Source organism: Sminthopsis crassicaudata, chromosome 3 (genome assembly GCF_048593235.1).
Source record: "Sminthopsis crassicaudata isolate SCR6 chromosome 3, ASM4859323v1, whole genome shotgun sequence".
Classification (NCBI taxonomy): Eukaryota; Metazoa; Chordata; class Mammalia; order Dasyuromorphia; family Dasyuridae; genus Sminthopsis; species Sminthopsis crassicaudata.
This window is the reverse complement of record NC_133619.1, coordinates 182,368,844-182,483,361: the sequence shown is the minus strand read 5'-3', so window position 1 is coordinate 182,483,361 and position 114,518 is coordinate 182,368,844. Positions and strand designations below refer to the sequence as shown.

Genomic DNA, 114,518 nt, shown 5'->3' with positions numbered 1-114,518 from the left:
GTGATATAGTGCATGTAAGATCAATTCAATCCAATTCACATCTTAGAAGGATATTTCACCTGTTCTAGAGGGCTCTTTCAAGAAATTCCATTTAAGGAGATCTACCAAACTAGCCATCTTTTCATTGTTCACCAGTACATACTTAACCTTTTCATCATACCCTTGCACCTGCTACCTTCTCTTCCATAATTTTAGCTTCCTTTTATGTGGTGTCTTCTTCCATTAGAATTATGTTCTTCAAGGACAAATACTGTTTTTATTTTGCTTTTATTGCCAGTGCTCAGCACAAAGCCTACCATATAGTAAATACTTAATAAGTGGTTCTTTAGGGCCTAATTGTTGAAAGATCCATAGCACTTTGGGGGCAACTTCTAAACATCTCAGACTCCGAATTTACAAAGTAAAGAGATTGCATTGGAGATTAGATCCTTCTAGCCCTAGAAATTCTATAATTTTGATCCTCATTCCACCAGTCATCATATTACTTTTGTTAATTTATGCCAATGCAAAATCTTGCATTCTTGTCATGCATTAAACCAAGGAGAATTATAGATACTGTAGGCATGAATTAGTCAGCCAGGAAGATGAGACTTAAGTCCTCAAATAAGTTCTTCCCTAGTTTCAGAATACTATGGCACTACCCCTGCATCCCAGTAGAACAGGAGCTCTGATAAGAGTTAGCAAATTAGAAAACAGGTTTCAAATAAGAGCATAGAAAAAGACTGTATGTTGGTCATCCAGTTATCAATGTGGCTAATTGCTGAGGAATTCATATTCAGAAGGATGGGTACCAGGTGATAAGTTTTCCTACCTAGCCATGACAACTTATGAAACATGAAGATCTGCACTAATGGAGAAAGTACTCCCACCTACATGACAGACCTTTCTAAGTATTGGTTAAACTTTAATTGATATCTAAATGTGGTGAATTTAGCACTAATAAATTAAACTAGTTTTTCCAACCAAATTGATCATTCTCTTGCATAAGCCAACTACTGGGACTATTTTAGGAACATGATCATTTCCTTTTCCATCAAATCCTCTTCTTTTAGTTAGCTCTAAACTGCCAACATTTTTTTTCTCCTGCCCGAATGTGTACAGCATTTTCCCCTTGTTGGCAGCTCAAATGATGCACCTGGTACTTGTCTCTGTGTCTCTGTGTCTCTGTCTCTCTCTGTGTCTCTGTCTTTGTCTCTTTCTCTCTCTATTTCTGTTTCTCTCTCTCCATACATGTGTGTGATACATATATACATATGTGTATATATATATATATATATATATATATATATATATATATATATATACACAATTCACATATAGAGAGGTAGAGATAAATATAGAATTTAAGTATATATCTATCTATAGATAAATATCTTATCTATATATTGTTATGCCTACCACACCATAGAGGTTAGAAGTGAAGCACTCCATGGTCTGGGAAATACACATAAAATTTTTTCTTCCTTCCTTTGGCCATTCAGTCTGAATTTTTTTCTTTTTCTTTTGTGCTATGTTTACAACATTAAAAAATAAAATATGCTGACATTATATAATGATATACATATATTTTAGCATTTCTGAGTTTCTAAATTTTTTCTGTGTCATCCACTAACCTTCACATGTCATCTACAGCTTCTTCAAAACTCTCAAAAAAATTCCCATTTAATTTATTATGCCAATCCCTGATATATCAAAATCACTATGGGGAAAGTCACAACATGGAAAGAATAACAGTACAGTATAAATGTCTACATATATATATATATATATATATACATATATATATATATATACACTATATCTATACAGATAACTATATGGCTGAATAGGTTAGGTAGGTAAATATAATACATATGTAAATGTATATAGATAGAGACAGATGGAGACAGAGACAAAGAGAAAAAGAGAGTCAGAGAGAGATATAGATACAGAAAGAGATAGATATACCAATGATAAATACATACATATGTACATATACATATGTGTATATTCACATGAAATTCCACACAGGTTCACAGATTTCATTCAAGACTATAGTTGGGCTCTTTGGTTTCTTTGAAAGAAACTTCAGCATGATACTATCCCTCATAGCATACATAAATGCTGAAATATTGTGGGAGGAAAAATGCTTTCCAAAGGCCAGAAGCAAAAAGAGTGGTATTCCCAAAAGACTATGTACCTGTTGATATCACTGCATGCTTTTTGAATGAAACAGAAATCAAGAAAAGCATATGAGAAGAAGGGAAAACAAGGGAGTTTAAAGCACACACTGCCATTTTCTTTGTGGTCAAAACTAGGGGAATCATTGCTCTGTCTGATTTTTAAACCTGCTTCCATCACCGAGGCCTCTCTGGGATGTCAGGACCTTCAAATCAACACAACATTTAATTAACTGCACATTAAAATTTCCATCTTTCAAAGAAGGGAATTAGAGACAGTTATACTACTAAAGCATTCATTATTGGAAAAATTATTCTAATGTGTCTTGAGTTGAGGGTGGTCTTTTCCTATTCTAGGTGATTGTCAACCTGATTAACAAAGTTTTATCTCAGACCTGAGCTATTTTCTATAAATCTGGTTTAACATTCTGATGCTATTTACATTTATAGTATGGTTTTCTGATTCTCTTCCTTGTAGGTCTTCAGTGATGTTAACAAGATGTAATTTTTTTTGGCAGGGGCGGGGAAGTGGAGGGGAGAGGGAGAGGAAAAGGGAAAAGAAGGTAAGACCTCAAGTTATGCTTTTATTTGTATAGGGAGCTGCCAGTATAGAAACTCCTTCCCTGAAGGAGTACTTCAGCAACTCCTTTTTTGTCTTATACTGATCCACTAGAATGTACACTTGGCTCCTCAATAGAGACAATTTCCACACCAAAGTAACCTGCCTTTTCCCTCCTACTCTACCTATACAAAAACCATAATTTCTTGATGCATAAAGATTTACAAAGCTCTTTACTAAACATATTTTCTTTGAAGATCATAGTTTTATCATCTTATAAAGTTGCCTAGGCACTGAGAATAACTTTATCATAGTAAATGACTTTACTATGGTCACATAGCGAGCTTATTGGAAGAGTAATTAATACTAGAACTCATGTCTTTGGGATCTGTAAGCTAATTGTCTCCCCACTCTACCGCAATGGCTCCACCTTAAATCTTGAAAAAGGAAATCTACACTTTGTGGTTGTTGTCCTTCATTCTTGAAGAGGACCAAAATGACATTACATTACAGTCAAGTTACAATGCATTCCGCTGTGGCTGATTAGAGCAATACCGACTCAGAATGCTCTACCACAGGTCAGGCACAAATAATTCATGTGAATATTTGGGGTGGATTCTCTAAATTTGCACATCCTATATTTCTTTTAAACAACTTAGACATACTTTTCTGATCAGGAATCAAACACAGGCTATGGCAATGAAATCCATATATACCTAGTCAAGGAAAACTAAGTTAAATACAAAAATAGCAAAAACAGCAATAATTGCCATTTACATAGAATTTTCATATATATGAGATATATGTATTATGACACATTAGACTGAGTTCTGAGTTAGAAATGATAAAGGCTTCGGTTCAGATCTAATCTCTGTAACTTACTATCTGTATAACATTGAATTACTTAGCCTTTCTAAGCCTCATTTTCCTCATCTATTAAATTAATTGTTGGGATTAGATAACCTAAAAGATCCTTTCCAGTTCTAAATCTATGGTCCTATAGCATCTATCTAGGACTTTAAATAAGCCACTTGAGTATTTATCCAGAACTTGAGTGTGGCAAAATATTTTACACAAATTATCTCATTTGATCCTCATGACAATCCTGTGAGTTTAGGGAAGCTAGGTAGCACAATTTGTTAGGGACATTTATCTCTCTGAGATTAGCTACGAAGCCTTTCAGCTTGGACAGGATGGGACCAAGGAAGTAGATAGGGTGCAGCCCTGAGGCACAGCCTATACACAGGAGTACAGGAACCTGATAGGCTCCTTAAGGTGGTGAGGAGTGTGTCCTCTTGCTAGATCTACTCCTTTGGTGCATAGTCAACTCCATATGCCTCTTCCCAGTGTACCACCTATGGCATTATGCTGAGTGGCTTGGCGCAGGTAATCCCAGAAGAAAGGAACCATAAATAGATGACTTTGAGCTGAACTCTCTCTCTTGCTTCCTCTCACAGAGATAATCTCTGAATAAAGTCAGATTGCTTGTACCTCCCTATTGGCTCATCTCTATATTTATCTGGGTGGGCTCCAAAGATTGATAAGTATGATCCTGGCAGCCTGCTCCTTTTAAGAAAAGAGTACATGGACAGATTGGCACAACAATTGATCACCAAGCACCAGGCCTGGAGTCAAGAAGTCCTAAATTCAAATCCTCCCTCAGACATTTCCTAGTTGTGAGATGATGGAGACGTAATTTAACCCTGTGTGCCTCAGTTTCCTCATCTGTAAAATGAGCCAAAAAAAGTAAATGGCAAACTGCTTCAAATTCTTTGCCAAGAAAACCTCAAAAACAGTCACAAAGGGTTGAGAACAACAAGGTGCTATTTTATGCCAATTTTACAGAAAAAGAAATTGAGTCTGACATGTTAAGTGACAGCTCAAGATCATACAGCTAAGTCAGTCTCTAAGGCAGAATTTGAATTCAAGTCTTTCTGATTCCACTAGATCCACTGATCCACTAGAACTTATGGTTTGCTCCTTAATGGAGGAAGTTATAACACCAGAATAACCTGCCCTTTTTTAACCTATAAATAGATTTTAGAGTAAATATTCTATGGAAGATACTCTAAAATTCTGTAATTTTAGGGGAATCAAAACATGAATCCCTCACCTAATAACATTTATTATTTCTACTACTTTTTGCCCATCATTTTCATACTTTGCATTATTCATAATCATTTTCCATAAAACAATATTATCATTATGATAAAATATTATTGCTCTATAAGAAATGATGAACAGGATGCTCTCAGAAAAACCTGGAGAGTCCTCCATGAGCTCAAGCAAAGTGTATACACTGTGAACATAGTAAAAGCAAAATTGTGGAATGATCAGCTATGAATGACCTCACTATTCTCACCAATGATCCAAGCAAGACTACTCTGAAGGACTTTTGGTGAAAAACTTCCTTGCCCACAGAAAGAACTGATAGTGTCTGAATACAGATGAAGCATACTTTTTTCTTGAGAGTTTTTTCTTTTGGGGGGGAGATCTATGTTTTCTTTTTCAACATAACTTCTATGGAAATGCCTTAAATAATTTCATATGTGCCTTCTCTCAGTAGGGGAAAGTGGGAAGAAGGAAGAGAATCTGGAATTCAAAGTTTTAAAAACAAATGTAAAAATTGTTTTATATATAACTGGAGAAAATAAAAATATTTTTAAAAATCTAAATACCTCATCTATCAGTATTTTAACTATATCATAGCTTCATGTATCTGGAACTTAGCTAAGACCAAAAAAAAAAAATAAAGAAAAACGTTCTCTGAATGGCTAGAAAAAATGAAAGTCTTTCAACTCTCTCTTGGAGCCTTTTTACTTTTACTTTAAACACAATTTTAACAATCTTTGTTTCTATTATTTTCAAACTCATAAAACATCAGAAATAGTAGATTTAAATAAAAAAGAGTTCCTGCAGGCAGATCGCTTCTAACAAGATGGGAATACTGACATCTTGAGTTCAAGAGGAAATATATATATATATATATATTTATATATGTACATATAAACATACATGTACATATATAAATAGCAAACAAAAGAACTCATAAAATAAAGCAACATGAGATTATTTAATGCAAAACTAAAACCAACCCTATTCACCTTTAATTGACACTCAAGGAAGGCATCAAATTCTTCCTCAAACTAGTTTGGCAACTTTGTGGTCTTTAAGCATATCTTTACTTATTTAACTTTCCTCAATTTCTTCATCCATAAAATGGAAATAACAATAGGACCTATTCAACAGAGTTATAAATATCCAATGAGAAAATGAAGAAAAAGATTGGCAAACCTTAAAGTTCAATAATTCTGTTAAAAAAAAAAAGTTGGTGCACTGAAAGCTAAATCTAGGTCAAAAGAATATATAGCAGTCTAAAAAACTAATATGGTATGAATCTGCATCATTTCTGGAGGTAGTGAGATGAAAAGTCACCTTTACATCTTTACCCTTTTCAGACACCATCTGGAGTATTTTCTTCATCTCTAGACATCATCACATTTTAGGAATACTATTGAAAAACTGAGGTGTGGGACAGAACCATTATGATATTGCCCTGTTTTTTTTTAATTGTAAGTATTGTGTATTCTCTATTACCATGGATAACTGGATTTCAGCTATATTGCTTAAATTGACTATTTCATGAGTCCAATCTACATTATGAGAGGAAAAGCATTCAAAAATAAGGAAGAAATGATCTTTTAAACTCTGTCAACTATAGTACAGTATTCTGTACTAGAATATTCTATATTCTACCTTGGTCAGACCACTTGTGGAAATATATGTTCAGATCTTGTTGCCAAATTTTAGGAAGGCTATTGATAAGTTGGAAAATATTCTAAGAATTGTAAAATTCTGAAAGACCATCAGTTTATACTACATAAAACTTATTTGCCTAAGCTAGGAATGTTTATCCAGAAGAAGAAAAGACTTGAGGAGAATGTGACAGCTATCTAAAAGAATCTGAAGATCTGTTTTTGATATTCTTAAAAATTTCCAAATAAGACAAAAGCATGAAAATGTCTACAAGAGTTCAAACAATATAGTCAAAGCACATTATAAAGAAAAACAATAGAGAAAAATTAACAGAACGGTTGTAAGTGTTTCCATCTAGTCTAGACAATACAAGTAAACTACCAGAAATCTCTGGAGGCTGTAACAGAAAAGTCAATGTAGACAGAAGGCAAAGTATATAAGCAGTCTAGAATCACAGTAGGAAACAGGAACGGACAAGTACCAAAGCACAAGAACTGCACAGTCTATACCTGAGCCACAGTAAGAAAAGAGAACTAGTGAAGAACTGTTTAGTTTAGTGACCAGGCAATCTAAGCCTGAGACTTAGCAGGAAAATGGACTAAATAGGAAGAGGAAAACAGAGCAAATCAGGTTTTGTAAAATTGACAGGATCCCACTGAAGCTCATGATGGACAAAGGAACTTACTCCAATTCTGACACTATACAAAGCAAAAGCAGACAGAATCAGGCCAAAACCCAAGTTAAACAAATAGAGGGACTGAGCCAAAACTCAGGGACAATCTCATTTTGGTCACCATATCCAGGACCAATGAGAGAATGATAATCCCACTGAAGAGTAAAGGAGGGAGTAGAATCTAACCTAAGCAGAAAGTCCCAATCCAGAAACTGAAACTGGAGAGATGAGTAAACAGAAGCAAGAGTTGAAAACAATGAAGAAAGACTACAGATTGGCAAATAGCAAGAGGTAAACCTAGACAGGAGTAACTCCATACTTCTAAGTAAAGCCTTAAAAGAAAGACTGGCTTGGTCACAAGAACTCTGAGAGTCTCTAAAAGAAATAAATCAAGACACATGAAATGCCATTTTAAATGAAATGAAGAACTGTTATTTGGAAGAGGAATTAAACTTCATCATAACCCCAGAAAGAAGAATTAGGATAAACTGAGTGAAAATGGCAAAGAAGTAAATTTGGTCTTGATATACAATAAAGAAAAAACTGCACAAAATTAAAATAATCCCAGATTTCACTAGATCTGCTCTGAAGTAATGACTTCTCCTCACTGGTGGTCTTCAAGCAAAGGCTAGCTGACTACTTATGAGATATAATGTAAAAGAGATTTGTGTGATCAAATGGAGGGTTGAACTAAAGACCCCCTTCCAACTATGATAATCTGAATGTTTGCTAGATATTCTATGATATTCATAACATTAACCATGAACTATTAATGCTTCTATACTTCAAGATCTCATTATGCTATTAGTGTGAACATTACATCTATCATCCTAGAAACTGAAATTATGTATATGTCAATAGGCAAAGATTCTGTGATGCAGTTAGCTTAACAAACTCTTTTTTGTTGTTGTTTTGGGGACTCTTTTCAATAATGCAGATTGTGACCCATTTGTGACTTTGTAGATGAGTTCTAGTAGTGGCTAAAGACACAAAAAATTTCCCTATTTCCCTATTATCACACAGCTAAGAAGTGTCAGAAACACTATTTGAACTCTGTTCTTCCTTACTCCAAAATCTGAGTTCTGTACCCTATTCATGCTGCTTCTATTCTTTATTGTTATAGGAAAAGTAAAATTAGATTTTATGTACACCAAGAAGTCTAAGAGATTTGTAAAATATTTGAGTAATATTTCCATTCCAAAAAGCTTAAGATATAAAGAAGCTTGGGTGCTTCGAGGAGTAAAAGTCTCAGGTATATAGAAAGCCTGAGGATCTAGACAATGTATTAGCCAAAACTTCTAGATAGTAGAGTTCACAATATGTGTCTTGATTATATTATATGCATTTTGAAGGAAGAAATTGTAGATTACTATAGAAATTATATCAACTCTCTTGATACTCCTCTATAGTGTCTAGTAAAGTAGTTAACACTTAGGAATCTCTCATTGGATTGATTGATTGATTGATTAAAAAATGTAGATTCAATTAATTCCATTCAGTGAGGAAAAATATATCAAAATTTGCTAGTCTATAGACAAAAAGAACCTATTTAATGACATATAATATACATATATACACATTTATTGACATATATATTTGTGTATTTGGAGGGGGTGTTTCAGCAGATTTCTATGACATCATGTAGACACAAGTATAAACCCAGGTCAACTGACCTATTTTCCTTAATAGTCCTAGCTACGATATTTAAACACATTCAAATCCTAGCTTTCTCTTCACTACATGGCTCTTTCTTTTCATCCCCATCTCAGTCCTCTTGTCGATTTATACAGTAACATTGGAACACAAGAGAATTCTAGGTTTTCATCCACTATTCCTTTAAATTAGTTATTTATGCTCCTTGGATTTTTCTTAGTCCTGTGGTGTCATGGTAAGGAACTGAAAATATTCATTTTCTTACATCTTTTTTTTTTCCCTTGAAGTAGCCAGTTTATTTTTTTTTCAATCTATGTTTGAGGAGACAGCCTTACCACAAAAATGCCAGCAAGAAGGACACATTCATCAGATCCCGAGGCTCATGTGGCTGGCTTTGGATCATTTAATTTATGCCATGTCTTGTAATGTTTCCTGAGGAAAAGAGAATTGTACAACTGCAGGCTGCTCAGCTACTTAGTTCACCTACTCAGGGGAAAAGTTAGAATTTGGAAATATTAGGAATAAATAGAGAGTCCAGTGAGCCCTATTTGGGAACAAGTCCCTATTTTTAGAGAAAAGCTCCTACTGGCATAGAGGTTTATTTTGTTCTTTTGTTTCTTGTTTTGGCCAATCAATTCATAATTATTTGTGTAATACACTAGCAGTCTGCCATGTGTTGTAAGCAATATCAAGATTAAGGCATAATCTCTACTGTTAAGGAATATACAATCTAGTTGGTCAGACAAGGTGAAAAGTGACAAAAAATAATAATAGTAACAATAAACAATCAAAAAAGATAAAAGGTAAATATTTTAAAATGCAGCATTAGTTATAGCAGGAGTTACTTTCCCAAAATTCCTACTGAAAAATGAAAAGGATATTTTTATCCCCATTAAACAGATAAAACAACTGAGGCAAAAAATTACCCCATGTGAAAATGGAATCCCACAATTCACTCTGCCAAAGGAATGGTATGATTGAGTCAACTGGATAGCTGACCAACTGCGATCTACTGCTTGGAAATTGGTGTTTTGCATATGATGCTTTTTTTTTTGTCCAGCTAGATATTTAATGTGCATCACCACAGAACTATTTCAATTATCAATGAGAAAAAGCAATATTCCTATATTCCTTGATAATCGGCTTCAAAGGTTTCAGCTCCTTTAAAGAATGTTTCATTTCAGCTTTATTTTGACGTGGCAGGAAAGTTTTGCATGCCTCCTCCCATCCAGTGCCGTGACAGCTGTATTTAATGAGTGCAAAATGATCAGAAAAACATTCTTTGCTGTGGGTTGCCAGTTGATGACAGGGGAGAGGTGATACTGTAAAAGGAGCAGTGAAGTCATTCTCACATCTGCTCCGGCTGTCTTCCTACACCACTGGCCTTTACCAGGGATGCGCCATGCATGGACAGAGAACCTACAGATCTATATGAAGCAGTCCTCCCTGAAATGACTAAGGAGAGGATTTATTGTCTATGCAAGCAGTTCTTAATTTTTGTATAACTAACCCCTCTGACAGTCTGGTGAGGCCTATGGATCCTTGCTCAGAAAATACTTTTAATTGCACAAAATAAAATGCAAAGAATTACAAAGAAAGCAAATTACATTGAAAAGCAGTTATCAAAATATTTTTAAAACAAGATCATGGACTCAAAGTTTAAGCGATACTAACATATAGGTTGTGGTACTGCTAAAACTGCTGAAAGTTGTGTTGCTGGTGCCAGTCCCATTGCAGCCTGCATCCCCAGCTTATTAAATAAGGGTCTTTCAGTTTAGTTTCTCCAATTCATCTGAAATGCGTAAAAATAACTTAGCTCCATGGACTGAAGTTACAACTACCAGCAGAGGATCTCAGAATTGGAAAGAACTTCTGAAGTCTCTAAAAGCCCAGGCCATATTTCAAAGGAATTCCCTCTGCCATATACATGCCAAGTAGGTACCCAGAATTATTTGTAGTTATTTGCAGTTATTTATAGTGAGAAAGAAGCCACTACAGCCTGTGCAAACCCATTCTACTTTTCAGTGGTTCTCTTATAAGAAGCCTAAATATTTCTCTTTGCAACCCTGTCCCACTGCTTCTACTTCTGCTTTCTGGAGCTCAGCTGTGCAAGTGAAAGCACTTAAAATGCTTGACCCACCTGGGTCTTCTCTTCTCCAAATCAAATATCAACACTTCCTTCAAGTGGAATGAAATGGGAATCCTTCACTATCCTGTTTGACTTCCTATGGATACTTTCCAAGCTATCAATAGGGACAAGGACTTGGCCTGTGATTTCATGGGTTTAGAGAACTGAGTGAGAAAAGTTCTCCATTATCACCACCAAATACGGGTTGGCACCTTCTCTGCAATTTATAATTTCTTAGTTCTCTGAAAGACGAAGTTATTCTCCCAGAGTCACACAGCAAGTATGTGTAAGAGGCAGATCTCCCTAGCTCCAAGAACCATTCTTTATCTACTATGCCATGATGCCTCTCTACATCATCCCTAAAATGTGTGCCCAGAACTGAATACAGTGTTCTTAATGTAATCTATCCATAGCACAAAAATACCGTGATTTCCTTGTTCCTGGATGACTTTCCATAGGTGTAAATCCTTGAATCAGAAAAATTTAATCCTACTTTTGCACATAGCACCAAAATATAGACCATGAACTGAAAAACATTCCAGCTCTTAAGAATTCAATTTGACATTCTATATAGAAGGCTATGTCTGTCTAACATCAGAACAATCTAATGGAAATTGAAAAAGTAATTAAATCATATCAGTATGAGGTTAAATTCTGGAAATATTAAGCAAATGAATTTTTAAAAGATTTGTTTATTATTTAAAGTCTTAATTTCAATGGCAGGATTGCCCAATGATAAGTTCCAAGGCTTTAGGAGTAATTTAGAACTGGAAGGGAACTAAAAAATCAGATATTCCAAAACCCTGACTTTACAGATTAAGAAAAGCGGTTTAAGTAATTTGCTTAATGTCAGACAGAGAACTGTGTTACAATTTGAACCCAAATCCTCTAACTCTAAACCCAGCACTTTTTCGTTATACTGATTCTGCAATTTTTCCTGAAAGTACTTCCTTTATAAGGCTTTTATAACTATCTGTGGGTGTATGTGTCTATCTCTCTGTCTTTCTGTCAGTCTTTGAAATCCATCTCCATTTATGTCTCTGTTTCTGTCCTCTTTCTGTTTCCATCTCTTTCTGTGTCTGTCTCTGTCTTTATCTGTCTTCCTACTTTCCTCCCTCTCTCTTCCTCTCCCTTTCCCCCTTTCTCTCTATCATTTTAGTAGGACACCATTTCCAATCTACCATCTTTTTTCAATCACAAAACAGCAACAAGAATGAATTGTCACATTGAACCATGATAGCAATTTGCTCTTGAGGAGAAAATGCTGTGGGTGTTGAAAAGCTTATGCAGTTATATTTGCTTAATTTATGTTTCTACTAACAAATAATTAGGTCAGCAATTAATTTTAAAATGCAAATGTGCAATGAGTCTTACTGTTTTGTTTTAAATGCCCTTTGTCTTCAGTTTTACTTGTGTTAAAGTCTTAATGGATTTAGTTTGGCAAAGGAATGAAATTATGGTTTCTAATGCTTTATTTACTTGATAGAGTTGGACTTTTTATCAAATATTGACTGCAAATGTTTGTTCAAGATCAAATGCAGGAGAATTTAATAAGAAAAACTGAGTGGTACAGAATCATCATTTTTTCAATATCTTATGAAATAATTTATTTGTAATGATGAATCTGTGACAAAGACAAGAGGTTGGCAGAGATGAACTAAAGTTAGGTTTTAAATGCCCATCTCTGTAAACTGGTTGTTGTTTTCTAGCTTCAAGGGGAGGTAAAGTGTGTGTATATGTATTGTGTATTTATTATATGTGTGTATATTATGTATACACATACACAGATATGTACATATGATATAGTCACTTATGATATATACAATTATACATTTGTGTGTGTACACATATACATACATATGTGTTTAAATACATATTCATGTAAGGTTTGGTTTAGTTTTAAAATACCCTTTGTTTTCAGTTTTATGAAAAAATTCTTAATGGATTTGGTCTGACAAAGGAAAACATTTTTCTAATGTTTTTTTTTTTCTACTTGATTGAGTTAATCTTGTTTTTTGTCAAGTATTGACTTTTTCTGCCCACATTTGGCAAAAAACAGTTAAAATTCTCTCTTGTAACTGAATACTTAATGATACTTCACTGATACTATACAGACCTCACTTGGTGTTGTAGCCAAGTATATCTTAACACACTAAAGTAGAGAATTGAGATAATTGTAAGATAATGTAGACCCAAATTTGTTTTTGTTCTTTCACCTAAGTACTTAAAGACCAGCTTTTAGCTTGAGCAATCTAGATAATTGTATCAATTCTCTACTTCATTTTATAATATAGGCTTTGATTCAAGAAAAGGTAGAAATCAGTGTTTTCAATATTAAAACATTATTTCACATCAAAAAAGTGATTTTATTTTTGTTTGTTTTCACTACAACAAAACAAAATATCTTTGGTTTTAAGCAGATAATTATCTATGGAACAAGTGAAAAAATTCCAAGAGAAATTAGAATAAAAAACTGAATACTAAAAGAAGTTGTCTTAAAAAACAAAGTTTGAATAAAGGTATATAGTAACACTGTGTCTTAAGAACAGAGATCTTTGTCTTTCAAACATCAATACAAAGAACACAGTTTCAAATAATTACTCTTTTGTTTGGTCCCTAAGTTCATGGCTTTAGCAAGACTAGAAGAAGATGGCCTAAAGAATGACTGACATGGATATATTCCAACAGGAGATATAATTATGCAGCTTCTGTTGTCCTTGTCACTACACATACTGTGTCAAATAGTTAAGTGTATCAAACAACAGGCTATTCTGAGTGTGTCTTATTTGTCTGAGGACAAAGAGCAGTTAGGTTATACAATGAATAAAATGCTGGTCCTGGAATCAAGAAAATTCATCTTTGTGGGTTCAAATCTACATACTTACTAGTTGTGTGACTCTGGGCAAGTCACTTAATCTTGTTTGCTTTAGTTTCCTCACCTGTCAAATGAGCCAGAGAAGGAAATGGCGAGCCTGTCCAGTGCTTTTGCCAAGAATATCCCAGATTGGGTGAAAATAAAAGAGTCAAATACAACTGAACAATAACAATAAAAAAATCTGTTAAAAACAAATTGTGGGTACAGACCCCAAGGATTTTCAGCTTCTTACCTGGGTGATCAATAAATACCACTAAGTTACTTCTCTTCTAATTACGAATTCCTCTCATGTGTCTACACACTTCAGCCCAAAGATGACAGGAATATTTGAACTTCAAAAAAAAAGGCAGAATCGCAATAAAAATTTTATTGTCTAGTCAACCCAATTTATGAAGGCTGATTATCTCTTTCTGTCTCAGGAAGGGACTACATGAAGCTTCCCCCTGATATTCTTACTTACAGCCAGACTTGCAGAATAATAGTTTCCATTTATACAAGCCTTATTAAAGTGATTTCAAAATTATCTATTTGATCCTCACAGCAAGCTTGTGTCTAAGTAGTACATAATACAAGTATCCATATTCCCATTCTACAAAGGAGGAAACCGAGGCTTAAAATGTCTAAAATCACATAGCTAGTACATAGTAAAGCTGGGATGCGGGTGTTGGTCATCTGATTCCAAACCCCAGATCTTTCTACCAGAGTACTCTTCTTCTCATCTCTGTAAAAGCGGCAAAATAAGTGAGAATGACCATCTGTCAGGAAAAAATTACATATACCTTGAGTGTAATTCTCAACTTACAGCCCTTTCCAAGCCCCTGAACAGAACACATGCATAAAAGAAATTCTGCAGCTGTTAAGAATGCTCTGCCCAACTGGAACAGTTTATACTCTATTTTAGGCTGTCTGGCTTATGAAATACATGGATCTAGCTTATATGAGGCAAAGAAAGCAAATCACCATATATTCTCTTATGGAATCCCAGAAAATAATACTGCTGTAAATATTTTCTAAATTTAATTATATCTTCAGGTAATACTGTGTTAGGGTATGGGACCCTGCCAAAAGGGAGTACAGAGGCTACCTTGATCTTTGGTGCACAATAAATTTTCTGCCACATTGCAGAAACACCCTTGTTGAGCAAGGAGCAATTATATGTGACATGGGAAAGGGATTGGTCTGAGGGTCACAACGCAATTGCTTGTAAGCAGGGATGCCTTGACAAGGCCTCTTGCCTATGAGCGAATTTCTAATTGCTGGATTGGCTCTCCTCCCATTGGCAGACACCATGCATACCCAAAGCCCACGAACTGTTTCTCTGAATGATGATTGGGGATTGTCTACTGTTCACGCACTGATCACACTTGCAAAAATATATATCAACAAGGCTGCATGGCATAATAAACTGGAACTTTTTTCATACTCTGAGTCTCCCACTTGGTATACTTTGACCTCTCAATCAATAAGAAGGCAACAATGCTCCCTCATATATGGATTCCCAAGAAAAATTACCCTAAGTTCAAGACATCTGTGGGTCACTATCACTCGAAACCAGAGTTCCTGAGCTACCTCCAATGTAATTCCTTTTAACCAACCAGTCTTTGACCAAATAAAAGATATGTCATCAAACATCAGTACAAATAAAGTGACAAGAAATGACAACTCTAATGCATCCATGAGGTATATTCTTCCACGAATTGTTACACCAACAGTGGGGAAATATTCATATGTAGGAATTTCATGATCAGACATCATGCACAAAGGACAAATATAGGGAGCACACATCACTGGAAAAACCACTAAAGAACCAATGAAAGCCAGAGAGCATAAATGAATAGAGGTAGGGCACACACCTGAAAGGTGTTATTGTTGGCATTTATTCTTCATTTTCAAAAAAGACCAATGACCTCATAGGGTGATGTCCCAATCTGTGCCTGGATTGGATTTCAGTGAAGCAGAGTTGCATAAAGTCAATTAGCCTCACTCTCCCTGAGTCATTTAGTGACTCAGGGAGACAAAATAAGACAAGACAAAAATCAAGATAACTGCCCAGGTTGCAGTGGATGATCTTGATATTCTCAATGTCTGACTAAGCTTCAAACTTTCCACAGCCCCTGCTTCAGCTGCCTTCATAGTTGCCAATTGTTTCATAGTTAAAATGTAAGTTCACTCTAAGATATAGTTTGTGAAATACTGACTGTTCTCCATTAACACCATTTTTCAATATGCCTTTTATAATGAGAGAATCATAAATAATCTTATTATAAGACAAATCTCATATAAATGTTGTATATCTAGGAAAATAAATATCTGCCTCTATGGTTGCTAATATTTTCTTAGTCATCATTTTAGCAATGATAAGACCCATTATCTGTTCCATGCCTTTGGCATATATTCATCCTTCAGATGTCTACTAAATCAATCCCACAATTCCCAGTTGTATCACCACCAACACGGATGTCCATGTACATTGACCCAGTCTGACTTTTTACTGACTATTTTCTTTAGTATCATTTTATGACTCCTTTATTAGCACATCCAAAGATTGTGGCTCTAATATTCCTGGTAATGAAAACAGATTATTACTACTAAAAAAAAAAAACTTGCTGATCTTTTCTACAGTTTTTGTTTGTGGATTACATTTTCAGCATTATATGCCTCTTTTATAACTTTATTTAGAGTGGGATCTCCCACCAAGCTTTGTTTAAACTAGTTTTATACTCCATGATTTTTCTTAGCTTAAGAAGCAATACTGCTCAAAATCTCCCTTTTTTTCCTCTGAAGGATTTTAAAAGGAAGTTTATATTCCAAACTCATAAGGCCTTTGGTCACCATCCTCATAGGGTCACATAGGTAGGTGACATTTCCCATTTACCAATTAAGTTAAATGTTTTCTAAACAAGGTGATTTTGAAACTCTTCTAGTCTTCTTATGTCAATTGACTTACATAATTTAAATTTCTGTATGAAATTATTATAATAAATAGCAATTTATTAAAAAAAAATCCCAGGGTTTTGACTCAAGTTAGACTTTAGACTCAAATCCCTTTTTTCTCTCCTTCTCTTCACATAGTTCTGAATCTGGTATTGGCTCACAAATTTGCCCTCTCTCAACTGTGTCTGCCATTGTGGCTGGGAGTAGAGTCATCTGGGTCTTCACCTTGGAGTTGCTGTTGTCCTTTCTCTTGATATGTGCCCAGGTTACTTGGATACTTTGGTTTCCACTTGGACTGCCTTTTCTTTACTGAGAGCTTCCACAGTATTCTGGCCATATTTTTGCACAAACCTGCACTGAACAAAGAAAGGTATAGCCATTTTCTTTATCGTGTTATAGATTTGAGCTTCTTTGGATCATAATTCATCACCAATTTCCCATGATTGCCATAACATTTTTATATGAAAAATGATGGAATCTGACTAAATTACTTCTAAGGGTTCTTCTGATTCTAAATCTATAATCTTACTTTTTTCTTTTGAGTTTCATTTATTTGTTTGTTTGGGGTTTTTTGAGTTTCATTTATTTGTTTTACTTTTCTTTTAGATTAGATAGACCCAGCATAGAGTATAGAATATAGAAGCCATTCACAGAACCAATTCCACCATTGCTCAGCAAAGAAGCTTTGACCTTCTCCATTCTGATCTGGGATAGTTTGCTCAACAGGCAAACTAAAGTTGGGGTATCTCCCCATCAACCCTGGGGATTCACCATATTGATGGAGAAATTAGTGCAAACACCTAACTGATATAACCCACTGTAGCTCAGTACTCCTGAGCTCAAAATCTATAAACCTCAGCCTGTCCTGGTAGTTGGGAGTACAGGTATATGCCACCATAACTAATTGATACTAATTCAAGAGAAAGAACTGAGAATAGTACTGGGAATGTTCTCAAAACAGCTTTACATTATTATCTTCAACATTTAGCACAGTGCCCAGTGCATTTTAAATTCTTAATAGATGTTCATTGATTGATTAATTTATGAGTTAATAAACCAAAATAAAACACTTAAAGATATATCTCAGAAGAAATGTCTGTTTTAATCACATATTTGAAAGGACAAGTATCATGTACCATAAATAAAGGTAAAGTTTATGCCATAGATTCATAGTGCTTTTCAGTTATTCAACTATTTCCTTGTGGCAGAGAAATAGACACTTTTGATGTATTAAAACTTACATTGAGTCTCTAAAAGTACTAACCAGATTCTTAAAGATAAAAAAGACCTAAATTTATGTAGAAAATCAGAAGTGCTCGAAAACAGCACTAGCTCCTAAGAGAATCCACTATTTGACTGGCAATCTTGAGGGTACATTTTAAAATAGTTAGGAATTGGAGCAGCATTCCATATTCTGCATTCCATGTTTTGAAGGATGCAAAAGCATAAATGCTTTAGGTGATGCTAAATCATTCATTATATACTTACCAAGGTCTCAAAGTAGTGTTTACTAATGGCTAGGAATCAAGCCTTGCTAAAAATAGAATGAAAATGTAAAAGAAATATAAATCACTTGATATGGTACTAGGACATTATTTTTTATAAGTAATTCTGAGTATGCATCATAACTTTGAATTATTAAAACCAGGATTTTCAAATATCAGTGGAGAGACAGTACTATTTTACCCTGGGAAAAAAAAATAAGAGTTTTAGGTCAATGCTTATTTATGTTCTCTGACATTAATGAAAGGGAAAAGCTTTTGATCCCAAAAAATGTTAGCTTCTCAAAAGAGAAAGGTAGAATAAGATCCAATCACCAATTTACCTAAATAGAAAATGTCCAAAACTGAATTTTGCCTTTTTTTTTAACCATCTTTCATGAACCTCAATAGAAGGCATTATGTAAATGTTCCCTTTTATACCTGTCATTTTCATTAATTTCACTGTGATATATAACTAATGACAGTTAAGTATAATTATGAACAGTAGTTTAAAATATAATTGTGGGGAGGCAACATTCATAGTGACTCGGCATTTGCTTTTTGTTTTTCTCTTCCCCTTTGCCCCCATAATGCTTCACCACAGACTGCAGACTTTCTGCATCACAGATATTGGAAAGGACAAGGTGTTTTTCATGTTTTATCTTTTTTCATTTTTATTCCATGTTAGTTTTCTTTGTTCATGATCTAATTTTTTGGGCATTTCTCTCTGTATAGAACAGATACATTTATAAATATCAGAGATAAAATGGTCACAATTTTTATGGTGTAGCTTGCCTTTTTAAAAAATTGATCCTACTAAAGTGTTTCATTGGTCTAAATATTATTGTTGATTTCACTTTAATCAATGACAGAATGCATATTACCATTAGGACTTGCAATAGTCCAAGACACAAATAAAATCACACTTTCTTATCTAAGGAGAGAACAATTTTGATAGCAAAGTACCTTTCATAAAGAAGCAATTTGTAATGGAGATGAACTAGTGGAACAAAACCCTTCCTGAATTAGTTTCTGATCTAATTCTAGAGGATTTTTTAACTAAAGTCTGTTTAATATACTGTTGTCTTTTTAGAGTTTGTGTTTTCATTTAAAAAAAAAACAGAAGAGATTTTTTTTTTAATTTTAGTATTCTAAAGAGTTAAAAAATAAATGTTTGGGTCCTACAAATGTGAAAGTTTAATAAAAAGTACCTTCCTTTGAAAAATACATTTTAGTTGGGCATGGCAGTTTTGTTTATAATCCTGGCTACTGAGGAGAGTGAAGCTGGTGGATTGCTTAAGCCTAGGAATTTCAAGATGGCTAAAACCCACTGGGTTGTCCACACTAAGCCTGGCACCAAGATAGTGAGTCCCATGAGTCAGAAGAAGGTGGTAGGGGCAAGGCAGTATGCCAAAGGAGAGAAGAACATGGCTCCAAGTCATAAATGGAGCAGGTCAAAACTTCACTGCTTAATAGTGGTAAGATCAGGCCATGTGTGGCTATACTTCCATTCTATTAGAACTATACTACACATTCCATTCCTATAGATGAAAGAAGATGAAATAAGAAATGAGAGAGAGAGAGAGCAAAAGAAAACATATATATATATATATATATATATATATATATATATATATATATATATATATATATATATATATATATATATATATATATATATACATGTGATTTAAGTTGCAGGGACACTGCAGGTCAGATTTTTTTTTAAAAATGCATGAGATGAAAGTGTTAAGAATGCTATAGAAAGGCAGAATCTCTGGTACTTTTGTTTTAATCTTTCATTGCTAGTAATTTATCACTGCACAGAAAAGCAGGAGTTTTCAAGGTACATTTGAAGGTTGGTACAGAATGAGTTATTTGGGAGGTTAAGAATTGAAGAAAAACAGGCAAGAATTAAAGCAATAACTTTTAAAAGGGAAAAAAGTCACTAAAGCATCAGGCAAAGAAGGAGATAGGCCATGAGAGAACAAATTGCAAGATTCTAGGACATTAAAGAATGAAATAAGAATTAATTAAAACTTAGAGATCCTGGATGAAATATTACTATAAATTCTCACCCTTTAATTCAGTAATCTCCATGAAAATTGAGAATATAAAATGAATCAGAGAATCAAGAGTTTATTGGAATGACAAAAAAAAGGATAAAGAAGTTTGAGAACAACAAATCAAGGGAAAGTTTGACTAAATGAAAATGGAAAATGAAAAACATTTTGAGATGGAGAAAAAGGAGTTAAATAAGAGAACAGGTAATAGAAAAGCAAAATGATAGAACTGAAAGTTTGGAAGCAATGTCTCAAATTGGTGAGCTACAGGGATAGGGATTGTCTATTTGAAACAGATGCTCAAGAAGGAAACAATGGCTAAGAATGAAGTAGAGAGTTTTCTTAACAGATTGTTCCAATTTTCTCTTTGAGGAAATTAGTGAAGTCATAAGCAAAAGCTGAGGTCCCAAAATCTTATCCTGTCCTAATTTTTTTCCTACCAGACTGGAAGATAAGAACTACTAGAAATAACTGAGAAGTACCATTTTGTTAACACCACAGATGGAATCCATGGAAGACTTATTATTGTTAAACTATTTTCATTTTCTTCACCAATAGACATTTTAGTCATACATATTTAATGGAAAAATGCAAAGTCTGTGTCTTTGAGTTTGTAACTTTATGTTCATCTGAGTGCCACAAGTACAGGATTTAGAGTAAGAAGGTACTTGAAGGATTATATTAGTAGATCCTTTCATTTTAAGATGAGGAAACTGAAGCTTTGAAGTAATGATGACTTATCCAAAGCCATGCAGGTGGTAAGTAACAGAGCTAAGCTCTTCTATTTTTGCTAAGTTCCTTGAGATATAGTGATTGTCTTTTGGAGTCTGTACACTAAGGGCATGAAAGATTTCCAGGGTATGTTTAACCAAAAACTGCCCCAAGTATGCACAATACATACATTTCTATGCACTTAACTTTCAGCCGTAATTATCAAAATTCTTGGAACATTTTAGAGTTGGTAGAAAATTTGAACATATAATTTTCATCATTTTTAAACAGTGACACATGGGTAACATGATTCAGTGGATAGAGAAATGAACTTGGAGAAAGATCTTGATTCAAATCTGCCTCAGACATGTAAAATAGTTGTATTACCAGATCAACCTCACTGAGTATCAATTTTCTGATCTTCAATATGGTTATAATAAAAACTGTAAATCCTACTTTACAGAATTATTGAAAGGCTCAAATGACATGTTGTATGCAAAGTATTTTTGAAACCTAAAAAATGGTGTACAAAAAAATCATACATCATTATTTTATATATATGCAATTAAGGAAACAGTTCTCTAAATTAAAAAAAAATGTTGATGAATACCAAAATAATTGAGTGAGAATGATACATTATGTTTGCACTCACTTGGAAAAAAGTTTATCATGGCTATTTGCACAAAGTGCCAAAATATACAATGACTATGATCAAATAGACAAAAGAAGTTGTGTGGAATAACGTAGACAAAAATAACCAATTGAAGGACTGAATGATTCACTTCAGCTATTGTGACATCATGTAAAAACCAGCTAAGATTAAATTTGCCAGAGTCTTCAATAAGAAAACCAAAATTATGTTCAGCTTTATGGAGGGAGAGAGAAAATAAGTCTATCAAGATACTGAGCTAAGGGCTTTACAAATATTATCTCATTTGTTTGAGGGTTACTGGATCAGCTATTCAGATCAAATCAGTCAGGTTTTTTAGACTATGTAAACATAGTCCAATTATGTCCTACTTTGGACAAAGAGGTTATGAGTGGGTTAGTGGCTTTTCAGAACATGCTCTTACAAATTCAGTTGTTTGAGACCTTAATGGCATGACAGTATAGAAAATAACCTGATTATATTTTTATAGCACTTAGCCCAGTGCCTCATCTTCATATAATAGAGACTTTTAATAAGTCTAAGTGCAATGTTATTTTCTAAAATGTAATATTCTCTGGGAGCAGATTTCTTGAGGGGCTTCTGGAGGCAGTTAGTAATCACCACAAGTACAGCCAGGGATTAAAGTCAAAATCCTTTATTGCTTCCTTTTAAGTCTTGTCTCCTTCCTTGGGCCCAGTTAGCTTTCTTAGAGGTCTATCCCTTTCCTTGGTTCTGAGAGCTCCTGCCACTAGTCCTTTGCCTCTGCCAGCTTCTACCTCTAGCTTCCTCCAAATGAGATTCTTGTAAGCTTCTCCTCTCTGGTCCTGACAGGACCTCCTTATATATGCTCTCTTAAAGGTGTGAATCTTGTGGATTTATAATAAGTATTCAGTACTTATAAATTAGAGAATCATTATCTCATCAATTCCACTGATTTGGCACTTTATAAGAATGCTAACATCTAAGGATTCAGGAGCATTTGTTGTTGCTCCAAAAATCCTAGAGAAATACCACATATTTTGCATCCTCCAAGTGTTGCCTGGAACTTTCATTGTTATATTTAATCAAGTAGACAGAAGCATTAAAAAATAGGTATAACTAGTGGGTATAACTGGCTGACTGAACTGTCAGTCAATGTGGCAGCCAATTACAAACCAGTGTTTCTCAAACTAAAACCCAATTAGCTCATCCTACAGGTAGCTCGCCATCCAATTATATTGAAGATGTCTTCTCCTCCTGTCTTTTAATATGTCCCTTGATCATTCTTAACATCTTTTTTAATTTAAAAAAAAAATCCTCTATAAGACTTTGATTATAAGCTTTCCTAGAATGGGATGTGAAATATGCTTACTGTCTCTAATATGTATAGTCACTTAATGAGAGGTTTGGTACAGAAGGCAATAAAAGAACAAATGGAGGTATCCAACAAAAAGCATATTGTAGCAATGAGATTTTATTTTTAAAATACTGATTAAACACACACTCTAAGGGAGCAGAGATTAATCATATGAAATTGCTATTGCCCTAGACTACAGAATACAAACATGAGTCTATTTCAAATTCAAATTGTACAATAGTACACAGACTTCAAATGAATTGGTAAATCAGGGGATGTCTATGCCAAGCATGTGAAGACTTCCTCCAGTGGAAAGGATGAATGAAACAATTAGTTCCAACAGCCATGAAAACAGCCAAAGCAGAGGCTCTGAACCCTTTAGAGCTTGGTCAGACACTGAAGATGCCAAGATCATCCACTGAATCCCAGGTCATTTCCAGTTGTTCTGAGTGTTGTCTTGCCACTGGATTTTGATGATTCTGGAAGAGAGAGTGAGATTGACAATTTTGTGCAACTCTGCCTCACTTAAATTCAATTGATGAGCAAGTCAAAATATCATCGGTGATGTCATTAGTCCTCTTTGAAAATGAATGAACAACTAGCACTACTGTCTATCTACCCAGGTTACTTATACCTTCGGAAGCTAATACTTAATGTGCAACAAGAAAGTGGTATTTGCACACATATATTGTATCTAGGTTTTACTGTAACACATGTAAAATGTATGGGATTGCCTGTCATGGGGGGGAGGGAATGGAGGGAGGGGGAGATAATTTGGAAAAATGAATACAAGGGATAATATTATTTTTTAAAATTACTCATGCATACATACTGTGGAAAAAAATTCCAAATTAAAAAAAATGAATGAACAACATTTAAATATTTTTAATGTGATGACAAAAAATTTCACTCTGCCCAAGGTTTTCCCATTTACCTGATATTCCAGCTATTGGATTAAGAAATGTAAATTTATTTATAAGGAGTGTTATGCTACAGCCAACTCAAGAAAATCAGCAAATGTTATAAATGAGGGGTTTTTGTGTTGCTTTGTTGATTACCTAGACTTAAGAAAATGGTGAAGAAAATGTTAACAATGCAAATTAAACTTTGAAAGGATGTCTTGCATACTTTTTTTGGACACCCAGTTGTTAAACATTTACCAGCCCATCCCTGACTATAAGAATCAATGGAATAAGTAGTTTACTATGCAGATTTCAAAATCACAGAATTTTTGAATTCAAATCACAGAAATTATTTAGTCCAATCCATACCAGAAAAGACATCTTTGCAACAGCCCTTTGATAAGTATTATCTGCCCTTTACTTAAATAATCTGATTAGGAGTGGGGGAAGATCTTCTAAAATGACTGCCTGAACTTGTCTCTGGTCTGTATTTCCCCAATCTTTAACCTAGAACATAGCATCCACTTGATAAATCTTTGTTGACTTGAATCATGTGGAAGAAATAATTTCAGTGATATTTCCAAACTACAAATCTCAGACTGTTGGAAGAGAGAGTGAGAGAGGATGACTAACTGTTAATGGAGCTTTGAATTAGTACAACTGTTTTGTGAAGCAGTTTGATATATTGTGCTAGAAAGTGACTTCATCTAGAAAGCTATCTCTGGCCTTCCATGCCAAGGCCAGGGACAGAAAAAGAAGATATTATGATGAAGATATATCACTTTTTGATGTAGCAATAAAAAAATTTGAAAGTTAAATAGATTGGGGACTATTAGAAAAAGAGGGTATATGAATGGAACAAATGAGAGATCTGTAATAGTCAAAGAAACTCAGTAAGACTTTTATGAACTGATACAAAGTGAAGAAAAGCACTACACAATGTATTGGTTGGTTGGTTGATTTATTGTTGTCCTTCATTCTCATAGAAGACCAAAATAACATCACTATGTTAGAATCAAGTAACAGTATGTCCAACAATGGTTGATCAGAACAATATGAATTGAGAATGTTCTGCCACAAGTTGAGTCCAAATAGTCCTCATGAGCATTTAGGATGAATTCTCAAATTTGCACATCTCATGTTTCTTCTGAACTACTTCAATTCTGCTTTGCTTGTAGAGTGCAGTACCTTCTCTGGTGAAGGTATACCATACTAGATAGTCTTGTGCCAGTGTCTCTTATGAATTCTAAAGTTCTTAAGAGAGACTGCAAAAGTGTCCCTGTATTGCTTATTCTGACCACCATGTGAGCATTTGCCCTGTGTGAGTGCTCCATAAAATAGGGATTTTTGGGCAATCATACATTTGGTATTTGAAGAATGTGGCCAGTCTAATAGAGATGCACTCTGCGCACTACAATTTGAATGCTTGACAATTCAGTTCAAGAAAGGATCTCAGTGTCTGGTATCTTATCCTGTCAGGTAAGCTTCAGAATCTTCCTAAAACAAATTAAATGGAAGTGATTAAGTTTCCTTGCATGGCACTAGTATACTGTCCGGGTCTCACAGGCATACAAAATTGAGTTCAGCACAACAGCTGTGGACCTCCAGTCTATTAGGCAGCCCAATAATACCTCTTCTCTCTCACATATTCTCTTGGAGCCTCCCAAACACTGAGCTAGATCTGCCAATGCAACAAAATAATGTAATAAGAATGAGACATTATCAATTATCATTTTCAATGTGATATTTCTGAAAAATATGGTGCCAGAGTAAGTGAACACAGCATTCAAAACTTTTCTATTTGCTGTAACTGATGTTTTCCTCATGTGGATGATGTGATGCTGGCTGATGGAGTACTTGTTTCATTGAGGACAAATATGGTATCACATTACCACATTGATGGTGATTGAACCAGATCAACGGTAAATTCTTCAACTTGAAAAGTCTACAAGCCAAAAGTGGAGGGAGTGTTGGTGCATGATTTTTTGTTTGCAGATGATTTTGTACCCAATGCATATGATGACCATGATAAAGTAAAAAATATAAAAACTCAGATCAATGAAAAGAATGTCACAGTATGTGAATGGAACAAATAAGAGATATGTGATAATCAAAGAAACTCAGTAAGTCTTCTATGAACTGTTGCTTACTCCAAAGAACCCTCCTTTTGTAAAGAGGAAGGCAATGGACCATAGGTGAAGAATGAGACAAATGTCATCAGGCATGGTCATGGTCAAGCTATTGGTTTGTTGGTTTTAACAATACTTCTTTGCGGGGTATGATGAAATTGGAAAATGATAGAAGTCTCCTTAAATAGTATAAACAAAACTTTTTAAAGACAAGGCAAATGTTAAATGTATGAAAGGTGCAGTAGTTAGAGCACCAAACCTGAAGTCAGGAGGACCTGAGTTCAACTCTGGTCTCAGACACCTAATACTTCCTAGCTGTGTGACTCTGGGGAAGTCACTTAACCCCAATTGCCTCAGCAGAGAGGGAGAGAGAGAGAGAGAGAGAGAGAGAGAGAGAGAGAGAGAGAGAGAGAGAGAGAGAGAGAGAGAGAGAGAGAAGAAAAGAGAAGATAAAAAGAAGACAAAAAAGTCCTTTTAATAACTATATAATGCCAAGCAAAAAAAAAAAAATTCCACATTGGCCATATCTAAAAAATATATATTTCATCTTCAATTTAAGTTCATCACATATTTCTCAGGAGATAGCATAATTCATCATGAATGCTCTGGAATCATCAGTGGTCATTGCACTGATCAGAATTTTTTGTCTTTACAATGTTCAATATTGTACAAATTGTTCTCTTGGTTCTTCTTGTTTCACTTCCCAATTCTCCATACAAGTTTCTCCAAGTTTCACTAATATTTTCTCCATCATTTCTTGTAGCACAATAATATTTTATAGCATTTATGCAACATAATTTATTCAACAATTATCTTCCCATGTTTTTTGCCACAACAAAAGAGTTTTTATAAATATTATTGTACTGATGGATCTTTTTTGAGGTATGTCCAAGTAGTAGTGTCACTGGGCCAGGAAGTTGCAAAATTTAGTAACTTTTTGGTCGTAGATGGAAAAGATCTTAGTTTCCAATGCTTTTGGAACAACAAAAGAGTTTTTACAAATATTTTTGTACTTATGGATCCTTTTCCTCTTTTGGGGATCTTTTTTGGGGGTATAACCCAAATAATTGTGTCATTGGGCCAGAAGGTTGCAAAATTTAGTAACTTTTGCTGGCCTAAGTCACAGTTTCACCAAGAGTTCATTAATGTGCCCATTTTCCTATTATCACTTAAACATGTCATGTTCCATTTTTTTCACCTTTGCCAATATGAAGGATATAAGGTCACAATTACTTTAATTTGAAATATTCTAATTATTAGTGAAAAATCATTTGTAATTGACTGTAGCCAATCAATTAATTTTAATTTATTCTCTAGGATTCTCTAAGTAAGTTATCATATTATTTGCAAAAAGCAATAATTTTGTTTCCTTTTTGCCTATAATTTCTTTTTTTGTCTTGTCTTATTGTTGTTTAGTGCTATATCAAGGAATAGCACTAATGGCAAACATCTTTGCCTTATATTTGATATCATAGAAAAGGCATAATATATAGTGTTAGCTCTTGGTTTCAAATAGATTATTGTTGTTCAATCATTTTTCAGTCATGTTTGACTCTTTGTGACTCTATTTGGAATTTTCTTGCAAAATTCCTAATGTGGTCTGCCATTTAATTCTCTAGCCCATTTTACAAATGAGGAAACTGAGGATTAAATGACTTACACAAGTTTACCTAGCTAACAAATATCTGAAGCCAGATCTTTCTGACTCCAGACATGATATCTTATACACTGCACCACTATCCATTAGAAAGATACTACTTATATTAAATAAAGGTTTGTTTATTCCTATTTTCTAGTGTTTTTAAACAGTACTGAATCTTATATTTTGTTTCTATATTTTCATATCTAGGATATAATTATATGATTTTTGTTTTGCTATTAAGATGTCTACTATAGTGATAGCTTTCCTAATATTTAATTACCCCTACTTTAAATCCTGGTGTAAATCCAATCTGGTCATGGTATGTAATCTTTTTGGTATGATTCTATAGGCTTCTCAATGTTTTATCTAAATGTTTTTGCATTAATGTCCATTATGAATATTGGCCTGTGGCTTTCTTCCTCTGTTTTTATTCTCTCTGTTTTAAGAATCAAGCTCAAATTTGTATCACATAAGAAATCTGATAGGTTCCTTTCTTTTTGTATTTTTTAAACAATTTATATAATATTGAAAATAATTCTTCTTTGAATAATAGAATTTACTTATAAGTCCATCAATTTCCAAGATTCCCCCCCCTTTGGGAGGCTTATTTGTTGAGGGGGCTTATTTCTTTTTCTGAGTGTTCTCTCACTCTTATTATGTAGGGGTTTGTTTTGTTTTGTTTCATTTTGAACACCAGCTTTTTCTCCTTACTCTAAACTACCTTCCTGAATTTTTTTTATCCAACTACCTAATTCTTGTAACATTGTAGGAAGCACCAAAACATAAAGATAGCTGTATCTCCAGAAGATAATGATCTAGTAGCAAATTTTTAAAAGTCTAAATTATGGAATCCATATATAGATATATATTCCTGTATATACATATATATAGATATATATTCCTGTATATATATAGATATATATTCCTGTATATATATATATGTATGTATGTATGTATGTATGTATATATGTATATGCAAAGAACAATGAGCCAGCAAACCAACATCTTCATCATTCAAGTACTTCTGATATTCAGCCACCCTCTTTACTAAAGAAAAACAGACAATGGACTAATAATTTCATTTTACCTTGTGGTTCATTTTCTTTTGCTTTCAAATTAAATTTTCTTTTTTATTATTACCTTAACCATCAACAATAAATATAAATATTCCAACATACAGAGAACAAAAAAAGGATTGTATATGAAACTGCATAATTCTATTATGTAGTTTGTTTTTACAGTGTTGTATATATTAAATTTAAAACAGTGATAAAATTGTCCTGTTTGTATTTCAAAACCTTTTGTTCTTTTGGAGGGGTCCTTTTTCTAAGGTTTTATTATTATTCTTTCTGATTTCATGAAAGTCTTCTGGAGGAGGTGAATTTTTTGTAGATTAATGATACATGTTATTTGCTTAGCACAATGTCAGGCACATAATAAGTAATTAATAAAAACCTTGCTGACCGGTAACTTATAAGAGAAGGAATGAGATGTTAAAAGATGCTAAGAAATAGTATTGATAAATCTAGGATCAGATAGTTGCACAATTATATTGGCCCAATCAAATTGTTTTAAGGCATATATCAATTTTTGCACACATACCTCTTTTCCAACTACTCTCTTAGCCATTGAGAAATTATTGTGATAATGGGCTCATAAGAGCAATTTGGATTATTTGGTATCCTGTGAAAATTTTAAAGATGGAGTTTCAGAGTGTTAAGTCCTGGTATCCTAATACCTACAAATTTTAATAATGTATCACTCTGCACAAACTCAGGAAATTTGAGGGTCACTTCATATGACTTATCCCAGGCCTCTCAAAACCCTGAGACCAAGTATGGAAATCCAAGGACTATAGTTTCTGTCATAGGTGCATAAGTTAGAATATCATACATAAGAATAGCTCACCTACTGGAAACCATTGCCATTTTTTCTTATTTAAATATAATATACTGAACAAATGAATGTTAATGAAATAGAAAACTCTTATTCTTCTTCTTTGCTCACTTTTAAGTTTTCTGCACTAGCCTATTTTAAAACTTAAACTTAAATAAATATGAAGGATTTTTCAACAAGAACAAGATCATTTTGTCAAAATAAAAAATCAGGTAGATATAGCCATTATATACCTCTTTCCAATGCAGTTCGGTCATAGGAACTCTATAAAATGGAAGAATGGCAGATCTGGGCCAGGGAGATGTAATGAGCTTGTTTCTTCCCTTTTTTCCCTCCCCAGTAATAAATAATCAATTTGAGAAAGTTAATAAAAAGAGACAAGAATGAAAAGTGGGCCTGACATGTTTATGAGAAGGATTTTTTTCCTGGGCTTCTTAAGTATAGTGCCTTTTTTACTATATTAAAAAGTAGGAAAGAATACCAGTTTCATGTTATCCAACTGCAGCTCATAGGTAGGAATATATAGACAAGATAGTCTCAAGAACAAAAATTCAGGGGGGAAAATGAGTTGACAAGCTAACAAAAAAAAGGATATTGTTTCCAATTTAGGAGGGAGAAAAAAAAGAGCATGAAGACAGACACAAGACTGAAACCACCAGAGGATAGAAACACTTTGTTTTCCATTGAATTCCCATAAAAGACTGGTGAATGTAGATTCTGACATTGTGGTACAGTGTTTTATAATGGAATTTTTTTTTTTTGAGAGGGAAGGTAGGAAGTAAAGAAAGGCATTTTAGATTTCTATTAGCATTCCTCTCCTCCTCCCCACCCCACAGAACTTGCAATTTTGGAATCCCAGCTCCCTAGATGTCTCCCAGTCGTGCTGGATAATAAGGAATAAGACTATCGCACGTGTGTGTGTGTGTGTGTGTGTGTGTGTGTGTGTGTGTGTGTCCATCACTCCACTGAGGCTAATGGAGTTAAGGATTTGTTACTTGATCTAATGGCAATGGCTTTCCAATAGACATGCACAGAATCATTGATTAGTTTGTCCTTTCCTTGTTTGCACTAGAACACTGTTCAATTTACACCAATTAAAGAATGCTTGGTTTGTGTATTGAAGAATAATTAAGGGATGCAATTCCCCATTGACTTCTAAAAATGACATCTGCCTGGAATAGTGCTTACTGCATGAAAGCTGTGTTCGTATTTAAATAGTTTGACAGATATATAAAATCATTACAGCCACGTCTCACTAGCAAAAGGGGACATTAGTTCAATGTATGCACTTTCCTGGTCACTTTAAACAAATTTGACAAGGCTAATTCTAAGTAATTGTTCAGAGTTTGGTGTCAGAGTATGGCCCCATTGGGAAAGCTGCCCAGACTACTTCTTGTAATTGAGACATGTCTTTAAAATATAGGTCAACCCAAAATGCAAATACTTCCCCCACAAAAAAAAGTGGAAGATTTAATAATGCTCAAGTGAATCTCCACCAGACAAATTTCATTGGGAAAATTGTGGAGTGGATATTAATGTCAATCAACGAAAGCTGCCCTCTGTCATAGAATTCTAGAATAGTGTAGCTTGAAAAGGGTATGGAGATCACCTATCCAACCTGTTCGTTTATAAATGAGAATTGTAAAACTTAAGTTAAGCAACTTGCCCAAGGTTGCACTAATAGTCATGGAGAGGTAATAGTATTTGGTGGAAAACTTTTTAAACATAGAAAATGTATTTAATGCAATTCCTGTGTTTACCAGGCCAGCCAAGCCTAAAATATTCCAACGAAAACTAAATTAAAATTATTAGTTGTCATTTTTTTAATTTAAGGCATTAAATATTTCAATTCAATTTTTCATGCCCAATTCTCTTCCCATTGAGAATATACAGGGCCTTTCCCTTGATGTATTTCTTTTTTAACCAGGTAAAAGAGGTCATTCTTTTCTCAGTTTCTTACTTAGCCTTTAATCACTGATTGGGTGTTGCCTCAATCAAACTGAAACCTCTTTAAAAAAAAAAACACTTTAGTTTAAAAAAAGCCAAGGTCTCCCACTGTAACCAGAGCCATGTCCAGTCCTCTTGATTTATATCTTCTCACTGGGCCCAGATGGCTCTGAAGGAAAAAGTGAGGATGGAGACTTTGCACAGCTCTCCCTCACTGAAATACAATTTACTTGCATGGAATGGCATCACTTCCCTAATGTCACAGTCTTTTTCAAGAACAAAGGACAAACAACAACTTCTGTGAGTCACCAGTTGGGCAACATAGCTGTTTTTCTTATCTTTTCTTAACTTTTTTTTTTTCTTCTTTCTCTCCCCTTCTCTTCCATCTTTCCTCTGTCCAAAGGAATTTAAATTTTGATCACTGAAACATCACAAGATATCTTGGGATTTACATATTAGTTTTCTTTCTTTTTTAGGAGCATGAACAGAAAGCTTTATTTTATTTTTATATGGGATATTTTTTATGAGAGAAAGTACTTAACCTTTAGGTAGGTAGGTGGTATAGTTGCTACCACAAAAAGAGTTGTAACAAAAGTTCTTCTGATATTCAGCTACTTTCTTTATTAATGAAAAACAGGCAAGGGGCTAATATTTTCATTTTACCTTGTGGTTCATTTTCCTCTACTTTTAAATTAAATTTTCTTTTTTGTTATTATCTAACCATCATCAATAAACAGAAGTATTCCAACACAAGGAGAACAAAAACAAAATGATTGTATATGAAATTATATAGGAACTTTCACAAAATGTAGAATTGAGCATAAGCAGAGAAATAGATTAAAGAACTCCAAATGACTCTGGAAGAGAGAATGAGGCTGATGACTTTGCATAGCCTTGCCCCAGTTAAATCCAATTCATTTTCAAGTCAAGACATCACCCTCCTGATGTCATTGGTCCTCTTTGAGAACATAAAATTTGAGAATCTCACAAACTAAATGATCTTAAAAGTGCCTTCTATCATATTTTCCCCTAATACTACAACCAAGCTGCTCTTCTAGATTGTGTCCTATACTAAAGTGAAGTTCAGGTGTAAGTCTCAACTCTAAGAACAAATATAAATGCTCTGCTTGTTAAAAATATTTCACAGCCTAGCTCCTTACTAGCTTTTCAGTCTTCTTACACTTTATTCCTTTCCTGCTCCCTCCCCCATCTTTGCATAGTCTACAACCCAGCAACACTGACCTCCTTGCTGTTTCTTGAATATATACCCCATCATCCCATGCTTGATCTTTACATTGAGCTAACCCATACCTAGAATACTGTTTCTCCTGACCTCTTCCTCTTAGGTTCCTTGGCTTCCCTCCAAACTAAACTTAGATCCCACTAACAGACCTTTCAAATTCCCCTTCCTCCTTCTCACCCCAGTGCCTTTTTTCTTGTCATTTTTATTGTACATAATGTGTATTTATACATCTTGCATATTGGTTCCCCCATTAGAAGAAAAATATCTATGCCCTTTTTTGTATTCCCAACACTTAGCAGAGTGCCAAGCATATAGTAAGCACTTAGTGAATGCTTGTTATCTATAACTGAATTAGATCATTTGTCACTTGAGTAATTGAAGATTGACTAATCTACAGGGACAGGGGAGGAGACAGAAAACAAAGCTGACCATTATAATACATTATTTTTCAAACTCTGTTTTGAAAACTGAGAGCTATGCTTCAGAGAATTTTCACATATATTGGCTTTCAAAGAACATGAATGAAAATCAAATAGTTACTTTTTCACCCCCATTTCAGGGGGCTTACCAGATAAGAAGGATTTACCATTCAATTCCTGTACTTTTATGTGGGAAATTAGAAATTTATACCTTAAAAGGAAATTGTTTTTGAAACTCTCATAAATTTGGGTTTCTTTTTTTTCAAGTAGTCTTTTTTCTTTTCCTCCTTCCATTTCTCTAACTACAGTCTCATCTCTGTACACAAAAATAAATAATAATAATAATAATATTAAATATCTACATGCCTGTGCACAAATTTGGGCATTATATAGTCTCGTACAAAAATCTGTGCGGGTTCTCCTCAGCAAAGTTTTTTGTCATGAAAGCACTGACCAAAACCTAGTATAGATTTTCCCTTATATTATCTCATTTTTCACCTCAATACATTTCCCTAAAACCCCAATTTACTTTCTAAATAAATAAGAAGCCATGGAGCCAAGGGGACAAACATTAATCACAGTGTATTAGGAGAGTGTAAGGGCCCAATCTGATATAAGTATCCAAATAAGAGGAAGTGAGACTTCAGGTGAGTCAATGGAGAGCCCTAAGTAGGGCTAGTTCTGATGAATTTTTAGTATCTCGTTCAAAATATAGAAGTTGGAGTCGATGTTAGAAAAATCTGTAAAACCTGAGGTCAAATACTGCCTCAGACATTTGCTGGATAATTAACTCTGGGCAAGTCATTTATGATTTCTCTTAAATTGAAATTTTTTCATGTGTAAAAATGGAGTTATAATAGCATTTCCTCAAAATTGTTGTGAAGAAGGGCAGCTAGGTGGTACAGAAGATAGAGCACCATCCCTGAAGTCAGGAGGATCTGAATTCAAATATTATCTCAGACACTTAATACTTCCTAGCTGTGTGACCCTGGGCAAGTCACTTAACCCCAATTGCCTCAGGGGGAAAAAAGAATGCATGAGATCATATATGTAAAATGCTTTGCAAACTTTAAAGTATTATCTAAATGCTAATGGTTATTATTATTAGCTATATAAAAAGGAGAGGTATGCCTTGTATTAAATTAGATTTTGTGGAAAGAACTGAATACAAAAAAAAAAAAAAAAGATTCAATCTATAAGCAGGCTAGCCTTAAAGGAAAGAACAGCTGAATTCAATTCCATACATAGTGGCACAATGAATAGAGTATGGGGCATGGAGTCAGGAAAACATGAGTTCAAATCCAGTCACAGACATTTAATAGCTATAAGAGCCTGAGAAAGTCACTTGATCCTGTTTGCCTCAGTTTCCTCATATATTAAATGAGCTGGAGGAGGCTTTGCCAAATCATTCCAGTTTATTTGCCAAGAAAATCCCAAAAGAGGCCATGAAGGGTCATACAATACTGAAAAGAATTAAATAACTTTAACAAATATATCCAAACGTAGAATCCACAAACAAAACATTTAACTTCTTAGTGCTTCTGAGGAAGTAAGGGCATCAGTAGATGCAGTTGCCTGCATAAGAAAATTCACTATTACCTGGAAATCACAAGTTAGAAAAACACAAAATAAAATAAATTGCTGTTCTTCAGTCATTTTCAATCACATCTGACTGTCTATGATGCCATTTGGGGTTGGTTTTCTTAGCAAAGATATTGGAGTAGTTTGCCATTTCCTTCTCTGACTCATTTTTCATATGAGAAAACTGAAGCAAACAGGTTTAAGTTGGTCACATAGCTTGTAATCATCTGAAGCTGGATTTGAATGCAGGTCCTCCTGACTCCAGGGCCAGCACTCTTATCAATTATGCCACTAGTTGTTAAAAAATACAATTAAATTGTCCCAATAAAATGGGTTGTCACAAACATTAGTATTTAATATCTAGTTTCGCCTTTCTCCAAAGCTCATAATCACATTAATTTATGACATGTTATAAAGAAAGACCTGAAAAAGTCAAACAACTTTCCTGAGTCCTAGTCCTGATGAAGAGAAGTGTCAGGTATTAGTCATTCAATTAAATATAACACTTGTCACTCTAGCTTGGTGGGCATGGTCTATATCAAGAAAAGTGTCAGAGATGTTAGATGATGGGACATGATAGCCACAACAGTGCATTTTAAGTGAATCTGACTAATATACTCTCATATCTCAATTCCATCTTCCAACTTCCATTCCAGAGTTTTGTAGTGGCAAGACTAGTAGACTTCAAATCAGGAGATATTTTCAAATCCATGTTCTTCCCTCTTACAAGCTATGTGATCTTGTGCAGATCACTTGAAAAACATTGTCACTGGAATCAAAGGAACTGGGTTCAGATCCTCACTATTCCACTGATTAACCAAGTGAACTCGGGCAAATCACCAATCTTTCTGAGTTTCGACTTCCTCATCTACAAAATGAGAGCGTTAGATAATATCATTTCTTTGATCTGGTCTAGTTCTAAATCTATCACACTGTGATCTGTCTAAATCTAGTTTCTCTATTCATACAATGGGGATAAACTTAAAACATTAGCTATCTAGTCAAAATCTCTCATTATATAGAAAAGAAAACTGAATCCCAGGGAAATAAAAATGGCTTATCCAAAGTCAGTGTCAGAGAGGGAATTTGAGTCTAAGTCTTCTAACTCTGGGACTAGAATTCTTTCAGCTATATCATATTGCCTTAAACTTAGAGGAATAGGAGCTATTTTTATTATTATTAATTATAATTATAAATAACAGTTAATTATATAACATAATTAATGATAATTAATTACTTTGTTAATGGGCAAGCAGTCTGATGAAAGTAGTCAAGTATAACACTGGCATCTTGGAAAATAGAATGATGTAGGATGAGGAGTAGCAAGTAATAAGAAGAATACCTCAGAAGGAAATAAGGGAAGGATGTATCCCAAGGGTTACTACATACTGCTGATTGAGACGGAATTGAGTACTCTAACAATCTACCAGATCTGAAGACAGATTGACATTTAGAATATTTTTCTTGTTAACATTCTTAGCAAGAAGAATGATCCACTCATCAAAATCCAGAGGGGGAATACCTAGCAATGAAAAAGAATAAAATTTAAATATTTATGAGATGATGTGCACATATCTAGAATATAAATAAATTAATAAATGATTGTTTTTGTTTTGTTTTTTGTTTTTTTTTTTTTTAACTTAGAACAAATGCTGCATTATCTCTCTTCAAGGGAAGTGAAAAAACACAGGAAGAAAAACTTCTAGGAACAACTCATGCAAATGAACACATTTTAATATTTTAAAAATTGACATATAGAATGATACATTTGGAGTCAAAGTGCCTAAGTTCAAATTCAAGTTCTATACCTTGCTTGATTTTGGTTTTGGTTTTTGAGGCAATTAGGGTTATGTGACTTGCCCAGGATCACACAGCTAGTAAGTGTTAAGGGTCTGAAGCCATATTTGAACTCAGGTTCTCCTGACTTCAGAGCCACTACTTCGTCCAGTGTATTATCTAACTGCCCCATCTGTATAACTTTGGATAAGTAATTTGACCTCTGTAGGCTACAGTTTTCTCATCTGTAAAAGGAGCTGACTATACTATATGAAAATCCTTCCAGCTCAAAATCTGTATTTGTGTTATTATGATATTTGACATTCTTACTCTATGGAAATAAATAGCAACTTTTAAAAGATTTTCTTTCAGAATATTTTGTGAATTATAATAGTTCTATTATCTATTTGGCATCCTCTCTAATAATGGTAACTCCTCAGATTCCATGTCCCTCAAGAAAAATTTGAAGGAGACATGCTTCCCAACATAGGCCTCCAGCCCAATACCTCCAATAATGTCATTGCTTTCAATCCTTAGGGAAATACCCATCTCCTTTCATTAACACCTCCCCCCAGGCTGCAAAAATTACAAGGATAAAGCTAAACCAATGATTACCCAGATACTTGAAATCAGTATCTTCTATAATGACACATTTCTACACTTTCTCTAAGCTCTTAGCACATTCTTTTTTTGTTTAAATTAAAAACAACCTCTATAAGAAATGGTAAATATGATGAATTCAAAGAAAAATATAGATATGTGAGCTGATGCAAACTCAGGTAGGATAAACTGAGAAGATGATATGCAATGACTTTAATAATACAAATAGTAAAAAAAAAAAAAATTTAAATAATAATAAAAACATTCAGAACTCCAGCAGTACTGAACCAAAAATGGCTTGAGAAAAAGACATTCAGTTTCCTCATCTATAAAATGGAGATGATAATATTTCTACTTTATTAGAAAAATAGGAGACTATGAGTATGAAATGTTGGCAAAGTCAGTTGATTTTTTCCATTATTTCAAGGGAAGGCTTATTGAGTAGGGTTTACTAGGGAGGTGTGAAAATCATTTTGATAATAATGTAAAACAAAAAGTATCATCAAAAAAATTTAAATATATATAGATACAAATTTTAAAAAGAAAATCTTATATAACACCCTTTCCCTCTTAGGGCACAAATTATTTTATCTGTAAAATAAATAAGATCTGGATCTGTAAAATAAGTAAGATGTACTCATGGATTTACTAGATGGATTCTACTTTCATCATAGTTGGGGAATGGCTGAATAAGTTATGGTATATGAATGTAATGGAATATGATTCTGTAACAAATGATGAGCAGGCTGATTTCAGAAAAGCCAGGAAAGACGTGAACTGATGGTGAGTGAAGTGAGCAGAACCAAGAGAACATTATATACAGTAACAACAAGATTATGTGATGGTCACATGTGATGGACTTGGCTCTTTTCAACACTGAGGTGATTCAAGACAATTCCCATAGACTTGGGATGAAAAATGCCATCTGAATTCAAAGAGAAATATAGAGGCTGAATATGGGTCAAAGCATAGTATTTTCATTTTTTAATTTTTCTTTCTTGTGATTTTTTTTTCCCTTTTGGTCTGATTTTTCAAATGCAGTCATAGATACTTTCTAGATATGAGACTCTGAGAAAGTCACTTAACCCTGTTTGCCTAAGTTTCCTCTTCCCTAAAATGAGCTTGTCAAGAGCATAGCAAATCATTCCAATGACTTTGCCAAGAAAACCTCAAAAGGCACTCATGACTAATCAACGTGACTGAAATAACTTTATAACAATGTGCTTTAAAGAAGAGGTGTCAAGAACTGAAATGAAAGCCTTATTGCAACATTACCAGATAGAACTGTAATTGGGAAATAGTTAACAAAAGAAATAAAAAAATATAATAGAATGTAAACATGTGGCCTAAAGGAATCTTATTTTGATTTAGTGACCTCCATTTTTGTTTGAGTTTGACGCCATGGGCTTAAAGGAATAAGTTCCTTGGAACGAAATATCTGAGTTGGTATAACACAAATTAGCTCTGTAACTATGAGCACAAGCTCTCCATGCCCACAAGAAACTCTCTCAGGCTATAAATAAAAGATGAATTCCTAATTTGCATAAGTGATGGGAGTTTCCATACCAAGATTTCTTTATATGAATAAAATTGTGGTGAAGAAGATGGGATTGGTCACACATATTATTTTTAATTATACTGGGAACTCATCATAGGGTACAAACACCCTCTATAGTGAGTGCAAAGGTGTGGGACACATTCCATTCAGATTTACTGGTGAATAACGTTGACCAACAAAGTGAGGGCCTCCAAAGGTATCTTCCAAAAAAAATCTTCTCTTTTCCCCCTTACAGACTGCATACAGTCAAGATCTAAAGGCCAGCAGTTTATAGATTTGGAGATGATGGAGACATTAGAGAACATCTAGCCCCATACTAATTTTCCAGATGAGTAAATTGAGGCCCCTAAAAGTTAAATGTTGATCGAACTGCCTGTGATAAAATTGGAACCCAAGTTAGTGAAGAGATTAAATCTCCTGGTTGGCTTCCCAACAAAGCTTCTGCTTGATAACCACTTTGTTTCTGCTAAATTCGGAGAGGAGAGAGGTGGGAGGCCTGAGCATATTCTTGGTATGCCCATTGGACAGTTTGTCACTGTCATACTTGCCACATACCTAATTGCCAAGGAAGGAATTTTGCCTAACAGCATAGTATCTCAGACTGAATTGTTCATTTATTATCTTATTGGTCTACGCATACCAAATAGATGCAAGAATATTCAATGCTTTAAAGAATACTGGATTAATTTCCCACTTGAAAAATGATCAAAAGATATGAACTATGTCAAAAAGACTAAAAAATCATGCATATCCTTTAACTTAACAATACCACGACTAGTCATGAATCCCAAAAGAGAATTATTAAAAAAAAAAAAAAAAAAAGGAAAAGAACCTATAGATACAAAAACATTTATAGCAGTTCTTTTCTTGGGACAAAGAATTGGAAATTGAGGAGATGCCCATCAACTGAGGAATGGTAAATAAATTGTGGTTTGTGATTATGATGTAATATTATACTTATTTGGGAAATGATTAGAAGTATGCTCTCAGAAAAAATCTGGAAAAGTCCACAATGAACTCAAGGAAAATAAAATGTATTATTTACAAAGTAATAACAATATTGTGGGATGATCAGCTGTGAATCACTTTGCTATTCTCAGCAATACAATGACACAAGACTACTCTGAAGGATTTATGATGAAAAATGTTTTCCATACCCTAAGAAAGAAATGATTCAATCTCTGAATAGAGATTGAAGCATACATTTTTTTTTAACTTTATTTTTCTTGAAGGTTTTTTTTTTTTGCAGGATGGAGGAGAGAAGATCTATATTTTCTTTCTAAACATGACCTTTATAGAAATGTTTTTGCATAGCTTCACATATGCCATTTCAATGGGGGTTGGGGGTGAGGAGGGAAAGAGAGAATCTGGAACTCAAAGTTTTAAAAATAAATGTAAAAATTATTTTAAATGAAGAAAATATAAATATTAAAGTGAGAAAATATACATTAAATGGAAAAAATAGAATACTGGACTAGTGGCAGAACACCTGGGTTCTAGTCTTGATTCTGCCTCTGAATAGTTTAATTTCCCACAACTTCAGCTTTCTCATCCATAAAACTATGGACTAGTTCTAAAATACTATGAATCAATGATTCTAAAATGCTCTGTATGTACTGAGAAGTATAATATATTGCAATAGATTTGGAATCAAGGACCAGAAATCAAATCCTGCCTTACTTATTAATCATATGGCCTTGAACAATTCCCTTAATTTCATGGAACCTCCTTTTCTGTTGTTTTTGCGTTCTTGGAAAGGACCAATGACATCATGAAGGTGATATCTTGACTTTCAAGCGATTTGGATTTAAATGAGACAGAGCTACACAAAGTCATGAGCCTCAATCTTTCCTCCAGTCATTGTAGTCCAATGGTAAGACAAAATTTAAGACAACTGTAGGAATAATGAAACTTAGAGTTTCTCATCCATTTGAATATCCAATTGAGTATCCAATTTCATAAAATATGTGAAATGATGTGTAAGTTCTAAAGCAATATTTAATTGTAAGCTTTGATTCTCATCATTTTCTCCTTCCTCTGATTCAGGAAAATCTCAGAAAACTCAGGAGAGACACAGGGAGACAGAGAGACAGAGAGAGAAGAGAGAGAGAGAGAGAGAGAGAGAGAGAGAGAGAGAGAGAGAGAGAGAGAGAGAGAGAGAGAGAGAGAGAGAGAGGGAGAGAGAGAGGGAGAGAGAGAGGGAGAGAGAGGGAGAGAGGGGGAGAGAGGGGGAGAGAGGGGGAGAGAGGGGAGAGAAGGAGAAAGGGGGAAGACAGAGAGAGACAGAGAAAGTCAGAGAGAGACAGAGATAGAGAAGAGAGAGAAAAAGAAACTAAGACACAGACAGAGACACAGAGACAGAGACAGAGATTTAGAATTAGAAAACCTAAATTAAAACTCTGCATCTTTGATATAACTGTGTGAAGTCAGACTAGTCATCTATTCTCTTTGGGAGAGAGGCTTCCTCATCTATAAAATGTTGTGGCTGCTTCGGTGATCTCTGAGGCTCCTTCCTAATTTAAAATTATATCACTATAGACTCAAATAAACAACACATATTTGTTTAGCATCTATAAGAGAGGCTGAGGATAATACAAATACTAAAATAAAAAAAGATCCTAAAAGGGAAAGCAATATACACATATATAAATGTAGACAAAATAGATACAAAATAAACTACAACTGTGGGAAGATGTGAGCAAGTAAGGTGACCAGGAAAGAACTCATGTAGAAGATGGGGCTTAAGCTGAGTCTAAAAGAAGCAGAGATGAGAAGGAAGTACATGCAAATTATGAAAGACTACTACAGAGGTGTGGAGTATTGTGTGTGAACAACAAAAAGACCAGTTTGAATTGTAGAGATATTCTACAAAAATAATGTGTAAGAAGGCAGGAAAAGTAGGATGCAGTCAGATTTTGAAGAACTCTAAATGCCAGAGGAGTTTATATTTGATCCTAGAATTAATAGATTTAATACAATTGAATTGAATTAATAGGAAATCACTAGAGTTTGCTAAGTAAGAAACTGAAAATATCAGACCTATTGTACCTTAGGGGGTAAAAAAATCACTATTTCTTAGAGAGTGTATTAAAGAAGGGAGCGATTTGAAGCTGAGATAACAATTAGAAGACTATTATAATAACTCTGGGGAAAGATGATGAGGCTCTTAACTGGGGTGTGGTTACATGAGTGGAGAGAAGAGGCCAAGTGAGATAAATCTTGTGGAGTTAGGAACAACAACATACAGAAACTGTCAAGATGCATGAGGTGGCTCAGTAGGAAAAGTCAAGGATGATAGCAAAGTGTGAACTTGCCCTTGTGATTGGAAGGAACTTTTAAATTTATTTATTCTGCCAAAAAAACAGGCATATGAGAACTAACTGGGCTATTTTACTTTATAAATATGCAAACTCCATTCAAGCAAGCCTTCTCAATATCAACTATATGTCAGTTATTTATTCAGGTGATTTTATTGTATATTTATATGTAACATATATGCAATATTATATGTAATAATATGACATGTATAACATATGTTGTATTACAGCATGTCATGTCCTATCATATCATATTATATTATACATATTTATTCAGATGACTCCATCCCCATCTCACTCTAGGAATGAGTCAAACCAAAGCAGTATTAGGAACTATAAAGGGAACTAGATTTGAAGGCAGTGCACCTGGATTCAAATAATGGTTTTGCCACTTAGCAATTGTATGACCTTGGACAAATCACTTCTTTCTTTTTTTTAGGTTTCAATTTCCTCATCTATATAATGAAAATGTTGGATTACATTATCTCTTAGATCCTTTATGATTGAACATGTATCATCCATAATTCCCTCCCCTTCAGTACTAGTACCAGATTAAGCACCACAGTTCCATGGTCTTTCCAATATATTCTGAACTCCATGCTCTCAACAAGACCTTATTGATTATTAATCAATAGAGCAAAAAAGACAAAAATATAATGCTCCCAGTTCTCAAGTGGCTTAAATTCTAGTAAAAGAAACAATATGTACATTTAAGTGAATGAAAACTTATACAATGTAATTCAGAAACCTTATCCAGGGTCACAGAGGCAACAAGTGGAAATTCAACAAGTGGAAAAGTTATACAAAGTAATTCAGAAATCTTATCTAGGTTCACATAAAAAACAAGCTGAAATTCAAACTCAGATTTTTCCTACTCCTAATTTTTACCACTGTACTACAAAACTTCCCAATATTTGAGGTCATATAGTATAATGAACAGAATGCTGGTCTCAAAACTGGGAAAACTGAAGTTGGAGTCCTATCTCTAATATTTACTAGGATCATGACTGAACAATCACATAACCTCTATAAAATATTTTAAGACTCCAAGTTTCAGAAAAGGTACCAACTTGTATGGTAGAAGGAACTTCTCCATTAAAGAGTTGTCTATACCAATAAAATCACAGATCCATTTCCTATTCTCTAATCCCCAGAGGGCTTTTTAAACTCATGATCCTTCCTCTCCTCCTCCAGAAATGTTTATGTGACCCTGGGTATATAGGTATATAAAATAAATATACAATCAAACACTTATTGATAATAAGTTATAATTTTGTGACCTGCCCCCACATTCAGCTATATGGCTCCATATGAAGTCACAAATGACAGTTTCAGAAGCTCAAGGAAACCAAGAATGGGCTTGAGTGAGAGATAGTAATTGATCAGAGTTTTAAAGAAAGTTATGAATTCTAAGGAAATGAAGTAAAAGAAGGTGACATGTACATTTCATAAGTGAGCATTGTTCAAAAAAACTTTCATGGAATGCTGTGTGAAAAAACAGCAAAGAGATCAATTTGGTTGAAAGAAACAGTATGTTCAAGGGTGAACCTAGAAATATCCTTGAAATGGATATTGAGATTCTCTCATCCATCTTAAGCTCATCTCTTCAATTAATATTAGTTAATTAATAATTAACTGGTTTTAGCTAGCTCTGTTATTTTATTAATATAATACTTAACAGTTTGCCAAATGATTGATATACATTTTCTTCTTTATTACAACAAACCTAAGAGGGCAGGTAAAATTCAGTGACTTATTTAAAGTCACAAGGCTAGTAAGTACCCATGACAGGAAGTTGTCAGGTTTCTATCCATCGTATCACCAAGCTTATCTTCACAATTCAATTCCAAGTTCCTTGAGGGTAGGAACTCTATCTTCAGATTCTTCTTGACAATAAATTGTCAAGGTCATAGTAGACAATAGTCCATTGGCTGAAATTGAAGGTTGGTTAGTTTGTGTAATGTTATATCTACACAAAAAGGAATCTTCTGGTTCAGTTACTATAATCTAACAATTAGATACTGATGGGGGAATAAGGATGGAAGGAAAGGGGAGTTGAGATAGTCAAGCTATCTGATTGCTTTATTCATTCAAAACAGTCAGACCAGTTACCTTGTGTTTAAAAAAAAAAAAAAAAAAAGTTTCAAAAAAAAGCCTTGCCTAGAATTACAGGAGGGAGTTAGTCTGACAAGAGACTGCATGAGGGCTCCCCTCCACCCACTAGGCTGCCTTCCTGGTGGTGTTTATTCTGTGCCACAAGCACCTGAACTACTGAAATAGAAATGTCTCCACATTTTGTGTTTGGGGTTCCAGCATTTTGTGGAATGATGCATGTGTCTGTCAAAAATCTGGGGAATGCATGGCCTTTCATTCCTCCCAGAATCGTGCCATTTTCCAAGAAAAGCTAAATAGCTCATTCATGTTTCACCCTCTGTTCTTCCAGGCTGGTTTCCTGAGTTTTTTTTAATGAAGACTGTTTTTAACATACGCTGCTGTAAATGAAAAGTGTTTTTAACTTATACAGCTCCAGAAATTGATATGGAATAATATTCATGAGTGACTTATTAAATGAAGGATACCATCCTTATTTCATCTAGCACAGATTTTTTAAAAGTCTGCATGAATGACATCCATTCACTGGATCAGGGAGCCAAATTCCCCCAGAGTGTAACTCAAATCCACATGAAATCACTGAGTGCTGTTCCGGGAGGGTTGGGGGGGGGGGGAGTAATTAATGAGGACCAGGAGGTAACAAAGCTGTTGAAAGGGATTTTTTTTCATCCCTTTTATCATCAAGAATGATGGGGAATTTCCCATTCCAAAGGCACTTTGCACAGGAAGTCCTAGCAAGGTCTTAACACAGACTGGAGTCTCTGAGGAGGAAGTTACCGGGCAACCTGAAAAATTCAAATATAGTAAATCACTTTGACCCAATGGTAATGCACCTGAGACTTTGGGAAGGAAACACCCTGAGAGGTGCTGGAGGTACTAAAAAGGTTATAAACTAAAACCTCAAACGCAAAGAATATCCCATAAAATCAGAAACTTCAGTCTTCCATCTTCCAAATAGAGGCAGAAGAAACCAAGAATTGCTGAACATTGAACTACAACTCTTCCTAATATATAATAATATAATATAATATAATATGTAATAATAGTAATTCATGCTTAAACTGCACAAGACATTAATTCGCATAATCTAATCCATCAGACCAATGTGATTTTTTTATAATGATATCTGCTTAAACCCTTTAGAAGTCTTTGAAATGCCAGGCACTTTACTACATGTTGAGTTTTTAAAGACAAAAAAGAATTACTGACCTCAAGTAGTTTATATTATATAGGAAGAGATAACATAACATATAAAAGATATATGTACCAAAAAAAAAAAAAAAAAAAATCCAAGGTAATTTTCAGGAGGTACAGCTTCTGGTAGGAGATGGCTCTTGAGTTGAGTTTTGAAAGAAAATAAAAATCTTAGAAGGAAACTCTGAAAAGATTATGTATTACAGGAACAGGGATTGTCTTTGTTCATCTTTCATTCTCAAAGAGTGCCAATGACATCATAAGGGTAATGTCTTGACATGTGCATAAATTGGATTTAAGTGAGGCACATCTGCACAGTCACCAGCCTTACTCCTTCCTCCAGAGTCATCCAAGTCAAGTGGCAAGACAAAAGTCAAAAAAGGACTAGTCAATAGTCTATTCTAAGCATGAAGAATAGAATGTTCAAAAATCATGGATGCAGGAGATGGGATATAATGTAAGAAAATACCAAGGAGACCAATTTGACAATATAGTATGCATAAACAGAAGTAATGTCTGATAAGGCTTGAAGGAAAGACTGGAGCCAGACTGAGATGGACTTCCAAAATATCAAAATGTAATATAATAATTGAGAAAATTGTGTAAGGGTGGCTCATTTCTATATGAGGCTTTACAGTTTACAAGGAACTTATAACACTGTAGGAGATAGAGCAATACTTATTATTTTCCTTTTACTGATGAAGAAACTGGAATACTGAAACATTTAAGTGACCAGTCCAAGATCACAGAGCCAGTGTTTGAGCTCCAACAAGTGTTGGGACAGAAGAAATTTCATGTCCTCTCTCTGTATAGTATGCTTTCTGCATTCCACCAAGCCTTTCAATTAAATGTGCTGAAATTCTCCCAAAACTCAGTATAAGGTCCTAAAATGCCAGTACAAGCCACCTCTAGAATTGAGTTTCAATGCTGACTTTAATCCCTTAATCGTGCTACATTAAGCAAATCATTTAACTTTTCTGAATCTCAATTTCTTCATCTGTAGAGGGGTCTGGACCAAAGGATTTCTGAGATCCCTTTTAGTTCCAAATAGTTGTTAAAGAAAAGGGAGGAAAGTTTAATCCTAAAGCAAAATTAATCCAAAGTATCACAGTGAATATTCTTGCCAGGTAAAAAGCAAAGGACCCAGAAATCTATTAAATGAGTTCATTGGTTTCTTATCTACAGTTATTGTTAATCTACTCTATGATTTACCCATTATATAGCATGTACTCTATTTTCCTCCTGTCCTAGGCATCAGCTCTAGATAGAGGCCACATGGTAATGGAAGCAAGTAGAAATGAGAATTTTAACAGACTCAGTTCTATGTAAGTGATGTACTCATTTCTGTCAAGTCTAAGAGAGATAGAAAATACAGATGAGGTTAGATATGATTCTTAATTATACAAGTGTCGTAGGAAATGTGGCAACATTTCAGTTAAGAAAAAAATTAGAATTGCTATTTCATTGTATATAATTTTCCATGGACTGATGTTACATATCAGTTACAAAATGAAGTGATTACCATCTAGAATTTAAATCTATCTTTTAAAAAACAAGGAAGTGTTTTTTAAAGTGATATGACAATTTTGGAGGACCTTATCTTTATGAAATTTCCTTAAATCCCTAAATTTTAAAATAAGCAATAATAATATAAAATTCTTAAATAATAAATTAATAATAACAATATTATATTTCCTCTCATAAGAACTCCATGAAGCAGGTCATGGAAGGTATAGCCCCTATTTTAAGGAGGACATTGGACAATTAGGTGATACAGAATCCAGCAGGCCTGGAAGACTCCTCTTCTCGAGTTCAAATCTAACCTCAAATGTGTGATCCTAGACAAGTCACTTAACCCTGTCTACCTGGGTTTCCTATCTATAAAGTGAGCTGAAGAAGGAAATGTTAAACCACTTCTTTGGCAAGAAAATGGAATCATGAAGAGTCAAACATAATTGGGGAAAAAACAATTAAACAACAACTGAGGTTCAGAGAGTTTAAGTGATTTGCTCATAATTGACTAACAAGTGCTCTACCTAGAACTAGTCAGTTCCAATTTCAGGAACTTTATACTGTATACTTCCTTTACACAATACCTACTTCTCAAATAACAGGGTTTGAACAGGTTGTATTGAATTCTTTTAAATACACATGCATCTGTGTCTAAAGCACATGTATATACTAGAACAGTTTCTAAGCATTCCTAATACATGGTTAAATCAAGCTATGTTTTCTCTTTAATTAAGCTTAAGTGAGATCCTTTTTTTTATTTATTGGAAGTTCTTTGTGGACAATGCACAATAAATTAGTTTGGAGAGACACTAAGTCACTGATTCCTTCTCTCTAAGGAAATGGAACACTCTTGTGGTGGCTCATTTGGTTTTTAAATTTTATTTATTATCTAATATTTTATTAATAAAATATAATTTTGTTTATTATTTTTATTGTTTCTTATTTCTTATCACTACTCACAACTCCAGACATGCTTATTTTTAAGAAAGCAGAAGTGAATTAATTTTACTTTGAAATTTTTGTGACCTTTGGGTCAGAAGAACTCCCTCCTGACATGGAAAGGCACACATATTCTTTGAGGATTTCTCATGTCTAGTTCACTGTCCCCATCCTACTGATCATAGACTGACATTTCCCAAGGGTAAGCATCTTATAAGTACATAGTTTCCCCAGGCATAAAGCTACACTTTTATTTACAAGTTAGTGGAAGTAGATGGGACTTAGATCTGAACCCATATAAAGTGATCATGTCACATATTCCGAAGCAAATAAACTTCTCCCAGAATCTTGCAGCCGCTGTAATTTAAAATGTTGCCCTTGGCAGGATGGCAGTTGAGACTTGTTCCCCCCACATTTAATTTCCCTCCTATAGCCCTTCATTTTATACTTCAGATTTGCTCTCTGTATGATTGGAGAATTACTAACTGCCTCCTTTCTCTCCACAACATCTAAGTTATAGGTGTGCATATATGGTGTGCCAGTTATGCCCAAACATACCCTAGTGACTCAGACAAATAATATTGTGTTTAAGTTTATATTTTTAAAATAACATTTTATTGATTAGTCTTTAAGTTTGGTTAAAATTCAATTTTTTAATGAATACAACTAATGTACTTTGAGCATTTGATAAATGTTCACCTTTAAAAAATTAAAAATACAATTCTATGAGTGCACATTTCAATGAAATGTACAATGTATACTTAATAGTTAGGTGGTAAGCCTCCCATTTAATTTGGCACATCTTACATAGTCTTGGGTATGATGAGAATAAAATGCATTCGGCCTTGTCACTCCCACTCCTCGTGTTATTTAAAATACCAGGGGATGCTTCATAAAAATAAAAACCTCTGGGGAATCAAGAAGATCCGAATCATTTTCTAATTCTGGAGAAGATGAAAAATTTTAATCCCTGCTAAACAACTAGATAAACCCTGGAAAGTTACAAAAGACATAGTCAACATTTTGCTAGGTTTTACTGTCAATTCATTGATAAGAATTTATTTAGTTAAATACCTCCTTTGTTCCCAATACAACTTTAAATAAACATAAGCCATGGTCATTGACTTCATTCATTGAGAATGTAGCATTGTGGTTAGTGAAAATTTTATTTTAATGGCTTATTTTCATATTTCATCATGATATCATTTGATTCTCCCAACAGCTCCATGAAGAAGGTCCTACAAGCATAAGTATCCCATTTTACAGATCTGAACACTGAAGCTCAGAGATAATATATCCTTGTAACAAGGTCACAAAACCAATTATTGACTGCACTGGGCTGAAATTCAAATCCCAGATAACTTCTAACTCAAAATTCAATGCTCTGCACATTGTCTTCCATAGTGCAACATGATAGATGAAATATAAAACTATTCATCTAGGCAAAAAGTGATTTTACCAACTAAAAATGAATGCCAAACTTCTAGAAACAACAAAACAAATTGTGGTATAAGAAAAGAATAGACTACTAAGTTATGACAAATGTCATAAGAAGGAACTTATCCAAAGCAAAGTAAAAGGAACAGAAGAAAAATATGCATAATAACAGCAGGCTTTTTTAATGTGTACTAACATGCAGTTTGGTTGTAAATTAATTGCAATGATTATTCTTAGTCTAAAACGAACAAAATGCCTGCTTCAACTTTATTACAGAGAGGTAAAAGAAACTGTAACATTATAAGACAGAAAGAGTTAATAAAATGATAAGAAAATGTGTATCAGCATTTTAGAAAGTTAGTTGAGAAAAAATGGCTTGATGTGAAGCACCCTTGGAAAGATTTCATAGAGAAGATATTTTGTTTTTGAATAATGATAAATTAAAAGAAAATCAGAAAATGTGAAGTATTTCTTGATATGGAGTTCAAGTAAAATTGTGAATTTTATCAATGATCCACAAAAAGCTAGGGAGAATCTGTGGAAACAACAGAGAGAAGATAAGAAGATTCTTTGTCCGGAACTATTTCACTAGATGTTAAAAAAAAAAAAAAAAAAAAAAAAACATTATTTTAATGCCAAAAAATGAAAAAGTGAAAGAAAATGAAAAGCTATTATGCTTACTGAAGAGAAGACAAAAACAAAAATAAAGTACTAATCTTGAAGAAAGATATGAATAAGAAGCTTAAGGAAACTTTAATCATTATCTGAAATGAATTGAATAATTTGAGACTTTTTAAATAAGGAAAGAAGAGTTATGTACTGATATATTGAGGGTTTGAAGTGACACACTGTGACATTGGTCATAGCCAAAAATATTATAGTTATACTGTGTCTATGTTTATTATTAATTTCATTAATATTTGTTTAAATAAAGAAAATGAAAATACTACTGGGAAATGAGTTTTCTTCATTACATTAAGTAATTAATATTTAATTAACTAGAATGAAGGTTGTACCTAATTAATAGCCTGATGAGAAAGAGATTGCAAGTTAATTAATGAGAAATAAATTATTACACCATATACCTAGATAGCAATAGAGCTCCGGAGGATAAAATTAAATATATAGCAATGAGTCAATTTGGCAAGCTGAAGAAGGGTGACATACAATTTGGTGTGGTAAAATCTTCATGTTGTCTTCTTTGAAATATACTGCACATACTACCTTTCTCCCACTAGAGGCAAACTTTTAGATTAAAACAATGTAAACCTTGCCAAATCCAGTTGTCTTATTTCACAGTTGTTGTTTTTTTCCTGTTGCAAAGAAAGGTTCAAGGGGAGAGAGTATGTTCTATCAGGAAATTATCCTGACATAAACAACAAAAGGCATCAACAAAATATAACAAACAAACAAAAAAGATAGAGTGCTCATTTTACTTTGTATGGTGGATTGTAAGATACAGCAGTGACACTAGGGATGCCTGGATAACTTTTCTTCCAGGTTAAACATAATACAATAGAAGCCCAAATACTGGGGTAGGAGAAGGGGGGATAGAAGAAGGGGAAATAATGGGAACATAAATGATACTAGTAATTCAGCTATATCCCTTCTTAGCATTCAATAATTAAGGAATAGAAAACATGTGGCATTTTTTAAGGCTTAAGTTAAAAACCATTGAAAGATACCATAGACAGAAATTCAATTTCAGAGACCAGGGCTTGATTTCTCTTTTTGATGCATTCAGGCTACTTAACCTTTAGGAGGTCACTTACTCCCCGCCCCCCCCCTACTCTTCAAGAAAACTCAAAGACTATAAATTGCAGAACAATTGGCCCTCTACATTGATAGAGTCTCTTTACCCTACCCCAATGAAATCACAGACCTGAACAAACAAAAATGTCAACATTATGACCAAAAAAGAGAATAACATCTTCTATTAAACTGTATACCTTTTAAGTCAATATGTCTCAGCAGACACTGTCAGCTAGATGGCACATTAGAGAGCTGGACCAAGAATTAGCAAGTTCAAATATAGCCTGAGACATTTATTGTTCAATCTTAAGCATATCACTTTGTTTCCTCATCTATAAAACCAAAATAATAATAAAACCTATTTTACAATGGTTTTGTGAGGATAAAATGTAATAATATTGCTAATGTATTTTGCATATTATATAAATGTTACATAAACATATATTGTATCTATAATATATAAATATATAATGTACTCTGCATATTATGTTATATAAATGATAATTATCATTGTTATTGTGGTGGTGACGAAAGTTATTGTTAGAAAAAGCACTGGATCACCTTTGTCACATACTAACTTTGTGATCTTATGCAAATCACTTAACTTATGGCTTCAGTTTCTTCATCTTTTAAATTAAGGAATTGATTTTGATAATAGATCTCTAATTTATGATTTAAAGTCAGCTGGTGGTACAGCAGATGGAGTAGCAAGCCTGGCATCAGGAATACTTGAGTTCAAATCTAGTCTCAGATCTAGTGTGTGTGATCTGGGAATAATCTCTACCTCCATTTCCTCAACTATAAAATAAGAATGATAAAAAGAACTACCTTATAGACTTGTTTTGAGGACAATTGAGGTAATATTTGAAAAAAGGACTTAATACAATGCCTGCCATATAGATGTTGTAAAAGTGTTTATTCCTCCTTCCTATGATTCTGTAACCAAAATAACCAACAAACAGGAAAATAAAGGGAGATAAAAGGTTTGGAGAAGAAACTATTTTATTTATTTTTAGTATAGAGAAGAGGAAGATTAGGAAGAATTAACCAAAGAAGAAACATATTATTTTAAATGAAGAGATGCCCAAAACTATTTTTTTCCTAACTTCTTTAGCTTCCAGTTTGGGGCAATGTGTTGTCAACCTGTGGAATTTACTGCCACAGGAGGTTTTAGAGACTAGGCTGTCTGGATTTGATGACAAGTAATGACATTATCTAATTATATAACTAATAGCATTTGTAGAGATGGAAGCTAAGATCATGATAAGAGTAATCAAATCCCTTACTTCAGGGCTTCAGGGATCAGTGACTGTTTCCCCCATTGCATACCTTGACCAGATGCTTTCCATGTTGCTTTGTTTGAAAATTCTCAGAAGCAGCAGGTTATTGGAATGGTTAGAATAAGACAGCTCAATGACCTACTGAGTTTGGGTCTTTGGTAGAATCATAATATCTTAGAATAGATCTGGAGTGGATCTTGAAATTTATTTAGTCCAATCTGATTCTTTTTATAAATAAAGAAACTGAGGCATAGAGAGATTAAATCCCTTGAATAGAAAGATTCTGGTGTTTTCATTTGGATTTCTGATTAGTCAATATTCCATTCAATTCATATTAATTCAGCTCTTCTCCAGATACCAAAAATTGAAAAGACAAAATAATTAACAATAAAAGACACTCTCCCTGTCTTCAAGGAGCCTAAATCATTAAGTCAGGGAACATTTTTTTAAGTCACAAAAAATCTAAAAAAAAATCTGTAGACATAAATTTCTCATACATTAACTGAAATCAAGAGTTTGTGTAGTGTTTGTTCTAATTAACTTAAACAAGGCATCCTTAATTGACTATGTATAAAACCACATACATAAATCTAGGACTCCCTGATACCTGGAAACTATTTAATGTAGTAGACTATTATTATTAAGCTGAAGGAGCAGTGAGGTCTACTTTGTTTCAGATAGAGAGAAGCCTAATTTAGTTAGCATTTGTTCTACCTTTGCCCAAGTACCTCTCATTCCATTTTTTACATCTATTTTCCTATCTTTCCTGGATTGGAGGATCAAGGAACCCAAGTAATCAATGCTTCTCCAGCCCTATTAAGAAATACAAGAGCAATGAACTGATCCTGAAACACCTACCTGGTTCTTTTCATATAGCAAAGAAACCTACTTCTCTCCAAATGTAAAATCTGAAAGGATTCAAAAAGGAAATCCCAAGTAAAAAAACTCCTTCCTTTAATCCTTTCTTTTTTCTCCTACTCCTATCCTTACTCCTTCTTCTCTGCCTGATCCTCTGTCTCTGTGTGTGTCTCTATCTTTCTCTCTCTCTCTCTCTCACTGTCTCTCTGTTTCCCTCTCTCTGTCTCTTTTCTCTCTCACTCTCTCTGTGTCTGTTTCTGTCTGTCTCTGTTTCTCTCTGTGTGTGTCTCTCTAACTCTGTCTCTCTGTGTCTCACTGTCTCTGTGTCTCACTGTCTCTGTCTCTCTCTGTCTCTCTATCTGTGTGTCTCTGTCGCTCTGTCTTTCTCTGTCTCTGTTTCCGTGTCTGTCTCTCTCTGTCTCTGTCTGTTTCTCTCTATATATTTTCCCATCTTTTTCTTTTTCTCTATCTCTCCCCTTTCTGTTTCTCTTATTTTGTCTTAGTCTTTATCTTTTTCTTTCTCCTCTCCCAGTCACTGTCTCTATCTTTCTCCATGTCTCTCTTTTTCTCTCTCCTCTTTCTCTCTACCCTCACTTAGTTAAAACATCCCTTTTCTCTAAGGCTTTATTTTCAGAAACCAAAAAGTTCTGAAGAAAAAGAGAGATAGTAAGAAATTCAAATTGCGATCAATTTTGCCACTGGTTTCTGTGCAATTCTGAGTAAGTGCCTGCTCCTTTTATAATTGTAAAAAGGAAAATGAAGATTGCTGAAAATGAAGATAGCAATGGACAAGGATTCAGATGTTTGCATAATTTCTTAAGATTCCTATTTTAGAATACAAAAAAAATCAGGGAACAGCTTCTTTCTAGAGGAAGGGAAAAAGGAAGAAAGGAAGGAAGGAAGGAAGGAAGGAAGGAAGGAAGGAAGGAAGGAAGGAAGGAAGGAAGGAAGGAAGGAAGGAAGGAAGGAAGGAAGGAAGGAAGGAAGGAAGGAAGGAAGAGAAGGAAGGAAGGAAGGAAGGAAGGAAGGAAGGAAGGAAGGAAGGAAGGAAGGAAGGAAGGAAGGAAGGAAGGAAGGAAGGAAGGAAGGAAGGAAGGAAGGAAGGAAGGAAGAGAAGGAAGGAAGAGAAGGAAGGAAGGAAGGAAGGAAGGAAGGAAGGAAGGAAGGAAGGAAGGAAGGAAGGAAGGAAGGAAGGAAGGAAGGAAGGAAGGAAGGAAGGAAGGAAGAGAAGGAAGGAAGGAAGGAAGGAAGGAAGGAAGGAAGGAAGGAAGGAAGGAAGGAAGAGAAGGAAGGAAGGAAGGAAGGAAGGAAGGAAGGAAGGAAGGAAGGAAGGAAGAGAAGGAAGGAAGGAAGGAAGGAAGGAAGGAAGGAAGGAAGGAAGGAAGGAAGGAAGGAAGGAAGGAAGGAAGGAAGGAAGGAAGGAAGGAAAAAAGAAAGGAAATTCTCCTGTACCTTATCTTTTTTCAGTCAAGTGGAGGAGATTAATAAATCAACAATTTCTTCCCCCTTTTCCCTTCCATGTGGCTTGTGTATCTAGTGTATATTATTTAACTCTGTATATCATTGCAGTCAAATGTAAAAGGAATGTCCAACCTGACTTTTTTAAAGCAATTGTTATTCTGATATCAACTCTAACAATTTTACATATATAGAAGTTATATTCCCAAAAAAATATAATTCCACAAGTCCCCACACTTAATATTATACATATAATATAAATTTGTTTTTTATGGTTTGAGTGAGTTGATCTGTCAGAAAATTTAGATTTTATGAAAAAATAGGTAAAGCAATAGAAAGTGACATCATTAAGACACTGCAGTGATTATAATCTCTTGGAAATATGACTTTAGAGCAATCAATGAAGCAAAAGACTTCTTCAGAGTTCATCAGGGATGAAAAAAAGGAGTGGACCTGAAATTATGAAACATTTTTCTTACTAATTTAAAACAGTATAGTAGAGATAATTAACCAATATTTAAAAATATTCTAAAAATTCTCAATTCACTACCAAAAGCTCTCAGATTACTCTGATCCTCTAAATCAATGATTAAATTACATCATTAGTAGGAAGGAGTCATAAGAAGTAGGCATCATCATATGTGGCCAATGATACACAGGTAATTGAAATCTTTCATTATGAATAAAAGCAGCTAGGTAGTACAAAGGATAGAGCCCTGTATCACATCCCTGGTGGAGTTAGAAAGACCTGAGTTTAAATCCTGATTCAAACACCTACTAATTTTGTGATCCTGTGCAAGTCATTCAATCTCAGCCTGCTTCAGCTGCTTTAGATTCTTCATCTGCAAAGTGGAGATAATAATGACACCCTACTGCTTAGGATTGTTGTGAGATAACATTTACAATGCGTTTTGCAAATCTCAAAGAGCTATATAATTCTAGTGATTATTATTAAAAAGAGTTGTCAGGACTCTGATCAATGCTGTGACCAATTATGGCTCCAAATGATTGATAATGGAATATGTTTGTCAACTCTTGACAAAGAACTACAAGAATAAGACATATATCTTCAGACATGACTAATAGATTGATTTTTGTTCAACTCTATTCTTTATAAGAGAAGTTTGGGGAGAGAGAAGGGTGGAAATGATAGTGATGCAAAAATAAAATAAGAAAGTTCAGAAGAGAACATAGACAAGCAGGGCATTTTTGTTTATTTTTTATTAAGTTTAATACATGCTTTTTAAACTAATAGAAATGCACAGTTTCACATATAATCTTTTTTATTCTATACATATAAAATGCCAATGTTTGTTGATTTCATAATTAAAATAATTTCACAAGAAATCAAATAAAGGGAAGAGATAAAACTTCAAACCAATGAAATTCTAATCAAAAGGTAGGGATTTTCAATTATAACCACCATCTAATTTAACACCAAAGAGGTGGTGTTTGTTGTTCACTGCGTTCTATTGCCTGAAGTGAATTTTTAAGTCTGTGACTAGCAATCTAATTATTTTCTCTAGAATCCAGAGCTGTGCTGCAGAAACATATTCCCTAGAGGGAGAAGTGCATTTGGTTTTCTCTATATGGTGAGAGATCTTTAGCCAAGGTGAGGGAAGTCAGAGGCTTAATAGAAGAGGACTTCTGCTTTGCTTCCTCACAAATTTAATGCATTTGAAACATGTGAATGACTGTATTTAATTATAATCATTTTAAAGCCAAAACAATTTGCTCAGTTCTTCTCCTTCCATCAATATGAGGTTTAAAAAATATTCTATCAAGTTTCAGAAGTATAAAAGCCTCTCTTATGCCCTCCGGAATGGAATCTCCACTTAAGTCTTGGACAGGACAGAATCACTCAACCTGAGAGGCATTCAATGAGATTCTTCTAAAAGCTATTGTTAGAGAGAATGATGCATCAGGTATAGCATGGCACTCCCTGAGAATGCCAGAATGAGTGCTAGAGCAGCTCCAATATCCATGAAATGATATTCACCTTGATCAGACCTCCAGAAATGGCTAAAACCTGAGGACTTGGATTCACATGGTATATTACTTATTGATAATAGAACTTCAAATTTGCAAAGCATTTATTATTCCCATTTTATATATAGGAAAGCTGAGGCCTTATACCAGTAATTTAACTATAGTCCTATAACTCACAGATTTTGAGGGCCACAATTCAAACTCAGGTATCCTTACTTCAAAGTTAGTGATTTCTCACTATTTAACAATACCTCTGCAATAGGGCATAATTTAGAAAGAAAGAGGTTTTACCCCCATGTAAAATCTATTTAAAGCCTTCCCACATGATTTACCTGTCTACTGAACAATCTATTTATTTTACAAATAAAGAAAATGAGGGTGAAAAAGGATGTCTAAGGTCATATGTCATATAAATCAAGATTATAACCTAAATTTCCTGATTCTCAAGAAAACATTTATTTCTTAAACTTATTGTGTGTGCTTAGTTTTCTATAATATTATCACTGATTCCACTTCACCAAATACTGAATACTTTTGTCCCCAAAATAGAATAACTTATCCATCATTGATTTTGTACCTTTGGAATCTATCTCAAAATCTTCAGGCCATTAGGGTGTTATGAAACAAACAAATTCTTCCTCATAATAGCCTAATGTCCCAAGAGAATGGAAGCAGTTTCCAAAGTGGCCTGATTTACTTCCAAGATATTAGGAAATTAGGTGGACTATCTCCTTCCTGATTCTACTTGGAAGTATATTCAATAGCAATGAGGAACAAAGCAACACAATGAGATTTGACAGTGTATATTGGGAAGATACATTTTATCCATTAAAAAAGAAGAAGAAAGCCTTTAGCAAACATAGCAATGGTTTTTCAATTGAACACCTGCTAAAGGAATAATGTGTTCAAAGAAGGAACTTCCAGCATACTTTGTGGCAAATTGCAATCAAAAATTGACCCCATTTATAGGAAAGTTAAACTAATTAGGTAATGTTTTTAAATTCCTCATAGAGGAAAAGTGCTATCTATCTAAAGTGTTAAGTCTTGCTATGATTATGTTTTTCATTCAGTGAACCAAATTACATTTCTTAAAGCAGCAGAGTTTTCAGGAACATCAGAAGATAACATGAATGACTAGACTGGGCTGCAGGCGAAGTTAAGAGAGTCTCCATGTTCCAGCAGTGGCTCTAATACAGCCAGGTAGGACAGGATGCTGAGAGAAGGGCCTTCTCCTCATATCTAGAGATCATTCTGCTGGTATAACTTTTGGGAATGGTATGATAAACAATGACAAAATAGGAGATGTGTAAGATAGTCTTCTATATGATAAGTCCAATTGGTAAGGGTGCTGGACTCGGTAGCATCTTGGTTCAAAGTTGCAAAGAAACTTTCTCCTTCCACATTCAAGGACAAACCTGCACAGAGGAAATAAGTATGTAGTAAAAATTGCATTTAATATAGAGCAAATAATAACAAAATCTTTGGGTAGGGCATGATCAAGTGGTAATGATGTGAATAAGAATATTCAAGAATATCTTGAATACTGTTAGTGGTTAGGTTAATACAAATAGTTTAAAGGAGGTAGGGAAACCATGCAAATTATACTTTCTTTTTTTTCTTTTTTTTAAACTTTTTATTTTTCAAAACATATGCATGGATAATTCTGCAACTTTAGCCCTTGCAAAACCTTGTATTCCCCCCTTTCTCCCACCCCCTCCCCAGATGGCAAATATTCCAAAAAATGTTAAACATGGTAGAATTATTTGTTAAATGCAATATATGCATACATATTTATACAATTATATCTCTGTACATGAAAAATCTAATCAAAAAATGATAAAGAAAATAAAACACAAGCAAACAACAACAAAAAGAATAAGAATGCTATGTTGTGAATAACACTTAGTTCCCACAATCCTCTCTCTGGGTGTAGATGACTCTTTTGATCACAAGACCACTGGAACAGGTCTTTGTTGGAACATCTCATTGTTGAAGAGAGCCATGTCCATCAGAATTGATCATTATATAATATTACTGTTGCTGTGTACAATGATCTCCTGGTTCTGCTCATGTCACTTAACATCAGCTCATGCAAGTCTCTCCAGGCCTCTCTGAAATCATTCTGCTTATCGTTTCTTATAGAAAAATAATATTCCATAGCATTCATATACCATAACTTCTTCAGCTATACTACAACTTATGGGCATCCACTCAGTTTCCAGTTTCTTGCCACTACAAAAAAGGCTGCCACAAACATTGCAAATCATCCTTTCAAAAATAACAGGTTAAATTATTCCACGAATCTAGTTTAAGTATAGTGATAATATACATTTTAAAAATGATTAGCAAAAATTCATATTCAGTCCAACTATTGTTAAGTTAATTGAATATATATATATACATATATATATTCATATAAAGAAACCCCTACAGTGTTTTTCCATACTTATTATTTTACATTATTTTACATTCCCAGAATTTTCAAATACATCACAGTAGCCTCAAACTAAAATTAAGGATTTAAGTGTTATGACATTCATATACCTATATCTTTTGGGACAGTGATCCAAAATTATAGTTTCAATTGGTACATGGACATCATAATAGAGACTCTCTCTAGACTGATTCAATCAATATCTCATCTGTGATCTAAAGAATTAGAGAATTGTCTGGAGTAGTGAGAGATAGGAATTTGTCCAAAATCTCACAGCTAGTACATGTCAGAGGCAGGATTTGAATCCAAGACCTTCTGAGTCTAAACTCATTTGTACCACTACTGTCTAAATCCTTATCTTTCTTTACAAATGTATCTTAATTACATAGTGAGCTGAACAGTAGCACAAAGGGAAGCTAGAAGGGAAGTGAATAAAGCTTGGAGCCAAGAGTCAGGAAAATCTGAGTTCATATGTGGCCTCAAATTCTACTAGCTATCTGACTATAGGCAAATGATTTAACTCTGTTTGCCTCTGTTTCTACAACTATAAAATGAGCTTGAAAAGAACATGGCAAACCATTGACATGGACTGAAATATTTGAACAACAAAGCTGAACAGTGGCACAAAGTACTATATAACAAAGTGGCTATATAACTAATAGCCTGCAAACAATATCCTTACCATAGTCAAACATTCTAGTCCAATCAAAGATACTAAAGTCCAAAAGGATTAAGTGTCTTGCCCCAATATCACAATCCAAAGTAATGACAAAAACAAGGCTAGAAATTCCATTTTGAGCATGAAAAAGGTGCTTAACAAATTCTTGAATTGAATTGAAAATATCATTTTAAGATCATGATAGAGTATAAGTATAGATTAGATTGAAAATATCTCAACATTTACAATCTGTTTGATCTTTGACAAGTCACTGAACTCTGCTCACTATACCTTCATACTCCATTAACTCATTTTTTCCTTAATGTAGGTCTTCTCATGTTAGTCCTTCAGGTCTTAGTAAACAATTTCTATGACTAGTATGTAAGTATGTAGTATGTATGAGTGGTAAACAATTTCTGTTGACAAAAAAATTCATCTTTCTGAAGCTAAACTGATGACAAATTTTTTTCCAGTTAGGCTGGCCCTTACATAACAGATAAACAGTGTATCACTAAGCCCATTGCTTCACTAAAGCCCTTTGGGTTTTAAAGGAACTGTCATACCTTATGCTCTGATAGAATAGCCCCTTTAATCACCTTCCTGCCATGATGAAGTATAAGAATAAGAATATAGTAAAGAGCCCTCATCAATAAAATTAAATAGTAATATGAAAAGCATGCCAAGGTAAGTATACATTACTATGATTTCTTTTTTCCTGTACCCAAATGATAACCTATGAATTTTACATGTAAGTAAATCTTTCTGGGATCCAAAGTATTATAGAAGACAAAGATCAGAGAAAACAATATCATATCATCTTTGCCTATGTGGACCCATCTAGTCATAATTAAACTATTATATTTACCTCATATGAGTTATTGCAAGAAAGGTAAAATATTGCATCATGTTTTCATTTTAAAATTTAATATTTTTAAATTATCAAAAAATCATTTTTTCTTTCTCCATTGGAAAAATAAATATTTTATTAAAAATATGCATAGTCAAGAAAACAAATTCCCATAACCACATCCAAAAAATCTTTGTCTCAATCCATGTTCTCAGTGCATAACTTCTCTGTCAAGAATTGGCTAGTACAAGCTTCAATGCTAATCCTCTGAAATTACAGTGAGTCATTATATTGACCAGTTCTTAAGACTTTCAATGTTGCTTGTCTTTACAATGTTGTCATAACTAAATAAATTGTCTTATAGCAATATTACAGGTCCAAAGATCTGATAGTGTTTGCATATAATGAGCTCTCAATCATCTGTTTCTTTTTGTCTATATTTGTATCACCAGCACATGGCATACAGGTGATTAGTAAACCTGACCCAAATAGGCACTGAATAAATAATTGCTAATTGAATGATTTAAATAAAATAGACCCCATGCTTTTCTTCCCCTCTCCTTCTGCCTTCTGGATACTTGACCATACAACATCCAGGTTGAATGGGAAATCAGTTTTATTTGCTTCCTTATCATAGTTTCTATAAAAAGGAGTGCAGCAAAGATTATTCAAGTCAAAGGCTGGTATATCCTAGTCCTTTCTTTACCATCTCAATAACACTGAGTTAGCAGAACATCTCAATCCATTAAAATGGGATAATCTTTTTCTATGACCACCCATACCAATCCCCTCACAGAATATGGGCTCCTGGTTTACTAAAGAGCCCTAAGGAAATGTTGGTTGAAAGGAATTAGTGTACCCCAGCACCATGGAATCTTTTTCCTGTGACACTACATGATTACTTTTCATTTTGTTTTTCAAACACCCCCTGGCATCCATCCATGTATTAAACTAATGACTTGCAAGAATCCAGTTAAAAAGAACCAAGCAATTATTTTAATTAGAAGAGAACAAAAATAACACTCCTGGCTTCTGTTTTAAGGGGCAAGGAGGAAGCAGGCAGGGCTCAAAAAGATTCCGTGAAATATTTTTGCAAAGGGAAAAATAATTAAGGCCAAATTTAGAAAGCCCTCTCAATAAATGGGCCACACAAAATGAATGGCTCCACTGTACAGCCAGAACCCATTGACACATAAAAATATAGCAAGGCCCATTTTTCTGTAATACAGTTTAACAGAAATGCTGGTTCTACAAAATGGAAATGACTGAGTAGGAAAGCAGATTGGAATGATTCTTTTGTGTCCCAGGCAATTTCCTATTGAGTTTTTGTGCATCCTAATTTATTAATAAGAGGAAAAAGGAAACACAGTGGCCTGCTTTCTCTTCAAAATAAAATAATCTTTCATTTAGATTTATTGGGTAAATTGTCTATTGAATTTCTGTATTGTTATCAACTCATTCCAAAACAATTTGATTTTTACTGTGTGAAGTTTTTAATCAGCATATTCTCAATTCTCAGTCATCTAGAGTTCTTGCTTCCCTACTCACTACTTTTTGTCTGCTTCATTATTTGCTTACATCATCACCAAAAAGTGAGAAACAATATGAAATTGAGATAAGTCAAATTTGCTATTTATGAACAACAAAAGTTTCTCCCAACTCCAAATCTATGATACTCTTAATATTTGGGAGGGGAAAAAAGTGTTTATGTGACAAGAAATGATGAGAAGGTTGTTTTTTAAAACACGTAAAGACTTATATCAAATAACAAAAAGTCAAATGAGCAGAACCAAGAGAACATTATATTTGATAACAGCAATACAGTTTAAAGAACAACTATGGATGACCAAATTATTCTGGGTATTATAAATACTCAAGTCAGCAACAAAGGAACTATGGAGGAACACACTAGCCACCTCCAGAGAAAGAACTGATAAATAGGAGAATGTAAAAAAGATGCATAACAACTTATGTCATTACCTGCTTAGATGTTAAACTCTTATTTCTTCCCCTCCTATGTTCTTCTCATCTTTGGTGATGGGACAAGATATAGTTTCAAGTTGAATTAGAAAGGTAAAAAATGATTCTTAATAGTAATGACTCAACAAATTCAACAGCAATTTTTAAAAGTATATATACTGTGGTTTTACATGTATTTATAAGTTTGTGTCAAAATGGTGTCATTCTGTAGTATGGAATAGCAAAGGAGAGAAAAACTTAAAATGAAACCAAAAAAATATTTTAATTTGGAATTGAGATAAATAATAATAATGGCAATAAATAAGTTAGCATTTCTTCATGACTTTACCTTTAAAAAATACTTAAGATACTTTTAATCTCATTTAAGCTTTATAGTAATGTTATTATGTATTATAAGTGGTATTTTCACTTATATAACTTAAATTCATTTATATAACCTAAATTAATTTATATAACCTCTGAGAGTTTAAGTAACTAGTCAGAGTAACAGTGCTTCTAAGTGGTAGGTGAGATGCAAACCCAGATGTTCCTCATTCCAATCCCATAAAGTAAACTTTCATTACCTCTGTGAGGAAACTGAGTGTTGGAGAGAAAAAGTGACTTGTTCAGTCACAGATAGAAGACAGATAGGGGACTGGAATTCAGATCTCCTGCCTGTTAACCCACTACTTTAAAACAGGCTGCTGTTCTTTCTTGCCAGATGCTCTTTAATCAATGTCTAAGGACCACACTGGACAGCTAGGTGATACAGTAGATAAAATCATGTGCTTGGAATTAGAAAGATTCATTTTCCTGAGTTCAAATCCAGTCTCAGACACTTGCTGGTTGTGTGACTCTGAGTAAGTCATTTAATCCTATTTGCCTCAGTTTCCTTATCTGTAAAGTAACCTGGAGAAGGAAATGGCAAAGCACTTCAAAATCTTTGCAAAAAAATAAACAAACCAAATGGGGCCATGAAGAGTCAAACATGACTAAAAAAACATCTGGGCTGAACAAGGACTATATGGACCAGCCACTTTGCCTTAATTTCTGTGACCTAATCTTTGACAAATACACATTTCACTTACTTCTTCCCCAGAAGTCAGTTAATATACTAGATCTTTCAGAGTAAAGAGTTCTTTTTTCTCACCCTTGAATGAGAGGAAGATATGACTGTTTAAACAATTTCAAATTTAGAACAGGCTTTGGCACTTGTAAAAAAAAAATAGAGAGAGAATTAAGAAAGGATACAGAAACTATGGTTTGTTCTGTCCATAAAGCAGAGAGCCCATTTAGGTCATTTTATCTGAGGAAAGAAATGTCATAATTAGAAAAGGTCTATATCCAGACAATAAATTGAGATGCAAACAAGTAGTGATTATTCAAGTCATTTCAAAAAACATTTATTACATAATCACTGTGTGCAAAGTGCTATGTTAGGTGCTGGAGATTCAAAGACATAAATTAAGTAGTCTCTACACTCAAGCAGCCTATGTGTTATTGGAAGAAAGCTTGAATACAAATAAGTGACAATTAAGTTTATATAAAGTAATTTCAAGATGTAGATATTAAGATCAGAAAAGATCTAATGTAATGAAAGAGGTGGCACTGAGACATGATATAAATAAAGAAAATGAAATTCCAAAAGGTGGAAGTGAGTAATAAGTGCTTATAAACATGAGAACCTACAAGTACAAAAGCATGGAGGTAGGTGATAGAATAACATGTACTAGGAAGATCTAGAAGAATAAGGAGTAAATGAGGAAAGAGAAGTAATGTGCAATGACTGGAAAGGTATTCTAAAGAAAGAAAGAAACTCTTCTCCAAGATGAGAAATGAATAAAAATTAAGGTTGTTTTGCTTCTCTAGGAAATGAGTAAATGAATGAGGGTGAAAAAAACTAAAGGTGGCAATATTCAAAATAATAAATGATAACTTGAATGGTCAGCTAAAGGCTCTCATTTCCCCTTCTTTGTCATATGAAGTGAAATTAAAAAGTAACAAATTTAGGAAGGCTCCAAGGAGATGCTTTTTTCATGCAATATATAATTAACCTGTAGAAATCATACAGTAAATGGCTTTTTAGAAAAAAAATTCTAACTCCTTTCTCCAAAAACAACATTTATAAAAAGATTTGCTATTTATAGACCTAAAATTAGCATCTGCAGTTATGCCAACTAGGATTAGATTACAAAGGCTGTCCAACTTCCAGGCACAAACTGATCACCAGCTGGGGTCAGGAAGAAAAATTTCCCTTTGGTGTAGTGTTTCCCAGGTTTGTGATCCAGTATTGAACAATTCATACTGTTATGTAGTATTTACACCTTCATTCAAAGCAAATTACCAGGGCCAATCTCAGCTCCAAGATTTAATATTAAATGATCTATTGTCTTATTCCAGGATAGCAATACCAAAAGGTAAGTACAATGAACGCTATCAAAACAGATTCCAACTCTACTGTTTTTATATCAACAATCTACAAATATACATATATATGTATGTATATATATACATATATATATAAAGATTCGATATGAGTGAGAAGATACATATACGCTGATGTAATTCTAAAATATCTCCATCATTTAATAGCTTGGTTTTTAAATTGTTGCTTTTTCCAACAGAAAACATCAGGAGGGGGAAAAAGCATATTGTTCATTAAAATGATTGTCCCATACATTTGTATACCTGATGCAATTTATCCTTTCACAGATTTTAACTTCAAAGAAATCACTAGCTAATGACATTTAGCTTGGGAAATTTTTCTGATGGCACATTGGAACTCCCTCAGGGACAGGATTGTGAATAAGTGGATTTCTTTTTTAAGATCATTAACAAATATTACAGACCAATTCAAACTGAGTATTTTCTTTGTAAATTACTTTTAACTTTAGAGCTATTGAAAAAAAAAAGATGGTGAGTGATTTAATTTACTTAGCCTGTCTATAGATTGCAGCTACATATTCATTTGGGAATTGCATTTCCAACCAAAAACATTACATAACTATCCTAATAGAGTTATTTTTCTAAATCATCATGCTATATCAGGGAGGTTTCAGAAGCTGCTAATGTTTACTTTTTCATTTAGCATGCTGCCCCAGAAAAACTGAATGCTTATCCTATTGATATAAGAATAAAAACAAAGCATTCCACTTATTTTATCTGTTGCTTTAATTAAAACTTTCCAATAATCAGCTGGTTATCATCTCCTTGGAGGATTTTTTTTTTTGGTTCTTTTATTTAATGATCAAACTACACTTTCTGGTCTAGAGAGCTAATATTTGGGATGAGAATCACCTTTATTCACTGTGCATATAAGGCCAGATTCTTATTTGCATCAACACCCCATTGTGTATGTTTTCCATTCAAAGAACTCCTGTGGACTTCAAAGGGAGCTCCAAGCAAGGAGGGGCTAAGTGGGAGTTCTGAGAGACTGGGAAATCAGGCCCACAGCCATGAAGAAACCTTGCCAAGAACAGCTCACCCGGGAGCACCTAGACCATGACATCAAGTTGAAGGGTCTCTCACCTGCCCACACTCCACCCAACTGCATGTGGGAAATGTCCTTACAGATGCCAAGGAAAACATCAGTTTCACTATCTCTAGCTTATAAATATTTGATGAGTGGTGCTTTGCTTATAAAAAGCATATTAATAAGAATATTCTACAGTAATGGTGCCAAGCATTGCCTTTTACAAACAATACTATCAGAGGCTCTAGAGAATTTTGAGAATCTACCCATACACACACAGGCACACACACACACACACCAGTTTTAAGAAGCAAAACCAGATAAAGGATTTCCATATCTTTTGGAAATTTAATCCTGTTAGAGAATTCTTCTTATCCCAAAGACCAATAACTGTTCTTGAATTGGACCTGGACCTAGAGTTGGAAGGGACCCCAGTGGTCATCTTGGCCAACAGGGAAATAAAAAGATTTTCTCAAGATCAAGATTTTTCTCAACGTGCACATTTCCTACCTTTCCAATCTTCTTATACTTTATTTTCCTCTACATATGCTACAACCTAGACTCCATGCAATTTTTAAGACATGACATACCACCTCCAAACTCTTGTCTTTTCAATGATATTCTGTCTTTACTTTTACCTCTTATCTTTCTTCATGACTAAGTTTAAATCATACTTTCTTCAAGAGATGTTTCCGTTTCCTCCTTCCCTCCTGCCCCACCATTATAAGTGCTTCCTCTCTAAAATTACCTCCCATTTATGTGTGTATGTATCTTGTTTATATTTGGCTATATGCATGTTGTCTCACCTATAAGAATGTAATAAGCTCCTTAAGGGCAGGTACTATGTTTTAACTCTTCTTTCCATCCTCAGGCCTTAGCACAATGCTTGTCATGTAATAAGTGCTTAATAAATGCTTATTCAATAACACAGGTAGAAAAAAATCAGAAGAGGTATTTGAACCTAAGTGCTTGACTCCATAACTAACTCTTCCCACTCTATCATTCTTGCTCAAACCACCAATTAATCAGTTGTACAATATTAAATCTTTCCTCCACTAATATCCTCCTTTAATGTCTCATCATGATGGATTCTCAGAGATTATGCTAACAGAACACAAGTAAGTGGGGGAAAACAAAATGTTTCCTGATCTACCCCCAGATTTCTCAACAAGATTGTCTTGTAATATATTTAATACTTATATTTTTATGCATTGTATACTCAATAGTTGATAAAATATAAACTTCCTGAGGGCAAGAACTTTCACATTTGTGACTTTGCATCTCCAAGAGCTAGTATAGTGCCTGGCACATAGTAGAAGCTTAATATATCCTTGATCATTGAGCATGTCCCAATTATGTATCTGTCAACTAAGGAACAATCTCCAACTAAGCTCAAAGAAATCAGCAAATTAGCTTTAAGAATGAATTGTCTGGTCATATTAACTCTTGAAGATTATCTACTAAATTAGAAAGAGGCCACAGTCCATGTACAGGGGATATCCACACCACCAATGAAATTATAGCGCTTTGAAGTATTGATTCAGTTGACATTATGAGGGATAACAAGCTGATCTAGAAGACCCTTCAGCAAGAAAAAGATTATTAGAATTCAAAATTCATAGTGTTTGCAAATTTATATTGCACTATTCTAAGGTGTCATGTTTGATAAAAGAAAATCTGTTTGGCTCTTATTACCTTCTATAACCTTCTTTCTCACTACCTTTACAATCTTTTTATGCCCCTTACTCTTTAAGCAAGCAATACTAGCCTTCTTCCTTTCCTCAGACTAGACACTCCAACTCCTGACTTCAGACATTTTTCAATGGTTTTCCTCCCTAGCTCCATTTCCTGGCTTCCTTCAAGTCCTAGCTAAGTTCCTATTAAGTCTTTCCTAATCCCTCTTGATTCTGTGCCTTCCCTCTCTTGCCATTTCCAGTTTTTTGGCTTGTTGGCATATAGTTATTTGAGAGATGTCTTCCTCATTAGAGTGTGGATTCCTTAAAAGCAGAGTTTGTTTGCTTTTACCCTTCTTTGTATCTCCAATGCTTAATACAGTGCTTGGCACATATTTGAGGTTTAATAAATATCTACTGAATGACTGAATGAATGATATCCTTATGACATATTTATGAACAACAACCTAGAATAAATCTCAAGTGAAAGAAGGGGGCGTGATATTATGATTATCAAGAGAAGGGAAGAGAGGCGGCAAGGGACCAAAGCACCAACATGGCCAAGCTGGGTTATAAAATTCCAAATTCTAATGGAGTTTTAACTGTAGCATCAAAATTGAAAATTATGAGAATGGAGTCTATCCAAGAATCTCAATTCTTACCCTGAAACTGTAGAGATCCAAATAGCTCTACAGGGAAGGAAGTAGAAGGAAACAAAAGGGAAAAGTAATTTATTATTATTGTTATAGTAGAAGTTTAATTAATGTGTTAACTAATTGAAAAAAATGAGATTGAGATCATGTGATAGTAACCACAATTTGAAATGTATCCTTTGTTTAAAGATTATGTTAATGTGAATAGCTTTTTCTGTTCTATGGTTCTTATAATACTCAAAGTTCTATGATTACTTAAAGCCCTATATAAACATGTTGCTATTCTTGTTATTCACATTTTCTTTGCTTTTTGAACAATTCTAGGTAGATTTCAAATTATCACATTTTATAATCTCACTGCCATGGCCAGGTTGTTAATGAAAGAAAACTTAAATTGAAGTAAATGTATAATTATTCAACATATCTTCTCTTCTCCTTAATTTTTTTCACCTGAAAAATCCAGAAAATTGAAGTAAAATTAGGTTGATATTGAAGGACCAGTCAGTGTGTACCAAGCACTAGCCTAAGCACCAAAGATAAAAAGAGAAGAAAGCCCGATTGCTACTCTTAAAGAATCCCCATATCTAATGGGAGAGATAACATGAAAACAATGACAAAAATCAGACTATACAAGATAAATTAGAGATCACCAAGAAATGAAAAATTCTAGAATTAGGAAGGATCATAAAAGGTTTCCATTATAAAATTGTATTTTTAGATGGGACTTAAAAGAATCCAGAAAAACCTAAAGATTAAGCTACAGAGGAAGAGTATTTCATACACGCAGTAAAGTCAGTGGGAAAAAAATTCCTGGAGTCAGGAGATAGTGTCTTGTTTGAAAAACTGTCTCTGGACTGAAGAGTACACAAGGGAGGAGGTATAAGATGTGAGAACAGTACAAAGGTGAGAGAATGGGAAAAACTATGATATGAAGGATTTGGAACATCAAACAGAGGAGTTTACATTTGATCCTTGAGATTATAGGGAGCCAGTTAAATTTTTTGAAGTTTGATTCCTTGGGAGTTTTGAATGGGGCAGAAGTGTAATGTGATTAAGATCTGCTTTTTAAGATCACTTTGACAACTAAGTGGAGAATGATCTGGAGTAGGGAAAGACTTTTGGTAGGGAAATAAACCAGAAGAGAACTTTTTTTGTTTTAAATAATAGCTTTTTATTTTCAAAATATATGCAACGATAGTTTTCATCATTCACCCTTGCAAAATCTTATGTTCCAAATTTTTCTCTACCCCTCTTTGCTCCTTCTCTCTTTCCTAGACAGCAAATAATCCAATATGTGCTAAACATGTGCAATTCTTCTATACATATTTCCACATTTATCATGCTGCACAAGAAAAATCAGATCAAAAAGGAAAAAATGAGAGGAAAAAAAGCAAGCAAACAACAATGAAAAAGGTGAAACTACTATGTTGTGATCCACATTCAGTCCCTACTATCCTCTTTATGAATGCAGATGGCTCTCTCCAACACAAGTCTATTGGAACTGGCCTGAATCACCTCATTGTTGTGGAGAGCCACTTCCATCTTAGTTGATCATCATATAATCTTGTTGTTTCTGTGTACTATATTCTCTTGGTACTACTCAGTTCATCTAAGTCTGTCCAGGCCTTTCTGAAATAATCCTGATGATCATCTTGTAGATGAATAATATTCTGTAACATTCATATACTATAACTTATTCAGCTATTCCCCAACTTATGGGCAGCCACTCAGTTTCCAGTTCCTTGCCACTATAAAAAGGGCTGCCACAAACATTTTTGCACTTGTGGGTCCTTTTCCCTTTTTATGATCTCTTTGGGATACAGACCCAGTAGAAACACTGCTGGATCAAAGGGTATGCACAGTTTCATAGCCCTTTGGGCATAGTTCCTAATTGCCCTCCAAAATGGCTGGATCAGCTCACAATTCCACCAACAATGTATCGGTATCCCAGTTTTCCTACATCCCTTCCAACATTTATCATTATCTTTTCTTGTCCTCTTAGCCAGTCTGAGAGGTGTGTTGTGGTCCCTCAGTCAACACACTACTTTAATAGTTAAGCATATTTAATGAGGGTCTGCACCAGTAGTGTCAGAGGTGAGAAGGAAGCATATAAGAGAAATATTGTGAAAGGAAAATTCACAATCCTTGATAATAGATTGGATATTGGTGGGTAAGAAAAAGTTAAGATTTCAAGCCTGGTGACTGGGGGAGGGGCTGGTGGTGGTGATATTTTTGACAGTAATTGAGAAGTTAGAAATAGGGAAGGTATTTAAGGAAAAGATAATGAGTTTCAGTTTCAGGCATGTCAAATTTAAGTACCTACACAATATCCAGTTTAAGATATCCAATAGGCAATTGAATTGGAGATGGGATGCTCAAGATCGGTAGAAAGGTAAGGAAAACTGGATAGTTTGATAAATAATCAAATAAATGATATCCTTTGGAATTGATGAGAATACCTAAGTTAAATAGTATAAAGGCAAAAGGTCCAGGACAGAGGCTTGTGGAATATCCACAGTTACTGAAAGTTATCTGAATAAAGATCCAGGGAAAAGAGAGAGAGAGAGAGAGAGAGAGAGAGAGAGAGAGAGAGAGAGAGAGAGAGAGAGAGAGAGAGAGAGAGAGAGAGAGAGAGAGAACCAGGAGAAAGTGGTGCCTCCAAACCCAGAGATAAAAAAGTATCAAAGTGATCAATAGTGCCAAAGGCTACAAAGAGGTCAAGAAAGATGAGGACTGAGAAAAATAGATTATATTTGGCAATTAAGAGACCAAATTTATGTAGCACAGAATCACGAAATCTCAGAATTGGAAAGATTTCAAAGTCCATCCAATCCAGCCCATAATGGGGTGACTAAGTGATTTAATGCATAGACCTCTGGGTTTGGAGTCAGGAAATCCTGTGCTCAAATTCCATTTCAGATGCTTACTAGCTAAGTGACTTTGGACAAGTCCCTTATCTTCTGTTTGCTTTAATTTCCTCATCTGTAAAATGGGGGTAATAATAACACCTATATATAGATGTGGGAATCTAATGAGATAATAATTGTAAAGTAGTTAGCATAGTGTCTGGCACACAATAAGTGTTGCACAAATTTGAGCTATTATTATTGTTGTTATTATTGTTTTTAATATTTAAGCAGGAATTCCTACTACAAAATCCTCAACCTGTGGCATCTAACATCTATTTAAATAACTTTAAGACTCCAATGATGAAGATTGCTACCTTTTGAGACAACCTGTTCCACATTGCATTATCCCTAATTTAGGGAAGGTTTTCTCTCCTTTTAAGTCAAAATTCATCACTTAACAACAATAGCAAAATAAAATTATGATTATTATTATATTAATATTATTATCATAACACATTTATATAGGCCTTTTTTTATAAAATATTTTACTCACAACTCACTGCTCCTAATTTTGCCCTTTTGAATACAACAGAATGAGTCTAAAATCACTTGCATAGACCAGTCCCTGAAATACTTTTAAACTATCCTGTCCCCCTAAGTCTTCTCTTCTCCATTACTACTTCCTTCAGAATAGTTTCCAGTTCTCACTTTCACTATCCTTTTTGGTTCATTTTCTCTGGAAACAACCCAAGTTGTCAATGTCCTTCATAAAATATACTGTGCAAAACTTAATACATTTCTCCAAAATTGGTCTAGCCAAAATAGAGTCCTCAAAATATTAACCTCCCTTTTTACAGATATCATATTTTTTTCAATGTTCTGTTGATTCACATAAAGTTGGCAGTTCTCTAAACTCCCAGATCTTTTTCTTATGAACTATCATCTGTCCCATTTTCCTCATCATATATATATATATATATATATATATATATATATATATATATATATATATATATATATATATATGAAATTGATTTTTTTAACCTAAATGGAGGTCTTCATGTTTGTCCCTATTAAATTACAACTTCTTAGGCTATTGATCCCTGAAATCAAAGATGAAAACATCATCATTTTTGATTACATAAAATTTAAAAATTCTTATACAAACAGTATCAATACAGCTAAAATTAAAAGGAAACCACTAACTGGGAAAGAAATTGCAACAAGTTTATTTGATAAATGTCTCATCTCCAGGATATATAAGTGATTAAATCAAATGAAAAAATATTAGAACCATTTTAATTGATAAATGGCAAGAGATGTGAATACACAGTTTTCAAAGAAAGAACCCAAGCTTCAACAATCATATGGAAAAAATGTCTGATATCATGTATAATTAGAGAACTGAAAAATTAAGCATCTCTGAGGTCCTACCTCATACTTATACAACTGACAAAACTGATCAAAAAAGGAAAATAATGATAAATATTGGAGCAGTTACATGAAGATTAACGAGTTTATTAATTATTAAACATAATATAATAACACAAAAACATAATAATTAAACAGTTGTTGGTGGAGTTATGGATTGAGTCAGCCAGTCTGAAAAGCAATTTGGAAATTTAGCTCAAAAAATTACTAAGCTAAACTTTGATCTACCAATATTACTATTAGCCCTAAACTCCCAAGAGTTAAAACAAAGAGACAAAGCTCATATGTGCAAAAAGATTTATAGCAATTCTTTTTTCTAGTGGCAAAGACTTAGAAACTATGGGGATAACTATCAATTATGGGATCACTGGACAAATTATGATATATAAATGTAATGGAATACTATGACATAGTTTCAGAGAAAACTGGCTAAACTTCTATAAAATTATAGGGAGTGGAGTAAGCAGAAACAGGAGAACAACTTATTTTATTATAACAACATTGTAAAGACAATTAATTATGAAAGATTTAAGAATCCTGATCATCTATTGACCAATGAGGATTCCAGAGGACATATAATGAAATGTGTTAACTATTTCCTGACAGAGAGGAATGGTGTGGAATCAGAATATAGATTAGGATATACATTTTTGGACATGGCTAATGTGTGGATTTGTTTTGCTTTATTCTGTATATGTTTTTACTTGAGTTTTGTTTTCTTTTGTTTTATCCTTATTAGGGTGAGAGAAAGGAAAATAGATTAGGAAAAACTAGAGAGTAGATACATGTTAATTTTTTAAAAGACAAAAAAAAAAAAAAAAAAAAGATTTAGAGCATGGTTCCACTCTATTAAGATTACCTTATATGCAAATTCTATTTTTTTAACATGTTAACTATACTTCCCAATTCTATATCTTCTGTAAATATAATTACTTCACTTGTTATTTAAACTGGGTTGGCTCATTATTTCTTCATTAAACCCTTATTGTAGTTGACAATGTTCTGCTCTGTCTTCAGGTAGGTTATCTTCTTAAAAAATAAAATAAAATGAGAGCTCTAAAAAGAAGGAAAGGCAGCCTGTTACAAATGGGAAGGGAGAAAGATTTCTTGTAGTCAGAAGGCCTAGGTTATCTGCTCTTTGTATACTATGAGACCTTAGGCAAGGTATTTCAACTTGCTAGACCTTGGAGCATTTAGGCAGTTCAGTGGATAGAGCATAAAGTCTCAGTCAGGAAGACATATCTTTGTGGGTTCAAATCTAGTCTCACACTTCCCACCTGTGTAACCCTGGCCAAATCACTTAGTACTTGGTTAAATGAACTGGAGAGGAAATGGCAAACCATCTTTGCCAAGAAACCCCCATCCCACCCCCAAAAATGGAGCCACCACCACAAGTTGGACAAATGATTGAACAACACCAGACCTCAGTTCCTACTTTGATAATGAAGGGATCTTCAAGGTACCTCCCAATCTTAAACAAATCCTATGACAAACAATAGCTATTTAATGTATCTCTTAAACCCTTTGTTTCATCTAATTACTTATATATTGACTCTATTAGGATGACTAGGAATTGTTAGTATGACTAAAAAGGTCTCTAAATGTCAATAAAAATTTATTAACTTTCTTCTCCCCAGCTCAATTTTTGCTCTTTTTTTCTCTTCTAGTAATAGCCTAATTAATTAATATGTCTTTGCCATAAGAAGGCCATTGCTTTCTACCTGTTGAAAATATATATAATCCTGTCTATTTCACACTTACAGAAATGCATGATAAGTTGGGCCCAGCTCTTGCCTGCTAATATGATGAGATTCTATTCTATTATTTGAATGACTCAGAACCAGGTGTGAGATGATGATAGATAACATATCTAGCAAGGCCCAAGATGTGGTTCCAGGGATTTTCATGCATTGGCAGTAAAGTAGTCCAGAACTTTACTGGCAGATGATTATCCTATAAATCCTTTAATATACTTAATTCTGATTTCTATTACAGCCTGTAATTGTTTAACGTTTATTAAGTGTCCTCACATGGTGCTAGGCACCTTACATTTTGAAGTCACATGAATCTCTCAAAAATCGTTTTAAAAAAAAATATCTGTTCTGCTTCTGGTGACAGCATGGTCCAGGGAAAGAGAAAGGTGGCCTTGGAGTAAGAGGATTTGGATTCAAATCCTGATTCTTCCACTTTCTGACTTTAGTTTGTTTTCGTTTTTGTTTTTCTAAACAAGAAGGTTAACTATATGACTCTATGTGTGGATACTGTTCTTTAATGCTAAAAGAAATTATTGGGAGAATCTGAAGTCAGTCAGGGAGTTGAGAATTAAGAGTTGATTCAGCAGAACTCTAGAATTATGTATGAGTAAGGTTCCTGTATCTGTATCTCCAATCTCTCTCTTTAATTAACTGGGTATTTGGATAATGGAATCATATGACCATAGATTCAGCCTGAATATATCTTAGAGGAATTGTAATTCCCTCAATTTATGTATAAGGCTACTCAGATTTATAGAAATTTAGAATGGCTTTCCTACAAAAATAGTCATAAAGTCACCCCCCAGATCCTTGCTTCCAAATCCAGTATTTGTTATATAATTGAAATTAATTTCCTCCTCTATAAAGTTGATCCATTTCCTTTGGTTTCACTGTACTGACTCAAATTTTTAGCATCATATAGTGAAAACAATACTTTGGAGTAAATGCAAACCTTGCATCTGTGAAACTTCAAGCAAGTCTCTGGGCCTCAGTTTCCTCATCTATAAAATGAGAGTGCTGAACCAGCTGGACTCTACAATCCCTTCTAGCCCTGAACTTATGATCTATGAATTATAGTTGTGGGCCTGGCTAAATAGAAAATAACCCTAATAATTTAGCATTACCTAATTAGGTAATCGAAGACTTGAGGTTACTTATCTCTCTTCCCTCTAGCAAAGTTCTATAGGAAAATGAGTCACAGATTCAATTAAATTACCCAATGGTACTTTGCTAGTAGGAGTTATATGACTGACCTAACAAGCTGTGCCAGTGAAATGTACTATTATAACCAGTAAGCTCAAAAGACATCTGACATGATTAATTTACTCTCATGCCAGATCAGACAATGCTATAAAGAAGTTAATTGCTCTAATTTCTTACTTATATTTATGGCCCATTTTGACTACTGGGTATACTTTGTTTTAAATGTTAGTTGTTTTTTTTCTTCTAAACTAAGGGAAAAAAAGAATTGAAATTAAATGTTAATTGATTGAATTGTAGAATTTTTAAGGTAGAAGAGACCTTAAAGCTCACCTTAGGCTAGTTGTATCAAACTCAAATAGAAAAGAATCACTGCCAGTCATATTGACTTAGAAAAACCACAAAATGTAATACAATATTTTTTAAAAATTTTGTTACATATTTTCCAATTATATCTTAATCTTATTCAAACTTGCTTGGGAGTAGCAGCCTGCTAAGTTTGATACCTCTGATCTACTCAATTCCCAACATCTTACAAATGTGGGAAAGGCATAAGAGGTAATGTGATTCTGATACATTGTTGGTAGAACTGTGAACAGATTCAACCATTCTGTAGAGCAACTTGGAACTATGCTCAAAAGTTATCAAACTGTGCATACTCTTTGATCCAGCAGCATTACTGCTGGGCTTATATCCCAAAGAGATCTTAAAGAAGAGAAACGGACCTATATGTTCAAGAATGTTTGTGGCAGCTCTTTTTGTAGTGGCAAAAAAACCTGGAAACTGGGTGGATGCCCATCAATTGGAGAATGGCTGAATAAATTATGATATATGAATGCTATGGAATATTATTGTTGTGTAAGAAATGACCAGCTGGATGATTTCAGAGAGGCCTGGAGAGACTTACATGAACTGATGCTAAGTGAAATGAGCAGAATCAGGAGATCATTATACATGGCAACAACAAGATTATACAACAATCAATTCTGTTGGACATAGTTCTCTTCAACAATGAGATGATTCAAACCAGTTCCACTTGCTTAGTGATGAAAAGAGCCATTTACATCCAGAGAGCGAGCTGTGGGCACTGAATGTAGAACACAACATAGCATTCTCACTCTCTCTGTTGTTATTTGCTTGCATTTTGTTTTCTTTCTCAGTTTTTCTTTTTCTTCCTTCTTGATCTGATTTTTCTTGTGAAACAAGATAACTATATAAATATGTAAACATATATTGGATCTAAACATGTATTTCACATATTTAACATGTATTGTACTAACTGCCAGCTAGGTGAGGGAGTTGGGATAAGGAGGGGAAAATTTGGAAGAAAAGGTTTTTCAAGGGTCAATGTTGGAAAAATTACCCATGCATATGTTTTGTAAATAAAAAGCTTTAATAAATAAATAAATAAAAAGAAGGGGGAAAAAAGAAGTAATGTGATTTACCAAAGGTCAAACATAAAGTTACTTAATAGTCAAGTCAGGAGTAGAGCTGTCTTGTGTTTTAAGGAATGGATTCTTTTCACTATTCTATGATACTTCCAAGAAAGTGAGTTGGACTATAAATTGAGAATATTGGTACTGGTATTGAGTTATTTAAGTCATATCCAAATCTTCATGAATCCATTTGGGATTTTCTTGGCAGAGATACTGAAGTGGTTTGCTATTTCCTTCTCCAGCTCATTTGAGTGATAAGAAAACTCAGACAAACAGGGGTAAATGACCCTCCCAGTTTCACACAACTAGTAAGTATGTGAGGCCAGATTTGAATTCAGGTCATCCTGAGTTCAGACTTAGCACATTGCCTGCTACATGCCCAATTTTTAGAATATGATTAGGATTACACACCAAAAAAAGTATCACATTGAGCAAGCTACTCAACCTCCACCAACCCCAGTTTCTTCATCTTTAAATGTGTGGGGGTAAGTTAAATATCCTGTGAGATTCCTTCCAGTTCTAAATCTATGAGTCTAAGTTATTTAAGATCTCTGTGTCTCAGATTCCTCATCTATAAAATGAAGGAGTTAGACCAGATGCCCTCTAAAGTTAGAGTAGATGCCTTCGACTAGATGCCCTCTGAACTCCCTTTGGGCTCCTAGTCAATAATCCTCTGATCCTAATTATTTGTTCCAACTAATTGATCACTGAGTAAAGAGAAGAGATATAATTGCACATAAGGTGATGTTAAAGCAAAAATATATCAATAAAAAATGTTTAAGGTAGAGGACAGAAGAGCAAAATAGGAAGTGGATGTAGAAAAAAAAAAAAAAGAAAAAACAAAGGGAATTAGATAACACATGCAGGAAGAAATATATGTATTAGCAAAAACATCAGCAATGTAAGTTCACCTTGCCCTAAGGCCTCTAAGGTGGCAATATATAAATGGTACCCTACTCATATAGAAAAATCAACATGCTTTCCTTTGCACTTAATGTACTTGACACAATGTGTCAAGAAGCAATTTACAATAAGGACAGAACTAGGTCCTATATACTAAGAAATCTATCAAAGATATTTTTATAATAAGTCCAAGGTTTTTTGTTTTTAAAAGTAATAAAAAGACCATTAGGTTGTTCCCCATACTTTCAATCTCTATTTCACACAAGCAGAATGTTCTAAAAAGAAACACTAACCTGGAACTCAGAAGAATGAATTTGAATCTTGACTCTGCAATCTGCCACTTGCCCAACCTGGGCAAGATACTTAACTTGTCTGGGTTGTATCAGCTTCCCCATATGTGAAATGAGAATAATAATATTGACACTGTAGTGCAGCATTATTCTGAAAATGAAAAGATATAATATATCTAAATTGCTTGGAGCCATAACATAACACATAAATGTGAGCTGTCATATTTAAAAGTGTTCTTTTCCAAATTTAAACTCTATATGTCCCTTTGATTTATAGGACCTGGAATGCTTAAAAACATTAAGACAAATTTTGCCTAGTGTCCACCCTATTCCTAAAGAAGGGAGCTACATGAATTCTCTAAGGCCATTTGGGTATCATTTAGGACCCTATGTGTTCTTTTTCACATATAGAAATGATAGTGCTGACCCTCTATCAATAATGTGTTTTGAGTTGTTTTATTAGACTTAATGGGTTTCTACTAATTCATCCAATAAGATTGTCTAATGGTCTGAAGCCTACTTGAGACCAACATATATTTGGGGATGGATGACAAAGGACAGGGGTGAAGTTTCTGGTCAGTGGAATATAGTGATTTTAACTTGTCCCAGTGGGAATGGAATTCATGACCTCATTAGCATGGTACTCTAACCAGTCAAGATAGCCAGATGGAGCTTTCAGTCAATGTACTGAGGCAGTGATTTGCTAAATGGTTAATGTTAAATTAACCATAGACTAAAATAGAGTTATGGTGGGGAGGGAAGAAGAAGAAAGCAGAGAATGAAAATGGTATACTAGTTTTCAAAAAGGGTTTTATATTGTAAATATGTAAATAACGTTTACTGGTGGACTTTAAAGGATGATCTCTTGAAACAGTGATAATGCCTGACATACATTAGGATTTGTGCTTCCATGGCTTATTTGCCAAATTTTACAATTTTTTGTAACAAGTTTATTTTACAAAAAGGAAAAACAAAAGTACCTAAATCAGGCAAATCTTTCCAAGGAAAATGTAAACAAGTAACTTGCATCTCGAGGTTTTATCTAAACTTGCAGAATATCGTATAGTAATTAATTTATTAGGGGTTTCATCAGATCCATATTTTAAGCATTAGAATCTAAAATAAAATGAGTGACTAGCTCAATGTTTCAAGATCAATCACTATCCAAATCAGATTTACAACAAAGTAATATAGCATAGTAGAGTGGCCTAGATTTGTAGGCGGAGTTTCTGGATTCATATCCTGCCTCCACTATTTACTGTCTATATCACTTATCCACTGATCATTGGTTCTCCAAGTATAATCTGAGGACACTTAGATTCCCTGGGAACTTTTTCAGGGGATCACATCAAACTTTTCATAATGATACTAAAACATTTTAATTTTCAAAATAAAATTAGATTATAATGGAGTCTTCAGACAAAAAAAAAGTTTAAGAACCACTAAATTAGATAATCTGGAATAGACTAAAAGTTTTTTCAACAAAGAATCTTTTAACAACAGCTAAAAAAAATATCAGTCTAACAAGATCTCACCAAACCTCAGTCCTTTCTGAGAGAAGATATAAGAAAATAATATGTACACATAAAAATAAACACAAAATATATACCAAGTATGATGTCATTAGCATAGATGGATCATCTCATTTCTCTAGGTACACAGTTTGGGAGAATATCATCCATTGCTCCAAACCAAGGGAAATACATGAATCTTAAGGAATACACTAAGACTTGCAGCAAACATCCTTTAACAATTCAAGTCATAAAGCTAGAGGCCACAAAGCACTGAGAACATCATTTCCTGATTAATAAAAGTCACTGGCTCCTGTTGCTATAGTGCCACTCTTAACATAAACAAAAATTGTAGGTCCCTTTCAAATTTTCTTATGCTACATACAGACTGGCTTTGACATTTTACCTCACCCTCTATACAGTCACTGCTAAACAACAACCAGGGAGGAGAAGGGGGAATCATATTAAGATTCTATGAATATTTCACTGGTTTGTTTTTTTTAATTCAAGAAAAGTTTCCATTCTAGCTACATTTAGCATTCAGGATATTTCAACTTCAGCTGCTCTCACCCTGACAGCAGATCTTTGAAAAGGATATGGCTCTGAAAGAAGCCAGAAGACATTTTACCAAAAAAGAAAAAAAATTAATAACAATAATGGGCAACATTCCCAGTCTTTGTAATTTTATGGAGGAACCTCTGTGAGAAATTTCTTTGGGAATTCAGTTGAATTTGTGCCAATAGCTTGCTTTTCCATGGAAAAACCTGTTTTATAACATATAGTTCTTTTGCTGGGGAATTCACATAATGAGAACAAAGATGGGAATCTGACCTGACATTTTAGGTTTATCACCTTCTGTCTCAGGCTCTCCATATGAACAAGATTCTCACCCTATTGTCAGCAAATAAGATTTCCTTCAGAATTTATACACAATTCTGGGTGTTGAGCTAAGCAAGGTAAACAAAAAACAAGTAAATCCTCCCACCCCTCCAAATTCTATGTCTGTTGCAATAATGTTAGGTATTATAATCACCCATCTCTAAAGAAGATACATTTGGTCCTTTGGGTTTTGGGAGAGAGACAGAGAGGGAGAAAGAGTTTTAATATTACAGAAACCAAAAAGTTTAAGGAATACAAAGAAACATTGAAAGAACTTTCAGCAAAATTTGGAAAAACAACAAATACACACAAAAGTACAATCCACAACTAGAGAAAAGAAGAAGTGAATGTGAATGTAAATGTGAATGAATGGACAAAGAATCCAGATAGTGATTTAGATGAAGTATTTCCTGTATATGCAGAATAGAAAGTGTGACTTCATATTTAAAACTTGAAAGAAGCAAAGATCTTAAAGGTAAGAGGCAACTAGATTTATTATTTAATACCCAGCAACATATAATTGTATATGTTCTAAACTCTGTATTGAGAATTCACAATCATTTGTAATGCCTTCTGACTTCAAGTTCCAGTGGGACCAAAGTCACATTTTTGGTGGGAAGGACAGCTTTGGCTTTGGAATAGACACTTAAAGAGCTATATGTTACACAATGAACAAAGTGAATAAAAAGAATTCATACTACTAAAAGTATCTATTACTTAGTTACTCACTCCAGTGCTCCTTGAAGTTCCAGCTGTGAATCTAAATTCAAAATAAAAATTTTTGATCTCCTTTATGTATTTCCTTCAAACCTTGCCAATACACTTTTTATAACTGACTTGAAGAGCTCATCAAGCCACCCCCCACTTACATAAAAGGAGTTGTTTAATTTTCTTATGAAGATTGGGGTATGGATGTAACTAACTCACTGTTTTAATGCACTGAGCCCTAAATCACCTCTCATTCCTATTCATCAGAAAAGTAAGGCTCTGAGTTGTTTTCGTTCAGTAAATATTGCCTTTCATTTTGTGATATTTATTTCTTGACTGCAAGTGATACCATATTTTTTTCTAATGATGAAAGATGAAAAATGGAGAGAATTCCAGTTAGTGATTATTGGACCACGAAGAAGTAAACTGATTCAAAAAACAAATCCCAGAAAGAATAAGCATCGTGTGAGGTGGAAGCATGGAATTTTTGGCAAATATTCAATTGGGCCCAGGATCAGTAATATAATAACATCCTTGTTTTATTAATAATGGAAGAGAGAATGAATAAAAAGCTCTGAGACTGGACAAAAAAAAAACTTCTTAGCACAGGAATACTCCACTCTTTTGCCCTACCTTGCCTACTTCCAACTGAAGAATTCAAAGACAGAAATTCCTGTCAGCCTTCCTCAAATGCCAAGAGCTACACAAGCTATGGGCAGTGGCCCAAGATGCCATCTATCCCCAAAGAATCCTAAGGCTTCATATTGAATCTAAATCTTGATCAGTATTCTGGACAATGCACCCTATTTTGACGACCAGGAATAAGAATAATCACCTCCAAAGCCTGTCTCTTCAAATCCTCCCTTAGGCCTAGAATACCCCCCCAGCCTACCCCAAAATTGAAACTGACAGTGGAATAATTATCTAGTGAATTTGGGTCGTGAAGACAGCCATTCTGGATAATTTAATTCAAACTACATTCAAAGTCACTGGATAATGCCTCTTCATGGGTAATTGTTCTCTACTCTCCCTTACCATGTGCTTTAGAGCTCTGAACTTAATCCTACCAGTTATAGATCCCATTCTTAAAAGGTATGACAGCTTATCTGTAGATTTAGGGGTACAACTGGCCTATTACATCTGAATTTAAACTATCATCACACACACGTTAGAAGAGTCTCTTTTCCACAGCTTGCTGACTTTTAAGCTATCAATGGAATACTGTTCTACTTCAAATTACAGATGCCAGAGAAAAGAAGTGACTTTGGGACAAAGAGAACACACATTCAAGAAAGAAAAAGCCCAACCCAACTCTAAGCCAATGACAGCTATCAGTTGCAATAATATTATTTTTTGCTTCCCCTTCTCTTTTATTTCTATAGCCTTGCTGACTCCTGGGGCATTAGTCTCTCATATCCTTTAATATCCCACCTCCACACCCCAGGGACAGCCAAACTTCATTCCTGTAAAAATCTAACTACTTTCAAAGCCCAGTCTCCTCCCACAAAGAGAAAATGACCCCAGTTAAGGTCACACATAAGTTGATGTTAATGGCTAGCATTTACATATGGCTCTAAAGTTTCAAAGTACTTTATATATTATCTTATTTGATAATACTAACAGATGAAATACCAATTGAGAACTTGGAATTTGGCTCCCATCTCTCCTTTCCACTAGCTTTTGTCAAAGCCTTGAAAGTCTACTTTATACATCAGTCTTCTCTTTTTCCTTTATATTTATTTCCTCATTTCCTCATTTATTTTCTCATTTATACAGCTGGGCTGAATCTGTCAACAAAGATGTTGTTTCTTGATTAAACTTTATGCATATGGCACTGGGAGAGAAAAAGAGTTGAGGGAAATACACTCTCTTAAAAAAAAAAAAAACATTCTTGAGAAATTCATAGAAAATATTTTAGTCTCACTGACCAAGCAAATTTTTGTTCTTTATAATCATTTTGTTCTTATAATCCTCATCTGGAAAATTTTCAACTTATAAAGATGAATAGGTTATATGACTTTAAAGGATATCTAAAGACTTCTCTGAATTTCCACTATTAATCCTCAAAGTGTCAGGAACAACAGAGATCTTAGCACAAGAGTTTGTATGGGAGTATTATATTGCTCATACTGAGAAAACTCACTTTTCTTCTCTTCCTTCTTCAAAAATATTAGTGAGCTAGAAGATGAATTCAGAAAGCCTACCACAGCCATATAAAAACCTATTCTATTTACATAACCATAATAAAGAGATGCCTTAATTTCCAAATTGGACAATTCTTCCAAAACCAACTAAATCCTAATGATTTTGAGGTGAAATCCTATCCCTAACTCAGAAACAGAAATATGCCCATAACAGACCAATTCTTCTTGTACAATTGTGTCCACATGAAAAGTAAGTCCTATTATTATCTGTAAGTAGTCCTTATTAAATATATCCTCCACAAACTGTAGCATATTTCTCAGTTTTCTTTGGGAGAAATCTTATCTAAGGAAGATATGAGTTCTTTATTACCACATGGGGAAATATATACACATGTGATTATCATGGTCTTCTTCATCATCATTACCACAATTGCTATTCATAGTATTTCCTAGGAATGAAATGAGGGAATTAAGATTATTTCATTGATTAAAGCTAAATTGTCTGTATTTTAGTAGGCCTCACATTTTTTTACATACTTTATTTATACACCCACACACACACATAATTCTAATTTCATAAAAATGAAACATATGAAAAATAAACTCTAAAAATTTGGCTCTGTGTTTTAAATTTGAGTGGAAGCCTTATAGATTCTTGCCAACAACAACAAGGAGAAAAAGGAATTTTTTTTTCCTTTGGACTCTGGAATAAAAAATAAAACTTTTCTTTTCTATAAGGTTGAATGCCTCCAATTTTCCACACTCTATTCAACTTCTGACTATCCAGCCTCCTCACAGTGACCATTGGCTTTTCTTTTCCCCTAAATGAGCCACTTTGTATTAGGAATTCAGTCAACTCAATATGAAGTTCTAGTTCTCTTCTTAAGAAAGAATCTAATTACTTTACAAATAATTGTGTAAATAAAATGAAAAAAATCCATAGGGATTTCTTTTGCAAAGTTTGAAATGCTATGCAAATGTAAGGTATTATGATTAGTAGCAACAAGTGTTCCTGGTCTGACTACTGTGTTAGAGCTTCAGAATCTCCTTACAAGTTTTCAGCGCTCACTGTTGTTCAGTCGTTTCTGTCATGTCCAATTCTTCATGAACCCATTGGGAGTTTTCTTGACAAAGATACACATGTACAAACACATATACGCAATATATGTGTACACATGTGTACACAGATACATACAAGTCAAAATAAAGGAGAAAAATAGAGATTCGGGGTCAGGGAGAATAGAGGAGCCTAAAAGAATGCTAAAAAGAGAATGGAAAACTAAAATAACAGGAAATGTGAAAGGGAAAAAATATAGAAAGTTCATTAGAGAAATTTGAAAGAGAGAATAAGGGAAATGAGAAATAATTTTGGAACAAGAATATGGCTAAACAGAAAAAGACAAAAACAAGATTGAACTGGGTGAGGTTCTGGTTTTAAAATAGTCAAAATCCTGTGGAAAGAAAATCCATAGTGACAGTCCCTGAAAGATAAAAGAGGTAACACAGGGTTCTAAATATACTGAAAAGAACAAGAAAAGCCCATCTCTTACTTATGGTATAAATGTTAATAGATAAGAAAGAAAATAAAAAGATATAAAATGAAAATAAAGTTAGGGAAATGCTTTTAATACCTTTAATACTCCAAGACTACTTCTAAGTTTTCTAGAATGCCCTTGCTCCATAACCTCCAACTTTTTACTAATTTCTTACGTTAATGTTTGATGGCAATATAGTAGAAAAAGTCCTGATCAGACTTATAGAAGCCTGTTTCATCCTAACTCCACCACTGACCACTTGTGTGACCTGGGGTCTCTCTGAGCCTTATTTTCCTTAACTATAAAATTTAAAAATTGGACTTGAATCTCTCTAAGTTCCCTTCCAGATCAAAAGCACTATTTTCCTCCCCTTATAAATGCATTCTGATATTGGTTACAATTATAGGACACTTTATAAACAACTATATAACAGGTTGTTTCATAAGAAATTTTTTTTGTCTATATTTGCATGGCACAACTGCATTCTCCTCCTCCCATTTCAATTAAATTGCTCAATTTGAATCAAAGAAAATCAAATCAAATCAAAGAAACCAAAGAAAATGTTAATAATGGCAACATTATTATATTAATGAAAACATAAGCCAAACTAGTTTGACTATATTGATAAATTCATAAAATTCACTTAGTGTTTTAGATTAATTTATCAGTTTATCAAAATGAACCAAGCTAAACATTAAAATTCATGAAAAAATTTTAAATACTTTTTAACTTCATTCTTTCTTATTGTATATTCTTTGAAAATAGCTATTCTCCATAATATTTTATCAAATGAAATAATTTGAAGAACAAAATGTTGGCTATTGCATCTTATATACTCATTGGCCTAAAGAGGTCATTTAATTCATGTTTTACTTTTAGTTTAAAAAAAAAATCTAAACCACTCCAGATGCACATATCTTGCTTAGAGAGGAGATTCTAAGAAAAGATATTCTTCCAATCTTCTTTAATTATCTTTTCTCTCTGGAAATTCTTCCTTATACCCAAAAGGATGGAAAACAGGTCATTTTATCCATGGAAGTATTGTTTGTGAGTGTCTTCAGAGCGTAAAATGCATCATAGTGATAATTATAGAACTGCCTATCTAGAACATCAAAATGTGATCTACAGGAATATTCAGGGCCACTGCTGTAGTATGCAGGTCTTTTTTCCCCTTAAATAATAACAGCTTTAAAAAATCACCTTGATTTCTGAACCCAATACTTATATTGGAATAGAACACAATATTTCTGAATTGACATTTTTTTTCTCCTTTAGGATTGCCAGATCCATAGGTTTCATTTTTTCAGCAATACTTTTTTTTAATATTAGGACAAATGAAAAGTTTACAAAATCATTATAATAATGCAAGGAACATACAATATATCTTCTATCTGAAAGTCAATGTAGACAAATTGTCAGGATATTCAATTAGAAGCCAAATGAATCTTTTCAACTTTTCCTCAGGTCTACTAATTAAATTGTATATCTTCTCAATTTTCTGGACTGCTTGAAAAACATCACGGATTTGATCTTTGGAGGTACAGTCGGGTGAGAGGAACATTTTGGGTTTCTAATACATCTTCTCTAGAATAATATACTTTGTTTCCTCTATACAATGAAGTAACAAAAATAACAATATTTGTAAAGTAATTTTCTTCCATGGCATTTTGAGGCATGTGATTTCACTTATTCTTCCACAGGCCTTACAATAATCCAAGGCTGTACACATCACCAATTGGTCTGTAATTTACAATCTAAAACCTGTTTGAGACAGTGAAGTCATTTGATTAGCCCATAATGACATAGCCAGTATGCGAAACATAATCTCTAGAAGAATATGAGTATCTTGAAGTCAGGGACTCTTCAATTTTGTCTTTATATTCCCAGAGTCTAGAAAAGTATTGGGAACATAGTAAGCACTAAATGAAAGTACATTGCATTAAATGTGCTTTGTCAGGACTTGAACTACTCCCACACACTCCCAATGCCAAGACCTGCTTCCCCTCCACTACAGCTATGTCTCACATAATATGAACCCTTCTAATAAAAAGATAAACCAAAATATTGTCACCTTGAGCAAGGAGGGGGAAAAGTCATACTCAAAATCACCCCAATCACTTTCCTTAGAGAAATATTCTTCAAATTTGTCATCATTGTCTCCCCAATATTCTCCTCAAAGATTTCTCTACATAAATGTTGCTGGGTGGAAAGTTTAAGCGTGGTTTGCTAAGCAACTGAAGTGCTGAACACTGTATTTATAGAAAGAGGTAGGAACCAACCTAGAAAGGCACTCAGAGAGAATCAAAGAAGAGCTGAACACGTTAAGGCTCTCACATGACAGTTTAGATCATCTCAGATCTCTTCCAATGGAGAGAAAATGGCATCAAAGGCAAAAAACCTTTTTTTTTTTCCCTCCCTTCTAAGTATGAAAACACAACATCATTAGTCAAATTTACTCTGAACTTCCGCCTCCTCATGTTGATTTGTACTCAGGTTGAGTAAACATATCTTTCCATCAAGGTAAATAAATGTAAAAGGCATATCAGTAACTTAATTGCTTAAGGAAAGATGCAGTGCAGGCTCTATCCCTGTTTTTGATGATGCTATTTAGAGCATTAGAGTTAATGTCCTTCAGGAAAAGAAGCGATTATCTTTGTATAGTATCTTTGTCTTTCTCATTGAAATCTGACCTATGGTATTTCAGCCTATAACTGTGCTGTTTGTAGTTTTGACAGAAGTCATAAAAAGCAATGCCAACCAGTAGAAATATGTTTTCTAGATATTTTTCTGCAACTGTACATCTTTGAGAAACAAAAATTTGACAGGCAGTTGTTCTAAAATATGGTCTGTTTGCTCCTGGTGAGTTAACAAAAATGAAAATGAAAATATCCAACATATTCAGTTTTTTTCAAATGTCATAAGTATGATTCAAAATGCATTTTTAATCCAAATTTCATGTGAATTTTGAGTCTGAAAGCATTTTCAACTCCATTTCAAACACATGCTATACACCCATTCCCTGTGGGAAATAAAATCTACTCTTCTCCATGTGGCATTACCTAGGGGTCTGAACTCTGAGGAAGTCAGTCCCTCTTATTAAGATGAAATAGTTTTAATAGATCTGTAGCATAGATGTCTAAAGAAAGACAGAAGGGAAGAAAGGTGGGGGAGGGAGACTGAATCTGAAATTAGAATCTGGTTCGTAGCATGCATGTGGATTTAGTTCACATACACAGCTGCCAGACTGACATGATAGATCTTAAGGGCTACAAAGGAATGGAGAAATTCTATCCAATTAATACCCCTCAAATTAAAAATTATGGTACAATAGTTCATACCAGCTTTACAGACTGTGTCTATACAATGCCATAACATCTGGAAGCAAAGTGAAAAATTCAATCATCTGGATGTTGGGTCTATGCAATGCCAAACATCTGGGATTTTAGAAATACCTTAGCTTTAGATACCATAGCCTTAGGCCAACGAAGAGTTATTGGGACTATGTTGTGCTCTACAAAGCAGTCTCCAACTGACCTTGTCACCAAAATAAGAACTATTTAGGAGCAGCTGTCCTGGTGACAGGGCTTAAAGCTTCTCCATCACCTTTGCTATTCTTCATCCCTCCATTCTGATTACCAAATCCAAAGCACTACTAGGATTCTTATGTAATCCATTGTAATAAAGAAGCTCTTATATGATTGGGATGAGAAAGGGAGGAAGAAGATAAGTAGAGCCCACTAAACTCAAAATAGGATTGATATTTCCTGATATAAAATTCTAGCAGTAGATTCCTCAGTTTCGGGACTAGGAGAAAAAAGCATAACCTTATAGTTTAGGAATCAATGAAGAGATTTTTTTTTAATTGACATTGAAATTACCAAATTCTTCATTTACATAGAAATCCTTTTATTCCCCTTTTTGTGTCATTTTAAGTGAAGAATCAAGTGTCCTTAACTTTGATTTCTCTCAGTTCTTTCAATTTAAACCATTGTACATCACACTAATTAAAGTGTGTATGAGCTGAAGTATAAAATTCATATACATATATATATGTATATATATATATGTGTATATGAATTTCATATTTTTATATATTTTATATTTATATTTATTTATTTATTTATACCATACCACACCATGTTCTGGAAAAGCAGTACAGTTTTTAGATATGTCCCCCACCCCATGACCTCCTTGCTACAGATGGAACCCCATACTTTGCTTAGTACAGCATAACACCGAAAGGCAAGGTATCTGTAAATGGTGTGCCTGTTTTGACAGCAGAAAACCTGGCATCAAATCTACTCCTTATTCTTCTGAATTACATAAATACTGGCAAATTACTTGAATTTTGTCCTCTGTAATATGAGAATAATGATATCTATAGGATCCACTTCACATGGTATTTAAAAGGCTCAAGTGAGAGAATATATGTTAATCATTTTATCAACTGGAAAGTGCCTTGTAAATATCAGTTTTTAATATTATGCAAACCTTAAAAATAATTTTACCTGGAAAGAAAATGCAGACAAGTAAAAACAGTTTGGGTTTTTATTACTATTTTTGTTGATGCATTTTTGTGGTGGTTAGGGATACTATTTTTATTCAAGCCAAGATTATGAGAACAAAAAGTGATTTTTTTTCTCCATTGAGCAACCAATCATCTTTGGCTCATAAGCTGATATTTAAGATTATGCAATTTTAAAGACATTAGCACAACAATTTCCAACAATTCAAATTAATTGCTTTAAATCTTTAGGTCATATTTCTTTATTTTTAAAAATATATAATGCAAAAAATTATTATATGAAAAGCATTTGGAGCTCCATATATTTTGCTACTAATTTCATGTATGGACATGGAATCCCTTTTCTCCTAATATGGATGTGGCATAGCAGTACATAAATGATTCCTTATTCTAAGTCTTTTAAATATGCACCAGATGTATCTTTTGTAAATGTTATGTTTCTCAACATCTCAGCATTTGCAAATAGTTGAAAGCTATGTCAAGCATGTTTTAATGGGGCATAAAGTGCATATTCAAAGAAATGGCATACCATTGTAATAGGTGGAAATATAAATGTTGTCAATTGATACATTTTCCTCCTATTGATTTAAATTACATAATATTGCCCTTTATATACATTCAGATTCTATATTAATTTAAAGGTAGCAATATGTTTATATTAATGGATTCTACATGAATATAGATAGAATTCATGTAAAAGATTAATTTTAGAACTATAAGATTTTCAAATCATCTAGTTGAATGCTATTAAAAAAAAAAAACTAAGACCAAAATGACACATAGTTACTCACTACATATATCAATCTATTGCTTAATTAAAGGAAGTTGATCATAGTGTTTCTCTCTCTCTCTCTCTCTCTCTCTCTCTCTCTCTCTCTCTCTCTCTCTCTCTGTGTGTGTGTGTGTGTGTGTGTGTGTGTGTGTGTGTGTGTGTGTGTTGCCCCCTCCCCAACCCTGTTTCTCTCTCCATATGTGTGGGGGGAGTTTGTCCCTTTGACTGCCCAAATAAATAAGTAGAAGCATGTATGAAAAAAAAAAAAAAAGAATGCCTTTTATTGGCTGTATTCAGAAGTTATTGATAGACTCACAATACAGCTTAAACTTAAATAAAGTTACACAAATTGTCACATGAGAAGTCAGAAAATAGTATCAAAAAATGTGATCTTTATTTTAGGGAGTATAATAACCAACACTAAAAACAATGTTCATTGCTATTGTTAACAATAGTTAAAGAAAGTTATTGTGATCTTCCAGCTGGTATAAAATTCTACACTTTATTAAGCACTTGTTTTTTTCATTATTACAGAGTTCTCTCATCCAAAAAAAAAGAGACCCCAAACCTTTCCTAATATTACAGATGTCAAAAGTATTTTACAAATACATCAAAATCACACTTAATATTTCAATTAGGATCTTCTAAAATACAAGTTACCCTACAGGGTACAGGAAATTAAGACTATGACCTAGAATCAAGAAGATCTAAATTCAAATCCAATCTCAGACAATTAATAGTTGTGTGATTCTGGGTAAGTCATTTAATCTCTCCCTGTCTCAGTTTCTTTAGCTATTAATAATAAATTTAAAAAAAAAAAAAAGATAATAGGTGGCACAGTGGATAACCAGGAGGACCTGAGTTCAAATCCAGACTCAAACATTTGACACTAGCTTTGTGATCCTGGACAAGTCATTTAAACCTAATTGTTTTGTTGAGAGAGAAGGAGAGAGAGAGAGAGAGAGAGAGAGAGAGAGAGAGAGAGAGAGAGAGAGAGAGACTACTTACATCCCAAGGTTTGTTATCATATTATCAAATGAGATAATATCTATTGTTTTTGGTTTGGTTTTGTTTTGTTTGATGAGGCAACTGGAGTTAAGTGACTTGCCCAGGGTCATACAACTAGAGAGTGTTAAGTGTCTGAGACCAGATTTGAACTCAGGTTGTCCACTGCTGCCCCAATGAGATAATATCTATTATATGCTTTGCAAACTTTAAAGCACAATATGAATTATTATTAAAATAGAAAACTACATGATAAAAATAACTGACATTTATATGATACTTTAAGGTTTGCAAATTAGCTTTCCTTATATTCTTGCAAGCCAACCTTCCCTACAATGAAATATTACAGATTAATATCCTCATTTTACATTTGTGTCATTTTCTGAACATCAAAAATTTTCTCATGTTATATCATTTCATGTCTTGCCACTTGAGAGTTAATAGCAACTATAAATATTTTATTTAAAATGTAACAATGGTTTCATTTTTTGGCTCTAAAATGTGATTTTTCATTTATTAAGTTAGTGTTTCACTTGATAACATTTTTGAAGGTTATATAGATGACTATGCTTTATCACTCTTCAAAAATGAAACTATCCATTCTTCCTACTAATCCATAAGGACCTCCACACACAACCCACCTCCTTGCCTCAACATTCTACTGTCTAAGAAGTGGGCACAAATGCAATTGTTAGTTTTACAAGGTTTGTGATTGATTCCAACTTCACTGACTATATATTGAATACCTGAAATGGACAAATTATTTCTGGATGGAATTGAATTTTGCAACCAATTATCACATAACAGACACCTTTGTAAGGGTTTTTGAAGCACAAAGCTTCATTTGAAGAAGCAGCCACCATGCATGTAATATGAACTTTTAATGGAAGTAGCATTTGAGTAAAGTTAAAAACAAATAAGTCAAAAATTTCCTATCAGCTCAAACAGTTCTATTCTACTATGTCAGTCAAGTACATGTTGATAAGACAGATCTTAATGGTTTGGAGGTAGTGCTGATCTTTTGAGTCATATGCATGCTAAAGAAGCTCTTTTTTCATCAATATCTGTTTTCTGTCCTTCAACTTTCATATTGAGAGAAATAAACACCTATAGCTAAAAAAACACCTTAGCAAAAGAATAAATTTTTAAAATGCAGCTAGCACTTAGATAGCTCTTTAAGGTTTGCAAAGCATTTTACATGTATCATTTCATCTTCACAACAACCTTGGGATGGATGTCATTAGTATTCCCCTTTTACATAGGAGGAAACTGAGGTCCAGGGATATTATATGTTTTGTCTATGGTAACACACAGCCAGTAAATTTCTGAGACAGGGGTCAAACTTTGTTTTCTCCAATTCCAAATTCTGATCTTTGTTTTGCTGACTAGCTGTTCCATACATAGACATAAGTAGATATGCATGAAGATTCAGAGATGTTGTGTTTGATGCAACATCTCTGAGATAACAATCTTATGAGCATAATGTGAAGAGTTTCAGTAGGTAAATATTCCCATATTAGACACTGGTGAATAGTGAATCCCAGCCTACACTTTTCTTAAAGAAAAGGTAGAATAATGACATTGGTGTCAAATGCAAATACAAACAGAGGCCACTAAATCATACATAATTCAGATCTCTGTGAGCAGAAAATTGACTTAGAAAACCACACATGTTTGTATATTTCTTTTTTTATTAATACATCAACACATTAAAATCAGATAAGAACTGCATTTTAGTCTGCTTGGGATAGAATAAAGCATTTTTAATTAATGCATGTAAAATGACCTAGAAATCTTAAACTGTTTACAACTACTTTATCTATCCCCATTTCATATCAAATAAGACAATGGAATTATGGACACCATCAAATTCTTTGAAAGCAAAATGAGAATGGTGATACCAACCTCTATGATAGAACTGTTTGATGAATAACAAAACAAAATAATAGGGAAAAGATTCTTATCCACAAACTCTATCAGACCAAGTAGTCTCACTGAACTCAAAAAGGTCTTTTATGATGAGATATAACTCTCTCTGTAGTGAGCTACCTACCTGTTCTGCTCCAATAATAGTGAGCATTGGAAAGACTGTTGCTCCATGAACATCTGAGTGATCATATCCAAAGACCCTTGAGATTTCATATTTAATCAAAAACAAACAAGCAAACAAACAAACAAGACTAGAGTCGGTTGTCCGAATAGTCTCCGAAAATGGTTGAAAAGATCACTTGGTTCAGATCTGGTTTCAAATCCAAGCTCTGTTACTCATCATTTATGTACATGATTCTATACAAGTCACAACATCTTTAGACATCAGTTTCCTTATTATAAAATGGGAGCCTGGACTAAATTAACTCCAAGGTCAGGTACCTTTCAGCTAAATTCTTGAGAATTGAGTATAAACAGCTAACCATGCCTTTAAAATTTAAGTAGTTGATATAAACTAATATTACTCCCAACTAAATTCAGAGGGATTTGAGGTGGCCATTGGCCTCTGTGCTTTCCCAAAATCCTTAGGAGATCAATTTAATGAATTCTCAAAGCCTACTATACAGATCTATACTTTGTCTTTCATATGCAAACTCCAGACACAAGGTGAAACAAAAATACAAATTCATGCCCATAAATACAACCATAGTAAAAGAAATATTAAACTTTTCTGTTTTGTTTCCCCCTCTACATAGTTCCAAATATACTATAAGCCAGAAGTTCTCTAGTTCTATGTATTGCATTGAGCTTAGAAAGGAAATTAACTAAATTTAGTATGTTTATAGTAAATATTGAGAATAAAAAATAAAATTAAAATAGCTTAAAATGCTGACTAAAGATGAGAATAAGTATTCAGATTCTGATAAAGATGTCCATAGATTACTAGAAGTCTATAAATAGCAATAGCTTCAAAAGTATATGGCAAAGAGAATTTTAGGGATGTTGAACTGTTTTGTAAATAAAGTCTACAATTTAAACTTACAGCACTGCCTACAGGGATATATTCCACCACCACCCCCAAAAGAACTATTATTACAGAATCCTTGACGGAATTGATCATATAAAATGGAGGGCAGTTTATCTAGTTAGGTCTGGATATAAAATCTGTGGGGGGAAAAAAGGAAAAGGTAGGGATAATTTTATAATCAAACTTTAGTGTTCTTGGTTGGAAGGAATCTATCCCATGAATGAAATCTTATTTTATTGGCTTTTTTGTTGTTGTTTAAATAAAAGGTATCTTCACTATTCTCTAAGCACTTTTACTGGTCATTTAGGGATATAATGTCACATATTGTGTCTTCATTTGCAATTGACACAATAGTTCTCAGACATTCAGCTCATCAAACTAGCTATTAGGAAACATAACTTTCATAATTGTTTCCATGCCTATTTTAACATTTTAAATAATGTCTTTTCTAAAACAGAGGGTGGGGGAAAAGAGAGACTGAAGCAAGGAGCTAGGATGGGGTCATCAAAATTCCTTTCAATAATTTGATTCTTTCTTTCTATGAATATGCTACATCTTGGGCAAAGGACAGTTAATAGCAGCCAATCCTGATTGGCTGACATCTGGTTTGTTGTTTTTTTTTTTTTTTTTTAAACAAGATCTGTATTTGCCAAGTAGCTGGACAGCAAAATTCATTTGGTATTCATGGGAAGTACTTGCAGAACAATAATGACAATAATTGCCTCTGATTCTTGTGTTTACAACACTGCCAAAGTATCATTAGGGCCTTATTTATAGATAATAATGCTTATTAATCACAAGTATTTGAATTTTGGAATGTATTAGATTAATATTCTTTTGTACCTCTGTTCTGCACTAATGCTATGAAAGACATTTACTGAATGCAACTCATTGGGAGAGCTTATTTTGAGCAGTAAAATAATATGTGTAATTTGTAGGTGATAGATATAAAAATTACAGGCCTACCTCTAGCAGTCTGCACCATGAGCAATGGTCAACACTGAAAATTAGACCCTAAAACTAAAATCAGGGATATAAGGTAAGAAATCTAAATAAATATCTCTAAAGGCATTAATCAAAAAACAACTATTAAATTTTTATGGGAAGAATGCTTCCCAACCATAAGTCTATTATTTGGGGGGTTTTCTGGTTTTAAACCTTTAATGGCTAACATTATTTCATAGAAAAGTGGATATTCCCATGAAACATCAATATCATTAACCCAAACTTCATGAATAAAAAACAATAGCAATAATCAGAATATCACTTCAGAACTTAAGAAAATCTGTGCTTTTATCAGTGTGGGTACATCTCTAAACATACACCTCCCAGCCCAAAAAAGTGAAACTTAAAATCTCTCCAGATTTTAATAGAGATAACTTCCTGAGTAATTGTGGCCAAAAGATTCATTGGTCTCCTGGTAATGAATTCTCTAATAAAATGAAATTAGATCACAATAAACAATTCTTCAACAGGCCTATCTGTAGTCCAAGACTGTTTAGCTTAGAAAAACCTTCAAAGAAGTTCATTGTCTTCAAGAAACCAATGTGACCTCCATGATACAAGAAGGCATTAAAGTAGTATTTTAGTGTGCCAACCATAGAAATAACTATACTTTAAATTTCTAATAGAAAAGGATCTATCTTTTATCAAGTCTGATCTCCTCATTTTTTACAAGAGAAATCACCCTGAGAAATTAAGCAATTTGTCCAAGTAGCATGAGCAACACTGGAATTTGCATGTTGATCTTTGAATTCCAAAACTACTCCTCTTTCCATTGAATTGCTTATTTGATGATCCTCACTGAGATTATTCCATATCCCATTTGTTATATTGCACTGGCTATTCTTCAACCTGAAATATTCTTCTTTTTCATCTCTGATTTACTTCAAAGTTCAGTTCAAATCTTATCTTCTTCTGGAAATCTTTTTTAGCTAGGGTACCATCTAATGATTCTATCTTCTCTGAATTATAATAACTAATATTTATATAGTGCTTACTCTATACTAGGCAAAATTACCTTCCAGCTGTTCAGTGTATGTACTAGTACCTTACATGCTGTCTTTCCCTTTTTACAATGTAAGCTCCTTGAGGCTAGGGACTGTTATTGTCTTTTTGTATCTTCACAATGTAGCATTGTATCTGGCATATAGTTAAGGTTTAATAGATACTTATTGACTTCATGACTTCATGTCCTTCCATTTGTGTGGCAATTTACATTTCAAAAACCCTGTAATATGGGCAAGGCAATTATCTCCATTTTACAAATAAGGTTCAGAGAGCTTATTTGTGCTTTACTAAGGTAAAGCCATGAAACCTATGAAGAAGTGAGAGGTTTCATAACAAAAATGGTAAAATTTTGAAAATAAATTTTTTATTTTTAGTGTAATCATTTTATTTATATTTAAATTCAACAAATATTTATTAAACACCTATTGTGAACAAGTGTAGAAATATCCTATATACATAAAACTGTAGCATATTTGACCTTTAAAATTTCAGCATCTTAAGAAAAAAAGTGAGAAGTCTCTAGGATAGCAAACAATAAAATCACATTATTCACTATAAATAGCAGATGTTACAAAAGATCCATTCATTTATCAAATTTTTCTATCCTTTTTCAAACATTAAAATTAGCAATAAACTGAGCAACATTAAAATTGTTGCAATACTTTTGGGAATGATCAATTGTAGGATATTCTTTAACTTTAAAGAGTACTGTGCATTCTTTCAAGCTTATTACTCTTTAAGCATAATTTGTATGAGTGAATACTTTAAAACAGCCCTGTAAATAGATACAAAATCTTATTATCCCACACAATTTTTTTCTCCCTGCCACACTTTTCTATGGAGGTAATATAGCAATAAAATAAATCAAATCATCAGTTTTTTTTTTTCTTTTCATGTAGTATATAAATTATTATTGGTTAGGAGAAGGCAGGCAAGCATTTTTTCTAAGATGTTAGGAAATATACATATAAATGTTACATTATTGCTGCTTCTTTAACTGAACATATTTCTAATGCAGTGACAATTTTAAATAGATTTTCAAGCCAGAAAGAAAAATTACTGATAGAGTAGATCTCAGATCCTGTGTTTTTAAAAGAACCTTTATTACTCAATATTTAGGGGAGAAAATTACCAGTGTTGATTTTACTGACTACACTTAGCCCAATCCCCTATTACTTTAAATCTTCATATAGTGCTTTATAAAATGCAATTTTGAGAAGAGATAGTACATGTCTAATTACTATCTACAATACATAACATTTTCTTTTTTTCACTCTTGTTTATTGTACCCCACAGAAAGTAAAGAGACTACTTGCTTCAATTCAGTGAATTACACTGAGAAAATTGTCCTCCCTAAAAAGGCCCTGAAGATTTGCTTAGTAAATGTTTCCAAGTCATAACATGCAAGAATACTAAGATCCTAATTTGTTAAATGTATAATGTTAACATCTTAATTCATTGCTGAGTGTAAATAACTTGCAAGAATCCCCTTGGACTATTTAGTAATAATTTAAGGTATTTTGTTGGATATATGTTTGGATATGTCCTTTCACAGGCAAAGAGAAATAGAAAGTTGCATTCATATTAAATAAATCAAAGTAGATAGCTAGTCGTGCTAATCTTGGCCCCTAAGCTCTCTTTTTTTTTGATTATAGAGTTTACGCCTAATTACAATGATACCTGCCTAAAGTTTACATTGCACTTCATATGTATGTGTGTATAAACATATATATATATATATATATATATATATATATATATATATATATATATATATATATATATATATATATATACATATATATATAATTTACTTATTTATAGATAATTCAGGTGTAGCTATTTGGAGTTGAATTAACATGTATAGGTAATTTGCAGCATTGTAAGTCATATTTCTCCCTCAATAGCTGGAAGAATGGGAAAGAGGAAAGGAACTACTTGGATTTAGGCAATTATTTTTCCTGTAGACAAGATCTGATCCTTCCTTTCAAAAACAAGTTTGGATGAAGAAAGAAAAAAAAATGTTTTGAGGAAACAGAGATAGTTTCAATACTTGATTTGGAAATCTTATTTCTCTCCTCAAAGGTTGGAGATCTGAAATCCCTTTAGGGATTTCAGGGGATTCTAGGGAATCTAAGGATTCTTCCTAGAGGAGGAGGAAAATGAGGAGGAGGAAGAAGAGGAGGAAGAGGAGGAAAAGGAGGAGGAGGAAGAAAAAGAGGAGGAGGAGGAAGAAAAAGAGGAGGAGGAGGAAGAGGAAGGTGAAGGAGAAGAGGAAGAATAAAGAGGAAGAGGAGGAGGAGAAGGAGGAGGAGCAGGAGAAGGAAATGATGATGATTATGGGATGATGATGATGGGATGATGATGATGATGATGATGATGATGATGATGATGATGATGATGAGTCTATTAAGTTGGATTTAAAGTTTTGAAAGTACTAAAACAATTCAATTTTTAATATTACTTGACAGAATAACCTGCACTCCATCAATATTTTTTCAATCTTCTGAAAGAATACTTAAATGTGAAACTTGAACTCAGTCAACATTTTTAGTTGCCCTGGTTTAATAAACATCTCTTTTTCCCTTGTTTCCTTTAGTTGTTAAACATCCTAATCAAATTGAATCTTCTGTGTTTATGGTTAAGGAGGTTTAGTTTTTCAAATTGCATTTCTATCTCCTTTTAGCCTCTAGGACAATAAGGCATTAATTCTTCCAAATGAACAATGGAACAGACCCTGTGAGTATGTATGATCTGCCTGCTGACGCAAGTCCTTCTTAACTCACTCCATTGATTAGATTTTTTAAAAAGTTTCTTTTGCTTATGTGAAGAAAATAACTATTTGGTCACATGATTTTCAGGTGCACAATGAATTTTTGAAAGTGTTATGTAGCTGATATCTTATTGTATCACACTTCATCATCAGATAACTCTACCTTCCAGAAGAAAATATTTTTTTTCAATGAATCTTCACTTTTGCTAGGATTAATTTTTTTTCATTTAAGAATTAGTGAATATAAAGGGTTTTTTTCTTCACATGGTATGGAGGGAGAATTTTAGTTAATTTTGGTTTCAAGTTCTTTAATATATTTATATACAAAACTTTTGAAGAAATTAAGCTGACCTCATTTTTATTGTCAAAGGCTCATCAATAATCCTTAGACTCCACAAGATAAGTCAATGGAATCTCTGAAATGCTCCCTCTGAAATAAATAAATGGCAAATTGCATATGGAAAGAAATGTAGTAGTAAATATTTTATCTATTTTCAAGTTTTAAAAATATATTTACTTAAACCAAAGAATAAAGAAAAACTTTTTTTAACCTTATGGATTTAAAAAAACATAAACAAAAACCTAAGCCAGAACATATATGAAAACTGTTTTTATGTAGCCCTCAGAGAGTATTTCAAAACTTCTTGAGTCCTTCAAATTTTGGATTCATTTATTACTTAGGATAGATAATTTTTGAAGTACAGAGAAGTTCAAATTAAAAATGCCATTTTTTGTTTACTTATCACAAATCTGCATCTGTATTTTATCCAAATGATGTACCTTTGCCAATAGACTCCAGGGTCTATTTTAGCTATAATTCCCCAGTCTGCACAATCTCCCATCCTCCAAAATACACACACACACACACACACACACACACACACACACACACACACATTTTCAATGTCCACTGTTTCAAGATTCAGTTTAAAAAGCAACTGATATGTCTTATATATTTTCATTTTAAATAAATCACCTAAATATAGGCATATATACTTCAATTTTATGATTTCATTTTTTTGTCATTAGATTTTTGAATGTGTTTTAGTACATATATAGGCCCATGAAAGTATTAAAGTGTGTCAGTTCATTTCATCTCATTAATCAGCTACTTTAAAATGTTTTCCTTGCAGTGCAAGAGAAAATAAAACTAATGTTCTTTTTTATTACTTCCAGAATTGAATTCATATTCCAGGATAGCTATATTTCATTTACACAAAATAACAAAAAATTTAGATCTGAGTTTAATTTTATATGAAATTGCTCTGCTAGATAAAAATGTTTGCATTTTCAATTTGCAATCTGAAGGGTGCTCCTTTTTCTTCATGTGAAACAGGTTATCTAAGTTCTCAGCTGTTTGGGCATTGGGCATACATTCACTTTTTTCCATGATATCTCCCAAGACTGACACCCCTTCCTACTTTCAAGGCATAATGACGTTTGCTATTTTTATACAGAAGAGCACTCTTTCTATTGGTTCTATTTGGAGCATCACGTGAGTTCAAGCAAATTTTAAGTATAACATTTTATAAGCCAAGAATTTTTCTAAGGTTATTGATATTTGATAAAGATACCCTCATTAATGTTGTGTTATATAAATATTTCCTGAAGTCTCTTTTAAATCTGATTGAGAAATGCAAGAAGATAAAGATAAGTAGATACATGTATATGTCTATCCATTTCTGTTTTATGATGTACTATAGATATTTGTGTTATGATTTATATTCAGCCATATGCCTATGTATATATATCACACATACAAATATGTATGCTCTACTAGTAAATTGTATAACTAAGGGGATGGATTGTTTGTTGTGCTCTATTTTGTTATGATTCTTTTTGGCAAGGAATGTAGCACAAAATGTTAGTTTACTGCCTATTACTTTTCTTCCCTACAAAATTGAAAATTTTTCAATCCCAAATTTAAATTATCTTGAGGTAGTTTCATTCATTGTCCTTTGCCAGTTTTGTGCCAACATATGTTTTAATTTTTTTAATGTGACTACATTTCAGAACTTTCTCCTTTGAAGGCCCAATAAAGTAAATGATCTAAAGCATCAGTGTAAATAAGGAATAAATTTTGGTTTTTAAAAGTTTATATTTGAATACATCAATGTATGTCATTATTCCTAATAAAAATTTTAATCTTAAAACTCAACTACCCATGAAAGTAGTTCTGAAAAAAGTTAAAACTCTACAAAGATGCTGCCTAATTCTAATAAAATAATCAACAAAACAATATGAGATTATTATCTGAAGGTGAAATAATTACCTAAAAAAGAAATTTTAAACAGAAATGAGGAATAATACCGAAATTATTTTTTAATTTTTAAAAAATAAAGATATACAGATATTCCATATGCAAAGCCCTGAAAATTATTAGTTTCAAAGATTGGATCCATTAAAGAGACAATTGCAATATTTAATTTAGATCATTTTAAGAAAACTACGAATCAAATTTCATCAGAAATACATTTTGGCAATGGGGTTAATCTCTTAGATAAAATTAGAGGGAGGTGTTAAACTTTCTTTTAAACCTGTCTGCAATGCTTTCCCTTGAGAGCTAAACAAACTTGAACACTTTAGAGTTTTAAACCAGAAGAGTTTTAATTTGGTCCAAGTCTGGAAAGTTTCCTTCCCTCAGCTTGATTTTTCTCTCTTTTACCATCATATTACTGACAGACCCTGTTTTGCATGAAATCCTGAAGTTCACCTGCTTTAGGACAAGGAGAAAGTTGAGATTCCATTTTGCAAGGACTGTATAAATTTCACATCTACAAAGTCAAATAGCCAATAAGATGGACAGAGGCTAAGGAAACTGATCACAAATGAGAATCAGGAGTGGGTCAGAAAGGCTAGAAGCCCCGAAATCATTTTCAGATCCTTCTGAGTCTCCCACATCCACAAAGCGCAACGAAAGCAAAAACCCAGAGAAATCACATAACCTAATCCACTACAGGCTTAATATGATTTGGGAACTGGAGGCTGGAGAAAATGAGGGACAGATACGATCTTAATTATCTGATTGTTTATTGGAAATATTATCAACCCAGAATATTTTCTAATATTTATTTCAGTCATTTCAGTCAGAAAAGCAAAAGACAGCGCGTTCGGAGCATCTGATCAACAGGGGAGGGGTCTTAAGTACTGTGGAGGAGGGAAGGGGGAGGGGAGGGAGGAAAAGGGAGGGAGAGAAGGAGAAATCCGCCACAAATTTTAGGTCTAAGTCCGCAAAGGTTAAATTTGCATCACAACGCGCCTTAGTAAGGATACTCTTACTTCGTCCGCTACGAGAACGTGCGCGCGCGCGCACACACACACACACACACACACACACACACACACACCCTCTCACCCTCTACTCTTCTTCTAAGAGGAAGGAAGAAACCAATGGAAATAGAGTCCCTTTTCTGGTCATCATTCCCGCAGGCTGCACACAGGGATTCTGGTTAGGCTATAAGGCACCTTTCATTCCGCAGCCTATCGCCAAGCGTGGCCCCTGTGGAAGGAAAAAGGCAGCTACCTGGGGGTCAGCTTCGGCGGAGGCAGCTGCCCAGCTGCACTGGAATCGGGCGTGGCGAAAGCGAGGAAGCGCTAAGACAGCCAGACAGAGGCAGCCGCAGCTCAAGTGGCAGAGGCAGCAAAAGCCGCGGTGGCAAGGGCAGCAACAGCAGCAGGAGCCACAGCAGGCGGCAGGCAGGCAGTCCCCTGGATGCTGAATGCGGGCAGTACTTTCCTATCTGAGCCGAGACGAAGGAAGACTAGAGCAGAAAACATTGGGAGTGGAGGGAGTTGGGGGAGTCGTAGTCGTGGTGGAGAAGGCAGGTTGACTCCTTCTCCCTTTTCACTCCTTCTCTCTATCCCATACATCGTTCTCGGTACTCATTCCCCATAGCACTCTCTCTCCACCCCCATTCCCATCACACACACACACACACACACACACACACACACACACACACACACACACACACACACGCCTTCTTTTTTCCCCCTTCCCTTCTCACCACTCCTAGAAGCTCCCGTTTGGAAATGGAGAGAAGCAACTCTCATCAGGACTCATCAGCATCCCACAGTCCTGAAGAGATGAACTAAGGGGGAGGCAGGAGGTGAAGAATGGGCGGGGGGGGGGGGGGGGAGAAGAGGAGGAAGATATGTGTGAGGGGAGGTGTATGTATGGGGCTGCAGGGGAGGACGGACTGATCTGAAAATTAATGAAGCCCAAACTGCAGACTACCGCGGGAGGATGCACCTTTCAGAGAGATGTTCTTCTCACTCTCACACGCACACATGCATGCATCTCATGCATACACGCACGCATGCACAACACATCCCCTGATGGATTCATCTTCCTGCAGCTAGTCTGTGTCCTTTCCTCATCAAGGGCAGGGAGAAAGAGGGTGTATGGATGTAGATCTCTGAATGAGTGTCCGTGCACAAACAAGCCTGTATTTCTAGGAGCTGAGTGTGCACCCGTGTGCAAAAGCGCTGGAGTGTCGAGGGCTGTTGTGCTTGCGTGTGTTGTGTGTGCGCGCCCGCGTATGAGACGACCGGAGCTGAGGGAATTGAAACAGGCAGAAAAATGAAGTACAACTATTGGTTTAGGAGAAAAAGAGTTTCCAACATTGCTTTTTCAGAACCGCAAATCTTCAGAAATGATCACGCAAAGCCGATGGAAGCAATTAAGACGCTTTTGATTTGTTTGCTTTTCTGTCATTCTTATTTACCTGGTATGTGTGTGTGTGTGTGTGTGTGTGTGTGTGTCTGTGTGTCTGTGTTATTAAATTTGTTACCTAATAGGGGGTTGTGGCGGCTGCATCACAGTAATGTATATTTATCCCGTCATACGGGGCTCGAACATGAAATCAGGATTGAATTTGGGGTTTTGCCGGTTGGTTAGTTTGGTTTTGCTTTGCTTAATCATTACTAGGTGGTTTGGGAGCTAGGGAAAGGAAGGAAAAGGAGGAGACGATTCCTCTCTATCTTCTACTCATTGTAGACCTGTGCAGTTCTTTGAGAAGTTTCTAACATCCTTGGAAGAAGTGTCAACTTCCAATGCATTATTTCTAGTTCTCTCCGCCCTTAAGTGGTAGATAGGAAGATTTGAAAGGAGTACAGTCATTTCCCCCGCCACTGAGTGTAAACAGCCTTTCCCTCAAAGAGGAAGTAGTGAAGATAAGGGAGAGGAAGGACTGGAGGTTGCAAGTTACTGCCCTTCCTTGCACTCACTTAGCCAACTCTCCTGGAAAAGGAGGCTGAGCGCTTCGCTGGAGTTATTTGTAAATAATAGTGACGGCACAGTACCTTGTTTATAAGGACAAGCACATTACTGAGAAGGTGAGGATAAGGGAGAATACTACTACTTTTTTCCCCTTTGCTTTTCCCACCCTACCAACCCTCACCCAGCACATATATCATTTATGTATATATAAATGTATATATGCATGTTTATATATATATATATACGTTTTTGAAACATGAACTTTAATTTCCCAGTGACCTCGTAAACACTTCATTGTTGTAGTTCTCACATAACAAATGAAGGTTGTGAATCAACAAAGTTCACGTTCCCAAACAGAATGACACTGGAAGCTCTTTGAAAGAGCTGCTCTCTAAATACTAGAAAGAAAAATAGATGACCTAAAATTAGTCCTTACTTCCTGAATGATGATAAACCCACCAGAATCCTTAGTAGTACAAAATCTCTTGTCCTACTTGGAGGTTTAGAGGGAATTTGTGTGAATACAGCCTACTCAGACACACCATAGCACATTCATATATCCGATCCTACAAAATATACAAGATATCACATAGGTATGGATTTTTTTTAAAGAACCACACTGTATAAATTTGAGGTTTTTATCGGGCAGAGCAGATTACTTAAAGCGTTCAATTTCTCAGCGATTCAATTTTATTAGGATTTACTATCATTTGTGCTCTACATCTCTGGGGAAATAATGCTTTGATTAATGTAATCCTGGGCTGGGATCCGCCACATGCCCCTTTCCCGAGAGAAGGGCCCTGTTTGACAAACAAAAACGGAGCAGTAACTATTGCAATCTGCACTCACCTTTAGGAAAGGGGAAGTGGGGAGGGGAGAGGGGGGAACACATTCATTTTCACAAAGCTCAAATGCAATATAGAGTAATGGTTTCCACACAGTGTGGATTCTCCTTTATATACAATACCTCTGGTTTGGTGGGGGGCAGTCAAAAGCTCACAGCCAGTTCAGTGGATACCATTCTGCTACCCACTGAGAAGGAAAGCCTCTCTGGGAATGTGTGCGTGCGCGCGTGCGTCCCTATGGGTTCTCAGGATTTCTACTTCTTTTGTTTCCCACCACAGGCCTTTGCTGCTGATGGATTGCACTAGTTCTTAGTGCAATCGCCTGGATCCTGGGGCCTGAGAAGCAGCAGCAGCCCCAGCCGCTGCAGCAGTAGCAGTCTTGGTATTGAGTAAGGGACTCAGAGCCCCCACCCCTCTGAAGCCAATGCACCTCCTTAAAAAGGGCCAACTACCAGCCAGACCCAGCGAAACAGCACACACAGGAAAACCAACAACGACACAAACTAAATAGGGGATCCGATTCAACTGCGTTTGTTTCAAGAAAATCATAACACCCAAGGACAGTAAAATGAGCTTTCCTTCTTTCTGCCCTGGGAAGAGCACGATGCTTCTTCATTCCACATCCCTTTCTTATCTCCTTTTCCCCTCCTCAAAGAAAAACTAGCTCAATTAGAAAAGGAATAAAGAAATAAAAATCACAGCTACGCGTATAACCAAGTATATTCTCTTCTTTTTATCCCACCTCTCTTAGTTCTTCCTCTCTTCCACTCACCCCCCCCCACTCTCCTTCTTCTAATAAAGCCTAAGATAGGAAGGTAGGGAAATCTTGAACTACTGTGATAGTTTAGTATTTGCATTACTTCTGTGAAACAAAGCAAGTCTCGGGTAGCTCTGTGCTTGAAGAGGAGATCCTATGACAAAGGAGCATCCTGGCTGCAAATTTGCTATCTTATTCAAAGTATGGTCTAATATATCCAGGGAAGGAGGGCTTTTCAGCCCTGAGGATGCGATTTACACCAGGTTTTTCAATATGATGCCACATCTTGCTCATGTTTACCCAGTGACCCTATTACAATGACTCAGCGTTCTCTTCTCCCCCCCCTCTCCCTCTCCCTCGATCTCTCTTTCCCTCCTTCTCTCCCTCCTTCTCTCTATTCTTCCCTCCTCTCCCTCCCTCCCTCTGTTCTTCCCTCCATCCCTCCTCCCTTGTGTCTCTGTCTCTCTGTCTGTCTCTGTCTCTCTATCTGTGTGTGTCTCTCTGTCTCTGTTTCTCTCTCTCTCTCTCTCTCTCTCTCTCTCTCTCTCTCTCTCTCTCTCTGTCTCTCTCTCTCTCACATACACACACACACACACGCACACACACACACACACACAAATCCTTTTAACCATCTCTCTAGCTCTCTCTCATTCCTTTCCCCTCCTTATCAATAATTCTCTTACCCTTTTCCCCTTTCTTCTTGTCTGAAAAAAAAAAAAATGTTAAGTACATTTCTCCCTGACACCACAGTCAAAAGTGTTATTAGATCTTTTGAAAGACAGGAAGGAAGCCAAGAGGGAAGGAAGGAAGGAAGGAAGGAAGGAAGGAAGGAAGGAAGGAAGGAAGGAAGGAAGGAAGGAAGGAAGGAAGGAAGGAAGGAACGAAGGAAGGAAGGAAGGAAGGAAGGAAGGAAGGAAGGAAGGAAGGAAGGAAGGAAGGAAGGAAGGAAGGAAGGAAGGAAGGAAGGAAGGAAGGAAAGAAGGAAGGAAGGAAGGAAGGAAAAGAAAGGAAAGGAAAGAAAGGAAGGAAAGGAAGGAAGGAAAGGAAGAGAGAGAGGTGAAACATGCATAGTGTTTCTGAACAAAATCAAATGTAGGGGGTTTTTTTTAATCTGCTGGAGTCTGGCAGTTGGGTCAGATTAGAAGGAAAGTGATATTTGAAACACTAAAATCACAAGTTTGGAAACTTCATTTAAAAAAAATCCAAATGACTCTTTCTTTTTGGAAACTGGCTGGTAAGCTAGCCCCCAGCAGTTAAATCTTCTTTTAAAATTCTTTCAGTATTCTAAGTGAAGTCTTAAAGCTTGTTGGTTTTATGATGTTAATCAAAGAGGCCCCAGACCAAGTCTCTTCCTTAGCACACCATTTGCACTGGTAGAGGCTTTCTGCAACCCCTGAGAATACCAGATTAGGGTGAAGAGTGTATCAAATGCCCTTATAAAGACCAAGACTCTTTTCCTTAGTCCTATAACACACCAAGATTTTTTTAAGAAGCTGAAAAGTTTATATTAAAGGCAACAATCAAAAAAATTATGTGGGTACCTGTAACTTTTCACTAAAGGAGTCATATCAGAGATTGGTTAAATTCCGGGGGAACTGGGTCCTTTAATCTTAGCTATTTAAATCCTTTTATCAGACAACTGGATGATGAAATTACATGCTGCAGATCTTTTGTAAAGAATGAAATTCTATAAAGCACCAAATATCAAAAAGTGTATTTGAAAATTTGTTAGAAAAGGGAAAAACAACATTTTACTCTGCCATGAAAACATCTCCCATGTTACACACTGTAAGGTGGAAAATGGGCAAAGATGGAAGGGGAGGGGAAATAGGAGAGGAAAGGACAGTTAAAATGGTAAGTCCTGCATTCACTATTAAAAAAAAAAAAATAGACAGCATGTGCGTGTTTGTGTGAAATGCCAAAAAGAGCAGCCTTAAACCTGACCTAATGCAATCTGCACCCAACTCCTCAGACAATAGACAAGTTCAAATGTCAAAAAATCTAATAATAAAAAACAGAACTGCCAAACTGCACGAACTGTTTTCTGGTGTACCACAATTACTCACTCCCTTATCCACTAAGAGACTGCCGGGCACCAACATAGAAGAGGAAAGACATTCTACACACAGCTTTTGTTGTTTTTATTAGGGAGGGTGAGGTAGGGGGAAGTTAAATTCTATTAGGATGAAGAGCTCAGGAAAAAACAAATAAACAAACAAACATCATAGCTAATCAAAGTTCAGTCAATGCTCCCCAGTTTTAAAAATGACCAATCCTGTAATTCTTTTTTGACAATGTCTTGTCTAAATTTCATTATGAATCAGAATCAGAATAATCAAATGCATTCCAATCAAAAGGCTCTATTAAAAGTTATGAATCTTAGTGAATGGGGGGGCAGGAATTAGCATCTCTCCCCTAATGTGCCTACATTTCATCAACACCATTACTCCTATACAATTGCGTTGTCATATGCACAAACCCAAAGAAAGTGTGATGATGATAATGATGATGATGACGACGACAACGACAACGACAACTACGGCAATGAGGGATAGAAGAAAGAAGGAAAAGGAGGATTAAAAAAAAAAAAAAAAACACTTTAATCTTCCAGGACAGTTTAATGTACAGTATTCATACATAAATTCCAGAACCTGAAATATCTTGTTAGATTAAAAGCAGTCCCAACATTGTTGAGACGGATAACATTATACTTTGGTGACAAGATCTCAAATCTTTGAATTTATATCTAAGCCTATATATTGCCTCCAAGATACTTGAGAACTTTCCTGAAAATCAGATAGTTCAGCTCTATCAATGAGGGTGTAAATCCTATAGGTTTCTCCATTTGAAAACTTGAAAAATATTGAACACAAGTATCCCCCCCATATAAACTTCCAGATTGACAAGAGTAAATTTTCACTAAAATGTTCCCGTTTTAAAAGCCTCCTCACTCCCCCTGCATAAAGCACCCAGTCTGGATGGTGAGTATGCTTAATGTTTTAATTTGTAAATGCTAATCAGGCAATTGCTGTTCACTGTTGCAATAGTGTCTCGGCACCTTATCATTCTCAAATGGAAGCAAATGAATAAATATCCACTTTGCATTGGAGGCAGGTACTACATTGGCTATGGTCTTTCCTCTCGTCCCCACTACCACCATCACCATCACACTATCATTTGGCAAAGATGATTTGCCAATCTCCAGTAATTAAAAACCCGTGGCTTTATCCAGTACGTTGCCTTTTAATTCATTCATGGCTAGATCGGTCCATCCCCAAATAATTGCAGTATTTCAAAGCAGTCTGCATAAAATATTCTCAATTTAACTTGTTGATTCTTGAGGAACTCTTATTTTCTGTTTATTTTTAACTTAAAAAAAAAACAAAGACAACCATAGAAAATTAAAGTTTTAAAAAGTGGTTTATATTTTTAAGTATACTTGGCAAAAGAAAATAGTGTTATATGTTTCAAAGAAATAACCAAATCACCCCAAAACATATATGTGGGTATCTGGACAGTGTATGAGTGTACATATACAAATACAGTATAAAATTAAAATAATAAACCAAATATCATAAACAAGTTATTGTGTAAAGAAACATATGCTTTAATTTTGTGCCACACCACAACTTTATGCCAAATACCTGTCTAAAAAAAAAAAAAAAGTTTTTTCATATATAAAAATATCCAATATTGCTTAAAATATATTTCAATATGTTAAATAGTGTATTCCTAGTAGCAGAATTCTGAGACAAGGCTACAAATAGTTCAATCCCCATTTCCCCAAAAGCTTTCATTTGAAATATTCACATAATCACAGAAAAAGCAGTTTTGGGGGCTCAAATTACAGTATAAAATACCTCAATTCTCTAGCTCATTTTATTGGTATAGAATAGATGACATCACCCTCCCGACATTAAACTTGGAAGTTTATGAAGGAAAAGGATTAAATGAAAATACTTTGTTAGTATTATTCACATCATTTCAAAATATCTTGCTTTGGTATGAGACTATATAGACCTTTAATGGACCTAGTCTTAGATCCACGATTTAAAAAGTTAACAAAAACTTTTTTCCTGCTTTAGTTCTAGTTAATCTGGATTTCAACTGAAAAGAATGAGTTATCTTTTCTCATCCTTCCAGAGACAGATTATGGTTCTGCACTTAATGTGTCTCCATGCTAAAAGGGATCCATGACACATTTACAGGTGTGTTCAACTATTGACCCATGGAAGGAGGCTTCTTACTTAGACATATATGACTTCTTTTCCCCAATCTTGCTCTACATATCTCCATAGAGGAGGGAAGGTGAATGTTGCAGAGAAATTAACTATTTTCTCAGAACAGGTTTAGATTTCTCTTTCAGCATTTAGAAAGCTCTTATTACTCTGTTACAAGAGTCCCACAAAAAAAAGTAGTTTTCATTTCAACTCCAAAAGCCATGGAAGGGCACATCTTGTGTCCCTTTTTAAAGTTTTCCCCAAATCTGTTACATAGGGCAATGTGATACATAAGCCCTGCATACCCAATCAAAAGCAAGAAGGCCAATATTTTATAATTCCATTTCAATAAAAAAGTTGTTCAAGGAAAAGATAATTGGTTTTAAATAAAAAAATTTAGATTTTATCATAAAACATTGCTGGTACCAAGTTTTAGAACAGAATTAGATATTAAATGCAATAAAATATACTTTTTTTTCCCTTTGGGCTCTATCTCTAGCCCGTGCTTCCTGAGTTTTCCATCTAATAAAAAGCCCAAGCAATTCATCAGATTATTTATGAAGTAAATTTCTTATGGAGTCCCTGGGCTACACCTTGCTACAGATTTTAGTTTCAAAAATCTGTAGCTAGGAGCATAGCTTTTAAATAATAGCTTAAAGAGTTCGACCCAACTATTATTGTCTTCAAAGCTAAACCCTGTGTCTTTGGCTCTAGACAGACTAGACAAAAATCCATCTCATTAAGAAAATGAAATGATTAGCTTTAAAATTATATTTCTTTCAGGTCCACTTCACAAATATGGTTTGGGGCTATCTTGCTTCTAGTATAAATATAAACATAGTGCAATGTATACAATTCACAATGTGAATATGTATAAAAGTAGCATTTAGTCTTTCCTCTGGCAAGTTTAGAGGAGCAGACTTGCTGTTGAACTCGTTGCATTTTTCTCAGCTCTGCCTTAGACGAGTCAGTGCTCCCCCTGCTGGTCAGAAGTGCTACCTCTAAACACTTCAAAAGTTTATTTTGTTCAGTAAGCCGTGTCATATAAAATTAACGACAACCAATAAAATTAGCTTATATGTTTCAACTGTAAAAGTCCAAAACAAAATAAAGCTAGTTTTAGTGGAGCTAGAAAGCTCTGGCTTGGCTTCTTCTCTTTGGCTGAACTAGGGTCCTTTTATCTAAAGCCCAGTGCACAAACATATAGCTTAATGTGACTAGTGTTCTTCCTTTTATTTCTTTCTCTATGGCAACCAATATGTTCTGCTCAGAAATGTTCCCCATCAAGGAAACAAATGATCTTCAGGGAGCAGCTCTATACGGCATCTGTTCCAATGGAGCACACAGAGTTAACCCCAGTCAAAAAAGACGCTGCCGAGCACGTCCACAAGAAAGTGGGAAAACAGCGATTCTTCTCTCCTAAAACTGAACCTACTAACCCTCTATTTTTACAAGCCATTTCATTGATTTGGATATTGACTGTTTCCGAAAAAGTGACTAATTCTATTAAAATGCAATGTTTTGTGTTCCAGAGGGCAATGAAATATCATTCCATCCACTCTTCCAACTTGTCTCCATTCCCATTCCTTTGAAAACATATAAACACACTGATCCGACAAAACCTAAAAATTACCTTAACTCAGACCAAAGATTCATGTAGCATATTTGGCCTATTCATTTCCTTGCATCTTATTTATGTAATTAACTTCACTCCATAAGAGTTTTAAGCCATCAGCCTGAACCTCTCAATTAAAAAGAAGTGGGATGTGGGGGAGAAAGAGAATGAGAGAGAGAAAGGAGAGGCTGTCAAAAATGAAAAACAAAGTAAAATCTGGTTTGTAATTCTGAAGCTCCAATCTCCTCTGAGAATAAAATGAAAGGATGTCCTGATTATTTTTGATGGATTATACTTTCTGATGGACTTTCGCTAGAGTTCTAGGTGTTATGCTTAACTGTCTAATTCCTTAGATACAGTATTAACCCATGTGTGCACTATAATACTCTCCTCCTCTTCCTCTTCTCTGCACCCTCCCCCTAGCCCTTTCTCTCATGTTATCCCCTCCCCCCCACCCTGCTCCCCCTCCAAGACTTAAGCAGCCTCATTTCACTCCCCTAGCCCTCAGCAGGAGTCTAGCCCTCCCCCTCCTACTTTTTAGCCTGGTTACACTATTGTAGTTTACCACCCCAATGCTGGCTAAAGCTGTGATATCTACACACACACACACACACACACACACACACACACACACACACACACACACTCACACACAAATTCTCAAAAGAAGATTTTTTTCTGAAGAAACATTTGAAATTTTAAAAAAAAATGTATAATTTCACACACATTTTAAAATTTCTATTATTTTTCTCAGGCCTTTTTTTTTAAAGCCACAACAATACATAGTGACCAGAGAAGTAAAGTCTGTCACAAACTTTCTAACAGAAAAGGGCCCTTTGAGCTTTGAAATGAATCCATTTTTTCTATTAAATATTTCATTCATTAAGATTGTTTCCCACATACATACACACATAGGACTAGGCCCTTCCAAATAACTGCCAAAGCAGTTATCTCCTAAGCAATGAAAATTATTTCTGAACACTAGTAAAGAAAATAAATTAATTAAAACAGAAGAAAATTAAAAAAAAAAAAAAACCACTTACCTAGCAAACTTCCAGGTTAGAATTTTTAAGTAGCTTTATTTTAGGTTTTAATAAGGTGACAGGGGAAAAGAGCATGTTCTGAACTCCAACGAAACCATCCTTCCTAAGACTTTCCTTTACACTGACTTCACTAAGCCTAGCTCTCCACTAGTCTATTATTTTCACCAAAATATATGAAAATTTATGCAAATGAAAATCAGCACTAACTGTTCTCCCCTTGTTATATACTTTGGATTTTTTTCCAGACAAAACAATCACACTCCTCAAAGGGAGGGGGTGGGTGGGGTGGGGGTAGGGTGTATGTGGGGGGGGAGAGTTAGAAAATAAGTAAAAAGAAAGGGATATGAAGGGAAAATTCTAACTTAGTATATTTCTGTTATCTAAGAGCACAGCATTTTTAGGGTCACCCCCTATATATTCACCCTCCTTTATAGAAAAGAGAAAAAAAAAAGAAAAAAGTAGATCTGTTTGCCGAGGCACTATCACGTTTCATCAGGCCACCTGAGACGGCTTTTGAAAGCGTGTACTGTGAAATTCATAGCAGTAATTTAGACAAAATCCTCACTGTATATTAATGAAAGGCGGCCCCATGGCACCGTTCCTATCCTCCCCATTCAGTGTAAACAAAACCACGAGACTCACTCGGTTTTTGAGCCTGATCCAAGCAAAATCGGCTGGAAAGGAAAACATGGGGTTCTGGCAGTGACTTATTCAAACGTCTGCACCTGGAGATCTCAGATTTATTCAATGAAATCTGTGTTAGATCTTTCATATAGACATACATACATACATACACATATAAAAGAAACCTTTGGGGGACGCAAGGGAACAAAAAAAATCGTTATGTTTAGGGTTTGAGTTACCATTACCCTTCAGATCTGTATACTTCACATTAATGGTTTAGCTAAACCTACCTAAGATGGTCTCATTCACCGATTGTGCTGGAGCAGGATGAAATTCTACCCAACTATAGTTAATCTTCAAATCATGCATATGCTGGTGCACACTTGGTGTTGGGATATAGCTTATGCTGTAAACTGAGTTCACCTAACTATATTCTGCAATGAAATTATTAATCGGAAGAAGGGCACTCTGGTTCACATTTTAATGAAAATACACATGTGGATTTCCACCTACCTCCATGCAGCACATGCACGCATTGTTCATATTTGCCTGCAAAGGAGCAGATAGGTCTTGACGAATACATAGTACATATTAATATGCTTATATTCTGTATCTACGCACACTGTATGCAAGTACATAACATTATGTTATGTACACAACTGTATGCAAGTAACATAAATCTATGTTGTGCTGGATGTATAGGATGTATGCCATATATTCAATCATTAGCAAAGATGTATTCAGTGAATATCCGAATTGTGTTATTTCTTTGGAAATCCCCGAGGAGTGTTCAATTTGCCCTTGTTTTGGTTGCCACTTTCTCTTTTTTCTTGGTTCGCTGAGGTTGCCTCTGTGCAGCGTTTCCGCTTGGTCGCATCTCACCCTCTCCTCTCCTCTTCTCCCTCCTCCTCCATGCACTCCCCCTCCCGTTCCCCTTAACTCTTTCAGCCAGACTAAGAAATAATAAAACATTAGATCCGACCATCATTCATATCTACATATACACACCCCCTCCAATTCCAATCATACGTAACATGGCGGGGGGGGGGGGAGTTTGGAATATTACTACTACTGCTAAAAATGATAACCCTAATAAAAATGTACCGGGCCACAAAGTGGAGATCAGGGCAATTGATTCCTGCTTTTTTGGCTCCATTCCTGTAGAATCAAGAATTTCTAAAGGCCATTCGTGTTTGATGTACTTACTACCACTACCTGGGGGAAAGCTGGGCTGATTTGGTTTTCAAATAAAGTATATGGCTTACACAGAAACCCTCAAAGTTGCAGGAGTAGAATAA

At 34.4% G+C, this 114,518-nt stretch overlaps 2 long non-coding RNA genes across 3 annotated transcripts; one reads left to right on the top strand and one right to left on the bottom strand.

Moving 5' to 3' along the window:
* Nucleotides 1–55,735: 55,735 nt before the first annotated feature.
* Nucleotides 55,736–112,813, bottom strand: LOC141560909 (uncharacterized). Of its 2 annotated transcripts, XR_012487883.1 has the most exons (5): nt 112,597–112,810; nt 78,081–78,228; nt 63,505–63,722; nt 62,438–62,642; nt 55,736–57,933 (listed from the first exon to the last, which is right to left on the bottom strand). It is a non-coding gene; the product is annotated as an uncharacterized LOC141560909 (long non-coding RNA). The 2 variants fall into 2 exon arrangements; XR_012487882.1 differs by having other exon boundaries at nt 62,438–63,722; nt 112,597–112,813.
* LOC141560910 (uncharacterized) lies at nt 103,049–105,661 on the top strand. The gene is made up of 2 exons (XR_012487884.1): nt 103,049–104,232; nt 105,241–105,661. It is a non-coding gene; the product is annotated as an uncharacterized LOC141560910 (long non-coding RNA).
* Nucleotides 112,814–114,518: the final 1,705 nt, after the last annotated feature.